Genomic DNA, 129,540 nt, shown 5'->3' on the forward strand with positions numbered 1-129,540 from the left:
CCAAAAAATTGATACAAAAGGTTTTTCAATGGATTCTGGTACCATTGGGCATGCTAAATAACATACTAAAAATCTAGTAACATCTGACTTCCGGAAAGGGGTCATTTTCAAGATGGCGTCCAAGATGGCCACCGGGAGCTTAAAATGGCCATATCTCAATTATTATTCAACCTAGAAAGGTGGTTTTGGTGTCTAACCCTAGGTTTTAGGGCCCAAGGAATCCAATTGAATCAATAAAATTACCATCAGTTAATTATTTATTGACAAGTCCAAGATGGCATCCCAAGGTGACATCCTGATCCACTAAAATGGCTCTGTCGAATAGTAGTCAACCTCGAGAGATATTTTCAGTGTGTATACCTAGGTTTAAGGCACCCAGGAAATCATCAAAATTACTTAAATAAGCACAAAATGATCAGGTAATCCAGTAAGCCAGGTTTACCAGCCATTAGGCATTTGTTGTCTTATACAGTTAGTCGCTATTCAGCGTCATCCTCCGACTCACCAGCTAATGAACCAAGTGTGTGTTTCAGATTGGAGATAAGAGTGTAATGTGTCTACACCACTGCCACCTGTGACTCCAGTCCACAGTATTCAGTGATCATTACAGACAAAGGTTTGTACAAAGCTTGAGAGGTTATGGCAAGGGACAGACTATTTTATATTGGGGAGGGGGGGGGACTGAAAAATCTGACAAACAATTTATTTTCATCTCAAAAGGAATAAGTATATTATTTGGTACATGTATGCATAAACAAAATCCATATTTTTTTGACATTTCCAAAAGAAATGTGCACAACCTTTCCCAGCTATAGCCTGGGGGGGGGGGGGGCGGGAGGGCACTCCATGTGTTCAGGGTAGTATGACTGTGCCACCCATAAGGGTGGCTTTTTGGCAATTTGAGTATATTCAAGGGTGTGGAAAATTCCATGTGTTGTATATTCAAATTTTGTCACAGTTAACTCTCAGTTAACTGTCAGTGGCCATCTTCAGGAAACAAAAATAATTTGGAAGTCAGAGTTTTGTACTAATTTTGGGGGGTTAGGTGGTTACTTTCCATATATTGACCATTCTAGAGGCTATTTGCCTTTCGTTATGATTTTGTAAAGGCACTAATCATACGTGTATTAATTTCTTCTTTTTTTCTTCAAGGTACAAGATGAGTGCATCCTGCAGTGACCAGATCTGTCCCATTTGTCAAGGCAAATTGGAAGATTTTGGCAAGATTCGCCAAAAGGGTGCTGATGGGATCAATGAAGCTAGTGTTCGGAGAGGTGACACCATTGCTGTGACTGCTGGCTGTAAAGTGCATTTGAACTGTCGCAAAATGTACACAAACAGTATAGAAATTGATCTTCATTTAAAGAGGAAACAGAGTGGTGAATCCAGTACCACTAAAAGGAGTACTAGGGTTTCTGAAGGTCCGTTCAATAGCAAAACTGATTGCCTTTTCTGCGGCACTAGTGTTCAGGAAGGAAGTGCAGACTATAGTTATGTGAAAACTGATATCTTTGCAAAGAAAATATTGCTATGCTGTGATAACCTTTCTCGCCAGACTCTTCATTAAGGAACATTGTCACTGGTGTTGTGGCTCAGGAAGGTGTGAATGTGCATGAATATGAGTCTGTTGGATGCAAAATCATGCACAAAATGTTTGGACAGTATGCATTCACATTCTCATTCAGTAGAAAGGATAAAGCCAGAACCCTTGGACAAACATCAGCTATAAAGGTCGCTCTTGATCGAACCATTGATTCTGCACTTCTTTTTCAACGTTTCCTGGTAGTCTCCCAAACTGGAGAGCTATCATTGCAGGAGGTTATGAGTTATGAGCTCAGTCCTTTCCCTCCTGCCCTCTTTGAAGCCAGAAACGTCTTCCGAAAGGCTGATAAGCCACAACTAGCTCACGCAATCTGTGATCATGCAAGTGATGCCATCCTAGATTCTGTACCAGAAACGGAGATCCACGTCCTTGATGGAGGTTCACTCCTTCACAGAATACCATGGAAGAGTGGAGAAAGCTATGGTGAAATAGCGCAGTCGTATGCTGACTTCACCATCCAGCATTATGGTTCAGCTACGACCATTGTCTTTGATGGCTATTAGGAAGGGCCGTCCATTAAAGACAACACGCATCAGAGAAGAGGACACAATATTCATCCCATTGTCAGCTTCACTGCTGAGACAAAGTTCTCAGGCAAGAAGGAGGAGGTCCTGTCAAGAGATATCAATAAACAGAGACTGATCGGGATGATAAGTGATGAACTGAGAGAAAGGTATTGCACTGTGGTCAATGCACCTGGAGATGCTGATGTAGATATAGTAAAGGCTGCAGTGGAGGCATCTCTTCTACACACCACTACACTGATTGGAGAAGATACTGATCTCCTTGTCTTACTCCTTTACTATGCGCAGGGAGACAGTAAGAGCCTTTATTTCAGATCAGACAAGTCCAAAGTTGATGGCAGTTTTAAAGTGTATGACATCAACCGTCTAAAATAAATCCTCGGACATGACATGTGTTCTCAGTTGATATTCGTCCATGCCATGACTGGTTGTGACACGACTTCTCGGATTTTTGGTGTTGGCAAAAAGACTGCTTTCCAGAAGCTTGTAAAAGGAGACCCTGTCCTTTGGTCTTGTGCCAACACATTCACCATCCCAAACCAGACCACAGAGGTGATCGATGACCTTGGATGCCGAGTAATGGCTATCCTCTTTGGTGGCAAGTGCAAAGATTCCCTTGCAACAATGCGATATAACACCTTCAGCAAGAAGGTTGTCTCTGCTTCGTCTTTTGTAACACCCGAACGTCTGCCCCCAACTGAATCTGCTACCAAACTTCACTGTCGTAGAGCGTACTACCAGATCATGGTGTGGATGGGAAAAGAAGAGGGTATGGATGCCATGAAATGGGGGTGGAGCCTGCAGGATAATCAGTTTGTCCCACTTATGTCAAGAATGAACGCTGCTCCAGACAGTCTCTTGAAGGTCATTCATTGTAACTGCTCCACTGCCTGCAAGACACTCCGCTGCTCTTGTAGACGATATGGACTACCATGTACTACTGCCTGTGGACCGTGCCAACTTGAAGAATGTGACAATCCACATAACAAGTTTCTTCCAGAGGAGTCGGAGGATGACGATGAATAGCGACTAACTGTATAAGACAACAAATGCCTAATGGGCTGGTAAACCTGGCTTACTGGATTACCTGATCACTTTGTGCTTATTTAAGTAATTTTGATGATTTCCTGGGTGCCTTAAACCTAGGTATACACACTGAAAAAATCTCTCCAGGTTGACTACTATTCGACAGAGCCATTTTAGTGGATCAGGATGTCACCTTGGGATGCCATCTTGGACTTGTCAATAAATAATTAACTGATGGTAATTTTATTGATTCAATTGGATTCCTTGGGCCCTAAAACCCAGGGTTAGACACCAAAACCACCTTTCTAGGTTGAATAATAATTGAGATATGGCCATTTTATAAAGCTCGTGGCAGCCATCTTGGACGCCATCTTGAAAATGACCCCTTTCCGGCCGAAAGTCAGATGTTACTAGATTTTTAGTATGTTATTTAGCATGCCCAATGGTACCAGAATCCATTGAAAAACCTTTTGTATCAATTTTTTGGGGGTTAGGTGAGTTTTTTTCGTATATTGACCCTACTATCAGTATCATTCGGATGGACGTTAAACCGGGTCCTGTCTGCTGACACTAGTTCATGGATGTTAAATGTCCCACGGTGTTCTTCGTGAAGAGTAGGCGAGCTATCACCGGCACCATGAACCAAACACAAATTCATGTTCAATTTTAAAGTGGGGAACTGCATCACCGACACAGCCGCGTCTCCTCACTTCCATCCCCCAACTCCTCATTCCCACTACCCTCATTAGTCATACCCACTCCCCTTCCTCCTCATTCCCATCCCCCATCACCTCACCCAGCCCTCCACTCCCCTCACCCAGTCTTCCACTCCCCTCACCCAGACCCCTCCACCTCCTCACCCAGCCTCCTCCAATCCCCTCATTCCCCATCCCCACTCTCCTCACCCAGCCCTCCACTCTCCTCAACCAGCCCTCCACTCTCCACACCCAGCCCTCCACTCTCCTCATTCCCCATCCCCACTCTCCTCAACCAGCTCTCCACTCCTCTCACCCAGCCCTCCACTCTCCTCACCCAGCCCTCCACTCTCCTCAACCAGCCCTCCACTCCTCTCACCCAGCCCTCCACTCTCCTCACCCAGCCCTCCACTCCTCTCACCCAACCCTCCACTCATCTCACCCAACCCTCCACTCTCCTCACCCAGCCCTCCACTCTCCTCCCCCAGGCCTCCACTCCCCTCACCCAGTCCTCAACTCTCCTCACCCAGCCCTCCACTCCTCTCACCCAGCCCTCCACTCTCCTCACCCAGCCTCCTCCAATCCCCTCACCCAGCCCTCCACTCCTCTCACCCAGCCCTCCACTCTCCTCATTCCCCATCCCCACTCTCCTCAACCAGCCCTCCACTCTCCTCACCCAGCCCTCCACTCCTCTCACCCAGCCCTCCACTCCTCTCACCCAGCCCTCCACTCTCCTCACCCAGTCCTCCACTCCTCTCACCCAGCCCTCCACTCTCCTCACCCAGCCCTCCACTCCTCTCACCCAGCCCTCCACTCTCCTCACCCAGCCCTCCACTCCTCTCACCCATCCCTCCACTCTCCTCACCCAGCCCTCCACTCTCCTCACCCAGCCCTCCACTCTCCTCACCCAGCCCTCCACTCTCCTCACCCAGTCCTCCACTCTCCTCATTCCCCATCCCCACTCTCCTCAACCAGCCCTCCACTCTCCTCATCCAGCCCTCCACTCCCCTCACCCAGTCCTCCACTCTCCTCACCCAGTCCTCCACTCCCCTCACCCAGCTCCTCCACTCCCCTCACCCAGCCCTCCACTCCCCTCACCCAGCCTCCTCCACTCTCCTCACCCAGCTCCTTTCACTCCCCTCATTCCACATCCCCACTCTCCTCACCCATCTCCTATCACCTGGTGTTGACCTATTGGTTCGGGCGCGGACCTGTAACTAAGGTCCTGAGTTCGAAGACCGTTGAATTAACACCAGGTGGGGTTGACTCAGCCTGTTATCCTTCCGAGGTCGGCAAAATGAGTACCAGGTAACTTGTTATAGAGAGGTATTGCATCAGCGGCAGACGCGCCCACAGGAAAATGATGCAACCACCCACCACCCCACCACCCATCTTCTCCTCCACTCCCTCATTCCCTATCCCCACTCTCCTCACCCAGTCCCCTCCACTCCCGACTCGAGTCTGTGTTTGTCGGTGGAAAAATATGGATCACGAATTTCCTCCACCAAATGTTGAGAGGTTTACTAACCGCCATGGGAGAGAAGGTGAGTCTCTCTCTCTCTGAAACGTCACTTTACCTTTCGAGTGGTGGTTAGCATACCTGTCTCAACCTTTAGTTGGGAATATTCATTATCACTTCCCAGGAATATTTTAACAAGCCTCTTGAGGAAGTTCAATCCTCATCTTGCCAACTTGACACCATGGAATCCAAGGTCTTCAACATCATTGGAATTTCCTGTGATGAAGCTGAGTCCATGGGCCTATCACTTTTCAGGTTGGTGGTCTCTGTGTTTTCTACCACCTCCTTTGTGGTCTTCCATCATCTGCTCTTCCCATCTTCTGTCCCCCTGCTCCCAGGTTTCTTCATGGCACACACGACCCACCAGCAACTCTCTTCTGGTGAAATTCCCTAAATCCAGAATCACTGTTCACCTCCAGTCTTTCCCTCCACCACCAAAGATGGACGGAGGTTACGTTTTCACCCATTTCTGTTTGTCTGCTTGTCTGTGAGCAGGATATCTCAAAACGTTATGGACGAATTCGGACGAAACTTGGTGGACATGTTGGGTGTGTGACGAGGACGAATTGATTCGATTTTGGTGAAGATACAGCTTTTGGTGAAGCATTACATCAGGCTTTTCCTCAATTTTTTCAGTTGAACGCAATGGTTTTTGAGAAGTCAAGTGATCATGATTGAAAGGCTACTAAGTCGATCTTGTCCCATTTGGTTGTTGACCTCATCCTTGATACATTTTCGTTTTGAGAAGGACCGCTCACCTTCATCACTGCGATTCGATTCCATCATCGATAGGTATGACTGCTCACCATCACCACTGAAATTTGATACCATCATCGACAGATATATCCAAAGAGCGATTTCAATGTTTGGATGAGGACGTGTTGCAACATTCTCAGTTACGATGACAGTTTGTGTGACGTTTGAAGCTCTATTGAAGACGATAGCGAGGTAGAAAACAGGATAGATTCACTTTCGATTGAGGGCTCCAGAAAGTTGGAATAAGAGCTTGCTTGATCTCACGAGTCCAGATAGAAGGAAAGAGACTATCTTGGGCAGGAATCCAAACTTGTAGTTGATTTCCTTGCATGCTTCAAGAGGTTGTTTCAGGGCACTGATTACCTGATCAACTAGAACTAGATGGTATTCATAGAATACTTACCCTGCGCAGTCAAATTGTTGCGAGCTAACTCTTCTGTTTTTTAACTTTTTTTTTCTTTGATTCAATATGGCTGCCAGACCACGTGAGCGATGACATCATAAATTTACATTCTCTAATATAATTGTGGCATAGATCACGCTCAATACATTTCAAACTGATCAGACTAAGCGTTATCCCTGTCGAATTATGACGTCATAATTATGGCACCAATGACGTCATCGTTAACAACACCTATTCCCCATATGGAGTTCTTTACAATGAGCCATGTTTCAATTTTTTTCCATAGAGCGGTTTTGGAGATATAGAGGGGCAACATTTTTCGGTTTTTCCAAGATGGCGCCTGTACCACATGATCTATGACGTCATGATTATCATTAAAACATTCTACACGAGGAGGCACTCCTATGGTGAAAACTTTGTGGCCATCAGACCAACAGTTGCTGAGAAAAAAAAATTCACAATGATCGGATAAGTGTAGTACTTGTCGAATTATACTTCAACATGTACTTGTCGAATTATGACGTCATAACGAAGGCATCGATGACATCATCGTTAACATATCTTACTCCCCGAGGGGAGTACTTGACAATGAGCCATGTTTGAATTTTTTCCATGGAGCCGTTTCAGAGATATAGAGGTGCAACTTTTTTCGATTTTTTCCAAGATGGCGTCTGTACCACGTGGCCTATGACGTTATAATTATCATTAAAAAATTATACAGGAGGAGCCGCACATATGCTGAAAATTTTGTGTTCATCGAACTAACAGTTTCAGAGGAATTTTTTTTTCATACTGATCAGATCAAGCGTTGTACTTGTCGAATTATGACGTCATAATGGAGGCACGTATGACATCATCATTAACATATCTTATTCCCCATGGGGTGTACTTGACAATGAGCCATGTTTCAAATTTTTTCCATTAAGCGGTTTGGGAGATATAGAGGTCTAACGTTTTTCCAAGATGGCGTCCATACCACGTGACCTATGACATCATAATTATCAGCAAAAAAATCTACAGGCAGAGGCGCTCCTATGGTAAAATGTCATGTCAATTGGACCAACGGTTGTGGAGAAAATGAATTTTTTAAATGCAGACTCCCACGTATGGCACACGTACATAGCCGAATGCCTAACCCTGCTTTTCGCTTCGCGAGCACAGGGTAATCATGACAGATGGCGAAGCAACGGTTGCGCATCGGGACATGCCGCTAGGCTGAATTGTACTATCCTTATGGCCACAGAGTTTAATCCTGAAGTCTTCGAAATCCTCAAACTCTGCCTACTTGGTCTTGACAAAATCAACAAGAGACTCGAGTAAGGACACCGCGACATTGAGATTGAAGCTGGTCTCTTGAAACGAGAGACTGATCTGGTGAAAGCCCTAGTGATCTGGTGATCTAGGAACTGTTCCAAATAACAATGAGTATTCGCTCAACTGAATCCGGCTCACCCAGTTTGTGAAGGTCGACTGAGATTCATTTTGGCACACCACTTTGTGTTCCACATCAGTTGACAGGTATTCAAACCTTCGCATATGGGAGTGTAACCTTTGAGTATGGCTGCCACTGCTCCACACCTTGCTCAACATCAAGTACCTGAAAGATGCTTGACAACAGACAACCCTAAAGGTTTCAGTTTTTCACAAAGTAATCGTTAGTAATAAGTCGATGCAGAGAGCCAAGTGTTCAACTTTTGTACAATGTGAAAGAATCTGAAGACCACGGTGCTGCATTCGGTGCGGTGGCACTTTTTCCCTGAGCTGCACATGGGATAAATGTCACACGTGGGCATGATTCAGTGATGATAGTTTGGACACCAATTGACATAATTCCAGTTTTCTTGATGCCTCACTTCCTGTGTACCTCACTTCCTGTGGCCTCACTTCCTGTGTACCTCACTTCCGGTGCCCTCACTTCCTGTGTCCTCACTTTCTGTGTTCTGGGATCATTATTGTATAAAAGCGGGTCAGCCGACGGCATACGGGCTGCCTACGATCCACTCCATTCTACGTTCCCTCTTAAGGACTTCAAACCCTGCTTAGGCCTCTTCTTGTGCACCTGGCCACCATTGTGTTGATTAAAGCCTACCTCAAGGCCTACTTGTCTTTTCTGCTCTGCCACAACACCAATGTACTGCATTTCCCACTCATCGGTCCCTACATGAGCCCTCCCTTCTCTTGGACCCCGGGTGACCACTCCATCCCTCCCTTGCCCCCATCCACCATTGCCACCACATTCCATTTTTTTTTTTTTTTTTTTTTTTGTATACAAGATCGAGGCTCGTGAAAGAGCGAACATTTATCACACAGAAAGACAAACCGACAAACCGACACATAACCGACAAACCGACACATAAAACAAATAACATCGGGAGCGGTAGACAAGATGGGGAGAGAGGGGGAAGGACACAAACACAACATTTGAGAGCAGGAACCGAGAGACATGGAGACATCGAGAGATCTGTGGGAGGGAGAGGGCTTTGGGGAAGAGGCATGGGAAAGGGGGTGGGAGAGGCATAAAACATATGGACACTGCCAGGACTACCAGGAAAGAAGTTGGAATTACAAACAAGGTGGATCTGGGGTGAATTAGTGGGGGTAGAAAAGATCAAGGTTTTGGATGGGGGAAGATAAGAGATGGTGGTGAACAGCTGTTTTAAAGACCTGGAGGGAGGAGTGGGATTGAAGGGAGTGTGGGAGTTTGTTCCAGAGGCGGGAGAAAAGAGGCATGAAGGAGTGAAGGTGAGCAGAGAGCCGAGATTTCGGCAGTTTAACCATCAGAGGCTTGCTGGCAGATATTGTGCGACCTGTAGGAATATTTGGGGGACAGAGCACAGAGAGAGCTGGGGGAGCAAGGCCGGAGAGGAGTCGGTAGAAGACAGAAAGACCACCTACCTGCCTGCGGTGAGTGAGTGAAAGGCCCTCAGAGATAGCTTCATCGCGGGAGATTCCAATGATTCTGAAAGCTTTGGTTTCAACAGCGTGAAGCCGAGCTAGGTGTGAGGCAGGAGCACCAGCCCATAGGGGAGAACAGTATTCCATTGAGCTGCGGATGAAAGCCTTGTATGTGGTGAGGAGCTCAGGTGTGCCTAGGAAGGACTTCGCACGACGGAGGATGCCCAGTCGGCGACTGGCTTTGCAGGCCAGCTTGGAAATGTGGTTTTCCCAAGAAAGATCATGGCAGATAGTGAGACCCAAAAGCTTGAGCGACAGAACTTCTTGGAGAGGATTGTTGAGAAAGTAGATGGGAGGGTTGTCCAGTCGATCTTTTCGGAGAGACATAGTAAGAGTGTGAGATTTGTCAGGATTGAAAGACATGTTCCACTTGTTTGACCAGTCTGTGATTTTGTCCAGGTCTTCAGAGAGTGAGGAGGCTGCAGACTGCCGATCTGAGGGAAGAGGAATGGAGCGGCAGAGAGTGGAGTCATCAGCAAAGAGATAGAGAGGATTTTCCAGAGAGTCGGAGAGATCATTGATAAAGACCAGAAAAAGCACAGGGCCCAGCACACTGCCTTGGGGAACTCCAGCCTGAACAGGAAGGGGAGATGAGAGAAATCCATTCACTACGACCAGAGAGGAAGTCCGCAAGCCATGCATGTAGATTTCCATGGATACCATAGGAGTAGAGTTTGGTGAGCAGAGCTGGGTGCCAGACCGTATTGAAGGCACGTGATATGTCAAGGGAGACAGCTCTGATTTCCTGTTTGGCATTGAGGACCTCCATCCATTGTTGAGACAGGAGAAGCAGCATGTCCAGAGTAGAGTGACCTGGTCTGAATCCAAATTGATGATCAGAGATCAAGCCATTGGAGAAGAGGAAAGATTTCATATCCGAAGCAATGATGGATTCCATGACTTTGCTGATAATTGGGAGCAGGCTGATTGGTCTGTAGTTAAAAGGATCTGTTTTTGCACCTTTTTTGTGTAAAGCGGAAATGTTTGCTGATTTCCAGGATGCTGGCAGATGACCTTGAGCAAAAGATAGGGCGAAAAGAACAGAGAGAGGGTGAGATAGAGCGTCAGAGCAGGATTTTAGGACCCGTGGGCTGATGCCGTCTGGTCCAGTTGCAGAATCAGAGTCGAGGTTAGACAAAAACTCCTCCACCTTGTCAGGAGAGAAGGACACAGAGTCCAGGAGCAGTTGGGGTCGACTGGGAAAGGTGGGAACAGAGAGAGATGGGTTTGGGACTAAAGATTTTGAGGCAAACACAGATATTTCTCAAAGTCTCCCTCTATTTTGACCCTCAACCCTGCTGTTGTATGTTTTCCCCTCTCTTTATGCCATTCCTTTTCTTCTGTTACGTCCTGATCCGTTCTATGTTGTAACCCTTCCACAAGCCTCGACTTCGTATACAATATTTTTCCCCAATTCCGGTTTGTTGGTTGTCGTTTCCCTCTAAGCCTGGTGTTGGCTTAACAGTTAAGCTGGCTGGCTTGAGATCTTAGGGTCTTGAGTTTGAGCTCTTGTTGTGCTGTTGAAAGGAAAAATTAGGTCGGAAAATGAGTACCAGCTTACTATGGCATCCAAGGCCAACTCACACATGGCTTACTGACTTCCTCGACTCTCCTAGCCAATGCGTGGCACTCAACGGAATCCTTTCATCTCCTCTCCCTGTCAAGGCTCGAATGCCTAAAAGCAGTGTTCTGGGCCCAGTCATATTCTTCATCTTCAACGATCTCACTGACTCTCTGGAAAATCCTCTTTTTTTGATGATGCCACCCACTGTCATGACATCCCTCATTCTTCAGATCGGCAGGCTGCAGACTCTTCCTGTTCTTTGAACCTTGACAATCACAAGCTGGTCAAACACTTGGAATATGTCTTTCAATCCTGACAAATCTCACACTCTCAAAATCTCTCTCCGAAAGGACGGTCTGGCAACCACTCCTGTCTACTTTCTGAACAATCCTCTTGAGGAAATTCAGTCATTCAAACTCCTGGGTCTCACTATCAGCCAAGAACTTCACTGGCCAAACTACATTCCAAAGTTGGCCTTCAAAGCCAGCTGCTGACTGGGCATCCTCCATCTTACAAAGTCCTTCCTTGGCACACCTGAACTCCTATCCACCTACAAGGCTTTCATGCACAGCTTGATGGAGTATTGCTCTCCCATCTGGTCTGGCTCCCCTGCATCACATCTTGCTCATATTGACGCTGTGGAAACCAAAGCCTTCAAGATTATTGGAATCTCCCCTTGATGAAGATGAGTCAATGGGCCTATCATTTCACTACCACCGAAAGGGCGGTAGTCTCTGTCTTCTACCACCTCATTTCTTTTTTTATACCCTCTGCTCTTTTCCGCTAGGTTTCTGCATGGCACACATGGTCCACCATCAACCCCTTTTTGGTGGAACAACTAAATCCTGGATCACTACTCACCTCCACTCATTAATTCCTCTTTTCTCCAACGTGTGGAAACAACTTCCACATCCTCTTCAATCTCATTCTTCCCTCCAGGTCTTCAAGACAGCTGTTCACCACCATCTCAGATCATCCCCAATCCTAAACCATCATATTTTCTACCGTTAACCCTTCCTCCTCCACTCCCCCACAACCTAATCCCTCCTCCTTCCAAATTCCCAGTTTTGCCTCTCAAGAGATTCCTTTTCTATCCATCTTGACCACCACATGCATCCTCTCCCCATTCTTCCCCAAATCCATTGTCCAAGTCTCTGTCTATCTTGGCTTTCGCTCAACTCTGTTGATGGGGTTTTCCCCCTTTCTCTATTGTTCCTCATGTCCGGTTGCATCCTGATCCGTTCAATGTACTAGTACTAGCTCCCCCACAAGCCTTAACTATGTATACAAAAAAGTATGTAATTCAATTTAAATAAAATAAAGATTGTAAAAGTCATATAAATAAATAAATTCTGGATTTACTGCTGTTGATGCAGTGTCTCTTACACCACCTAAAGCAACACGTTACACTAGTTATTCGTGTCAGTTGTTTGTATCCTTTCTGACATTGATTAAAACAGTTAGTTTCCTGTTTGGAATGACTTTCAGTTTTGTTTGACTGCTAGACTTGGAAAAGTAAAATAATTATCCCGCTCCTTTCTGCACATGCACGATCGTTCAAAGCCAAAGTACAGTGAAACTACAGGTTCGTTTTTGGATTCATGTTCTGATTCATATTCAAAATATAACATTCAATTGAAACTAAGTTGTTCCTTTATCATAAACTGACGTTTGTAGACAGACAGAAGTGAACCAATTGCTTATACCCGCTTTTCACTTTGTGTGCGTGGGGTAAGAATCTTATTAAGAGGAGGTATCGAGGGAGTGTATTATATCATGCATTCACATTGTTACATATTGCTCAACTGAACCATTGCTCACATTACAATTAGGCTAAAATAGGAGACTTTACAGTTTACATATACTAGCAACGGTACCTGCCCTACGGGCAGGGCTTCAATTGGGAAGCCCAAATGAAAAGGCAAAATATCAGAAATGGAAGGCTTTTTTATATTTAACGATTCATATAAACATCTGTTGAATCATATCACACGCAAATCATCAAAATCTAAACAGTACATGGCGCCCATTTTGAAAAAAAAAAGTGAATTCTGCAAAACGGAAGCGGCCCTTACACGTCTTTCTCAGTCGCACGTTTATGTGTGAAGAGTGCGTGCCGAATCTGTAATACGGAAGTGGCCGCTACACCTGTTTCTCAGTCGCTTTGCACACGCTGCCATGTTACTTCGGAGTTGCACATTTATATAGGAAGAGTTCGTCAGGAGTCGATCTACTCTCTCCTAGTCCTGGTACGTGAATTTCAACAAAAGCCACAACACTGTTCATATCGGTAAATATTGTTGCAGTTCTCTACGCCGTCCTTCTTCCCCTTACCAAAGGGGGATTAATCCCCTTGTCTTTCTGGGCTTGGCGGAACCGAGACTTGAGACGTCCCTCTCGGACACACGTGGAGTAGGGTTTCGGGACCACTTCTTGCTCGTACCTAATTCCCCGCGCTGCCCTGGGAGCGAGGAAACAAGCCTCGCACGAACCACGTGTGGTTTGAGTATGTCGAGTGGATTGTGTACACGTGGTCCGCGCAGTTACCTAGAGGTTGGAACCCGATTAGAGCGGTTGTGCTCGTGCCACGCTTAGTCAAATGAGGAAACCACAGGAACGATCGAATCAGGAAGAAAGGAAGAACAAAGGGTTTAATTATTTCCCACACGTATATACAAGGTTCAAGGACGCAGAGACACAGAGTAGCCTTAAACAGTCTTAACTCAATGCCCGGACAACGGGCCCGTCTCACACTCACACAGGGAATTGCAGATGGGTAGATGTTCCCCAACGCGTCCACGTTGTCGTCCAGAGACGGCCTCCCTCCGGCTCTCCACGGCCCCGGCACGTCCCACGAAGATGGTGGCAGGCGAAGGCAGGGACTCGTAGCGCATCTCCCGAACAAAGCAGATGATGGGGCGGAACGGCAAAGGGCGGACCTTAGCGTGGCTGGCGGTTACTCAGCCGTTCTCACTCGCACGTCTCAAATTGCACTGTACTCGGTTTAAGCGCGTCTGGCTGCGCCTGCGTATATGGACAGTTCTCACACGCGGCCAACTCCTCTTTCCATACACTCCGAGCTGGTTAGCGCGCGCGTTCTCGTGCAAGTTCTCTGCTTCAAGTCCTCTCACCAACCCTTGTGCAACGCGAGTCCTTTGTTCGAGACCTGTTTGCCGCAAGTCCATTCGAGGGCTTTCGCGCAGCGGGTTTTATAGCTATGCCCCCCGAACCTTCTGGAACTCACTCGAACCTTCTCACCACGCCCTGTGACGCAATGCCGCCGTCACCACCTGCGAGCTCTGATTGGCGGCTCGTGTTTACCGTCAGCGCTTCTGCCGCTCTGCCCTCGACTCCGCCCCGGTCCTCCTAGTTTGCCTCGTATTAACTCGCCCAATCATGTCTAGTGCAAAAAGAGATTGATGCTAGGGTAGCTGGAAAGTCGGTGGCAGTAGGGCCTATTTTCCTGACTCTACTCAACGCAGACTAACAATGGAAAGGAACTAAACTCACAAATACTAAGACATAACTATACTATCGCGAGGCTACATGTTGCTTGTGTGACTAACTATGGGGGGCAAAGTTTAACCTTTATTAGGCTCACTTTACAAACTCAAAACCGCAACAATATTATGCCATCGTGTTTGGAAAAACTGGAAAATTGGAAAACTTGGAAACACAATATATCCTATTTTACACGAGGGGGTCTATAGGATTACCCACCCAAAATATCGTTGCGATCGGTTCAGCCGTTTTTGCAGTACCTTCGAACGGACAGACAGACGGACATTTGGTGATTTATAGTAAGATAAACGAGGCTACTGCATTGGAGATTTAGAGGCAGTTTATCCATTAATAATTTTTGCTCATCTTTCTAATTAGTATTCCAAGCTGTGCAATCATCAATGTAAGAAACGTCTTTATCAGGAAGTGAGCATAGTCCAATAAGGGTGGAGGGATATAGTACTGCCCTGTCACCAGCGATTAAGACCGCTGAATGATGGATAACCGAGATGGGTGCCCGAAAAATGGCGGTATTTTTGTCGCATGCGGAATGAAGGAAGGCGAAGCGTTTACTTGAACGGAACACATGGGTTCAACCTGAAATCACAAACAAGTAAACAGGACAAGGAAAATTCAACAAATATTATTTAATGAAAATAAATGAAGGAATGAAAGTATCGAAATAAATGTTGAGGTAAAATAAATCCTACATTGAGGGACCCTCCACACAGTCTCAAAGACGAACACAAAGGGGAAAGCAATAAAAATAAAATGTTCCTTTTTATAGTGCATTTAGCTCATCGTCCCGGCGATTACTTTGGTGAGGTCGGCAGTGGTGGCCAAGTCCAACGCTTCCTGAGCGCCCAATATGGCACCGGCCAACGACGCGAGTGCACCGAGCCGTGAAGTGGGCAGCCAAGATGTCCTCCTCTCGATTCCTGGCCAGCAAGCACAACGCTGCCCCCGGCTGCCCTGAAGAGCACCACAGCCACCAAAACCTCCTCTCCGACCTCTCAAAAGCTCTCCTCACAAGCGCACAAAAAATGGCCAAGCTCCTCTACCCGCCCAAGAGATGTACCATTCTTCCTCCAGCAAAAACCAAGCGCACTCTAGAAGCTTCTCAATGACGTCATACCGACCAATGGCAAAGCTCTTTCCAAATCACTCCATGGTCCTCTCGGCCAATCATGACTTTGGGGGCGTGGCCTGCTGGCTCTGCCCTTCCATGCCCTTCAAAACCACTCTGGGGGCATGGCCGTTTCCATATTAGGGACTTACTTGCCGACCGGTATTCATAGGGCCGGCGCTGGTTGTAAATGTTGTTTAATAAGGGTTTTCATGACCGGCCTTGTAAATGCAAAACGTTAGGGGAAATCACAGAGGGAATAAATCACATACTGGGGAAAACTAATCTTAATCCCTAACTAATTGTCACTGCTTCACCCTTCGTGTGAAGACACATAAACAATCTTAAGCTACAGTTTCCCTACTTAAGTTCTTCGACAATTCTCCTACACGTCCACGGTCCATGCTATAATTATGCAATCCTACCTTCCCTATGGGATCCTTTCACCAACCCCCATAAACGTAACAGTACTGTATAGAAAATCTATTAGGAGATAGTCTTCGCAAAATACTATATGCAGACATGTGCTTGTTGAATGCCTGCTATGTCCGCAGACCAGAGTGAAAATGGTCAAGCTATAACTCTCATTTCACTCCATCATACTGCAGTTAGCAAGAACTCACAGATGCATGTGTACTTCACACCGATAGTTGGCATACACAACAGAAAAAAAGCCAAATTGTCGGCTTATTGCAACAACACCATTCCAGGTCCAAAGATTCTCGGAATAGACTTTGCGATGGCAAAAAAGGAAAGCAAATTTGCTTGCAAGACACACATCTGATTCTCTTCAGTGTGCCAAAGTGCAAATCAATGAAGCGGACAGATGTTGACAATGGTGACTCAACAGAGACCAATGATGACTCAGAGGCCTCCCACTCCGACTGGAGAAATCACCGACTTTGGCTCGGCAGATGACATGAAGGTGAATGTGATGCATGGATCAGGAAGAAATTGGAATTGGCCTCAGGCTACAGATCATATTTTCTACTGCAGAAATGATGTGTCAAAGAAGACTTATGCCCCTATCCTAGTTGACAACAGAAGGCAATTCACTTTTCCCTCACCATAGATTAATAGTTCATTAGACATTGTTTCTTTACGTGTAATCTTTATAAACGTTTCAATGTTTATTTTTTTCAGCCTCAGATTGCAGTACATTATATATGATTGCATTCTCATTCATGTATGTGTCTAACAATTCACTTACTGTATTCTACAAACAAACAAAATTGTTTAAAAGGAAAAATAATTATTTTATTTATGTTAAGAGTACACAGGGTACACAGGGTGGGCCATCAATATATTCCAGGTTTTAAACCACTGTAATTCTGTTACTAAGAAAGAAAATCAAAACAAAATATTTATAGGATACAGGTAAGTACTTCAGGTTTTTGTGGTAAAAATTTTATTGATTTCAGAAGTGTACAAAATTAGGTATGAGTTTCGACGTGATTTCCATCATTTGTCAAGCAGTGTGTGCATCCTTTTGCGATACTCCAAAACCATTTTGTGTCCTATTCCGACCGTAATTTCTCCAAAAGCTACACGAATCCACTCTTTCAGGTCTTGAATGTTCGCTGGTTGAGTTGCATCAACCTTTCCCTTAAGAAAGCCCCACAACAAGAAATCACACGGGGTTAGACCTGGTTGGCATATATATATATACAGGGTGAGTCAAAAGGAGCGCCCGATTTCTGTTTATATATTATATATATATATATATTTCTGTCAGTTGATTGTTTGTTTGCCATTTGTATTACAGTGTACAAGAAGGTAGAAATAAATGAATGACAAGTTTATCTAACCATTTATTCAGGGGAAAATTATTACGGAAGTGTACCAAGCTGTTTTACTTGCAATTTTCAAAGTGCCCTCCCTCGTGATCGATGCACAATTGCAGCCGAGCAGGCACAGAGTGGCACACACACTTGCAGAGTTCGATATCAATTTCCTCAAACTTTGCAGTGATTTGAGCCTTCAATTCCTGAATGGTACGAGGCTTTTCACGATAAACAAGGTCTTTCATGAGCCCCCAAAGAAAGAAATCTGGAGGTGTAAAGTCTGGGGAGCGTGCCGGCCACTCGATCGGACCGCGGCGGCCGATCCACTTTCCGGGAAAGTTTTCATCAAGCCACTGATGAACATGACGTCCATAATGAGGTGGAGCTACATCTTGCTGGAAATAACAGTCCTGATCTTGTATCCTGGGCCAAAAGAAGGTTTGCAGCATATCCAGGTAAATTTCTGCAGTGACAGATCCCTCAAAGAAAAATGGTCCAATTATCCCTAATGGAGAAATGGCTGCCCAAACTGTCACGCCAGGTAAATTTACCTCCTTCTCAACTGTCACTCTTGGGTTCTTCGCAGCCCAGTAGACACAATTGTGTCTGTTAATTGTGCAGTTAAGCTTAAAACATGCCTCATCTGACCACCAGATGTTGTCTTGCATTGTGTCCTCTTCGTCAAGTTTAGCGAAGAACTCTTCGCAAAATTGAAGACGGCGGTCGTCAACTCCATAATGAAGGGCATGCAGTAAGCGTGGAATGTAGGGTTGCCAGTTTTTCTGGTGAAGGATACGGATAACACTTGATTGGCTCACTTCCAACTCTGCAGATAAATGGCGAGTTGACTTTTGCGGACTTTGTTCCAGTCTCCTGATGGCTTCTTCAGCCTTAGCTACATTCGTTGCCGTTTTCGGATGACCGGATTTCTTTGCAGTGGCTACCGACCCTGTTGCTTCAAATTTCTCGACACTCAATCGTATGTTTCTTCCCTGGGGTGGGTTAATATCGAATTCCTGTGCCAAACGGCGTGCCACCATCGTTAGTTGTTCATTACATTTGTAGTAATGTTTCATGGCCGCAATGCATTGATTCATTGAAAGGTAATTCATGGTTCAATTTGGTGCAAAGTCAGTAACTTTCCAAACTCTCAGCAATAACCTGCAAACAAAAATAAAAATAAATAAATTTAGAAAATTAATAATCTGCACGACAATTACTAACATGACATCCCAGAAAGAATCTGACAGCCGAAACAACATAAATTGGGCGCGGCCGCTACTTTTGATTCACCCTGTACTGTATATATATATATGTTCCACATTCTAACAATGTGGAACACAAATCACCTTGGCTCAAACATAATGGAAAAACAAGGCTCGAACATAATGAATAAATAGCTCCGTGGGGGACTGACGGTTCATCTGCGCACCAATCTCCTCCCTCAGTTCATCCATTCTCCTTCTAAGTAATTGGGCAGTTGGCTGCCACATATAGTCCGTTCACTTTGTCAATAAAAACACTTTCATTCAAAATTTATGGAGATTAGCAAACCGGTGCATTTTTGAGAAGCTTATGAAATCAGGAATCTGAAATTCAATATTTACATTTGTGCAGATGCCTGCATAGCCGCCATTTTGGATTTTCAAAATGGCCGCCATAAAATAAGAATTTCCGAATATCTCAGCTTGTAATATTGACATAGAAACTTCATTCTAAATGCTAATCCTATGTTTCCAGGCCCAAGGATTCCAAAGCTTATGTCAAATTAGTGATTATGAACATGAGAAACCAAGAAAAGAAGAAGTTTGTGAAACTATGTTTGTATTTTCATGGAAAAATGCACACTCAAATTGTTGGTAGTGACAACAGCATACGTATAGACGTATTTCCTATCTCAGTTTGACACATCACCATCACTCTCAGTGTCGTATTCAACATTACAGTCTGCATCATTTCCACATTCTGTGCCGCACAAGCATCGTTCTGTGCAAGGCAAGTTATTCCTTCTGCATGAACATCTCTGAGTAGAACAGTTGGTTTTGCAGTGGCATCCCAACTCGATGATGTCATGTGGGACAGGAGGATCCTTTGTGGTGACTGGTAGTATTTGGCCTCTTTTGTGCTGATAGTAACCAAATTTGAGGGGGTCAACGGGCTGTTGCTGCACATAACATTGGCTTGGCACCATACTCGGCTTTGTAACCGCACACGCTGGATGTGTTCCTCAAGTGCGTCGAGTGTAGGAGGTAAGTTGTTGCTTTCAGACAGGTGTTTACAAAACAGATACCATCTTCGATCAGGGATACTTGCAATGTGAATACCCTTGGGACAGTAGGTTGAGCACACAAATTTGGCCAATACGTCTTTCACCTCCTGTGTTAGGTCAACTTCCTCCGGTAGTTTCATCAGTGCTCTGACCAAGTGCATTTCAGCTTTCATATACTGCTGAAACCATTTAGTTTTGCCTATTCCTGAGAATTTTCCAACATTGTGTGCTCCAGTGAATGCGTGGAATACAGGTATAGCTTGCGCCTTTTCTTTGCCCAAAGCTCTCCAGATTGGCTTTATTTCGACTGTACCGGATACCATCAAAATAGATGTCTTTTTGCAGAGCTTGTTAGAGCGTGCCACGGCCAGAACCAAGACTCCAGTGTCAGGAGTGAAGAATAGTAGCTGTGGATGAGGACACAGCTGTGATGCCTCCACTGCCAGGCAGATCATCAATGTGTCAGCCTCCTCGTGATTGTTGTCTTCAAAGTGCATGTTTCTGTTGCTTCTGGTGTGACCTGATGCTGATGTGATGACTAACTGAGGTGAGTTTTTGTTGTAATCAAAGTCTCTCGCTCGCTGTATGGACATTTGATTTGTGGCATCAGAATAATAACTCCGATGCCACATGGGTTTCCTTTCAATCAATATTTCTTTGGTAAAGTCTTTGAGGCGTCTTTGGATGTCAACATATTTTCCATCCTGTAAGCTGTCTCTTTCTTCCACTACATCGAGTAGTTTCTGGTATGATTCTGTTCTGGGATATTGAACAAGTGTTCCTTTGCAGCCTCCTCTTTATCATGGACACCTTGTCCGGGCGCCGTTTCCTCTGCGATACAGGAGCGCAGGTAAGCGTCATCCCAGCCTACACGTCCGACAAGCGAACCGCGGGCCGGGGCCCCGCTTTGCTTGCCGCCAACGGTACACCCATCCGCACGTTCGGGAAGCGCTGCCTCTCCCAGCGGTTCGGAGGGCAGTGCTTTCAATGGTCGTTCGTGACCGCTAGCGTGCCCATGGCATTGCTCGGTGCGGACTTCCTATGTGCGCATGGGTTGTTGGTCAACGTAAAGCACAGATGGCTCGTCCAGGCCGAAACCTTTAGCTCGCTCGCTTGTTCGCTAAGCAGCTTGTTGAGCGGCTCACTGAGCGGCTTGCCAAGCGGCTTGCTGGACGGTTCCATCCCGGCGAGTTTGGTTTGCACGCTTCCGGCAGCGGACGACTTTACCCACCTCCTCGCCAGTTTCCCGGCCCTCACGCGGCCCACCTTTTCAGCGGTGGCCGTTAAACACGGGGTGGAGCACCACATCCCCATGGTCAGGCCGCCGGTCTATGCCCGGGCACGCCGGCTCGAGCCCACGAAGCTCGCGGTGGTGAAAGCAGAGTTCGCCACGCTGGAGCGGCTGGGGATCGTGCGGCGCTCCAACAGCGAGTGGGCTTCCCCGCTGCACATCGTGCCGAAGCCCGGCGGGGGATGGCGGCCGTGCGGGGACTACCGCCGGCTCAACGATGCCACCACCCCCGACCGCTACTCGGTCCCACACATTCAGGACTTTTCCACCCGGTTGGCCAACACGACCGTGTTTTCAAAGGTGGACCTCATCCGGGGCTACCATCAGGTCCCCGTCCAACCGGACGACGTCCCGAAGACGGCCGTCATCACCCCTTTCGGCCTCTTCGAATTTCTAAGGATGCCCTTCGGGTTGAAGAATGCGGCTCAGGCGTTCCAGCGGCTTATGGATAGCGTCTTGCGCGACTTACCTTTCCTGTTCGTCTACCTGGACGACATCCTAGTCACGAGCGTGTCCCGGGAGGACCACCTGCTCCACCTCCGCACGCTGTTCGAACGCCTGGGCCAGCATGGCCTAATCATCAACCCTGCCAAGTGCCGTTTCGGTGTCACCACCATCGACTTCTTGGGGCACCGCATCACCGAGCACGGTGCCGTCCCTTTACCGGCCAAGGTGGAGGCAGTCATGGATTTCCCGCGGCCCCGCACGATCAAGGGGCTCCAGGAGTTCCTGGGCATAGTAAACTTTTACCACCGCTTCGTGCCCCACGTCGCCCAGCTCCTCCGCCCCTTGCACGAGGCCCTCCGGGGCAAGCCGGGCAAAGGTGACATCGCATGGTCGGAGCCGATGGCCGCGGCGTTCGCGGGCGCAAAGCTGGCTCTGGAAGACGCCACCATGCTGGCGCACCCAGCGCCCGAAGCACCGATCGCCCTCACCACCGCCACGTCGGATTACGCGGTGGGCGCGGTGCACGAGCAATCGGTGCGTGGTGCTTGGCAACCGCTGGCGTTTTTCAGCCGGAAGCTTCGCCCGCACGAACGCCGGTACAGCACCTTCGACCGCGAGTTTCTCGGACTCCACCTGGCGGTCCGACACTTCCGCCATCTGCTGGAGGGCCGCCCGTTCACGGCCTTCATTGACCACAAGCCCCTTGTGTTCGCGATGGCCAAGGTCGCCGAGCCATGGTCGGCACGGCAGCAGCGCCACCTCTCTGCCATGTCCGAGTACACGACGGACATCCGTCACGTGGCGGGTAAGGACAACCCGGTGGCGGATTGCCTTTCCCGGTCCGTCGTGCACGCGGTCCACCTCGGGGTCGACTATGCCCGGATGGCAGAGGCCCAGACCGCCGACCCCGGCGTCCAGGCCTTGCGGACCGCCGTCACGGGCCTCCGCGTCACCGAGGTGCCGTTCGACGCCGCGGGCATGGCCCTCCTATGCGACGTCTCCCGTCTCCCTCGGCCGGCCTCGCCCCATCGTGCCCGTTGGCTGGCAGCGCCCGGTGTTCGACGCCATTCACGGCCTGTCCCACCCTGGCGCGAGGGCAACCCAGAAACTCGTCGGGGCAAAGTTCGTCTGGCATGGCCTCCGGAAGTACGTCCGCGACTGGGCCAGGACGTGCCTCGCGTGCCAGCGCGCAAAGGTCCACCTCCACACCCAGGCACCGTTGGCCCCGTTTACGGTGCCCGAGCGGCGGTTCGACCACGTGCACATCGACTTGGTGGGACCTCTGCCCCCCTCGCGAGGGTTCACCCACCTCCTCACCATGGTCGACCGCACCACACGGTGGCCGGAGGCTGTCCCATTGGCGGCGACGTCTGCGGCTGAGGTCGCGCAAGCCTTTATCACCACTTGGGTTGCCCGGTTCGGTGCCCCCTCGGACATCTCGTCCAATTGCGGCCCCCAGTTCACCTCGGAGCTCTGGGCCGCGGTGGCGCAAGGACTCGGGGTGAAGCTACACCACACCACGGCCTACCACCCCCAGGCCAATGGCCTGTGCGAGCGCTTTCATCGCTCCATGAAGGCCGTGCTCCGGGCCAGCCTCTGCGACGGCGGCTTGGTCGACAGACTCCTCTGGGTCCTGCTGGGCCTCAGGACGCCACCCAAGGACGACCTGCACGTGTCCTCGGCGGAGCTGGTCTTCGGGCAACCACTGCGGGTACCGGGTGAATTTATCCCCGACTCCACGGCTCCTTGGTCCGTGGCACAACAGCGCTCCGCCCTTCAGGAGACCGCCCGGAGGTTTGCCCCGGTGCCAACGGCACGCCACGGTTGCCTGCCCGCCTTCCCACGTCGCCCCGGAGCTTCGCACGGCAAAGTATGTGTTCATCCGGCACGACGCCCACCGGGCACCGCTACGGCCCCCGTACGACGGGCCCTTCCGCGTGTTGGAGGCCGGGGACAAGTTTTTCACGGTCGACATCGGCGGTGCCCCGGATCGCATTTCCGTGGACCGCCTCAAGCCGGCCCACCTCGATCCGGACCACCCCCTGCCAGCGGCTCTACCTCCGCGTCGAGGCCGCCCCCCGGCGGTCGGACCCCCGGCACCCCCGCCAGCAGCTCTGCCTCCGCGTCGAGGCCGCCCCCCGGCAGTCGGACCCCCGGCACCCCCCAGCCCTGCCGTCCCGCCACCCCCCAGACCGGCACCCATCGCCAGGGGGCGTTTCTGCCGGGTCATCCGGCTTCCCCGCAAACTCACCCTTCAGGTGCGCGGGAACTCTGGGGGGGCGCGTGTGGCGGACACAAGCAAGGTACACTAATTCAGCGCACCAGCAGGTGGCGTGAACGTCCAGGCGGGGAACTGGCATGCATGGCCCGCCTATCGACCGATCGGCCACGCCTGGGGACGAGGCGTGGCCTCGGCACATATATGCGGGCTCTAAGCTCGGGCCCGCTCAGTGCTGCAGTTCGAGCTTTCATAATAAAGACTCTTGGTTTTTTCAAACGCGTTGTGGCCTACCTCTTTGGCAAGCAAGTTGTGTGGGCAGCACCACACTTCATATATATACATATATATATATATATATATATATATAATATATATATATATATATATATATATATATATATATATATATATATATATATATATATATATATATATATATGTATATATATGTATATATATATATATATGTATATATATATATATATATGTATATATATTGTTACAGATACGACTTTGATGGTATGGTGGGCCGAGCGGGATGGCCGCCGTATCCGTACAAGTTACCCGATTGTGCCCGAATGTTGACTAATCGCGCTACGCTGGCTCAATAAGAAAAAAGAAGACACCCGGCTGGATTATAATGACACAATACGACACCAGGGTTTCGATTCTCAAGACCTCCGGAGGAGGTTATATTAAGGCGGAAAAGGTTAGATTACAGGGACAAGAGGGAAACATAGGAAGGTGGGCACTTAGACACAACCTTATATTAACCCTAGACAGACCACAGATAAACGGGACAAGGCTCACTCACACGGGGCTTGATGGCCAGGAAAGCGGCAGTCGATGGCTCAGGTGCACCTGGCTCAGGGACAGAATCGCGTACGGTGGTGTCCAGCAGATGCGGGGAGGTCGCTCAGCGCTCGTGGGTCGCGACTTTGGTGGAGATGCCGGGGAGGTCGCTCAGCGCTCGGGAGGGTGGCGTCTTGTCTTCCAAGCTCGGGGCGCATCTGACGTCACGTCCGGCGCGGGGCCGCGTATATCCGGCGGGGAGTCACGCCCTCGCTCGTTAGCTCCGCCCCATATGGCATCGGCCCATGGCTTCTCATTGGGTGCGGGGGTTACCGGCTCCGCCCTTGACGAGGGGCCGACAGGGAGCCCCCTTCTGGGTAACCCCGTCGAGCACATGTTCAATGGCGGCCAACCGAGCCGGAGTGAGGACGCAAAGCCGCTGTTGTTGTGGTTGTTGTTGGAGCTTGAGATGATGGGAAGAGATGCGGGGAGGTATGGGAAGGTCCTAAACTCCTACTGGTGCCATATCATCACATTCTGGTGCAACGAAGAGTCATAATTAATGGAAACAAGTCCTTAACTGACATAGATTAAGAATAACTAGCAAGATGTCCTATAATTGTCTACGTGTGGTGCGGGGACCTGGGCACGACATTTAATGGGGGGATGAAGGGGAAGATCGGCTCTAATGGGTGTTGTTTACAGACAATGGGACTAGGGAATGGGGTAAGGGAGAGTTGGGGAGTATCGGAGAAAATAGGGGAATATTTACAAGCGGATATGGAGGCCAAATTCCATATTCGCAACATTGCACCCTTCTCTACCCTCGGGGCGTCCCGACCCGATAAATTTTTACCTACTTTAGTGTGGCACGCAATGTAGTTCCCTCTACTATTAACTCTACCCTGAGTGCGACAGTTTTACAGATATTCACAAATGAGTAAATATGTCCCCCTGCGACGTTGCACCCTTCTCCTCACAGAAACACACCCACAGGATAACCGAATCCGGAAAGAATTCTCAAACTAAACATACAGCCGGTAGGGAGCATTATTTACAAGACTATGCTGCTATTTACACTACGATCCAGGACCTGTTTTTGGAGGAACACATGCAGATGTTATGCATAGAGAGAGCGCGCTTGCCAACATCGATACACCAACCCACGAGTGCTCTGTGGCCGACGGCCTTTAATAACGTGCAGAGCACCCTTCCCGAGCATCACAGCACCACCCCACCACCAATCGGTGCAGTCACCATTGTTCATTGGAATAAAAATAACTTCAACAACCCCTAACCCTGCAGGTGTCTCTTGCTCTTCTTGTGGTGCACTTGGTGTTACTTAAAAGTGGTTCACCTGTATGGCATAGGTGCCACGTTGACCCATAGGTCCATCCCCGGGTGGTGCTTGGCCGCAAACGAACTGCGGTCCATCGTGGGTGGCCACAAACATTGCGGTCCATATGGTGTATCGATCCAGGCAGCCAACAGCGAAAGTGCAGGCCCACAACTGCGTAGCCAGCACCTCTCTCTCCTCTCTCTCTACCCCAAAGCCAGATCCTCGGAGGTGGGAGACAAAAGAAGCAGACAAGTGAGTAAGGTGGTAAGGGCGCAAAAGTGCACGCAATGTAAGGTAATGCACACTGGGGGCACATGGGAACCAGGTGAGACAGGTACGTTCCTACCGTACGCCCCCCCCCCCACCAGGTAACCTACATGGCCCCTCCCTTACCCCTTACTGCATCCACACAACACAACACTACTCATAAACATCTACTTTACAAATCAACAAACATCCCTACTGTCTTCCCCGTTCCTCCCATATACCAAATTCGTCTTCTCTCCCTCCTAACCAATCAAATTTGCCATTTTCAACTCTCATCAAAATTTGCCATTTTCAACTCAACATCAAAATTTGCCATCACCAATTCATCATCAGTCCCTCCTAGGGAGGGAGAGATGGAATCACCCCAATGTCTCATCCACGTCGTGATGCGTCTCACAAATCCAACAGCAATTCTCATTTCTGCAACACAAACAAAGAAAACACAGGTGTGGAGTCATCATCATCACCACAGGTAAGTGGCTGCGTATGGTGCGACAGGTTCATCAATCCTAACTATTTCCTAAATGACTTTAACAACTTTACACTACCCGGGGTCTTTCTCCGGCCAACCCATTGGCCCTCTTACACTATGGGTTCTAAAAACCAATTCCCATTGGCCAAACTGTGGTGCTCTTCAATTTGGGGTCTCACTCCCCCGATTCATCTCCCGGTGCCCTCGTACAATTTCTGGGCTGTGGCGTGTACCTCTCCCAGTGGGTCTACCCACCTGCACACCTCCACCACTGCAGTTGCCTCCGAGCTTACCTGCTCCTTGCCCTAACCTAACTACCTGGGGAAGGCCCTCTGGCACTCTCCCCACTCGGTGCCCTCTCTGGCACTGGGCTACCCGGGTCCATCCTCCGGATCCTCGGGCCCCATCCACAACTCTACCGGCTCCCAGAGCCCACCTGCGGCCTCACCTGGCCGACATCCTCACAGTGGTGGAGTGCCCAACCAACTACACACACTAACAGGCTACACGCCCAGCCATTTCCACAACACTAATGCACCCATTCACAACACCATTCTGCAACCGCACCACAAATGCCAATATCCAACCACAATTTACCTGCACCCTCTACCTAACACTTACACTACCCGCCCCGGGTACTCGTGAAAGGGGTCCACTCTTCCCCCATCCACACCTTCGCACCATGCACACCACTCCGTACCACTTACTCCAACTTTTCTCCACACACCTGTACTTGCACACCTGTGCTCTCACACCTGGTGCCACCGGCACCCTTCTCTCCCCAAGCGCATTCGCGCTGATCCACACACTCACTACTCATACACGGCTCCACACACCTGTCCAGTTGCACACCTGTGCAATCACACCTGTTCAATTCTCACAAACACGGCATCATCTCAGCTAACTACTCCCTTCTGAAACTTGCGCTTCCCAGTCGTCCCTTTAAACTATTGCGCTCCCTCGTCATTATCATCCATACTAATCTACCTGCGTCCCCACTACAGGTATCAGTCACTAACTAAACTTAACGTTACCTAATGTCAATCTCTTCTAGATCCCTACACACCATATCCTAACCCACCCGGGCTAGTTTTCACTGCCATACACCCCATAAACTATTGCTCCTTTGCCCCCCACATGGGAAGGATGGTGGATTTGCCATCCCACCACATCGGGGGTCTCTCACTACCAATTTTGCACATCAAATTTCGTTTTTCTCTAATTTTGGGTCCAATACACTAACCTCATCACCCAGTCGACTCACTAATACCTCTCGGTGCGCCAATCCCTGTCCAAAACCCGGCTTCGTAAAGCCAAGCAATGGATGCTGGTTGTTTTGTGCCAGCGGCTGGATGCGTCCGGCATTCGGGGCAGGGACGGGGGCGTACCCGGGCCGAGATCCCACGCATCACCTCGGCGTGGAGCCATCCAATGTCCCGATCTCGACCTGCCGGCACGTCTCAACAAAACGTGGTCGCCATAACGACCCTTCCTATCGGGCTGCCAGCTCCGCCTAGTGGAGCCTGGACGCGGCCGTTCAAAGCGAGGCCCGGCACGCACCGAGGGCCTGCTTCGGCTAAAAGTCGCTCTAACCTCTAACCCGTGTAACGTCGATGCTTCACCTGGACGCTTACACCCCGTGGCCCGTTCCTTGCTCACACATCCAGCCGTGCCCATGCTCCTCGTACCTTTCCTTACACACCCAGGTACACTCATTCCACTCACAGCCTTGGTCACACACCTGACCACCGAACACTTTGGCACACACTCGTTGGTAGCACACCTCACCAATACACCTCTTCGCGCCCCCTCCTCGGTCACCTCCTCTGTGACAATCACAGGTGTGCCCTCATTCGCACACCCAACCACGTGCCTCACCACCAACTCCAGCGTGCATTCCCACTCACGCTCTACCATTCCAGGTGTGCATCCTTCCATCCCAGGTGTACATCCTCGCTCACCTGTCACAACTAACTCACGCTCCATGTCACTCTCACTACTTTCACCTCCATTCCTGACAGCGCACTCACCCTTACTCTTGACAGCACACTCTTTCCTCATGCACCTGTCCGTCACACACCTTTCTCGCGCACACTCTCCCGTTACACCCTCTGTAACACTCACCACAGCTGTGCATTCTTCCTTGCCTTTGACAGCGCACTCTTTCCCCATGCACCTGTCCGTCACACACCTTCCTCGCGCACACTCTCCCGTCACATCCTCTGTAACACTCACCACACCGCGCTTCCATGTGCCCCCTCACACACGCGCTACGACCGACTCACTCTCGCCAGCACCCTCACTCCTTGGCACGCACTTTTTCCTCACACACCCCAGAGTCGGACTTTCTCGCACACCTCCTCTTTCGCACACCAGACCTGTCGCACACTTCACCAACGGCCTCTCACGAACACCCGGGTCTATCTCGACCCCCAAGCCTCTTAAATCACCTGGCGCATCATACGCACGACCATATTGGTCACCACTTACACCGGGTCCTCTTCCTCTTCGCTTCTCCTCCATCACCTGCGAATCCCTCATCCGGTTAATGAGCACATCATCACGATCCAAACACAGACTTTGGACCAATTCTTTTATCTCCTCTTTTATCTCTTTCTTATCCCCTCTCCGTCGCTTCTTAATTTCGCTCATCCCTTCTTCCACTTCTTCTAATTTGTGCCTCATCTCCTTCATCTCTTCGTGCGCCCCTTTAAGTTCTTCCTCTAACTCCACTTTATTTTTTTCTATGTGCTCCCGCACCTCCCGCTCTTTAACCTCCATTACCTCTACCACCTTGTCCATTTTCCTCGTCAGGTCCTCATGTACCGTCTGGCACTCTTTTTTAATTACCCCTACGTCCTTTTTCATCTCCTTCTGTGTCGATTTTAAACCCTCTATTACCGCTGTGTTCTTCTTTACCTGGTCCCCCAACTCCTTTTGTCCCACTGTCAGTTGTTCTACTCCCAGCGTCAACTCCTCTATACCACCTTGCAATTTTACAGTCCCCTTTCTCACCTCTTTCTCCATGCGCTCCTTACAGTGCCTCACCTCCTCGCGCACTCCTCCGACCTCCTCACTCACTCCTCTTCTGATCTCCTCTCCCATCACTTGCATCTCCTGCCCAGATGCCACCCTCATCTGCTCCATTTCCTCCCTGTGAGCATCCAGTTTGGTTTCTACCCCCATTCTGACCCCCTCTATCTGCTGCTCCATTTGTTTAACTTCCCTTTCCGCTTGGTCCCTCATGTCCCTCAATTTGCCTTCCATACTGTTTTCTAACCCCTCTAACCCATTTTTCACTCCCTCTATCTGATTCTCCTGGGCAGCCATTCTATTTTCTACCCCCATTAACCCATTTTTCACTTCTTTTATCCCGTTGTCTAACCCCTCAAAATTATTGTCTATCTTCCCAAATTTCTTGTCTAACTCCTCAAAATTATTGTCTAACCCCTCACTGGTACCCCTCGCTTCGTCCCTCATTACCCCCATTTGCTCACTCTGAGCCCTCGCTTCGTCCCTCATTACCCCCATTTGGTTTCCCATTACCCCCATTTGGCCCTCCATTCGCCCACTATCAACCCTCATTTGCTCACTCTGAGCATCCATCCGGTTCCCCAATTGGTTACTCTGCAGTTTGAGGGACGCCTGCATTTGCGCCATAAATTGCTCCATGAGGACCTGCATCTGGGCCATCCCTCCCACTTGTGCAGCGGGTGCGGCCGCCGTAGCTATGTGCGAGGCGCAATTTCGCGCGTCTGCTACCCCCGCTGTTTCGCTCTCCTCATGTCCCTCATGTCCCTCAATTTGGTCCTGGACCGACCCTGCTTCACTCTCCCCTACCGGACCCCAGCCGTCTTGATCCGCCATAGCGCGACTTTCAAAATTCGGTTTTTATTTTTTATTTTCGTAAAACAAATTGAAATTTCGCCGTTATAATTTCGCGCGGGAAACGCGCTCCGAATCGATTTTCCCTCCCAAAATTTGGGCCTAACTAATTTAGTCCCGGGTTCGAATTCCACTCCTCGACACCAATTGTTACAGATACGACTTTGATGGTATGGTGGGCCGAGCGGGATGGCCGCCGTATCCGTACAAGTTACCCGATTGTGCCCGAATGTTGACTAATCGCGCTACGCTGGCTCAATAAGAAAAAAGAAGACACCCGGCTGGATTATAATGACACAATACGACACCAGGGTTTCGATTCTCAAGACCTCCGGAGGAGGTTATATTAAGGCGGAAAAGGTTAGATTACAGGGACAAGAGGGAAACATAGGAAGGTGGGCACTTAGACACAACCTTATATTAACCCTAGACAGACCACAGATAAACGGGACAAGGCTCACTCACACGGGGCTTGATGGCCAGGAAAGCGGCAGTCGATGGCTCAGGTGCACCTGGCTCAGGGACAGAATCGCGTACGGTGGTGTCCAGCAGATGCGGGGAGGTCGCTCAGCGCTCGTGGGTCGCGACTTTGGTGGAGATGCCGGGGAGGTCGCTCAGCGCTCGGGAGGGTGGCGTCTTGTCTTCCAAGCTCGGGGCGCATCTGACGTCACGTCCGGCGCGGGGCCGCGTATATCCGGCGGGGAGTCACGCCCTCGCTCGTTAGCTCCGCCCCATATGGCATCGGCCCATGGCTTCTCATTGGGTGCGGGGGTTACCGGCTCCGCCCTTGACGAGGGGCCGACAGGGAGCCCCCTTCTGGGTAACCCCGTCGAGCACATGTTCAATGGCGGCCAACCGAGCCGGAGTGAGGACGCAAAGCCGCTGTTGTTGTGGTTGTTGTTGGAGCTTGAGATGATGGGAAGAGATGCGGGGAGGTATGGGAAGGTCCTAAACTCCTACTGGTGCCATATCATCACATTCTGGTGCAACGAAGAGTCATAATTAATGGAAACAAGTCCTTAACTGACATAGATTAAGAATAACTAGCAAGATGTCCTATAATTGTCTACGTGTGGTGCGGGGACCTGGGCACGACATTTAATGGGGGGATGAAGGGGAAGATCGGCTCTAATGGGTGTTGTTTACAGACAATGGGACTAGGGAATGGGGTAAGGGAGAGTTGGGGAGTATCGGAGAAAATAGGGGAATATTTACAAGCGGATATGGAGGCCAAATTCCATATTCGCAACAATATATATATATGTATATATATATATATATATATATATACAGTATATATATATCTATATATATATATATATATATATATAGTATATACACATACATACATACATACATATATATATATATATATATATATATATATATATATATATATATATATATATATATATATATATATATATATATATATATATATATATATATATATATACTTGCACACACTCATATACCCACTCACATACCCACTCATATGCATACATACACACACACACACATATATACTTGCACACACTCATATACCTACTCACATACCCACTCATATGCATACATACATACACACACACACACACACACACACACACACACACACACACACACACACATGCACACACTCATATACATACATACACAAACACACACACAACAAAATAGTGTCGCATCCCCTTCAGGGCGAGACAGAGTAATACTAATAGTAATAATATTAATAGTAATATAGTAATAATTATTTATACAAATCGTTATAATTCATAATTAGTAACATATATTAATTACTATTAGTAGTACTGTTTTGTTGCATTATAATTCATAATTAGAGAAGGGAAGAAACCATGGCGATCATAGCACGGAGCCAATACATTATACACCGCTCTAAATCATCATCTCCATACGTTCCTTCAGTTTTGTTACAGGAGAGTAAATACGTATAAAGGTGACGAACGGCGCAACGCACAATAACTAAAACAAAGATCGTTATCACAAATCACAAGCGATGCGCTGCGGAAGTTGTGGCTGCGTCGTGTTGTTATCGCATGGAAACCTGCACGCTTTCGCGCATGCGCACTCGCATCCTGCGGCTCGGAGTCGTGCATAAAAAGGGCGCATGAGGTCGTTGGCGGAGGGTGTTCGTGTTGCTCTTCGTCTTTTGCCCGTTTGTGGGGCGACCCTTGTGGCTGGTGACCTGCTTCAGTCCGGCTCTCTCGGTCTTGCCTTTCGGTCGTCCTCGCTCATCGGCACGATGGTAGGCGCGCGGTTGCGTGGGTGTTTTTTTAAATATATGGTGGGGTGGTGTGGGGGTTTGGGGTCTTGGGGTCGTATCAGATCAGTAGGTTAATTGTGTTGCGAGGCTTAAGCGAGTGTGTTCCATCGTCAGTACTTTCGCATTTGCATTGATCATGATGTTTTTCTTTGTGCTTGTAATTGGTCGCACATGTTCGTCGATGAGACGTTGCTCTTGTCTTTGGGAGGAGCGGGTGGTCTATCGGGGGGTAACACTTTTTACAACATTTATTTCAACATATGCGGTGACATATTTCTTTTCTTCTTCCCCTCGCTTTTTTCTTTATTTTTATTCATTATTATTATTTAATTTATTTGTATTTATAAATGTTTTTTATTCTCCCTCGCTTTTTATTTTTATTTATTTACTTTAATTTATTTGTATTTTAAAAAAAAAATTCTCCCTCGCTTTTTTTTTCTTCTCCCCCTCGTTTTATTATTATATATTTTTATTTATTCATTATTATTTATTTGGATAGTTATAAATGTTCTTTATTTATTTCTTTTCTTCTCCCTCGCTTTATTTTTTGTTTATTTTCTTTCTCGCCTGCCTTTTTATTTATTTCAGTTTTTTTAGATTTATTATTTAATTAATATATTTGTGTGTATATATATATATATATATATATATATATATATATATATATATATATATACAGTATATATGTATATATATATATATATATATATATATATATATATATATATATATATATATATATATATATATATATATATAATTTTTTTTTTTCTTTTTTTTTAAGTTTTGAGAAAAATGGAGCCTGACTGGCTTGCTAATTCTGTACACAATTTGGAAATGTAAATGCAATTAGTTTCTCCAAGTGTCTTTGCAAAAGGTGTGGAATTTAAATTGAACGGCAGAACAGGTGTAAAGAGCTTACATTTTGTACACGTAGTCTTGTAGGGTGAGGTTTGCAAGTTTTTAACCATCGATTTAAAAATTGCCTGAAAGCTGCTGATGTGATTTAATGATGTTTGTACTGATGTGTACATAAATGATCTGAATACAAAGTCTAGACTCGTGGAAGAGCAAAGTTGGAAGGTGACGCACCGGTTGGCACCAAGGGTTTGAACCAATAGGATGAGGTACACGTTTGGTGCAGGAGGCCATTTGGCCCATGCCTGTGCTGCACCAATCGCATTATTGTCACCCGTCCACAAACGAGGCAATATATCCAGAGCCCTCTATCTGCAATGTGTCCAGGTACCTATCCAAATCGCATTTAAACTTTTCTGCTGCCACTACCTTTCTGGGGAGACAATTTCATGCATTAACCACTGTGACAAAGGCCCTTGCCTTGAAAACTGGCCCTGAAAAAAACCCTGAAATAACTGTCCTAATTTTCACTTTTACCCTTTATCTATGGCCCCTGATCCTAACACTGTCCGCTCTACTGGGAAAAGTCCACTTCACCTATGTTGTCCACACCCTTATCTTTAAAGGCATCTCTATCGGATCACCTCGCAACCACCTCATTTCTAATTCAGTCATGTTTCCTTCAAACTCTCATAGCTTAATCCAGCTAGGCCTGGAATCGATGTACAGCAATGCCCCGTTTTACGCCATTTTGACCTACGTCAAATCTGACTTTGCGCCACGAGTAAATGTCAGTTCAGCAAAAGTCATTATGTGCGACTTTACATCACTCATACATCATAATAGGACGTGAAAAAAATTAATTTTTCCTTAAATATATATTTAAAATAAAATAGTACTTAAAAATTTACAATAAAGGAAGCTTTATTTTAACAATTAAAACTTTACAATTTACAATTTCTTAATGAAGAAAATTAACAATAAAAACAATTTAAAATACAATAAAAAGCACATTAAAAATATTTTTTTTTAAATGTACATACAGTATACGTACGCATAGCTGCTGGTTCTCATTCAAAATGAAGGCGACGCCATATGCATTTTTTCTGTGGTCGCGTGCTTGCTTTGCCTTTCGCTGTTATTTTTGTGATTATTCCTTTACTGTTTCTGTTAGCCATCAAAAATGTAGTGGTCTGAGAGGGTCATTTACCAGTGTGGCAGCTACATTCAAATGTAAGGTGTGCACAGAGGGAGCTGCAGATGGAGGAAATGTTGAGTTGGATCTTGGAGACGGCGTGAAGCTGGAAGGTGTGAAAACATTTTGCTACCTCGGAGACATGCTGAATGGAGAAGGTGGATCAGACTCGGCAACGGTTGTTAGTGAGATGTGCATTGTGCATGGAAGAAGTTTCGGGAACTGAGTGGCGTGCTGATGAGAGTGTCGCTGAAGCTGAAGGGAAAGGTGTATGCTGCATGTGTGAGAAGTGTTATGATTTATGGGAGCGAGACATGGGTAATGAACGTAGAGCAGCAACGAAGGCTGGAAAGGGTGGAAATGCGAATGGTTCGATGGATGTGCGGAGTATCGTTGAGAGAGAGGAAGACAAATGATGAATTGTGAAAGATGATGGGAATATTGCCTGTGATTGATGCTGTGAAGAGGAACAGGCTGAGATGGTTTGGTCATGTGTTGAGGAAGGATGAAAGTGACTGGTTGAGAAGAGTGATGGAAATTGATGTAGAAGGAAGTAGAGGACGGGGAAGACCGAGAAAGACTTGGCTAAAGATGGTGGAAGAAATGCGGGCAAGGGGGTTAACAAGGAGAGATGCAGAAAATAGGGCAAAATGGAGAAGATTGTCATGGGGACTGCAAGGCTAACCCCCACTCTAGCAGGGAAAATGGCCTTAAAATGCATGTTGTTGTTGTTTGTTAGCCATGGGTCCTAAGGAGGATAGTGCTAGTGTTTACAAGCGTAATGTGGTTACGATGGAAGATAAGTTAAATCTGATTAAAAGGTATGAAAAAGTGTCGGTGATAGCGCATGCCTTAGGGTTGCCACGGTCGACGGTATCGACAATCATTCATGATGGGGAACGTATTCTTGCATACGTCACTGAAAAAGTGCCGTCGGCGCAGACTGCTGTCATGAATGTGAAGAGGTCATTTTCGACGAGATGGAGACTCCTTTCGTTTTGGATCGAATGCCAGACCCATGAACGCATACCAACGAGCCAGTTGCTGATACAGGAGAAGGCAAAGTCTTTGTTCCAGGATCTTCTGAAGTACCCGGAGGATAAGGACACAACCTTCGTTGCAAGCTTTGGATGGTTTGCACGCTTTAAACGGCGCTTCAGTTTGCACAACGTCAAGATTCAGGGCGAAGCTGCAGCTGCTGACACCATAGCCGCCGAGGAATTTCCTGCCACATTGAAGATCATTGAGGACGAGGGATTCTTGCCCGAGCAGATCTTCAATGTCGACGAAACTGGCCTTTTTTGAAGAGGATGCTCGACAGATCCTTTATCTCGAATGAGAAGACCATGCCAGCCTACAAAGTCGCGAAGAAGCTGCTAATGCTTGGGGGTAATTGCACCGGCGACCAAGCTGAAGCCGCTCTGTGTATCATGCGGCGAACCCCCGGGCACTTAAGAACATCCTGAAGGCGCGTCTTCCCGTAATTTGGATGAATAATATGAAGGCATGGGTAACCGACATAATTTTTGAAGAATGGTTCATCAATCATTTCATCCTGGCTGTCGAGAGCTATTGTCGAGAGGAAGATTCAATTTAAATTGCTGCTGATTTTGGACAATGCACCTGGCCATCCCACTAACCTCGGTGATTTCGACCCCAATGTGAAGGTGGTGTACTTGCCACCCAACACCATCGCTCATCCAGCCTATGGACCAGGGTGTGATCGCGCTTTTTAAGCGTTACTATCTCCGCTGCACTCTTCGTCAGGCAACGTCAGATGATGCAACATTGGAGGAGGAAGGCATCAACATTCGGCAGTTTTGGAAAAACTAACATCTACCAGGCAGTGCTTAACATCAATGCTGCATGGTTGGAGGTTACGCAGTTGGCAATGAATGGGATGTGGAAGCGTTTGTGCCCCCACCTTGTTAATGATTTCACGGGGTTTGATGCACCAGTCAAGGCTGTGTCTACACTTGGTTTCCCTCAGCGCTGACCTGGACCTGGAGATGGAGTTGGAGGAGTATTTCGACGGTTTGATCGAGGCAGACAAGCAGCCTTTAACTAATGACTTGATTGCGTTGAAGGAAGAGCGCCGCGAAGAGGATGAGCTACCAGAGCCAAGGAAATTCACCGTAGCCGAAATGCAGAAAGGTTTTTTTTATCACCTTTCCAAGTGTCTTGCAATATTTGAGGCACAAGACCCAAACGCCGAGCGTTTCACAAAGGTGGTGAATGGCACCAGCAACCTTTTTCTCCCGTATAGGACAATCTTAACTAAGAAGCGCACCATTCAAGGGACTTTGGATCGGTTCCTACTTAATGTCAAGAAACGCAAGGCCTCTACTAGTTTTGATGAGTCGCCGAAGAAGCCCTGCATATAGTTCATTACTCTTTTAAAAATATGGCTAAAATGTGTTTTTTGTGTTCAGAAGAGACACCAAGTTTAAGGTGAATAACATAATTTTATTTATTCTTTACAAATTCATTTATTAATTGTGTTCATTACTAATTTAAAAATATGACTGAAATGTGTTTTTAGTGTTAAGGTTTAGCGATAGTTGTATACTTTCGCGAGTTATTTACTCTAGTTTTATGGTGTTTTCATTTTAAGGCTTTACGTCAAAAACCGAGTTACGTCATGGCTTATGGAACCAATTAATGATGTAGGCCTGGGTATTGCTGTATGTGGCTCGTGCTGTGCCCTTTATGGCTGCCATAATCCTTCCTCAGATTTGGTGACAAACTACACAATAAATCTAGATGAGGCCTCACGTTACTCGAGTGTTAAAACCACCTGTTTGGATTTGGAATTTATCCCCCTACGAATACAATGTAAAACCCCTGTTTTTCCCAAAAACTACCTGGCATGCTGTCTGAGGAGATTAAAGGTTATGGCAACAAAATGTGTAAATAGATGGAGAAAGGTGAGTGGCCACGTATTTGATGCTTGGGCAGTGGAGGGTCACTTGAGCGTGTGGTGTACCTGCAGCCATGGAGGTAAAAGTGCGATCGAGCAGACTCGCCGAGGAAGGTGTACAAATAGAAGTCTATGGATTGGCATTTGCGCTGTTTATGGGTTTGCTAATTGGCTTGATGAAATGATCACTGAGAATCGGTTGAATATCCTTGTTTCCAGGATTGTTCTTTGGGTATTTAACTATTCGGTCTTGGTCATGGGAGTGCCTTGAACCTTTTTATTTCTGTGAAGGTTCAAAGATTACCTTTTGTTAAAAGAAAAAAAGTTACGTTTGTAAGGGCCCTGTAATAAAATGCAGTAAGGCAAATGTTGAAGTTGTAAAGGTTGTTCTCACAGCTGGTTTTATGGGTACCAAAGCGGCTCTGAACCCTGAAAAAGACGCCTGGAAGTTGCACGCAACTTGAATAAATAAAAAGCATCTCAAAATGCAAAGTACGGCTGCGTTTTTTTTGTTTTTTTAAAATAATGTAACAAAGTAAACTTTATGTAAACAGCAGCATCAATAAAAAATAAATTATTTAGTGTTCTCCCTCGTCTCAGAGGTTTACAATTTTGATAAGTTGTGGGCTGTACAGATAAACTGAAGGCTGCGACTTCCCCTCTGTCCCCACCTTTTGTTTGTCTGTGGTGTGCCGTCCAAATAGTGATGCATCTACATCTCTCACATGACATAGCCAAACTTTTAACTCGTCACAACTTTCTCTTCCTTGAATGTGGCTATTTCAAATGGTACCTCTCCAGCCATGGCACTTCAGCAAAGGACTTCTGTGACTCCATGAGACTTATTCGATCTGTGAACTTCCCAACCTGGATTTCTCCCAAAGGCAAATCCTCCCTTCTGGACTTGGTGTTTATTAACTTTTCTGCAAATGGCTCATGCTCTTCCTCTGCTGCAATTGGTTCATCTGATCATGTGCTTGAGGATTCGACCTCTTTAGCTACTCTGAGAGCTGCTTTTAGCGCCTGCAAGTGACATTTCACTCGGGCAGGTTGACAGGTACTGCAAGCAGCTGTCTCTTCAGATGAGGTCTCCCTTATCTACTGCCCCTGATAACTCTGGGAATTCTTCTGCAGAAACCTGTTGTGCTCATGCAGATTAATCCCATATTGTCTTCAGTTGTCCTACCATTCTTCCTGCTGAATGGTGCACTAAAACTTGTGGTGACGCAGTTTCTCCAAAATGATTTGCCTTCTCTTCCTGGAAAGCAAACCTGACTGAAGGCAATCTCAGATCATTACAAAAACCCGTGACAACTTTGGCCCCTCTCGGGAGCCAGAAAATATTTGGCCAATAAGATTGACCTTTGAAACTTGTCTCCCTCCTCAAACATTGTGGTGCCTCAAGTCTCTGGTGATGCTTCCCTTCCATCCCTTCCCTCTTCAAATGGCACCAGATTCTTGTCTGAAGCATTAGGAATGTTTTAGCATTGCACAATGAAGTCACTCGACTTGGTAAAGTGAACGGATATTTACGCAATTTTTCACCGTCTATCTTTTGGCAACTACCAGAAATAAAAACAAATCGAATTGGGAGTGAAAATGAGGAGGGCGTTCAGAGCAAAAACCACGTTTTCACAAAAGTAAATTCTTGACTCGTAATGTTATTTCTAAGCTGCTTTTTTATAGGTTTTTTTTTTTTTTTTTTTTTTTTTTTTTTTTTTTTGTGGGTAAAGTATATTAATATAATATAATGAAAGTAGATCGTACCAAAATGTGAAAACTAACAAAATGTCAACCATCGCCATGGCTTGCAAAAGCAAGCCTTGTGGGTCACACGTTATAATTACCTTCAAAAAAGGTGTTTACTTTTGCCCAAACGTCAAGTTTTAATTCATGCCCTCCCTCAGTGTGCAAAGTTTGGGGTTGCTAGGTTTCATGGTTATGGAGTTATGGAACAGACACACACAGCCATTTATTTATAAGTTATCCTTAAGAAATCCACTGAGGCCCCAACCACAAGATCAAGGCCTTATTTATTTTAATTAGATTGCAAACGGTTGCTTTGCTTGGCATGACATGGCTGTCCCACCCTTGCATTTCAAGATGTCATGTGCTTTGTGTCCAGGCATCGAACCACCAATGGCAAACTGCCAAGAACATGTTTGAGTTTTCTGCCATAGACATTGATGGCAATGATGTTTCGTTGGAGAAGTACAGGTAATGTGGTGATGGCGATGTGTATCCAGTTTCCTTTCAATGTACTGTGCTGCACGTTTGGTCTTTAATATACTTTTTGGCTTCTGCATTTTATTCCATTTTGCCTGACCCAGAGGCCATGTGAGTATTGTGGTCAATGTTGCTTCTAAATGAGGCAAGACCGATGTCAACTACACTCAGCTGTCCGCTATGCACGCCCAATATGCGGACAGCCACGGTCTCCGCATCCTTGCCTTCCCTTGCAATCAGTTCGGCAAGCAGGTCAGCTGGACATGTTGAGGTCATGACTTGCATGTCGAATAACATGCAAGTTCTTGGGTTCAGAATGCGAAAGTGAGCGGTGCTTTTAATTTTGTATTTAAAATCCTTTGTGTTCTGCAGGAACCAGGCACGGATGCAGAGATCAAGGCTTTTGCGGCCGGATACAATGCCGGCTTTGATCTCTTCTCAAAGATAATGGTTAATGGTGATGATGCACATCCTCTGTGGAAGTGGATGAAGAGTCAACGTTGTGGCCATGGCACTTTGGGAAAGTAAGTTGTTAAAGTTTTGAACAAGAGTTGTAAACTTTAAAGCTCTACATCTATCTTGACAGCTATGAAGGTGTTTCAAAAGGTATAAGCAAAATGATCTTGCCAGATAGGTACCCCGAGCCAGTTAGCTCATTGGGGGCATCCATCAGACGAGTGATGGGCTTAGGAACTTTTATCTCATCACCATGGCACCAGAATTTGGCTCCAACCACGTCAGATATGTTGTAACCTGCCAATGGGAGCTGTGTGCTGGTTGTGCAGATTGGTGCGCCTGCTTACTTGTGATGTCGCAAAAAGTTTGTCACGCCACTGCCACACGCTTTTTTTGTGTGCGTGTCATTTGCTGCGCAATCACCATGCCTTTTACAGACCAACGGTCAACATAACGGTTTTGCGGACAAGCCATGCCTTTATTTTATTAAGTTCAATAAATGCAGTCTTGGAAATGTTGTGCAAATCAGCACGGGTGCAGTATCGCCCATTAGGCAATGGTACTCGGAGCACTACCTGAGGCAGTGGCCAAACATCTGCACCATTGAAAGCAAAGTTGTAGTAACATGGTCTTTTCACCATGGATGGTGAACATGTTTCTGCCCGTTTGGTTTCATCAACATGTGACCGCTCTTCTCTCCTGACAGGATATTTACCTGGACTTTGTTTTGTGTGCAATTGGCTGAGACGGCGAGTTTGTGGCTCAATTAAAGGGTTAATATAGTGTCGTAGCTGTGAGGAATGATAGCGTTGGAGTCGTGCTTTCGCAAATTGCCCTGAGTTTTTATTTTATTTTTATTTGTGCCACCTGGGTGTTGAAGACATGTTCGGCCACTGGCATTTCTTAGATGCTGCAGAAATGCACCATGGGTGGAGTTGCCTCCTTGAACCAGTTTGCACACTGGGTGGTGCCATGCTTGATCGTGTTCGTCATTTGGCCGTTTAGTCTTGCCTGTGGTTTAGTTCGTGACAAGTGGTAGTTATTTTTGTCAATTCAAAAATTGGTTTAATTGGTGGTGCGGTTGCAAATTTAACCGGCACTTCTCATTGATCATCTTCCTTCATCTGGTGTGCAGTGCAATCAAGTGGAATTTCACAAAGGTAAATGGGTTTCCTCTTTTATTTGGTCTCGTTTAAAAATGCTCCAACCTGTTCTTCGAACTTCCGTTAATTCGGCACACGTTGTGGTTGTACTGAATTGTAATCTCTGCTTACACCAGTACTTTCTATTGCTTTGAATCCACCTTGGTAAAGTTATTGTGGATTTAAAAACAGGAATTGTGCGAGATTTAAAAAACTGATGCCAGCTGTGCACATTGGGTTCGACTCCGGTTGATGCTGCCGTTCGAACCCTCGTGGTATTGTGCAACATTCAACTTTGTTTACCAATTCCTGTTTGTGTGAAACTGAATAATGCAAGGAGAAGTTTGCTTGTCTGGGATGACCTTTCCCATGGTTGCTGTGAGTTGTGCTGCTTGGTGAGCAATAAGTCTGAGGATTGGAAGCATGTGATTTTATGCATGTTGAGAGCTGTCATGCGAGTCCAACTTTTGATGGTATAAATGTGGTCGCAAATTTGTCATGGATGGGGGTGCAAGGCCAAAAAAAAAGAAATATCCATTGGAAAAACACAAAACAAAACGATATCGTATTTCAAAATTGTCAAATTATGACTAAACTAGGTGAATGAGTTTGGAGACTAGAACAAGTGGATTAGATTTTGGTTCAGGTCCGAACCCAGATCCGGCCCATCAGTGGTCAGCCTGGCGGAGGTATGCTCTCTACTGGGTGCTATTGTAGTTACTTTTAAGTGGCCTTTGGGGGGGTGGGGGGGTTGGTTGAGTCCTAAGGTTGGTTGAGATTGGATAAGTGATGACCAAATGTATTAAAAAAAAACAAAAAAAACCTTTAGAGGCCATTTTTCCCCACAAGCGGGGGTTGGCCTTTTTCGGGAACCGTGGTTGTTTTTCGGTCCCCTTTTTGAAGCAATGTTTTATGGCTGGATGCCCTTCCCGCCAACCCTTTTTGCCGCCTTTAATGACAAACGGGGAATTACCAGTGAACTGGTCCTCAATTAGCCGACCTCGGAAGGTATGACAGGCTGAGTCAACCCCCCTGGCGTTAATTCAGCGATCGACCGGGATTCGAACCCAGGATCCCAGGATCCTAGGATCCTAAGCTGACACCCTAGCCGCTAGCCCAACACCAGGATGACCAAATGTATCATGGTCAAATACATCAAATTGCATATTTTAGTGTGATTGAGTGGTGTTTTGATTTAACTCTAACTGCACTGCATTTTGTGGTGTGGGTCGCATTGTGCTCGTGTCTTCGAATACTAGTTCGGCAAACTTGCCAATCAGCACCATTTTGTTACCCAACTGTGCTATTTGAAGTACCTTCGACCATTACTTTGTCCCCCCCAAACCCGACAATTTCGACCCTCAAGATCCTTTGAGCCGAGCTTTTTAAAACTTAGGATTAACTTTAAATGCACCAGGCATGCCAAGTCACAGACAAGGTTTCTTGTATATTAACTCGCCTTTACTGAGACAGAGCATCACTAACCTTTTTTTTTCTTTTCTTTTTTCTTCATTTTCTCCAGTTGCAATTTCTTTCATGCATGTAATATATTGTCATCCCATATAAGTAATATGCAATGTTACATGATGTATGCATGTTCGTGCATAGATTCTATTTGGACCACAATTAGAGATTGCCCATTATAATATTGTATTATCATAACATAGGTGGCCGTGGTTGTGTTACAACTCCCAATCCGACTTGGAATGTAATTGCTAATTTGGCACAAAATGAGCGTCCTGTGTGGACGGCAAGGTAAGTCAAAACAAAGGTAAATGGTCTGAGAAAAAGGGAAACGCTTTCTCTCACGATTGATCGTTTGCCATTTAAGTTATTTTCTACTGATTTGTTCTGATTCCACTTCGCACGTTTTAACAGCACCAATTATTCTCAACTCTGCACACAAACAAGTTGCTGACTCATTTCCATGCAACAAACTATATATAATACACACACACACACACACACACACACACACACACACACACACACACACACACACACACACACACACACACACACACACACACACACACACACACACACACTTATAAATATGACGGTCCATACGGATGTGCACAATTCAGCACTTTGCTCGATTGAATGAACGTTTTAAGGCCATTTTTTCCCCCTGCTACAGCGGGGGTTCGCCTTGCGGACCGAGTTCCCTTTTTGAGGCTTTTTTTTTTTTTTTTTTTTTTTTTTTAATGGCTGGATGCCCTTCCTGATGCCAACCGAGTCGCCTCTTATGATGCACAGGGATACGGTGTACCTATTCTAAATCAGGGTACACATCGATCATTCATCCCAGTGAGCTGGCACTCAATTTTCCAAACTCAGAAGGATGACAGGCTGAGTCAACCCCCCTGGCATTAATTCGGCGATCGACCGGATTTGAACTCGGGACCCTAGAATCCCAGGCCAGCACCATCATTAAGCCAACACTAGGCTCGACTGTTATTTTATGGCACTGCACTGTGCCCCTGACTTTTATTTTTTATTTTGTGATTGATTAATTGCTAGCTAAACACCTACCCCAACCTCTCTCCTCCCCTCCCTACTTGTGGCTAGGGAGCATTAGTTCAGTTGAGGCAGGAGGGATTTACCTGTTTTCAAGACAAATATTCCTCACTAGTGATTGTATACATGCCTTGCGTTAATGTAACTAGCAACGGTACCCGCCCTATGGGCGGGGCTTCAATTGGGAGGTGCAAAATATCACAAATTGAAGGTTTTTATTTTATTTTAAACGATTCATATAAAAACATCCATTGAATTGTATCACATGCAAATCAAAATCTAAACAGTATCTTTATAATTTCAATTAAAGCCACATCGCTGGTCATATCGGTAATTATTATTCCATTGTGTTTCAAATCGTGATCAATAATAGTGTTCACAATCGCTATGTCGTATGTACTTCCGATAGGTGTAACCACCAACTCAACATTTTAAAGGATTTTGAGCCGACAGCTGTTCCGGCCTTGGCAAGATCGATGGAGACAGCGATCTGTTAGCGTATTCACCGCCCAAATAGCTATGTGGAATTCTCATGTAGAGATTAAACGTTTCGGCTGTTACGGCCTTTGCAAGATCGATGGAGACGGTGTTTATTGTCCCCCGTCGCACAGCGGAGCGAAAGGGGGACTATGGTTTTCCCCTCTGTCCGTGCGTGTTTCCGTGCGTGTTTGCGTGCGTGCATAAGCGAAGGACCGCATTCGAATTTGGTGTGGATGCAACCCACGTCAAAATCCAAGATGGATGTCAACGTTGAGATGAATATCTTGAAAAATAAGCGAAGTACCAACTTCTAATTTGGTGTGGGTGTATCTTGGCATAAGGAAGACCGCTATTGTAAATCGGGTCGCCACGTCAAACTCCAAGATGGCCGCCACCATATATATATGTCTGAACCTTGTGAGTGAAATATCTTGGAAAATAAGCAAAGTACCAACTTCTAATCTGGTGTTTGGGTGTATCTAGGCACAAGGAAGAACGCTATTGAAAATTGGGTCACCACGTCAAAATCCAAGATGGCCGCCTCCATGTATGTCTGAACCTTGTGAGCGAAATATCATATCATATAGCATGTTTTCTGCGTCTTCCACTTTGTCAACTCGCATCACTTCACCGACGGGGGACCTAGGTGTAACGCTTGTTATACTTTTAATGAAGGACCCAAGCCCCAGTCCCCATCACGGATGGGGTTCAGCGGTTTACCCGAGCCTGACGGCGAAGGGCAAGGTACACGTTGGCCTGTCCAGTTTAGCGCTCGTGTGGCCCCGGACATAGAAGGGCATTAAACGTTCATTAAAGGATTACGAAATTACGTTCACACTGTCACGTCAAACACTACCGTGAACACACACATCGTCACAATGAACGTTGTGCGGGAGTCCAAACCTGAGAATGCTGGAGACCAAAGCTGAAATTGGGAAAACTAAATAGCCTGTTTTACTCCCAGGATTACCCACCCAAAATATCTTTCCAATCGGTTCAGCAGTTTTTACGGTACCTTCGAACAGACGGACTTTTGGTGAATTGTTGTAAGATTGCTGCATGCTTGTGTATGACATGTCAAAGCTAACCCTAACGGAGGTGAACAGGGCATGAGCATCAGAAGCAGGACTATGTTAATAGTTTAACCAGATTCCATGTGTACAAGTGTTTGGTTAATGGCGACTTCAAGACAAAGTACACTGGTCTGGCTTCCAGGTTGTGTACAAGCATTTGATCACTGAAAAATTGATTTCAAGTTTGTTGAAGCATTTCTAATTGGGCAGATAAACATCTTGTGAACTTGTGACTCATTCACCCTGTCGAAGTGGTCATGCTTGCTCGTTTTGATATTTTCCTTCAGTTCCTCATTGACAAGGAAGGACAAGTTGTGAAACGCTACGGTCCAATTGATGACCCTGTGGTATGGCTGTGCACCAACATTTACTACTTTAACATGTGACCATGAAGTCACTTCTGCTTCACAAATGTTTGTTTTGGTAAGAAGCCAATCATGAATGTGTGCTCTCTTGGCAGGTGATTGAGAAAGACCTACCTAAGTATTGGTGAAGCATAGATCTGCATGTGACCTTTCACCTATTACCAATCATTGGCCCAATGAAGGGCAGTCTTGTAAACCAGTGCATTCTGGGGAGACTGACCTAAATTCTGCCTGGCGTGTGGGCAGTTGCCAGTTGGTCGTGGGTGGTCACACATGTGGTTTCTTTGCTGAATCGAGTGGAACTTTCTGTGAATGATGTGAATAAATTGAAGTAGTATATTTAGTAATGTGCTGATGCAAGGATGAATACCTCCCTTTCTCATGCTATGAATGTTCTCGCATCTCATTTGACTCCAAAGCATCCACATTTCTTTGCAAAGGCAACAATTCAAATAAACATTATGGCAAAGTGTTGATTTGATTGCAAACTTGTTGAAAAATAAAAATCTATTGCAAAAGTTTTGGTCGGATGTGTTTATTGGCTGAACTAACCAGATGTTTCGGACGGGGACTCGGATGGTTTGGGCAAAAGATCAATTCTCCAATGCAAGCGTTGTCGTATGGAAAGAAGTCTGTGCTTGAGGGATTGAGGAAGAGGTGATATTGATAGAATGCATCATATTTTGAACACTTTGCCTTCACTAGTTCAGGATGCATTAGGGCAATGTCTGTCTGCATACTTTAGAACATCACCGGCAGCTTTAACATGCAAATTACTGCGTTGAAGCATTCAAACAACCTGACTTGCAGTAAGACCATATCTTCAGGAACATTTTTCAGATCTTCAAAGCTTGTAGCTTTCTCTTGTATGCTCAAGCTTGGGGGCAGAGAGTTGTTGGTTTTGGTGTTCAATCCAGGTGTTGAACAGCCTTTCGTTTGGTTTGTGTATGATTTGGGTTCATCAAATTTAAAAGGGTGCTGTGCAACTAATTGTATTGGCATTTGCACACTGTCCTTGAAGTGGACTCTACAATGTCCACCACATTAACCTTTTATGGTTCCGCCAACGTAGTTGCAGTGCCGTTCTCGTTCATATATATATATATATATATATTTTCCGTCAATTCATATGCTTTCCTCTGCAACTGTTAGTCTGACAACTTTACACCAGAGGAGCACCTCCTGCAGAATTAAAAATGAGGTCACATGGTATGGGCGCCATCTTGGAAAAACTTAACCTCGAAGCGCTGCAGAGTAATTGAGACGTGGCTCATTGCAAAGAACGCCATGGGGAATAACGTATGTTGTCATGGGTGCCTCCATTATGATGTCGTACTTTGACAAGTACAAAACTTCATCCAATAAAGAATTTTTTTTTGAGCTTTATCTAGGGATAAATTAGAGAAAATTGTTACATCGGGCACGTGGTTTGGCCGCCATATTTGTTTTAACGAAGCCTTAAAAACCACAACGCTTCTGATGAGGGTCTGCAATCTGATTGCTCTTAAGTCTTGCATCTGAGGAATGAGATTGTTCGGTTTACAATGAAATATGGCTTTCAGTTATGCTGATTGGCTGTGAGGATAGGTGCACTGTAATTGGCTCATGGCAAGATTATCATATAGGCTTAAAAGCTGATATTTGAAATCGGATTCAAATTTTTCTTTTTAACACTTGAGTGAAATTAAACGATTTAATAAAAATAAAACCCAATATATAATTAAATAATGCACACTGTGGGATGAGAGGTAAAACTGCTCCAAACAAGTTATGTTCACAATCGCCATGAGTTCCCTACAACTTTTTTGTGAAAAAGACCAGTGTCGACAAAGCATCAAATGTCAAGGTTGCAGCCCATGGACATCAATGTTGAGGCAGTTTGTGAAGGCCACAGGTTTCAAGCCTTCTGGTCTATAGAATAATTATTTTATGGCCCAGTGGAATTGGAACAAATCCAAGCTATTTAAAGAAAGTATAAGCAATAGCAATGTTTTTGCTTCATTACATAAGCAGAGTTAATTTTTTTTTTTTGAGTGAGCAATCAAGCCTTTGTACCACCCACGTTTATTTTAAAAAAAAAAAAAAAAAAAAATCGTAAGTGAAAGGCTGTGCTTATACACGAGGGTTGTGCATTTCACTTTTATGCCTGAAGCTCACCAAAGAAATCCCACTTAACTTTGACCCGTTAATGTTTCGTATCCCATTTTGACCCATTCCCATTCCCCTTTCCATTGTTGCAAATAATTAATCAGACGTATCTAACTGTGTATAATCCTCTGTTTTTTGTGCACTTGTCCTGATAAGATACAACCTTGGGGTACCCACAGTCTGGCCAGGATTTGAATCCCGACCCAGTTATAATGTATCGTCCCTCCGATGGACTTTAAACTGGGCGTTCCGGTTGCCGGTATTAGTTGATGGGCGTTAAAGATCCCCACGGTGTCCTTTGCGAAGTGTGAACTTTCGCTTGCACCCTGCACAAATTACAAATTCCTGCCCCAACTACTGGGAAGGCAATGGCAAACCACCTAGTATAACCCTTGCTCAGGAAGCTGCTTTGGCACCACATGTAATGTGTGGTACATCAGATAAAACCACTGAATCGTGAGTGAATAAAAGCAAAGGGAAATTAAAGCTGTTTCAAAAGGACCGACCCACATATGGAGAGGGATGTGGGAGAGGGGTGTTGAAGGGAGAAGTTGGGGGACAGAGAAGGAAGTTGGGTGGGAGGGTATATTTGGGGGAGGGGGAAAGAAGCTTCCATGTGTACATCCTGTCCACCCCCCTTCCTACCCCATTATTTGTCCAATTTTCCCCTTCAACTCTACTGTTCTCCCCCACCCTCACTACTGGTTTTTGTCCTGTTGCTTGCTGATCAATTTAGTGTTCTCGCATTTCCACAAGGCTCGACTTTATGCCCAAAAAAACTCATAGGTTGGAAACCATTGCTTTGGCCAGAACAAAAATTTAAGTAATCATGTTTTTAGTGAAATATCTTGTTCAACCATTGAGATAAAAAAATTTGTTTATTTTAAAATAAATACCTTTTATAAACTTCTATCTATGATATAGTGTAGTTTTAAGCTGCACCAATATGGTACTATTTAAAGTAAGCTCCATGGATGACCTTTGACCCCTAAAATGACCAATGCAAAAATCCAGTCTGGCATGACCCACAAGGAACATTTTGAGCATGGATGCCAGACAGTAATAAAATTGACAACTTTTTTGGCCCTCGGCAGGCAGACTAGTACTGTTTGAACAAATGCGTGTAATCTCAAAATGGAATTTGTCCCCTTCCATATCTGCTTTGCCCTTGTTCTTCCACCTTTCCTTTTTTGGTATACACAGCATGTAAATATGGATATTTATGGAAGCAGGTCCTCAAGTGGTTAAAGACAATCTGCAGATCTCTGACTTTTACATTTTCTCTGCTGTTTAATTGGATATGCCTCATCTGTCCTGGGATCTGGAAGCCATTTTAAGCTCACTTGAGCTCATGAAACATCTGATTTTACAGGTTAGAATGGGAGTGAATATGATTGGTACTTTAAGGTTGAGTGAATACTTTAACTTGTATGCAGGATTTCCACCAAAGGGTTAAGTTGATTTGCTACCATTTGTTAATGCTTGCATCAGTTTTATGTGAAATTATTTCTGGCCATGTGGAGATAAGATGGCTTAAAAATATGAATTGTTCTTCCAGGTTTTTTTTGTTTTTTTTTTGCAAATAGTTGAGGCTCATGGAAGAGGTTTGCAACACAAACTCATGCAATATGTAGCTACAAGGGGATGGATTATATCAAGATGGAAGGAGAAATAGCAAAGGGCCATGAGGATAAAGATCAGAAGTGGAGATGGCGATGGCCAATGTACTGCTAAACTGCTGGTTCGTTTTCCCGATTTATGTTCAAAATATAACAATCGACATAAAGTTGTTCCTTGATCAGAAATTGACGTTTGTAAACAGGACAGCCACAGAAGTGAACCAATTGCTTAACCCCGCTTTTTCGCTTCACGTGCGTGGAGTAAATGGAAAGCATCTGAAAATGTAAAGCCCACCCGTATAAAAACCACCTTTAGAGGCCATTTTTCCCCGCAAAGCGGGGGTTGGCCTTTTTCGGGAACCGTGGTTGTTGTTTTTCGGTCCCCTTTTTGAAGCAATGTTTTACGGCCGGATGCCCTTCCTGACGCCAACCCTTTTTGCTGCCTTTAACGACAAACAGGGAATTACCAGTGAACTGGTACTCAAAGCCCACCCGTATCAAGCAAGATATTAATTTATTATTTTTAAAAAAGAGTAAATTAATAAATAATAAAAATATAAATAAATAATAAAAATGTATTCTCATAATAAAGCAATCTTTTGTTCTCCACTACAAACTAACCAAGCCAGAAAGTCACTTCCATCCTGCAATATGACCTTTATTAGTTTGTAAAATGGTCACAATTGAAATGTCTATGAACCAGTTTATGAAGTTCTCCATAATGAAATTTGCGATTTTAATGTCTAACCCTGGTTTGGTTGGTAAAGAACCTTCCTCACCTTCAGTACAGAGTATAAAAATACTTTGGTTCACCATAAACAGCAATTTTCAGCCACCCCCACCTCCACCCCACTAGAAAAATAAAGCAAGGAAAGTCGTCAGGTCTCAGATATCCCATACAGCTTCATGACGACGACCATGAATTCACCATCACAATGCACCTTGGAATTTCAACAATCATGAAGATTATTAAGGTATAGCCCTTGTGAGGCTACCTGTCTGGTGGCATTCCTTGGTGTACGTTCAAGATCCTACAGAGTCCTGTTATGAGAGTCAGTGAGCACACCTTATACCATGGATGTTGCGGACGAACACTCAAGGCACCGATTATAATCCACATCCAAGGTACAAATTTCAACTTATTGTTAAATGGATGCAAAATATTGTTAAATATACAACTTCTTCGTTCGTATGCAGGACAAGGGTGTGGGATGGCATCGTTGACTGTTGCTGATGCAATGCCCTCTGCTGGTTATGGCAGGAATTTGGAATTAGTTCAGGGTGTTGGTGATAGCTCACTTCCTCTTTGCAAAGGACTCTGAGATCTTTAACATCCACCAACGAATGTTGGCAGACAGGACACTCGTTTAACGTCCATCCAAGGGACGGCACATATGGATGAATCACCCTGCCTATGAAATTAGTTTATAGTTGGGTCAGGATTCAAACCCAGGCTCAACAGCTTTGAGGCAAGTGTGTGTACATCTAAACCAACCTGCTGGGCCACATTAAGTGAGAACCTCAACCTTTAAGCAATTGACCGTTTTTTTCCAATTACCTGGATTGGCTTGGCCTCCTTTTTCAAAGTTTCAACCCTTTAGACAAAGACCTAAATCAGTGGGTCCACACCAGTCATATGCAAGCACCCCTGCACCTTTTTCAAATAACGCACCACGTCTTCCAAAAAATTGTTGAAATTAAAAAGAATATTTGGTATCCACATCTGCCTGGCCAAAATGCAGACCATTATTTGGTTTGCAGTGTAACAAAAAAAAAGCTGAATTTTTTTTACTAAATCTTAGCTCATTCCACACAGAAATCCTAAAATGGCCCAGACAATATTATTGGCACTTTCAGAAGTTGTTCGAAATAATTAGATTTCAAGCAGGTGATTCTCCTTTACTTTGGAATTGAACTCACCAACGGCGAGTTGCAGATGCTGACAATATAAAAATCACTCATTCAACCAGTTTGAATAGAGAAAAGGAGTCGTTATGCTGTTTAGTGTCACTGTGTTCGGCTGGGCCAAATCAGGGGTGATTTTCAATTTTTCATACTACAAGGTTGTAATTTACCTAAAAGTTGTGGCTGGGTAACAGAAACAAAACCATGAAATTTTTTTTCAAAAATATTGACGTCTTACGGTAAAACAGCCCGTTACCATAGCAACCGTTACAGACGACTCAAAAAATTCTTAAAATCGATGATTTCTCAGGCTGTGTGTGACCCCCAGAGTTGATTCTGGTTCCAAAAGATTCAGAATTGAAAGCCAAGGATGATTGGATAGCTTAACAATGTCTGACACAATTCAATACAACTTTTATCCCAAAAACTCATTTTTATCTCAAATTTAAGGCATTTGTTTGAAAAAAAAATGAAAATTTTGCTTTTTAATCATAGGATAATAATTAATCAGAGCTATAGTCAAATTAAATGTACTTTAAATTAACTTTTGTCATTGATTAAGCTTTTTTGTCTCAAATTTAAGGTCTGACATTGAGCATTGATAACAAAATAAAAAACCTAGTCCCAATTGTAATCAATGGAGGCCAATGACTTCTTAGTCACAACCTCAGTGGATGTTGCCGGTCCATGCAGCTTCTCCCTGACGCCCTTCACAACCCTGTATAGAGCCTGGAGCTGCGCCTCAGATTTGGGGGCCTTGTTAGTGTTCAAATCTGTGGCGAGTCCAAGTGTCCGCTCTGCTGCGTCATTGACAACTGGGAGTTTGGCCACAACTTCCTTGCCATGACGATAGCTGTCTGAGGTGGGCCACTGTGCAACGGGGAGCTTGACAAAACTGGGGTCAATACCCAAGAGTTCAAACATGCTCCAAGAGTCGTAACCAACAAAGTCTTTGAGGGCTTTACTCCCCAATTGCTGTGAGGCTGGCATCTCCTGTATCATGTTATGTGCAGTCCCATGGTACCTGAGCATAGCCCTTCTCATAGTCTGCTTGTCAGATGACGTTCTGTCCGAGAAGAGTGCCAAAGAGACCAATCTCTCTGAGAGGTACCACAAATGGTTTTGTAGCTTCTCTCGGGCCACAGTCACAAAGGACAGAAATTTGGCAGGCCACTTTGTTGGATTCTTTGCGATACTGGCCTCAGCCTTGAGGAGGTTCTTCATCAGGTACATGTCGTTAGATGGTGCATCTGCAGCACTGGTACATGTCAACCACGCTTTAGTGTAGAAGACTGACATGAATGCAGCGAGACTGGTTATGTCTTCCAGCTCTTCGGGTGTGTAGATATCTCCCAGCTGCCAACGGAAGAGTGCCACCTTTATAGTGTATAAAGTCTTGCTCATCCAACGGGCGTGGTGGAATGCCCCAGGAGCTTTGATAGTGATGGTCCTCATACCATCAGGGACAGTCCCTCCAAGAAACAGCAGTGTGAGGTGTGCCAGCTCCAGGTAGTCATGTCGAAGAGTCTCCTTTGTGCTATTGTCCATCCACGTCTGAAGGAAGGTGATGGTGGCATGTACATGGCCAGCCAGCTCTATCTGTTGAGCAGACACCTCGACCAATGTGTAGTTGCCCTGGTCCAATTCACTCCAAGTGTTGAGCAGTCGCTTGAACAGCTGTTCATTAGGTCCTGTGGTGGGGTCATACACTATTGAGCAAGACGCCTCTCCAACCAATTCGTGGATGTGGTGCCGACACGCCAGTTGCAGAAGACTCCTGCCAAACTCAGTCTCCAGTCTTACTACGACTCCACTCTTGACCCCAGAGTTCACTGCCATTGTATCGAAGACAAGAGCGCCTATCCTTGATGTGTGCAAGAGCGCCTTGAACGCCCTGATGAATGGTTACAGTAACAACCTAAAGCAGGCATTAAAATTAATGATTGTAAGCTGCTTTTGTTAACTTTTTTTTATTGAAATGAAGATGGCCAAATTTAAACAACGTTATAGCAGTTATAAAAACTGGACAATACAAGGTTGTAAAAGCCAATTTAAAGTAAATTTAATCTGATTAATGGTTATCCTATGATTAAAAAGCAAAATTTTCAATTTCTTTCCATAAATATGCTTGAAATTTCAGACAAAAATCAGTTTTTTGGATAAAAGTGGTATTGAATTGTGTCACAGACATTGTTAAGCTATCCAATCATCCTTGGCTTTCAATTCTGCATCTTTTGGTACCAGAATCAACTCTGGGGGTCAAACACAGTTTGAGAAATCGTCAATTTAGGCATTTTTTGTGTCGTCTGTAACTGTTGCTATGGTAACGGGCTGTCTGACCGTAAAACGTCAATATTTTTGAATTTTTTTTTTCATGATTCTGTTCCTGATACTCACTCACAACTTTTAGGTAAATTACATTGAATTAGGAAAATCACCTCCGATTTGGCCCAGCCTACGGAGTGTGTGTACCACAATGAGCATGGAGGAAAGAAAGAAAACCAGAGAATTGCCTGAGGTCAGACACAAAATTGTAGCCAAGCATGGACAATCTCAAGGCAACACGTCCATCTACAGACACCTTGATGTTCCTGTGTCCACCATATGCAGTTATCAGGAAGTTTAAGGCCCATGGCACTGTAGCCAACCTCCCTGGACATAGCCACAAGAGATAACTTGATCGAAGATTGCAGTGAAAGATTGTTCGAATGGTGGAGAAAGCACCTCGATCAACTGCCAAACAGATTCAAGCTGACCTTCAGACACAAGGGTACAACAGTTTCAACTCTCACCATCTGTCACCACATTTATGAAAGGGGGTTCTATGGTAGCAGGCCCAGGAAGATTCCACTGCTAAGAGAGGCATAAGAAAGCCCGACTGGAGTTTGCTAAAACACACCTGAAAGCCAAAATCCTTCTGGGAGAATGTCCTGTGGACAGAGACCAAATTAGAGCTTTTTGGTAAAGCACATCATCTCTATGTTTACAGAAAACAAAATGAAGCCTTCAAAGAAAAGAACATCTTCCCTAGTCAAACATGGAGGAGGTTCAGTTATGTTTTGGGGTTGCTGTGCTGCCTCTAGCACTGGGTGCCTTGAATGTGTGCACGGCATCATGAAATCAGGAGATTACCAAGGCATTTTGGAGCGCAATGTTCAACCCAGTGTCAGAAAGCTGGGTCTCCGTTGAAGGTCATGGGTCTTGCAGCAGGACAATGACCCCAAAGACACTTCAAAAAGCACTCAGGAATGGTTCAAGACAAAAAGCTGGACTGTTCTGAAGTGGCCAGCAATGAGTCCAGATCTACATCCCATTGAACACCTGTGGGGAGATCTGAAAACAGCAGTTGGGAGAAGGAACCCTTCAAATCTGGGAGAACTACCCCCTCACCCCTCCCCGCCAAGACGCCCCCTCGCCCCTCCCCTCCTAGACTCCTGCCTCACCCCTCCCCTCCAAATCTCCCCCATATCCCATCCCTTTCAAATCCCTCCCCTTGTCCCTTCCCTCCCAAACTCCCCCCTCACCCCTCCCCTTCAAATCTCCCCACCCTCATTGCTTCTCAATTTCCCCCCTCTCACTCCCCCTCCTCAAAGCGTCCTCCCCGCTTCTTCCCCCTTCAAACTCTCACCTCCATCTCCCCCAACCTTCTGCCTCGCTCTTCCCCCTCCTCAAATAACACCTCATTGTGGCTCACCCAATCACCATCAAACCTTTTGTCCGCCCCATCCTTCCCTTTCTCCGAGCTATTCTGAAATCTCTGACACACCTTCAACAGCTCTCCCTACCTCTTCCACCTCTTCCACATCTTACCCTACCCCTCCTCCCCCCTGTTCTGTATCTGATGCTCCCCCTTCCTCTTCATTAACGGTATGGACCTCAAACATCCGGGGCCTTCGTTCAAACTTAACTGATCTCTCCATACAGGTTGCTTCTGTCAAACCAGACGTGATCTGCTTAACAGAAACTTTCCTCCTTTATGATGTCTCTGATTTCATAGTATCTCTCCCGGGCTACTCCCTCCTCCGGTATGATAGACCTGAGCCTCGTCCTGGAGGCGGGGTTGCTATCTTTATCAAAAACTCTCTTCCTCACTCGCCTTGCACTGCACTCTCTCCACCTCACCCCCAGGAATACCTCTGGCTACGGCTTCCCCTTCGCTCCCACCTCTTGTTCATATGTGTGTTGTACCGTCCACCAAACAGTGATGACTCCATCTACATCTCGCTGTCTGATGATATGGACCAACTTCTATCTACTCATCCCAACTCTCTCTTCCTCATATGTGGTGATTTCAACTGTCATCATGCCAGTTGGCTGGGTGTGGGTACCTCTCTCACCAGCCATGGCTCCTCAGCAAAGGACTTCTGCGACTCACTGGGACTGACACAATCTGTCAATTTCCCGACCCGGATCTCAGTCAACGGAACATCTTCTCTTCTGGACTTGGTTATGACTAACTTCCCTGAAAATGTCTGCTGCTCTTCTTCTGCTCCGATCGGATCATCTGATCATGTCCTTGTTAAAGTGGACATCTCTCTGACCATCCTCAGGGAGCCTGCTCAGCGTCGACGAGTCTGGCATTTCACTCAGGCCAACTGGCACGGTCTTCAAGCAGCCATCAATCATCTGGACTGGTCTCCCATCTCTACCACCTCTGACATCAACTCATCCTGGGAATTCTTCCAAAGTAAATTGCTCTCTCTCATGCACAGATTTATCCCATCTCGTCTTCAGTTGTCATACCCTTCCTCCCGTCCATGGTACACGGAATCTTGTGGTGAGGCTGTTGCCCAGAAACAACTTGCCTTCGTCTCCTGGAAAGCAAATCCAACGGAAGGAAATCTCATTTCCTTTCACAAAGCCCGAAACAAGTGTGTGTCCACCCTCAGGAGAGCCAGGAAACAATATCTCTCCGTTCTCAAGACCGAACTCTTATCTGTCTCCCTCTTCCAAATCCTGGTGGCGTCTGGTCAAATCCGTTTCTGGTGTTTGTTCCCCCTCCATCCCCTCCCTTACCTCAAACGGCTACACAGCTGACTCCGCACGTGAAAAAGCTGAATGCCTCAACTCTGTGTTTGCCTCTAAATCTTGTGTCCCAAACCCATCCCTCTCTGTACCCACCATACCCAGTCGTACCCTGCTGCTCCTGGACTCCGTGTCCTTTCCTCCTGACAAGGTGGAAAAGTTTCTGTCAACCCTCGACTCTGATTCTGCAACTGGACCCGACGGCATCAGCCCACGGGTCCTAAAATCCTGCTCTGCTGCTCTATCTCACCCTCTCTCTGTTCTCTTCACCCTCTCTTTTGCTCAAGGTCAACTGCCATCTGCTTGGAAATCAGCCAACATCACCGCTTTGCACAAAAAAGGTGCAAAAACAGATCCTAGCAACTACAGACCAATCAGCCTTCTCCCAATTATCAGCAAAGTCATGGAATCCATCATTGCTTCGGATATGAAATCTTTCCTCTTCTCCAATGGCTTGATCTCTGATCATCAATTTGGTTTCAGACCAGGTCACTCTACTCTGGACATGCTGCTTCTGCTGTCAACAATGGATGGAGGTCCTCAATGCCAAACAGGAAATTAGAGCTGTCTCCCTCGACATATCACGTGCCTTCGACACGGTCTGGCACCCCGCTCTGCTCACCAAACTCTCCTCCTTTGGTATCCATGGAAATCTCCACGCATGGCTGGCGGACTTCCTCTCTAGTCGTCGTCAACGTGTGGCCCTGAATGGGTTTCTCTCATCTCCTCTTCCTGTTCAGGCTGGAGTTCCCCAAGGCAGTGTTCTGGGCCCCGTGCTTTTTCTGGTCTTCATCAATGATCTCTCTGACTCTGTCGAAAATCCTCTCTATCTCTTTGCTGATGACTCCACTCTCTGCCGCTCCATTCCTCTTCCCTCAGATCGGCAGTCTGCTGCCTCCTCACTCTCTGAAGACCTGGACAAAATCACAGACTGGTCAAACAAGTGGAACATGTCTTTCAATCCTGACAAATCTCACACTCTTACTATGTCTCTCCGAAAAGATCGACTGGACAACCCTCCCATCTACTTTCTCAACAATCCTCTCCAAGAAGTTCTGTCGCTCAAGATTTTGGGTCTCATTATCTGCCATGATCTTTCTTGGGAAAACCACATTTCCAAGCTGGCCTCCAAAGCCAGTCGCCGACTGGGCATCCTCCGTCGTGCGAAGTCCTTCCTCGGCACACCTGAGCTCCTCACCACATACAAGGCTTTCATCCGCAGCTCAATGGAATACTGTTCTCCCCTATGGGCCGGTGCTCCTGCCTCACACCTAGCTCGGCTTCACGCTGTTGAAACCAAAGCTTTCAGAATTATTGGAATCTCCCGCGATGAAGCTATCTCTGAGGGCCTTTCACTCACTCACCGCAGGCAGGTAGGTGGTCTTTCTGTCTTCTACCGACTCCTCTCCGGCCTTGCACCCCCAGCTCTCTCTGTGCTCTGTCCCCCAAATATTCCTACAGGTCGCACAAGATCTGCCAGCAACCCTCTGATGGTTAAACTGCCGAAATCTCGGCTCTCTGCTCACCTTCACTCTTTCATTCCTCTTTTCTCCCGCCTCTGGAACAAACTCCCTCACTCCCTTCAATCCCACTCCTCCCTCCAGGTCTTTAAAACAGCTGTTCACCACCATCTCTTATCTTCCCCCATCCAAAACCTTGATCTTTTCTACCCCCGCTAATTCACCCCAGATCCACCTTGTTTGAAATTCCAATTTCTTTCCTGGAAGTCCTGGCAGTGTCCATATGTTTTATACCTCTCCCACCGCCCCCTTCCCATGCCCCCCCCCCAAAGCCCTCGCCGTCTCTCAGATCTCTCGATGTCTCCCGGTCCCTGCTCTCAAATGTTGTGTTTGTGTCCTTCCCCCTCTCTCCCCATCTTGTCTACCGCTCCCGACGTTATATGTTTTATGTGTCGGTTTGTCTTTTTGTGTGATTAATGTTCGCTCTTTCACGAGCCTCGATCTTGTATACAAAAAAAAAAAAAAAAAAAAAAAAAAAAAAAAACTGGAGCAGTTTGCACAAGAAGAGTGGGCCAAACTGCCAGTAGAGAGGTGTAGGAAGCTCATTCATGGCTATAGGAAGCATGTGACTGCAGTTATTTTGTCCAAATTGTGATGCCAAATATTTAGTCTCGGGTGTCAAGAATTTTGTCATTGCCATTTTTTTTATTTTCTGATTTAAAAGGTTATATTAGGTTCTGAATCAAAAACAAAGGTTCTGCAATATTAACAGTGAAATAAAGAATTGTGGAGACCAAATACTTTTAGCAATTTGAACTTATTTTTCGAGAAAATTGTGAGTTATTTGAAAAAGGTGCAAGGGTGCCAATATTTTTGGCCATGACTGTGTATACACACACACACACACACACACACACACACACACACACACACACACACACACACACACACACACACACACACACACACACACACACACACACACACACCTCCCCTCATATTAAGAAAAGACAACACATCAGTTTGAGTTTTTATTTCAAAGATGCTCAAAATAAGTGAGTGGAGCAAGGGCAACATCTCCATAGCAGGAATGGGTCAATTGAAAATGAGGCAGCGAGCACTGCCCAAGCAGGTTCAACAAGCCGTGGTCCTTAGCACCAACCTCGCACAAAGCAAACTGCTATTCAATGTTAGGAATGCTTCTCAAAAAGCGATTTGAATTTTGGACTTAAAACTTCAACCTTGAGCTCATCCTTGACCACGAGAGCACAAAACGATTATATGCAGACCATCATTAGGTCATGCCTCCAATTAGTGAAAGTAGTCAACTACTCCACATATTTAATACAATGCCAACCAGCAGGTTTAAGAGGAGCAAAACTTAATACTGAAGGTTATTTCCATTCAACTTGACATTTGTGGTGAGGGGGTGGGGTGGCGGGACATGTTTGGTATAAATTCAATGGACAAGGGCCTAATTATACAGCTAAAGGGGCTCAAAAAAATTACAAAAACTTATCACACAGATTACATCCCTAATCAAGTTAAGCAAAAGCTAAATATGGCAACAAACATCTTTGCACTCAGAAATGCAAGGCCAAAGACAGTTTCCATCAATAAAACGAGCAAATCATTATGCCTGATATACCCACGTGCCAGACATGCATCGGGGATGTGGGTGGAGTTTCGGATGTGCAATGTGTGTGCCAAGCAGAGTTATGCACAGTGCATAAATGGCACACACAGCATGGGGAAGTGAGCTCAGCCACGTGCTGCAAACAAACTTTAGATGATGGAATGCACAGAGTGCAAACACCAGTAAACAGGCAAGAAAACAGGAATGCAGTTAAAAATTGGAAATGTTAAAGTGAAAAAAATCCAAGTATGTAAATTCAAACACCGTACAGTTACGTTTAAACGTGCCCAACGGAGAGAGACCCGAAAATGAAACAAAAACTGGCAAAGTTTGTGAACAATCATTGTAATGGCAAGATGTCAAGGTAAAGAATAAATAGAAGTTAGATTAAGGGTGTTCAAAAATAAAATGGCGAGCACGTAACAGATAGACAACATTGATGTGAATAATCTTGTGAACGTGTTTATCAAAAAAAGAAAGAAAAAAAAGAAGGATAAGGAAAGCAGCAAATGACACCATCCATGTACGAGTAAATAACACGTTACATTATCCCTTCTATACGTAATTTCTCAAGGAAAAATTAAATTAAAATATTCCAAAACATTTGCAGTGTTAAATTCCCAAACAACTCAATTCAACACTGGAAAAAGGCAGAAGAGGAGCGAGGTTGACCTTAAAACGATAGTGGTGTTCAGATCACCTGACGCGAAATAGCATCGAGCAAAACCTAATTTCCACTGCAAACTCCAATCACACGCAACGTCGCATAAATCCCAACTGGCTGCCCATAGGCCGAACATTATACTACGTCAGACCGTCACTTATGCCACCCAGATGAAGCAAAAAAAGAAAAAGAAAAAGAGAATGGGACAATTGGTTTAACGGGATGAAGATTATGCTGGGATTTGCAATTTGTTAATGACTTCCTGTATACGTTCGAGGCAAGTGGCAGGGGGCGAGTAACAGCAAAGAGAAGAAAGAAAAGGCGATGCGCGGAAGGTTGAGCAAGTCAATGTCAGTTAAACCCGCTTTCGTCATTGTCGTCATCCTGTAGACAATCTGCATTGTAGCAATCGGCACGATAACCATCACTGCAGTAACCATTACTGCCACCATCCCCTACTGTGGCATCATCGCGCGAGCCCACCGCAATCTTGCTTGATGTGCAGTACTTTGGGTCGTATATCTGACGTCCAAGACCGTAAACGATTCCTTTGGAAACATCGGCCTGTGCTGTTGGCCCGGTCTGGAGCGGAATGGTGCTTTCGTCGCAATGGTCAGTTCCCAGCTTATGATCGTAGATGTGGCGCCGCGTGCCTGGAGCAGTCATCCCTGCCTGAAAAGTGATGAGCAAATGCATCGCAAAGATAGAGATCGACAGATGACAGGGGGAATTGGAAAATATAGATAGAAAACCAAAACAACATGTGTAAGGTGTATGACATTTTGACAGTAAGCACTCCAAGAACCTTCCGTTTTTCAATACGGGACTTTCAAAATGACGCGATGCTTTGCACGCATGTGCAGAACCTCGGAGTACCTTAATGTATATATTGTGTGAGAAAACGACTTACCTAAAATGGCTCAGAGAGCTTCTGAAAGAAGTCGAAAATACTTGGAAAACTACCTGAGAAAAAGAAAAGGAAAAAGGTGTGCCTCTGCACAACGAAAGAGTTGGAGAACTTTCTCAGCTCACCGGCAGGGCTCAGATCTTACAGCTGCCCGTACTGCAGACTCCCAATGATGCGGTGCAAGGCTCGAGCTGTGGACTGGCGAGTTCTACCCAAGCCCTCAAACATCGCTGCCGGCGATTGGACTTTAAACCTGCCAGGAGTGCCTCCTGTGAACATGGCAGGCTTGATTTATTTAATGGGTGTCTGCAATTGGAAAGACGCTGTTGTGCACCATTACCAACAAAATAATGGCTCTTGACCTTTCGACAAAGGACATCTTCACGATTTGAAAATACACAGCTTCTGCCAGCTATATGTATGCGAGACTCAGATGTACCAGGCAGATATCCAATGGGAAGAACATGTCTGGGGCTTGTGAATGCACAGGGTAAGTTTAAAATAAACTTTTAAAATGACGATTTTTTTTCTTTTTTTTTTTTTAAGTACTGAATCGAGGCTCGTGAAAGACCTAAAATTTATTTCACAAACAAATCAACCAGACAAACAAAACATACAAAAAGAGGGAGCGGAAGACAAGATGGGGAGAGGAGGGGAAGCACACAAACACAACACCTGAGAGCAGGGAGAAGCGCGGGAGGGAGAGGGCCTGGGGGGAGGAGGCGTGGGAAGGGGGGAGAGGTGTAAAACACAAGGAGATCAAGAACTTCCAGGACAGAATTTGTTATTTCAAAAAAGTGTAGGATTTGGGGTGAAATTAGCGGGGGTAGAAAAGATCAAGGTTTTGGATGGGGAAAGATAAGAGATGGTGGTGAACAGCTGTTTTAAAGACCTGGAGGGTGGAGTGGGATTGAAGAGAGTGAGGGAGTTTGTTCCAGAGGCGGGAGAAAAGAGGAATGAAGGAGTGAAGGTGAGCAGAAAGTTTTGATTTTGGCAGTTTAACCATAAGAGGGTTGCAGGCAGATCTTGTGCGACCTGTAGGAATATTTGGGGGACAGAGCCCAGAGAGAGCTGGGGGGGGGGGGGGGGGGGCAAGGCCAGAGAGGAGTTGGTAGAAGACGGAAAGACCACCAACCTGCCTGCGGTGAGTGAGTGAAAGGCCCTTGGAGTTAGCTTCATCGCGGGAGATTCCAATGATTCTGAACGCTTTGGTTTCAACAGCATGAGGACGAGCTAGGTGTGAGGCAGGAGCACCAGCCCAGAGGGGAGAGCAGTATTCCATTGAGCTGCGGATGAAAGCCTTGTATGTGGTGAGGAGCTCAGGTGTGCCAAGGAAGGACTCGCACGACGGAGGCTGCCCAGTCGGCGACTGGCTTTGGAGGCCAGATTTGAAATGTGGTTTTCCCAGGAAAGATCATGGCAGATATAGTGAGACCCAAAAGCTTGAGTGACAGAACTTCTTGGAGAGGATTATTCAGAAAGTGGATGGGAGGGTTGTCCAGTCGGTCTTTTCGGAGAGACATTGTAAGAGTGTGAGATTTGTCAGGATTGAAAGACATGTTCCACTTGTTTGACCACTCTGTGATTTTGTCCAGGTCTGCAGAGAGTGAGGAGGCTGCAGTCTGCCGATCTGAGGGATGAGGAATGGAGCGACAGAGAGTAGAGTCGTCAGCAAAGAGATAGAGAGGATTTTCAAGAGAGTCAGAGAGATCATTGATGAAGACCAGAAAAAGCACAGGGCCCAGGACACTGCCTTGGGGAACTCCAGCCGGAACGGGAAGAGGAGATGAGAGAAACCCATTCAGGGCCACACATTGACTACGACTAGAGAGGAAGTCCGCCAGCCATGCGTGGAGATTTCCATGGATACCAAAGGAGGAGAGTTTGGTGAGCAGAGCGGGGTGCCAGACCGTATCGAAGGCATGTGCTATGTCAAGGGAGACAGCTCTAATTTCCTGTTTGGCATTGAGGACCTCCATCCATTGTTGAGAAAGCAGAAGCAGCATGTCCAGAGTAGAGTGACCAGGTCTGAAACCAAATTGATGGTCAGAGATCAAGCCATTGGAGAAGAGGAAATATTTCATATCTGAAGCAATGATGGATTCCATGACTTTGCTGATAATTGGGAGAAGGCCGATTGGTCTGTAGTTGCTAGGATCTGTTTTTGCACCTTTTTTGTGCAAAGCGGTGATGTTGGCTGATTTCCAAGCAGATGGCAGATGACCTTGAGCAAAAGAGAGGGTGAAGAGAACAGAGAGAGGGAGTGAAAGAGCGGAAGAACATGATTTTAGGACCCGTGGGCTGATGCCGTCAGGACCAGTTGCAGAATCAGAGTCGAGGGTTGACAGAAACTTTTCCACCTTGTCAGGAGGAAAGGACACAGAGTCCAGGAGCAGCTGGGTACGACTGGGTACGGTGGGTACAGAGAGGGATGGGTTTGGGACACGAGATTTAGAGGCAAACACAGAGTTGAGGCATTCAGCTTTTTCACGTGTGGAGTCAGCCATGTAGCCGTTTGAGGTGAGGGAGGGGATGGAGGGGAAACAAACACCAGAAACAGATTTGACCAGACGCCACCAGGATTTGGAAGAGGGAGACAGATAAGAGAGTTCGGTCTTGAAACTACCTTGACTTGAACGATATTTCCTCTTGATCATCTTTTTGCTGGGGGGTTGGGGACTGGGAGCTGTGTTGGTTGGTTCCAGGTCCACAAGAAAAATTATACTAGACGTTTTGCATTTATCACTGAAAGGAGAAGCATTCAGCCGTGTGTCTGTCGTTAGTTGTTATCTCCTTGTGGGGGTTTCAAAAGGTGGAACAGAGTCCTCCCAGTCCAAAATTTGTCCACAGCTGGACAAAGCTGTGAAGTTTTCTTGTTCCCAAAGTTTTGTTCCAAGGGCTCGGAGATAGTCACCGAGGCCCACACAGCTTCCAACCTTAGTTCGATTGTATTGATATTCCCAGGGATGGTTTTTAAGATCTCCATAAGGATCATTCCAATCGCTCCAATAATCACTGGTACAATTTCAGCACTCTTCAGTTTGCAGGATCTTTTGACTTCATTTTTGAGGTCTTGGTATTTGGTTATTTTCTTGATTTCGGAATTTTGGCCAAAATCAAGAACTGAACTCGATTAGCAATGATGCTTTTTCTTTTTTGTACCCAAGTACTATATCCGGTCGCAATGCTTTTTTTTTGTTGTCAATTATTGCTTTTGGTCATTTTCACGAGTTTTCTAGGACTAGGATATCAGTTTTTTTTTTGTTTTTTTTTGCAGACGTGCCAGTGGATTACTTTTCATACCTTGTTGTGCCTTTATGTGCACAGCTGTTCTGACATGAATTATTTACATCCCGATAGTAGGTCGCTCATGCTTTGTTTCTACCCTGCAGAACCTACACTTGGCCGATTGACTCAGTCCCATCATTATTTTCTTAAAGTCATTCGTGGAGTGTCCTTGGTCTTGGGCCTCAATAATGATTCGTTCTCCGTCCCAGTTGAGCTGACCTCTCCTTATCCATTCCATTGATCCTTCTTTGTCTATCGCCAATCTGTCCAACTCGTTTTTTTTTTGTTTTTTTTCTCCTGCTCTTTTGTCTTTCTCCCAGTTGTCACGATAAATCTGCTGGTATTTCATCTTGTATTTTTATTTTGTCTTCTTTGCAATTGTTGGGGCTGTATCTGTTGCTGTTTTGGTTTGGTGCGCAATATTCTTCCAATCACTCCTGTTTTTGAAAGTTTTTTGCAAGGCGAGTTAGGGATACCTTTTCTGGTTTGCCATCTTTTTGCATACAAATTGGGTTTGGTAGTCTGTAGGATTGGCTGAATATGTGAAAAGTTCAACAGTTGTCATTCTGTGCACTTAGTCGAGTTCCATCTGGCTACTACTTTCACGTCTCAGCAGGTACTTTTGTCGAACATTTTGTAGATGGTGAGGAGTTTCCTTGTTGATTTCCGCATGTGGCCCTGAAAAGGATTCTGCAACTCTATTGGAAGACAGATACTGTGAGTTGGTTTAAAGCAGTGGTTCCAAACCTTTTTTTCTGTCGTTTCCCACTTCAACCAGTTCAACCGTCGGGACTGTATGTGTGTGTGTATATATATATATATATATATAATATATATATATATATATATATATATATATATATATATATATATATATATATATATATAAGCTCAAAACACACCTGGTCACAAGTGTGCCGCACTGACCGGGTCCTCAGTCGAGGTCCTCAGCATCACCCCGTTTCGGCCCTTCAACCTCGATACGGTCAGCTAAGGTGGGCCAGCAGGGGCACATACACATCCACATGCAGCAACTGCACCTGGATGCGTACATACCCCCACCCCCAGCCAGTGCGAACAACAACAACAACACCTCCACATCCAGAATCCACAGCACCAAACAAACATGGTGGAACACTCAAACACCCACCTTTATACCCTTCACCACTCACCAACAAAACACACCAGATCATTCATACACACATACACACACAACACCAACCAACCAACCACCTACCCTTAAATCATACACCACTCAAAACACAAAAACACACATGCAAAAATTAATTCATGCAAAAACACACACACTCACCCACTCACTCATATACACAAAATAAGAAATAATAATGGTAACAAAAAAAAACACATAACCAACCTACACCGTTCGACGTGCCTCCATAAACTTCCTCCATATCCAAAATGAGCCTTTCAAGGTAACCTGGGCCACCTTGTCACACATCCTCCTTCTTTCTGTCCCACACACTCCCAGCCTAGCAAGAAATGCAGAAAAGGAATTGCCAATATACCCTCTACACCCCACCTCAAATGGCTGACACGAAACTCGCCAACCCTTCTCCCGGCACTCTGCCTCCAGCTCACTGTACTTTCCTCTCTTCCTCTCGTGCACCTCCTCCATGTTCTCTTCCCAAGGTACCGATAACTCCCCTAAGATTAGCTCGTTCACGAGCCTCGATTCAGTATACAAAAGATAACCTGTCTTGTTGCACTTGACCAAATGACAATGTCAGGTCGCAACCTTGTCACACAGATCTCCTCTGAGAATACCAATTGTGGCTTTAGTCTGCCACCACCTGCCAATCACAAGCATCTGACAGCCCTCTTGCTTTCCTCCACCTCCTCTTTCCACCTCTTACCACTTGGCCCTCTTTGACAAACCACACCTCTCCCCCATCAGTCTCCTTCTCCACTCTTCTCTCTCTCTCGATCTCAGCACCTCTTGTTGCATGATTTGCACCACCACCTGATCATGTCGCCACCTGTATCTTCCTGCTGCCAATACTACTGAGCATGCACTCAGTGCATGCTGCACCGTTCCCACACCTCCACACAAATATCATCTCTCCTCTTGCAACAACCCCCACAATCTCAAGTTTACTGGTGACGGAAGCACATCATACGTTGCCCGCAACAGGAAATTCAACAATATTGGCTCCATCCTCCAAATCTCTTGCCACTTCAATATCCTCACCCGCACACCTTCCCACTTAGTCAAAGCACGTTGCTGTGCCTGACCGACTGCTTTCACATATCTCCCCTCCTCTTCCTTTCTTCTCACCTCCCTCTCAACCATCTTCCTCCTCTTTCAACATGCCTTTCCCCATCGCTCATGCTCCATCCACCCCAAGCCATGCTTCCCATGCTGTACCATCCCCATGACCTCCTCCTGTTGCAACCGCTCCTCCATCTCGTCCACCTCTGCTCTTGCATTCCACTTCTGACTTCCCTTCTTCTCTGGGAGAGCATTCTTTACCACTGCATGACTTGAATCCCACAACATCATGAACTCCAGCACCCTCACCACCTTAAACTCCTCGGTTAATGATGTCAAGGGAAACTGGAGTTTTCCACCCTGACCATAAAAGGCAATGTTCGTCAAACAGCGTGGCACTCCCAAACACCTCCTCACAAACCCACTCACCACAACCTCCATCCTCTCGACATGCCCAATTGCAATATCATACATCATCAATGGCCACATTACTCGTAGCATCAACCCAAACTTCAAACACCATACCTTCAACTTACCTGGCAAACCACATCCATCAATCCTCTTCAAACCTCTCAAAAGCTTGTTTCTGACCTCCTCCACTCTTCCCACATCATTCAACTCCACTGTATACCATCTTCCCAAACTCTTCACAGGGGCCTCTACCAATGATGGAACCACCTCCCCTCCCCAGCTCAAACCTGTGCATGTTATCCACCACTCCTCGTCTCACGACCACACTCCTCGACTTTCTTGCTTTAAATCCATTCTTGCCCACCGCATCAACCTTTCCAGTCGTCCCAGTACCTCTACTGCTGCATCAGCAGACTGTTGGACAACTGTCAGGTCATCCATGAAAGCAAACATTGCTGGCAACCTCTGACCAGGGGCTAGCTCCACTTCTTTCCCATGTCCACTCAGCGCACGTATCAACAACTCCATAACCAGCACAAACAAAATCGGGGAGATGGTACATCCCATCAGGATCCCCACTTCCAACTTCTGCCACTCTGTTACATAGGACTGTCGCAAACCGCATCCAAAACTGATCATAATATGCCATCAAAATCTCCGTGGCACCCAAAAGAAATCCATGGCATACCTGATCAAGGCATGCGGCACTAACTCATATGCATTCTCCAAATCCAGCCATACCACCGCCACATCCTTCCTTTGCCTCTTTGCCTCCTGTAACACTTGCCAGACCATTGCCAAGTATTCAATGCATCCTGGTGATCCTGGTATTCCTGCCTTCTGCACAGAACCATCCACAAAACCATTCCCTCTGATGAAGCCTGAGAGACGTGCCGCAAAGACACTCATCAATATCTTCCCATCTACATCGAGCAATGTCCCAGTGCGTACCCTGGAATAGAATAGGTACACCGTATCCCTGCGTGTCGTAAAAGACGACTAAGAGGGTTGGCGTCAGGAAGGGCATCCGGCCATAAAAAAAAAACATTGCCTCAAAAAGAGAACCATGACAATTACAACTACATATGGGCAGGGTACAGCCCGAAGTGGAGATCGGTTTCTGAGGTTTGGGACATGGAATGTAGGGACAATGACAGGGAGATCAGGAGAAGTGGTGGAAGTATTGGTCAGAAGAAGAGTGGACATATGTTGTGTGCAAGAGACGAGATGGAAGGGAAGTGGTGTGAGAATGGCGAAGGGTAGGTAGGGACAGAAATACAAGTTTGTGTGGAAGGGTGCCTGGAGGGCGTGAATGGTGTTGGTGTCCTGTTTTTCTGAGGAGTTTTGTAGACAGTGTGGTGAGTGTGACTAGAGTGAGTGATAGGTTGATGATGGTGAAAATGATGATTGGAAAGCTCTTGGTGAACGTCATCTCGGGATATGCTCCGCAGGTTGGTTGGAGCGATGAAGAGAAGGACAAGTTCTGGTGTGCGATAGAGAAGCTGATGGAAAACGTGAAAGATGAGGAAGTTGTTGTGGTAGGAGGAGACCAAAATGGACATGTGGGAAGGAGTATGGATGGTTTTGAGGGAGTTCATGCGGGTTACGGATAGGGTGTGAGAAATGGAGAAGGTGAAAAGGATTTTGGAGTTTGCTGATGGAGCTGATTTGTTGATTTGTAATACTCAGTTCCAGAAAGAGGATAATAAGCTTGTTACAATGTTACATACACGTCAGGTGGGTCGACGACAACCGTTGACTACCTGATGGTGCGTAGGTGAGATAGGGGGCACCTCCGGGACACAAAGGTGATCCCGGGGGAGGAGGCTGTTTCACAGCATCACTTGGTTGTCTGCGACATAAGGGTGAAAGGTGCGAGGAGAGCTCGGCGGGTGAAGTACCAACCGAGAATGAAGGTGTGGAGGTTAAAAGAGGTGACAGTAAGGGAGGCATTAAAACAGAGGCTGAGTAGGGTAGAGGATGATGTGGTTGAGCTTGAAAGTGGTTGGATGTCAATGAAAGCTAGTCTGTTGGGAAGCCGTTGGTGAGGTATGTGGATGGACAAAAGGACCACCGAGGCACTTGGAAACATGGTGGTGGGATGATGAAGTTGGAAAGAGGATTGACGAGAAGAGGAAGAAGTTCAAGGAGTGGCAGAAGGCGAAGGGTACGGGAGCAGAAACAGCAGAGCATGAACGTTATAAGGCAGCCAAGAAGGCTGCAAAGAAAGAGGTAGCAAAGGCGCAGGAGGCATGTAGGAAAATGTTCTGAGAATGCTTGGATTCGGAAGAGGGTCAGAGAGCAGCATTCAGGATTGCAAAGCAGATAGCGAAAGAGAGGTGTGATGTGATGGGGGTGAGTTGCTTGAAGGATGAAGTGGGACAAATCGTTGTGGACCCAGATGGAATTAAAGGAAGATGGAAAAGATATATGGAAATGCTGTTGAATTCAGAGAATGAATGGAATGGCAACACAGAGAGTAACCCAGTTTTAGAACCGGCAGAGAAGATAACTGAGAAGCAAGTTGAGGAAGCGATAAAAGCAATGAAGAGTAGAAAAGCGGGAGGGCCGACGGGAGTTGTGGGAGATATGTTGAAGGCAGCAGGACGTTGGGGTGTGAAGAGAATGACAGAGATCTGTAATCTGGCGGTGAAAGAAGGCCGCATTCCAGTGGATTGGGAACTGAGTACCCTCGTCCCTCTATACAAGGGGAAAGGTGACCCTCTAGAGTGTGGCTCGGACCGAGCGATAAAGTTATTGGAGCATGGAATGAAGGTATTGGAAAGGTGTTGGAAAGTGAAGATCGACGAAATGCAGTTTGGATTTATGCCAGGAAGAGGAACGACAGACGCGCTTTTTATTTTGAGGCAGTTGCAGGAGAAGTACATGGAGAAGAGGAAGAAGTTGTTTCTTGGGTTTGTCGATCTGGAGAAAGCATTCGATAGGGTTCCACGCAAAGTATTGACATGGGCAATGAGGAAGTTAGGAGTGGAGGAATGGTTGATCAGAGTAGTGATGGCAATGTACAAAAGAGCACGCACAGCTGCAAGGACGAAGGACGGGAACAGTGGTGAGTTTGAGGTGAAGGTGGGAGTGCATCAGGGATCGATACTAAGTCCACTACTATTTGTAGCTGTGATGGAGGTGCTGGCTCGGAACGTAAAGTAGGGTTTACCGTGGGAGTTGTTGTATGCAGATGATCTGGTGTTGATTGCGGAAAGTATGGATGGACTGAAGGAAAAGATGAAGTGGAAGGAATGTATGGAGACAAAAGGTCTGAAGGTGAATATCGGAAAGACGAAGGTGATGGCAAGTGGTAAAGCATGTGGTGAGGTGGAAAGAACTGGCAAGTGGCCCTGTGCTGTGTGCAGGAAGGGTGTCGGAGTGAACTCCATTCAATGTACAATGTGCGCTGAGTGGGTTCATTAAAAATGTAGTGGTCTGAGAGGGTCATTAACCAGTGTGGCAGCTACATTCAAATGTAAGGTGTGCACAGAGGGAGCTGCAGATGGAGGAAATGTTGAGTTTGATCTTGGAGACGGCGTGAAGCTAGAAGGTGTGAAAGCATTTTGCTACCTCGGAGACATGCTGAATGGAGAAGGTGGATCAGACTTGGCAACGGTTGCTAGAGAGATGTGCATGGAAGAAGTTTCGGGAACTGAGTGGCGTGCTGATGAGGAGGGGGAGTGTCGTTGAAGCTGAAGGGAAAGGTGTATGCTGCATGTGTGAGAAGTGTTATGATTTATGGGAGCGAGACATGGGTAATGAACGTAGAGCAGCAACGAAGGTTGGAAAGGGTGGAAATGCGAATGGTTCGATGGATGTGCGGAGTATCGTTGAGAGAGAGGAAGACAAATGATGAATTGCGAAAAATGATGGGAATAGAGCCTGTGATTGATGCTGTGAAGAGGAACAGGTTGAGATGGTTTGGTCATGTGTTGAGGAAGGATGAAAGTGACTGGTTGAGAAGAGTGATGGAAGTGAATGTAGAAGGAAGTAGAGGACGGGGAAGACCGAGAAAGACTTGGCTAAAGATGGTGGAAGAAGAAATGCGGGCAAGGGGGGTTAACAAGGAGAGATGCAGAAAATATGGCAAGATGGAGAAGATCGTCATGGGGACCACAAGGCTAACCCCCGCTCTAGCAGGGAAAATGGCCTTAAAATGCATGTTGTTGTGTGTTGTTGTACATCGAGCAATGATATTGGTTTAAAACTGCTCCAGTGTCACAGCCTCCTCCTGCTTTGGAATATAAACTCCTTCCGCCCTAGTCCATTGACTGGGCACCACTCCTTGCCTCCATACCACCTTCAGAGCCTTCCACAGATACTGGCCTGATGCCTTCACAACTCTTAAACACCTTGTATGGCACTCCACTTGGTCCTGGAGCTGATGCCGCCCGTGCCTTCCTCAAAACTGCCTCAATCTCAGACATCTTTGGCTCTGACAAATCAAATGGAACACCTGGATCTGTCGGTCTCACCAATCCTTCGATGTCCTCCACCACTTCGTTCCTCCTTGTGTCTGCATACGTGACACGCAGGTGATCTTCCAACTCTTCCTTTGGTACCTTCAGTACACCAAATCGAGACGGCTCCAACAGATCCTTCATAAACTGAAAAGGCTTCTCAAAGAACCTCTTTCTCTTCCTCTGCCTCTGCCTCTCCTTTCTTCGCCTCTTCATCCTTTCCACTCTTCAACTTCACCAACCTCATCCTCACCTGCTTCGTCAACAGCTCAAGCCCATTCCTCTCCCCTATATGTGTGATATTTGGGGAGCATATATATATATACTAGCATATTTAAAACACCTCACAGCTCGCCTCACCAAGCGTCGATACAGAGGAACGGGCTTATTTTAGCTGAGGATAATGACTGTACCTGAGTGGTTGTGTTGTCATGATTTACACCAATCATAATACAAACAATTACTTTGCACAAATGTATTTGTTGTGTTTGTGATATTACATTTTTATAAGCAATTTAGGTTGAATGTTTTTTTTTTCAAGAAAGAACCCCTCAGCACGCACATAGGGGAGGGGTAGGTGCAGACTGGAAGTTTGGGACGATTACACCTTATCACCACATAATTCAAAACACCTCACCACCAAGTAATTCAAAACACCTCACCACCAAGTAATTTAAAACACCTCACAGCCATAAAACACGTAATAAAAACATCTCGCCACCACAAAATTAAAAACACCTCACCACCACGAAAATGAAAACACCTCAGCTCTAAAACACGGAATAAAAACACCACAGCCATAAAACACGTAATAAAAACACGTAATAAAAACAACACCACCACAAAATTAAAAACACCTCACAGCCATAAAACACGTAAAAAAAACACCTCACAGCCACAAAATTAAAAACACCTCACCACCACATCATTTAAAAACACCTCACCACCACGTAATTCAAAACACCTCACCACCATGTAAATCAAAACACCTCACCACCACGTAAATCAAAACACCTCACCACCACATAATTCAAAATACCTCACCACCACGTGATTCAAAACCACCACAACGTTATTAAAAACACTTCACAACCACGGAAACAAAAGTTTGAGGGAATCGTTAAGTGACAACACAGACACTGCCCAGATGTGTAGATATCTATCTATAATTCCAGTAATCTCTGTCTGTCTGTCTGTACGTTTGTTTGTCTGTGACCGCTGTTTCTCGACAACCACGGGTCCGATATACTTTTAACTTGCCAGGTATATTGCTGGGGACCCGAGGATGTGCCTTTTCAAGGTTTCATATTAATCGGACAATTACTTACCGAGCTATGTCCAAAAAACGATTCAACCAATCAGAGAGCAGCGAACGATCGCGTGTGCCGGCGTTGCGAATGGACCAAACCATTCCATGTAAATAGAGGGGGGGGTTCTGTGGTCGTTGCGAATGGACGAAACCATTTCATGTAAATAGAGGGGGGGGATTGTCACTGTACTCGCAAGCCGTTCGCCGTTCGCTTTGGCGTTGCGAATGGACCAAACCATTTCATGTAAATAGAGGGGGGGGATATAATTTTAGATAGATATATAGTACGGGCATATATATAGTACGGGCATGCCCTAGTATAGATAAATGACTGTACCCGAGTTGCCGTTTTGTCATGGTTTAAACCAATCATAATTCAAACAATTATTTTGCACAAATGTATTTGTAATATATGTGATATCACATTTTATAAACAATTGAAGTTGAAAAAAAAAAATTGGAACATTTTTCAAAAGAAATACCCTTAGGACATACCGACGGGAGAGATATGTGCATACCAGAAGTTTGGTACGATTTCACAAAAGTTTGAGAAAGTAGTTCAGTGACGAGACAACACAACACAGGACAACACAGACGCTGCACAGATATATATATATATATATATATATATATATATATATATATATATATATATATATATATATATATATATATATATATATATATATATATATATATATATATATACATACAGTGTATATACATATATACATACAGTGTATATATATATTGTTGTGGATATGAGAATGTTTTTTTATTTTGTTGTTGTGGTAAAATGTTGTTGTAAAAGGTTGTTGTAAAATATCACCCCTCCTCCCTCCGTTTGTGGTTGTATAAAGGTCAAAGGGCGTTTCCGTAGTTAGTCCATAAAACATACATGCAGGACACGATATATCCTTTCTTTTGACAGTTATATCCTTATTATGTGTATTAGCGTAAGGCTGTGTCTTCCATTAATTGAAAGTACTCCATTGCACCAGTGAAAGAGAATAGATCCCCTTCCATTCCCATCCCCAGAAATCCCCATTTCCTTCCCATCCCCAAAATCTCCATCCAATATTACATCCCCTCTCGTCATTGCCGAGCCTCGATTGCCCATATTACCTCCCCTCCAATAACCGCCATTGACCACGAGGCTCGAGTCAGGGAAGAAAGGCGTGTCTCCACCTCGTCATAGAGGGGGAGGAGTGAACCAGCCCCGCTCGACCAACCATGAGCCAGGGGTTTGGCTACAGAGGGCGGAGGAAGAGCGGTCGGGGAGGTTCGCAAAGGTTGAGGGGCGGGGGCCTATATAACCCAAGGCAGGGGTGTGGCCAAAAGGAGATGAGTTTTTACCGGCAGACACAAGGGAGCCCAAGCCGTGGAGAGGAGTCAGAGAGATTCGCTTTTGCAAGAGACTGGAAGAGTTGAGCTTTTACCAGAGACAAGACGGTTGAGCTTTTACAGAGAAGAGAGAACCCGTCACACCAAGGCTCCACCAAGCTCCGTGTTGGCTCCACCGAGCGTTCCCCTCCACCAAGCTCCGTGTTGGCTCCACCAAGCTCCGTGTTGGCTCCACCAAGCTCCGTGTTGGCTCCACCAAGCTCCGTGTTGGCTCCACCAAGCTCCGTGTTGGCTCCACCAAGCGTGCACCTCCAGCCGTCCACCTTCTGCCATTCCTGGCATTCCCCGAGTGAGTCAGTGTCTTTGTTTGTGCTGTCCTGGGTAGTTAAGTCAAGTCTGCATAAGCTAATCATTTTCACTGTGTCACCTGCGTCTCATGTGCCTGTAAATAAACGTGCCTGCTTTCTTCTTGCTTATGTGTGTACATAGTAAATAAATTTAGTAGTATTTCCAACTTCTTTGCCTTCGTTTTCCTCTTTGCATTCGTCGTTTTTGTCTTTTCCCCTCATTGGGCAGCTACGGTGCGATACGGCCAAAGTCTGGGTGAATCGGGTGAGTTTTGTTAGGTCGCGGTCTTACACCACCGCTCGGTCTATAACATCTAACCGCGATCTATAACAATATATATATACATACATATATACATATATATATGAACAAGGAAAAAAGTAGCCAAAACAAAATTTATTCGCTAAATAACATAATAAACAAGCATTCTGAGTATTGCGCTGCAATATATGTCCCCTACCAAAGGTCAAAGTGCCATAACTTTGTCAAAAATGATCGAATATGCAAATTTATGCACGGTTGATGCTGGTTTTCAAACTTGATCTGAGGTATGCTGAGACACGTGTCACGCCTCGCCTCGTTGATAAGCCCGCAAGGTCGCTCCGTGGAGCGGCCTGCACGTATTGCACTGTGTGAATTATATAAATTATTACCAACTCACGGTCTGAGGTACTAGCGATTCAAGAGATATCCTTTTTTTTTATGGCACATTGGAGAAGCCAATGCGAGGTTTCTTCTTCCTCAGCTTGTCACAACTCTGTCAAATGTGATCGAGTTAAAAAAGTCAGAATTCGACCAAATCTGTTTTATTCGTTTGTTAATATACCTCAGCTATTGACAAATCTTAAATTAGAATTTTATTTGAGGTTAAAATGACTGCGACAGGTCGTGTCCAACGATGCTTTCAGTCTGTACATGTGATAAATAATTAAATCGGCACACTTGACGCCTCTTCTTCTTCACGCAATAACAACTTCTAGCTTCCAGACCGTACATCCAATCATCTTAAAATTTTGCACACTTGTTACTCTTCATGACTTATATTATAGTATGAAGTTTCACGTCGATCAATAAAGCGATTCAAGAGATATCCATTTTTTAAATATTTTCGTTTAATTAACGATATCTGCCAAACCACGTGAGCTATCGCAAATTCCAAAAGGACATTTTAGTAGACTGACATGCGGAACAGATCTGTGAAGTTTCCCCTCGATTGGATCAAAAATGAGAGAGGAGCTAGGTTTTAAAGGTTCATGCTTAAAAACGTCATAACTCTGAAACCATGTGACGCATGACGTCATGCTCGCTGACCTTTTTGTTCGTCATGGGTATGCGATTCTGCCTGCAGAGTTTGGCCTCGATCTGTTCAGCCGTTGCAGAGAAAAAGGGGTTTTCGTGTTTTCACGAAAAACAATATGGCGCCCGAACCACGTGACCTGTGACGTCATAATTACCATTAAAATATTCTACAGACAGAGTCCCTCCTATGGTGAAAATTTGATCTCAATCGGTCCTATTATTGCAGAGAAAATCTTTTTTAAAGGAAATTAAAACTTAAAATGGCACAGAGTTAAGGATCATCAGAATTACCAGAATTCCCTAAGTTCAAAGTGCCATAACTTTGTCAAAAATGATCGAAACGTCGTGAAGTTCGAACTTGATCTGTAACTTATCATGAGGAAACCATGTGCCAAGTTTGAAATCATTGGCATTAAGTGTTTAGAAAAAGTCCGGAAAACTGTTCTTTGCATGACGGACTGACAGACTGACGGACTGACAGACTGACGGACTGCGTGCAAACCTTTAGTCCCCTCCGGTGGACACCGGTAGGGGACTAATAACATAAAAATATAGCAACACCCACACACCCACACACTCCTACACATACATACAAACCTACACACACACACAGACACATACACACTCACACATATAAATTTTATTTTAAAAGTTTATTGTATAGAAATTTTTATTTACCGACGATGTTATAAATGTTTGTTAAGTAAAAAGTCGAAGAACAAAATAATTAAAGATTTGAGATTTATTCACTAAAGCATAATGTTACACGAATGCTAATATTGTATTTCCCTTGCAATAAGTTTCCCCCCTGGAATCCTAAAAGTTCCCCCAGGTTGGGAAATGCTGGTTTAAAGCTTTGATTTTGTTCCTCGGGGAAAGATGCGTCTTTCATGATCAGCCTCGTTTTACGCAGGTATTCTTTGGTAATTTTTTTCACATTTGCACGAGACATATTTGGTAGCCTCCTTCTACTCAAATATTCAAATGATGCTTCGTTGTCTATATCCTGTATCGTTGTATTTCGGTCGATTTTTTGTTCCATTTTTGTTGTTTTAACATCGTACAAATGAGCATTTGGCACACTTATCCAGGCCAAATTCAATATGAATGTTGTTGCAGTATCATTTCACTTATTACCCTCGCCTGAGGGTATTGCATTTGAGTCCGTCTGTCTGTCCGCACAGAATAAATATGATTTTCTCTTCAACCATTGGTCCGATTGACAGGAAATGTTCACCATAGGTGCAACTTGACCTGTAGAATTTTTATGATAATTATGACGTCATAGGTCACGTGCTTTGGCCGCCATCTTGGAAAAACCGAAAAACTTTGCACCTCTATATCTCCGAAAGCGCTGCATAGAAAAAAATTGAGACATGGCTCATTGTAAAGAACTCTCCATGGGGAATAAAATATGTTAATGATGATGCCATAGGTGCCTCCATTATGGCGTCATAATTCTACAAGTACAAAACTTGATCATATCAAGATGAAATTTCTTGAGCGTCGTGTAGGCATAAATTGGAGGGGAAAAAAAGAATGACGTCATCGGTCACGTGGTTCGGCCGCCATATTTGTTTTAACATAAAAGCCTTAAAAACCACTGAAAATACATCCTGGCAAGGATTTGCAATCTCTGATTGCTCTTTCTTGTTTTAGTTGTTTTGCAAAATGTTTTAGAATTCAGCATGAAATCTGCTGCTGCTCGCTTTTTTTTTTTTTTTTTTTTTTGTATAGTCATTCGAGGCTCGTGAAAGAGCTAACATTTACTTCACAAACAAATCAACCAGACAAACAAAATATATAAAAAGAGGGAGCGGAAGACAAGATGGGGAGAGAAGGGGAAGCACACAAACACAACATTTGAGAGCAGGGAGAAGTGTGGAAGGGAGAGGGCACGGGGGGAGGAGGCATGGGAAGGGGGGGGGGGGCGGAGAGAAGTATAAAACACAAGAACACCAAGGACTTCCAGGACAGAAGTTGGTATTTCAAAAAAAAGTGGAATTGGGGTGAAATTAGTGGGGGTAGAAAAGATCAAGGTTTTGGATGGGGGAAGATAAGAGATGGTGGTGAACAGCTGTTTTAAAGACCTGGAGGGTGGAGTGGGATTGAAGAGAGTGAGGGAGTTTGTTCCAGAGGTGGGAGAAAAGAGGAATGAAGGAGTGAAGGTGAGCAGAGAGTCTTGATTTTGGCAGTTTAACCATAAGAGGGTTGCAGGCAGATCTTGTGCGACCTGTAGGAATATTTGCAGGACAGAGCCCAGAGAGAGCTGGGGGGCAAGGCCAGAGAGGAGTCGGTAGAAGACGGAAAGACCACCAACCTGCCTGCGGTGAGTGAGTGAGAGGCCCTTGGAGTTAGCTTCATCGCGGGAGATTCCAATGATTCTGAATGCTTTGTTTTCAACAGCGTGAAAACAGCTGTTTCTCCTGTTTCTCCTTTTAATTAAAGCTCACTATCCGAGTTTCTTGTGGACTTCAGTTGATTTCCACTTCAGCTCTATCTCCGGACTCGTCTCTGTCCGAATCCAGCTCGGAGCCAAAGCTTGTTGGTAGGAACAGGAAATGGGAGGAACTAGACACCTCAGATCCAGATATTTCCTGCATTTCTTATACGTGAAACACATGCTCCATTCAGGAACATTGCCAAATTGTTACCCCCCCCCCCTCCCTTCCACCCCTCGCAGGAAGCGGTGGGGGTGGGGAGCACGTTGGGTGCTACCAACGCATATGCAAAATTTGGTGGAGATTCGGCAAAAAAGGAAGTCGTCAGTTAACCACTTTGAAGTTCCCACTCCTTCATTTAAGTGCTGAAAATTATGTATAAAAGACTATTTGACACAGATTTCACCCTCACAATGGCATGTTAAAAGCTCTGTATATAGCAGAAGTGTGTTGCTGAAAATGCAAAACAGTCAATGCACAAAAGGCCTCATTTGCATTCATACGCCATTTCAAAATTCCTGTATTGCCAAACCAACTATCCATGGCATGTAACTTTGGCCTGAAAAAAAATAAAGGCCACAGGGAAAGAAAATTCTGCAGCACAAGGAGCAGCATACCTGGCTGGCCAGTTTATTAGTGCCCATCTGCAGACTAATTGATGCATGGTCAATCGGCGAGTCGGTCTTCGTTTTAGGATCGTAAAGATGTCGGCGCGTGCCATATGCAGTCATTCCTGCCTGGCTGGCACATTTGTTGGTGCCCATCTGCCAGGTGAAAACCCCAATAATTTTACAATTTCAAAACAATAATCATGGTCCTGTGGCAGTCACTGAGCTCGGTGGACCCACTGGAGTCCACAATCTCAATTGATCAATAATATTTGTAGTAGTGTTGGGAGTCAACACATGAAGTGCTTAGAGGGCAGGGGTTGGGGTAGTGGTACCTGAAGGCCGATAACACACTGGCCAGCCTTCATTTTCTCATCACTGAAGCAACGCTGTTGCTTGTCTGCATACTTCACTCCAACATCCACGGTCGTATGAATACCTTTCGTTTTGGCCTGTAGGCAGACGGCAGAAAACCAGGCAGAAAGATTCAAATGCTACGTTTACAAAACGAAGTGATAACTTGCAAGTAATGCCACACTGGTGTTTTAACCAAAATAAAAGCACAAGATGAAAAGGACAACATTGGTGGTTCTAGCAAATTGGTGGTCAGCTTTGATTATCTCCTTTGCTCAAGTTAATGCTGAGTTTTTCAAGCACAGTCATGGAGTTCCATACAAATCTGTCGATGACCTCTCTCCACACAGTGCGTGCGTGTACGTGTATACAAACATTATTAAATTATCTACCCGACATGAATATATCACCTCTCTATTGTGAAAGGGAGGGGATTGGTGGGGGTGGGGAAGGAGGGCGGGGAGGGGTGGGGAGTATCTGAAGGAGACAGCACAGAGCCAGACAGATATAGGTATATGCAAGAAATGGTCTCCCTGGAAAGTAGTGGCAGCAGAAAGTGTGGATAGGTTTACATATGAGTTGGATAGGTACTTTGAGGCACTGGAAAACGTGGGGACCGGAATACTGCACCGTAAAGGATGTGGACTTGAAATACCCACTCCCACCTGGAGGTGGCGCGCCACATTTAAATAGAGAATTTGCTGCCCTACTCCCTCCACCCCCTCCAAGACCACCATCAAATATAAAACCCCCCAATAGGCTTTACACTAATTGGGACCACGCTGATCCTACACTGGCTTCAGAAAGTATTCACACCCCTGGACATTTTTCACCTTTTGTTGAATTACAGCCTGAATCTAAAATGGATTGAACAGAAACATTTGTGCCTCCGCCGACGAAGTTGCTGGAAGCATTATGTTTTCAGGTTGTCCGTCCAGCTGTCCGTCCATGTTAGGTTTTCGTTATCGTGACAACTTGAGAATGGCTGAAGGGATCTTGGGAACAGATTAGATTTTGGGGTCACAAGGTCAAAGGCCAAAGGTCAGAGGTAATGTTAGGTAAAAATCCTGTTACCGCGATAACTTGTGAACCAGTGATGGGATTCTGACCAAATTAGGTACACTTATGCAGAATGATATAAAGATGAATTGATTAGATTTTGGGGTCTAGTGGTCAAAGGTCAAAGTCTGCAATATGTCTATAACTTGAGAACGGCTGAAGTGATCTAATTCAAACTTGGTACACATAAGTATAATGATATAAAGGTTAACTGATTAGAATTTTGGGTCAAGAGGTCAAAGATCAGAGGTCAATGTGATAACTTGAGAACAGCAGAATGGATTTAAAGCAAACTTGGTACAAGTATTATAATGATGCAATAATGTGGGCGGAGGCATCGTGGTCGACGTCGTGACGTCAAAGTGTTGTTCTCGTTATTTATCGGTATTTATATGTATATATATATATATATATATTGTTGCGGATATGGGATTTGGCCTCCATCCATATCCGCTTGTAAATATTCCCCCATTTCCCCAATACTCCCCAACTATCCCCAATCCCCCATTCCCTAGTCCCATTGTCTGTAAACAACACTCTGTAGAACCGACCTTTCCCTTTTTCCCCCATTAAATGTCGTGCCCAGGTTCACCGCATCTCACGTAGACAACTATAGGACATCTTGCTAGTTATTCTTAGTCTATGTCAGTTAAGGACTCGTTTCCATTAATTCTGACTCTTCGTTGCACCAGAATGTGATTGTATGGCACCAGTAGTGAGTTTAGGACCTCCCAATACCTCCCCACAACCTCATCTCCGCATCCTCCCATCATCTCATGGAACTACAACAACAACAACAACTACAACCACAGCGGGGGCGGCGCGGCGGCGGTGCGGGGAGTGGGCGTCCTCACTCCGGCTTGGTTAGCCGCCATTGCCCATGTGCTCCGACGGGGTTACCACGAAGGGGCTGACTGTCAGCTCCTCGTCAAGGGCGGAGCCCGGTAACCCCCCCGCACCCAATAAGAAGCGGCGGGCCGATTCCATCTGGGGCGGAGCTAACGAGCCGAGGGCGTCACTCCCCGCTGGATATACGCAGCCACTTACCGGAGGTGACGTCAGATGCGCCCCCAGCTTGAGGAGAAACAGACGCCACCTCCAGCGCGACGATACCTCCCCGCATATCTGGACCGGACCGTGTGGATCCTGCCCCTGAGCCAAGGTGCACCTTGAGCCATCGACTGCCTGCCCTCCCCTGCCATCAATCCCTGTGTCAGTCAGTCTTGTCCCGTTTATCTGTGGTCTGTCAGGGCTAAGATAAGACCATATTTAAGTGCCCACCTTTCTATGCTGTACCTCTTGTCCTTGTAATCTAAACGTTCTGCAAACCAATATTATAACCTCCTCCGGAGGTCTTGAGAACTGTACCCCTGGTGTCGTGTCATTTAACCCAGCCGTTGTGTCCTTTCCTTAATTGATTTAGCATAGCGCGATTTGGCCAACGTTCGAGTGTAATCGGGTAAACTGTGCAGACGCGGTCATACCAAACCGCTCGGTAAACTAACATCCAAAACCGCGTCTAACAATATATATATATATATACAGTGGTACCTCGGCTTACGAGTGCCCCAACGTACGAGTTTTTCGGGATACGAGCCGTCGCTCGGGCGGTTTGTTGCTTTGGGATACGAGCCGAGATCCGATGTACGAGCTCAAAAAATTTATTTTTTTGAATTTTCCGGTTGTGGCTTCCGGTTCCGGTCACGTGGTTATCTTGCCGTGAAAGCATCTCTGCTTGGATATAAAACACGCAATCGTCGAAATACATTAGCGAGGAATCTCCTTGCTCCAGCCGGTGACGTCATCGGCGGGGATCCCCGCCTCCAGAGTGGCTGGTCACGTGACCGCCAAAGCGTGTCGCGCGTGCGGGTATAATGAGCTACACCTGTGGATCACGTGACCACGGAAGCACGCCTCGCTTGAGAGGCATGGCTTTCGGTTTGCGTTTTGCTTTATAAGGCGCGATAAATGGGCTTTTGAGTGTTAGCGGTTCATGGCGTTGACGGTTCATGGCGGTTCATGGCGTTGACGGTCAAAAACCCATTACATCAATTTTACCAGGCAATGTACAGTAAGTACAGTGGACACCAAATGCACGGTGGAAGGCTAGAAGTAGAAGATCGTCCAAGACAAGTGAGAATAAGCCATACTTTGGAGATGACGTCATTCGCTCGTCCGATAACCAAAGATGTGGTATAAAAAACCAGGTGAGCTAACAATGCAGCAATGAAGGAATTCGGCCAAGGCACCGGCACACAACGACCTACCTACATCGAAAGACTCAATGCCAATGGTGACAGAAGCCAAGACGGCCGGCTTAAACACCGCCGAAAGACCACGGTGTACCAACTTACGATGCAGAACATCTTGCACTTAATATGATGACAACAGGTGCCATCCTCTGACGTACCATTACAGGTACAGGTACAGTACACGTGAGCACAGAGCAAAAGTTCACTGAAACCGAGATTAAGAAAAAAGAAAAAACACCTCGTGGTCCGTGCTCGATATCCGAGTTTCAATCTTTTCAAACACATGATGCTCTCGGTCACGGTATCTCCTGCGAGCTGCTTCTCCTTCAACCACACAAACAACAACTTCTCCATATCTTCATGGATAGAGGTCCAGTTTATTTCTTTACATTCTCTTGTATTATGTACAGTATATACGAGGTCGTGCTTGTTTATACATTATTTGTTATTTATAAAGTACATTTTTGTTATTTAAAAGCACCTAACAAAAAAAATTGGTGTTTTTTTTTTGAGGCTGGAACGGATTAATAGCATTTCAATGCATTTGAATGGGAAAATTTGCTTTGACTTACGAGCGATTTGGCTTACGAGCTCCGTCACGGAACGGATTAAACTCGTAAGCCGAGGTACCACTGTATATATATATATATATATATATATATATATATACAGTGGGGAGAACAAGTATTTGATACACTGCCGATTTTGCAGGTTTTCCCACTTACAAAGCACGTCAAGGTCTGTAATTTTTATCATAGGTACACTTCAACTGTGGAAGACGGAATCTAAAACAAAAATCCTGAAAATCACATTGTATGATTTTTAAGTAATTAATTTGCATTTTATTGCATGAAATAAGTATTTGATCACCTACCAACCAGTAAGAATTCCGGCTCTCACAGACCTGTTAGTTTTTTCTTTAAGAAGCCCTCCCATTCTCCACTCATTACCTGTATTAACTGCACCTGTTTGAACTCGTTATCTGCATAAAAGACGTCTCCAGACCGTCTCCGACCACAAAGACCGACCGCAAAGCCGTCTCCAGACCTGTCCACACTCAATCAGACTCCAACCTCTCCACAATGGGCAAGACCAGAGAGCTGTCTAAGGACATCAGGGACAAATTTGTAGACTTGCACAAGGCTGGGATGGGCTACAGGACAATAGGCAAGCAGCTTGGTGAGAAGGCAACAACTGTTGGCGCAATTATTAGAAAATGGAAGAAGTTCAAGATGACAGTCAATCTCCCTCGGTCTGGGGCTCCATGCAAGATCTCACCTCGTGGAGCCTCAATGATCATGAGAAAGGTGAGGGATCAGCCCAGAACTACACGGCAGGACCTGGTCAATGACCTGAAGAGAGCTGGGACCACAGTATCAAAGAAAACCATAAGTAACACACTACGCCGTCATGGATTAAAATCCTGCAGCGCACGCAAGGTCCCTCTGCTCAAGCCAGCGCATGTCCAGGCCCGTCTGAAGTTTGCCAATGACCGTCTGGATGATCCAGAGGAGGAATGGGAGAAGGTCATGTGGTCTGATGAGACCAAAATAGAGCTTTTTGGTTTAAACTCCACTCGCCGTGTTTGGAGGAAGAAGAAGGATGAGTACAACCCCAAGAACACCATCCCAACCGTGAAGCATGGAGGTGGAAACATCATTCTTTGGGGATGCTTTTCTGCAAAGGGGACAGGACGACTGCACCGTATTGAGGGGAGGATGGATGGGGCCATGTATCGCGAGATCTTGGCCAACAATCTCCTTCCCTCAATAAGAGCATTGAAGATGGGGCGTGGCTGGGTCTTCCAGCATGACAACGACCCGAAACACACAGCCAGGGCAACTAAGGAGTGGCTCCGTACGAAGCATCTCAAGGTCCTGGAGTGGCCTAGCCAGTCTCCAGACCTGAACCCAATAGAAAATCTTTGGAGGGAGCTGAAAGTCTGTGTTGCGCAGCGACAGCCCCGAAACCTGAAGGATCTGGTGAAGATCTGTATGGAGGAGTGGGCCAAAATCCCTGCTGCAGTGTGTGCAAACCTGGTTAAGTACAGGAAACGTCTGATCTCTGTAATTGCAAACAAAGGTTTCTGTACCAAATATTAAGTTCTGTTTTTCTGATGTATCAAATACTTATTTCATGCAATAAAATGCAAATTAATTACTTAAAAATCATACAATGTGATTTTCAGGATTTTTGTTTTAGATTCCGTCTTCCACAGTTGAAGTGTACCTATGATAAAAATTACAGACCTTGACGTGCTTTGTAAGTGGGAAAACCTGCAAAATCGGCAGTGTATCAAATACTTGTTCTCCCCACTGTATATATATATATATATATATATCTATCTATCTATATTATAATAGCCGTAGATGATTCTGTCTGTCTGTCTGTCTGTCTGTCTATCTGTTGGGTGTCTGTCCGGGGTGTGGCTTACTCGGTTTGCAGAGTAGCTCCACCCATAGCTCCACCCATTCTGGGAGTGGCTATAAACAAATATCCACCATTTTATTAACTCGCATAGCTTTGAGTCCTGTTTTGTAGGCCCGTGGTGTCTTGCTCTCCCCCAGTTTTATTTCAAATCAAATTCGATAAATCATTTCATTTTTCACAGTCGCTAACATAGTTTTAGACTCGGTTGAAAAAAAACGGGAAGAAAATCCGATGAAAGTTGCCGTTTATAGAACGAAATGAATTCTCAAAGGCCTGTAACTTCAAGGCCATTGAGTCTCTCTCACGCCTTTATCTCCAATCTAACTCACCATATGATTTCATTTTTATCGATGGTTTTACTTTTAGACTCGGTGTCAGCAATAATTGAGAACAATCCACACACGCGGGAAAATGCAGAGATATATTTTTTAAAATCGCGTCATGGTGTATCATACACCGCCCAACATGACACCGCCGGCAATGTGTCGATATATATTAAAAATTCGCTTTTGCTTTTCCGTTATGATATATTACTATTTCGTTTGATGATAGTCGTCACAAAAACGTCAACAATGATGCCGACATATATTTCTTCGTTTTTATTTCATTCAACATATTAGCCGGAAGTAAAATATGTTTCAGGAAATTACCGAGAGATATTTCTTCGTTTTTTTTATTAGTTATGTGCGCATACACTTTAAATAGGTTTATTTGAAATCTTTAATTTTCCACAATATAATTTACTTGCCATTTATCATTTGATGATTACGAGACAAATTCCTCTTGAGGATCGTGACAATTCATGCGTTGCGTGGAAACTTCCATTTCCAAAATGAATGAGACGATCGATGAAGAACGACTCGGTGTCACCAACGCGGGAAAATGCAGAGATATATTTTTTAAAATACACCATATCACCGCACAACACCGCCCAACAGCCAACAAGTATCATACACCGCCCAACAGCCAACGAGTATCATACACCGCCCAACATGACACAGACAGCAACATGTCGACATTATCGCTTTTTCTTTAAACCGAGTGAACCGAGCCGAACCGAATACACCGCGTGAATTCACCGAGCGAATTTCAGCCAATTCCACCTATTTCAGCCAATTCCACCTATTTCTTCGTTTTTATTTTATTCGTTACCAGCAGAAGTACCCAGCGTTGCCGGGCGGGGGAGGGGGAAGGGCACGTACACTTTAAACATGTATATACATGTGGGATGTGGGATATATACATGTGGGTCATGTGTACGTGTGTGTACGTGTGTACATGTGTGTGTGTGTGTGCGCGTGAATATGTGTGTGTGTGTATATATGTGTGTGTATGTGTATGTAGGCTAACCCCCGCTCTAGCAGGGAAAATGGCCTTAAAATGCATGTTGTTGTTGTATGTGTATATACATGTCTGTGTGTGTGTGTTTGTGTGTATATGTGTCTGTACGTGTGTGTGTGTGTGTGTGTGTGTGTGTGTGTGTGTGGAGATGGAGACGCATAATATTACGGTGATGTTTAACTCTGAGAATAGTTCTAAATTAAAAAAACTTTCTTCTGATATTTGTGATTTATTTCAAACAAACTGTATTTCCCAGCTACACGGGCATGTATTCCTATTAACGTTATGTAAAGTACATAAAGTGTGGATTACATCATTTGTGGATGTGATCAATTACCAGTAACCATTTTATATAACTGAATGTGCAGGTGCAGCATCTAACTCAATATGTCGAAATGTCACACACGTCCATGCCCGTGGGATTCCCACGGGTGACCCCGCTAGTATATATATGTTTTACTATTATAGAACAATAACACTTTTTATGTTCAGTCCCCCCATTTTAGGAAAGCATAAGTATTACAACAAACGACCGACAGATGTTTCTTGTTTGTCCCTGATCGACACATAATACCCCATAATGTCAAAGTGGAATTTCTTTTTAGATTTTTTTTTTACAATTAAATATGAAAAGCTAAAATGTCATGAGTCAATAAGTATTCAACCCCTTTGCTATGACACTCCAGGTTGAGCTCAGGTGCATTAAATTTCCTTTAATCATTCTTGAGATGTCTCTACAACCTGATTGGAGTCCACCTGTGGCCAATTCAATTGATTGGACCTTTCTGATTAGAGAGAAACACCTTTCTAAATTTAAGGTCCCACAGTTGATACAGTGCAGGTCAGAGCAGAAACTCTACCATTTAGTCTGAGGAACTGTCCGTATAACTCAGAGATAGAATTGTGATGAGGCATAGATCTGGGGAAGGGTATAAAACAATTTCTAGAGTGGTGAAAGTTCCCAAGAGCAAAGTGAGCTCCATCATTAGGAAATGGAAAGGATATGGAACTACCCAGACTCTTCCTAGATCTGCCTGTCTGACCAATCTTAGCAACCAGGCAAGAAGGACCTTTGTCAGAGAGGTGACCAAGAACCCAATGACCACACTGACAGAACTACAGAGTTCCTTGCCTGAGATTTGAGAACCTGCCGGAAGAACAGTCTCTGCAACACTTCACAAATGTCGGCTTTATGGGACAGTGGTCAGACGGAAGCCACTCCTAAGAAAAAGGCACATGACAGCATGCCTGAAGTTTGCAAAAAGGCATGTGAAAGACTCAGAGCATGAGGCAAAATATTCTGTGATCTGATGAGACGAAAATTTAACTCTTTGGCTGAATGCAAAGCACTACATCTGGTGGAAACAGAGAGCAGATCACCCCTCTAACAGCATCCCTACCATGAAGCATAGTGGTGGCAGCATCATGCCATGGGGATGCTTTTCAGTGGCAGGGACTGGGAGATACATGGCACAATTAATTAAGCTAAATACAGGAAAATCCTTCGGGAGAACCGGCTTCAGAATGCAAAAGACCTTAGACTGTGGCAAATATTTACATTCCAACAGGATAATGACCCCAAGCATACAGCCAGAGCAACACTGGAATGGCTTCAGAACAAGAACATGAAAGTTCTTGAGTGGCCCAGCCAAATCCCAGACTTGAATCCCATTGAGAATGAGGAAAGACTTGAAAATTGCTGTTCAATGACACTCCCCATCCAACTTGAGAGCTTGAGCAAGTTTGCAAGGAAGAATGGGAGAAACTCCCCAAATCCAGATGTGCAAAGCTGATACAGATATACCCAAGAAGACAAAGCTGTAATCGCTGCTAAAGGCACTTCTTTGGAGTATTGACTCTGGGGGCTGAATACTTATGTAAATTAGATATTTATGTATTTCATTTTCAATACATTTTCTAAAAACCTGTTTTCACTGACATTATGGGTTATTATGTGCAGATCGGTAACAAGAAAAAAAAAAATCAAAAAAAAAATCGTAGTTTAATCCATATTAAATTCAGGCTGTAACCCAACAAAATGTGAAAAAGTCAAGGGGTGTGAATACTTTCTGAAGGTACCGTATGTAGCAAATCTAGATGCAATCGGCATAGAACAGTAGGAGAAGCAGCGCGCCAAAAACAAACACCGCTGCCTGAATTATGGTACGAATGTCCTTCCAGCCAAACAAAGCTACACAGAGCAACCAATAAAACATCAACAGCGTACTCCCTTTTCTGTTTCAAATCATACCCAGGTTCCTCCACAGCTGCAGACATTCACAAGTAGTACATATACTCCAGGGCAAAAAACAAATAAGCCACACTGGTTTTTTCTAATTTGGAGCCATAGAAGCACAATACATATTCCAGTTGAAATTGATTACTCATGTTACAGCAGCTAAAAGCCCTCCGTGCGGGTTAACAGCAATTTTAATGAAAAAATTCGTGTTTTAAGAAGATTTGTTCTCAAATAACAGAAATTACGAAATTTTCGAAACAAAAGCAAGAACTAGGACACACCCACTCACCGCCATACATACATCACGAGTAAATGATAAAAAGAGCAGAGCAGACCTTCAATGATATGATTGGTGTTTGTTGCTTAAGGTTTGGCAAAAACAAAAACGCTCCTCAATTGACCTCGCATCAGCACACGACCGGAAATTAATTGTCGCCTCGGGAATAAAATCGGACCCTGCCGAGGTTCCTGGTCGATTGGCCTGAAGAAGCTTGCTGGGAAGCAACGAAAGGTCACCTGAAACCAGGTCTGCCCTTGCTTATTACCTCTGCAACCAAAGGTGGACGTAGGTTATGTTTTCACCCCTGTCTGTCTGTGAGCAGGATATCTCAAAAAGTTGTGGACAGAATAGGACCAAACTTGGTGGACAGGTTGGGGTTGTAACAAGGACTAACTGATTAGATGTTGTGAAGATCCGGATCTGGATCAGAGACTTCTTCACCATTGAGAGATGAGGCCAAAAACTACATACGGTACAGCACAATATTGTTATGTCGGTAGGGTAGAGCAATATCTAGAGTCAGGTAGATCTGAATATGTAACATGCTTCGTCTGTCGCGATAGGGAATCTACCTGTAATAAGTTCTGTGTTTAGTCTGGTTTGTCGGTTAAGGAGTATACCTCTGAACATACCAGGATGTTTGTGTGCTAGGTAGTTGTAGGGATTAAAGATAACAGCCCTTGTGTGTCACACCTGGTAATCAAACCTTTGTCCCTTATGGCAACGCACACCTGTAGACACTTAGATAGGCCCTTTATTGCACACAGTAATTAAATTCCCTTCCCTGACAATGACTTTGGAAGGAAACGGACAGGAAACCAGGCCAGGACACCACCGATGATGGCTGCCGCCAGTCGCATCACGAACTTGCACAGCAACATGCCCAGGAGGCCTGTGATTGGTCAGCGCGGTAGGCGCGAACCTCCAGCCAACCAGTGCAAGAGGCACGAAGACGCAACTAAGAAGGAGGTTGTTCATTGGAGGGAAGTCGCTGGAAGGTTCGATGGCTGGCGGGAAGCTATGCGACGCTGATTGGGGAGCGCGCCAAGATTGATGTCACCGGGGAGGTTATAAAAAGGACGCGCTGGACGACGCGCGCGCTTGGCTTGGAGCAGCAGCTCACTTGGACTTGGGCTTGGGCTTGGCTCTTGGCGGTGCAGTCGCATTCCTCCCTGTGGCTTTCCTCGTCAAGACGCTGTTCTCTCTCCTGTCTCTCCTCGCAGTGGACCTCGTGTGGAGATTGTTGGCAGTGCTTTGGGCCGCGTGGTGCTTTTCGGGCGTTGGACAAGTGGTGCTCGGTGCTCTGGAGCTTGGAGACGCAAGACAACAAGACAGATAAGGACGCACCATTTCACAAATACATGACGAACGTGTTTCTTTGGTAACTCATTCCCTCGTCTCGTATCTGCAGTCTGGTGTGTGGGATCCCAATTTAGAATTAGAATCGCATTTACCTGTCCCTATCTTTTATTTTAATAAACCCTTGTATTATTTTCCATTCCCTGCAAATCTTGTGCCCGTTTGAGTTTGTTCCCCTTCCCCAGTTACGCGCTCCCGCTTCTTCCTCTTCCCTTCTTCTCTTCCCGCGTTTGATAGCACAATCCGTATTGATCGTCGCCCCCGTTAAATCAGTTCTGGTCCATCCGCAGTCCCTGGTCTTGACCGGAGGGTCCGCGTGACAATATCTCAAAATGTTGTGGACAAGTTATGACAAAACTTGGTGGAAGAGTTGAGTAGGTGACAAGAACAAGCAGATTCGATTTTGCTTCAGGCCCGGATGCAAAATCAGTGGGATACAAAACGTCAACCGTTCAGTATGTCAGAGGTACATGAGCTCTACAGCATGCCGTTCTAGTTTCCTTCCAGAGATGGCTGTGAAACCTCAATTAACAGACTTCTGAAGTGGAAAGTGTTGCGTATAATCAGATAAAGGCCATCTACTATATAAGAGAGCCATTGGTCTGTGTGTCGCCATTTTTCTCAGAGATGGCTGAACGGATCTTTGTTAAACTTTCAGAGGTTCATCAGTGAGTGCCTGGGAGTGTTTTAAGCAAAAAAAAAAAAAAAAAAAAAAAAAAAAAGTAGAAGAGGAAGAAGAAGAAGAATAAAAAAGAGGAAGGAAAAATGAAAAAGAAGAAGAAGAAAAAGAAGAAGAAGAAGAAAAGAAGAAGAAGAAGAAGAAGAAAAGCAAAAGATCTATAGTGCTTAAGCCTTTTTGATTAATGACAGTTATATACAGGTACACATTCACATAAATAATACAAAACCATTACCAGACATTTGAACACGAATAAATCAATTCCAGAAGCGGTCGGAGTTGGTGTAAGGCTTCTTCTTCTTCCTGAACGTCATTATACTTGATTCAGAAACGTGATAAATGGTACATTCACCAGTATATTATGTTCAACGAAAAGGTAAAATGATGATTTGACATTTGTGATGGATTCTAATTTGGATGTAAATGCTTTTCCATTATATTTGCCCTCATTTCAAATATGTTAATGTTTCTTTTTTGCTTGAGCAACGCCGGGTAGTCCAGCTATAAACGCTTTTATACTTTACTCGGGATACAAATACAACTTTGTCTGGGGGGGTAATAACATAGGCTATGTGGCCGCAGCCTCATGTGGAGGTGTTTGGGGGGGAGAGGAGGTGCGTAAATTCTCGATGTTAATGTGTACCGTGTAGCGCCACCTGGTGATGATGGCAGGGGGCATTACAAAATCCTTTTTTACCTGGGAAACACTGAGGTTAAAGCACTCTTTGCACAGGAAAAAAATTTCCTCCTTCCCTTCCCACCCTTCCCCCAAAATGGAGGGGCCCGTCAAAGCCACCATCTCCACCTACCCCCTCCCCCGGCAACACCGGGTACTCTTGCTAGTGTTTAATATCTTAAAGTTGCTCCACGTTAATGTACGATGCATTTGATAAATACAACATGTCACTAAAATTCAAGGGAAACCATTTTTAAATATCCTTTTGCCAATGATACCCTGCAGCATTTGTTCCAAGTTCATGTCGTTATCATCAGACGAAACTACTCAACCATTTCCTGATTAAAACAGGAACTTGCAGGAGAACACTCGCATTGCTTTGACTGTGGGAACCAGTCATGTGGCTATTGCCTTAGTCAAAAACCAGTCAACTACATATTGTGTTTTTCAGGAACTACAGTCCAACTAAACTTTGTACCTTTCGGTTCCTTAACACATCTATGCAAAAGGTGGAGATGGGTGATAATAAAACGGTGTGCCTCCGGTTATTAATTTTCCACTCTAATTTTCAACAACAGGATTAAAAGATTGAGATATGAATCCTTCTTAATGATAAAGTGTTCTTACGCTTGACTTCTTACGCTTTACTTCTTATGCTTTACTTCTTACGCTTGACAAGTGGCAGAAAGTTATTGAACTGTCAGAAGAACATGAAAAAAGTGCTCGCACAATAGCGGAGGATCTTTGCGTCGGCAAAATTAAAATTCAGAACGTTTTGAAGCCAAAAGCAGAAATTTTGCGGGACGCATGAAACAATGTGTTTTGGATGCGTTTGGTTTTGAAACAAAATAGACCGAAAAAAAGACAGATGAGAAAAACAGGAAAGACATTAATCTCCGGTGCTATTCGTAGCTTCAAGACAACGGCCTGGCAGATAAATGCTACTGGACCATTGATGAAGGATAAAGCCTTGCAGTTTGCTGCTGAATTAGACGTCACAACATTTATGGCTTCAAACGGATGGCTGGAATCATTTTTGAGAAGGCATAAGTGTTCGGAGGGGAGAAAGAGTGGCGAGAGAGGGAATGTCAACGATTCTGTGGTAGACGACTGGAAATCAAAGTTACCGAAACTCTGCAAAGAGCATGCTCCATGAGGCATTTTTTAAATGGACGAGACAGGGCTGTTCATTCGTGACCCTACCAGGCACACGTGCCGTGTCAAAGGAGGCTGGTGGCGAGCGCTCCAAACAGAGAACGACAATCACCCCGTGTGACAGTTTAACAGGCGAGAAGTTACAACTGCTCACTATAGTCAAACCAGAGAAGCCATGCCCTTTTAGAAAGGTCGGCCATTGTTGCTTAAATCATGGTTCAGAGACGGATTTACGATACGACATCAAAAACCGGCATGTTTTGCTATTCATAGATGAAGAAGAATGTGACACTTGGATTCTTCCTGGTGAATAAAACATCAAAATCCCAGCCCATTGATTAGGGTATTAATTACTCATTAATAAGGAGAAAACTGAAGTTCCGGAAGCAGCAGTTACAATATGTACCACTCGTCTGGGTACCCATCACTTCATGGGAAAGATATATATATATATATATATATATATATATATATATATATATATATATATATATATATATATATATATATCGTAGGGGTTGCAGCACATAGAGTTATTGGCCTCATGGTGGAGAGCTTTCCCCGGCAGTGATTTGGGACGTGTTGGACATTCAAAAGCCACAGAGTTAATGGCCTCATGAACCACCTTTAGAGGCCATTTTTCCCTGCAAAGCAGGGGTTGGCCTTTTTCGGGCACCATGGTCCCCTTGGTGGTTACCTTTTGCCTGCAGGCTGGAAGCAGCACTGCCTGACCCCCATCCCAATATAAACTTTATAGTGGCCTTTGGTGGCCTCAAAACGGACGTCAAGGCAAACATGTGGCAGTTTAAAACCTTGCCCAGATTATAATGTATCTACACCCAAAGTGCTGGGACTCTGGGTGCTATGGCTAGGCCATGAAGAAGTACAAACAAATGCACAAACACAAAGTTATTTATAAGATGAGAGACAGAGTCGGACAAAACAACTTGCCAGCGAACATAATCGATCCTCGATGCCATTTGCTGCGTTACCAATTAATGGGAAGAGGTTGAAGTTCCTACCTTCTATAGACTGATCGGATATTTCCAAAAGTTGCCAATCAATGAATCCACGGGCGTTTCTTTGAGAAAGTCGGCAACATAGCTTTTTCTATGTGTTTTTGTATGCTGAATCCAAAAAACAATGTTGCCAAGCTGAATTTTGAAGTTAATATGCCCAAAATGACAAAATTCAAAATGGCCGCCAATTCACACTAAAAAGCTTATATTTCAGCTACTAAACAATGTAGAAAGTTGATTTTGGTGGCGATACCCACATTTTTGGGGACAAGAAAGTTGTAGTCGTAGTGTTATGTATTTTCTTTTCCAGACTGTCATGGATGGCTGCAACATGGAGCAAGATACAAGCCTGAAAAGAAAACGGACTTCTCCCACACAAGCCACTGCATGCCTTATCTGTCAAGTCTCTGAAAATAAAGATGTATTGCATGCTGGAACAGAAAAAGGATTGCAAACTTTAGAACTTGCGGCACAAAACCGTAGGAAAGTAAAAGATGTGAAAAATCTGGATGCAATTGACCATATTGAAGAATACATTCAATCAGATGAAAAACATCCAGTTGTGTGGCACAGAAATTGCTATGCTGAGTTCACCCATAAAGGCAAAAATGAGACTTAAAAAAAATCACTGCTAAGTACATCCAGTACCTCCAGTACCTCCAGTACCTCCAGTGAGCCACTTTGCCATCCCTCTCATTGCAATTTTTGGGATTCAGTTGGAAAGGACTACACATTGACAAGGACCGCTGTTGCTGCTATGAACTGGAAGTTGTGTATGTTTTGCCAGAAACATAACTCGAAGCAAAGTCTCACATCAGTAACATCTTTTAATGTTAGCAATAGTATACTTAGAGAAGCACACCTTGACAATAAGATGAGGCTTCGCCTATCTGGTGTCAGTGACATTATGGCAGCTGAAGGCAAATACCATAAGCCATGCCTAAGTGCATACAACTACATCACAATGAAGACTGAAAATGAAGTTAAATATTAAGGTCTCGCTATGATATTTCTTTGCCGTGAGCTTGAGCATGCTGCTCAACAAAAACACATTCTACAGCCGAGTACTGTGTGGAATCGATATTGTGAGATGGCAAGAGACATTAACAATCATCCCATCTCATTTTGCATGCCATTCACATGAGCAAAGAGATGGCTATGGACAACATTGTTCTTGTTTCAAGGGGTGTTGATGTCCTTATTATTCTGCTGGCAAATCTACATTAAATTTCCAGCATGTGCAAAGTGTAGTTGATGGTTGGGACAGCGAGAAAACCAAAATACATACCCCTGCGTGAAGTGTTTGAGAAGCTGCCTAAAGGATCAGAGAAAGCCATTCTTCAATTCCATCATTTGACCAGCACAGACACTACTTCATTTGTATATGGCCATTCCAAAAAAAAACAGCATGGGAAATCTTTAAGCATCACTTTGACCTTCTTTTGAATGTTGGATTGGGTGAACTGACAAGTGATGCTATGAAACAAGCAGAGTGTTTCATGTGCAAGATTTACAAGGTTGCAGTTGATTCGCTTGATGAGGCCCGCCATATGCTCTTTGCTCACACTAACAGTCCAGAAAAGTTGCCACCAACAAGTGATGCCTTCAGTTTCCATATGCAAAGAGTGCACTTTCAGGTGATGGTGTGGCGACAGACAAATATTGCCATACAGAGACCGCCCAAACCAGAAGATATGGGATGGCAAATTGAACAGAATGATGTTGTACCCATCCTTACGTCTTTGGAGCCAATTCCCCAAGCTTGTTTGGAAATTATTCATTGCCGATGCAAAACTGGCTGCAGAAATCTCCGGTGCAAGTGCAGGAAAGCAAAACTTCCTTGTACTGGACTATGTACCTGTGCTGATGTTAACCAAGACCTCACATGCATAAACCAAACTTAAATCTGAAGACTTGCATAAACGTCTTGAATTGCATATGTATAGTAAAATAACTACACAACCATTGAATGAAATGTGAAAAGTTATCACAGATTTTTGGCAGAATAAAAGTGGATGTATTACGACAAGAATTAATCTTTCGATGGCTTACAAGTTCTGATATATTAGAAATCATACCTGTTTGACCATGGTGGCCATCTTGAAATCCAAGATGGTGGCCATAATAAGAATTTATTTTGACTTAATCAACTTTGTTGTCCCCAAAAAAGTGGGTATAGCCACCAAAATCAACTTTCTACATTGTTTAGTAGCTGAAATATAAACTTTTTAGTGTGAATTGGTGGCCATTTTGAATTTTGTCATTTTGGGCATGTTAACTTCAAAATTCGGCTTGGCAACATTGTTTTTTGGATTCAGCATACAAAAACACAAAGGAAAAGATATGTTGCCGACTTTCTCAAAGAAACGCCCGTGGATTTACAATTATGAGAATACCGACCAGTCTACTAGAACCAGCCCTGGTGTTGGCTTAGCGGTTAGGGTGCCGGCTTGGGATCCTAGGATCCTGGGTTCGAATCCCGGTTGATCGCTGAATTAACACCAGGGGGGTTGACACAGCCTGTCATCCTTCCGAGGTCGGCAAATCGAGTACCAGCTTGCTGGGATGAATGATCACGGTGTGTACCCCGGTTTAGAATAGGTACACCATATCCCTGCGCATCGTAAGAGCGTGACCAAGGGTTGGCGTCAGGAAGGGCATCCGGCCATAAAAACATTGCCTCAAACAGGGAACCATGATTGTCATGGGGCCCGCAAGGCTAACCCCCGCTCCAGCGTGGAAAATGGCCTTAAAACGATCATTCATTCATTCGACCAGTCTACTAGAAGTCTTTTACCAAGTACGGCTTTGGTACCAACGCGACCGCTACAGATGGTCGAGGACGATTCACCAAAGTCATTGGAAAATTAGCTCTTCAGTTGTAGCTTCTAGGACTTAGCCAAGCTCGATTGTGATTGGCAGTTCTTTAACAAACAAATGAAAGACTGCCCACGGACTACATCGTGCATTTTGAAAGACCAAAAAGAAAAAACAGCTGAGGGCGACAGTGACCCAGAAATGTGAACCCAAATTTGGGTCCACATTTGTTGTGTGTCCAAGGTTGAAGGTTCTCACCCTGAACCAGGGGCAAACAGCAATGTTAGACTGTCATGGGCCTCAAGAAGATGGAAAAATTTGTGATGAATAGCAGCTTGGTCCAACCAACCAAAAACTCGTGATTTCTTTTCCCAGATCCATGATCACTATATTCACAGAACTCCTAGATATTCCACGATTACCTTGAGGGTCTCGTGATCCGTTCACTTGCTGAAATTAATACGACTTCCCTTACAAGAAACTTTGACACAGGAGGCCATTGGGCATACCAAAGCTTGTTCTATTGCCAACCTGCTGACACGATGGCCTCAAAGTACGCACACTCACCTCTAAGCTGCCTAGCCGAGGTTCGAATCCCGGCCCAGCTATAAACTGTCATGCTGGTTTCTCACAGGCAGGGCGATTCACCAATGTGTGCGCAGTCCCTAGGATGGATGTTAAATGGGTGTCCCATGTGCCAGCATTCGCTGGTGGCCATTAAAGATCACATGGTGTCCTTCGCAAAGAGTAAGCGAACCGATGCCGGCACCATGAACAAATTACAAATTCCAGCCCGAACCAGCAGAGGGCACTGCATCACTGCACAGCCACACCCTCAGCCAATGATGCTACCCCACAGCCTTATGCTGCATACGAACGACGAAGATTGCCAACCTACTGTTTATTCGTACTCTAACCTTTTTAAATGCTGCAGCTCATGCAGTACCATTTTTCATGTCTTTGGTACGACTCTGCCAGGGTTCGAACCATCGACCTCCCAGTCGATCAGAGCAGACGCAAATCATTACGCCACCGAGGCTGGTTAAATTAACTTGGCTCATGTCAAAAGTTCGTGTGATACTTCCTCATGTGCCGAACATAACAGTAACAGGTGACTTCAAATGTTGTACTCTTGACAAAACGTTTGTTGAAATATTCTTTAAACTATTATTTACATTTTGATTTATAAAAATATTTAATTACGTGCACGTGTGTATCTGCGTGTGCGTGTGTTTACAACCCTCAATTTGGCTTGGGTTCCTGTGTTTTTTTGCTTGCTTCAATGGACAAGTCTCAACTCATCTGAAATGAGTGTTTTGGCTCATTTTCAAAGACCATATTTTGGGGTTTCCTTAAACCACGCTACAGAGACAGACACAGATGTGCCTGCCCTGCTGTTCTCAGCGCTGCTGCCCAGAGAATGTCAGTTGATAAACTGTTAGATTGAATTAATGTGGTATTGATGTAGCACAGGCCAGATGGGCCAAATGGGCCTCCTCTTGCGTAACTAAAGGTAGCAGACAGGACAGCGCTGCTCCTTTTTTTGTTTGCATCATGCGCTGCAATTTGGGATAACTTGCTGAGAGCACGGCTGGTCCCCTTGCAGGTTGGAGCAGGGATTTGGACTTTATCCCGGGTGTCAGTGAAAGCTCACCCACTCTTTGCGAGACACCATGGGGTCTTTATCGTCCACCAACGAGGGACGACACGTTGTGATGTAACCCACAACTTATAAAAACAATCTGACAGCTTATAGTCGTGCATCAAACCCAGACAGAACAGACTAGAGGCACGTTCACGACCTCCGCACTATGCAGTCAGACCAGTGAAAGTTACAAAAGCAGACATTAGAATAAAAGTTTGAATGCAAGCAAAAAACAGGTTGAAATAAGGTCAAAAAGGAATGTTTTACAGTTCCAATACCTGGTATCAGTTATTTGATCACCAAGGAGCCTTCCCCAAAATCAGTTCATTACAGGGTGATGGAGAGGTTCATGATAACTCACCATGCTGGCAAGGGCAAGGAGCGTTGTCTGGACCTGTGTCATGTTGGTGTTGTCATAGAGATCATTGGCCTCAAATATGTCATGTGGCTTCAAACCATATTGCTGGATCGATTTGATGAAGTTGGTGATATTTTCAAGCTGGTGAGAGGAAATAAACGAACCAAAGCAAAATCAATTCGTCCTTGGTACAAGATGCCTCTCAAAGCAGATTATCTGCTCTTTCAAACTCTGAATGGACCAAACATTGTGGAGAAGCTTGCACATTTCATATATGAGTAAATAAAAATTAAACGATAACCTGACACAAGTTTGTGATCCAAATAAATAAATAATTGTAGACTATGGAGGAGGGGGGGAGGGGGGAAGCCGGTGGGGGGTGGGGCATTGAGGGAAGCCTGCAGGGGGTGGGGTGTCCATTAGGGGGCAGGCATGGGTGGGAGCCATTAGGGGGAGCCGGTGGGGGCGGGACGACGGGGGAAGCCAGCATGGGGCGGGGCGTCCAGTAGAGGGTGGGAGGTGGGAGGTGTGGTTGAGAAGCCGGGACGGAGCAGGGAAAAGTCGGGATGGTGTGGGTGCCAAAGGAGTTCAAAATAAAGTCGACATCTTGGATAATCGTATCATTCCAACAAATTTTGTTTCCCCATTGTACACAAAATAGCTTGCTTGAAATGAGGATTAGCTGATTATCTGTATCACCTGTTCTTTTTGTTTTGTTTGTTTTTAACTAAAGACGAAATATCCAAGAGCTTGAATAACAAGCCCGGACTCGATTTGAACAAACTTTGAATGAAATCAGGGATTACCATCAAAGAAAATGAATGTTTGAAAACCAAAAACATCATTCTCGATGCAAGACGGCACACTGCAATCGAAAACTGTTTCCAAAGTACTCACACATTCGTCTCTAATCAAGTTCGACATTGTGCAAAACAGTGGGCCCAACAACAAAGCAGTATTTGAAGACGCAGCTGGTTTGACGGATCACTGGATTACGTTTTGAAACTATTTATATTGCACACTGCTTATGCAAAATGAGTCCAAGTTAAACAACCAGTCTGATCTATATCCACGGTGGCTTAAAATTCGAATTCCTTGGAAGGAGGAGAGGTCAAGTTTGCATTTGATCAAAACTTCCAGGCTGCCTCGCACAGACAGGATGATGCCCACCCGTACACTTGCAAAGAGGAGCAACATTTCCCTCGTCATAGAAGCATACAAATATCTTCATCATGGTACTGGATATTAGAAAAATAGCTGAACTTATTCTGTTGTTTGCAACAGTACGCAGTGAACGGAGGTTAAAAAAAACAAAAAAAAACACATCAATAAAATAAAAATAAATAAAAAAATAAATAAATAAACAAAATAAAATAATAAATAAATAAATATACATACATACACAATAAGGACTTTTGTGGTCATTCGATAGCTTTTACAGGGTAGTAAAATTACCCCATGTTAGGTGACCCGCCAATAAGATGAAATGAACAAGCAGAACTTCCAACAAAGCTACAACAGCGAATCGTGTAGCTCAGTTGGTCGATACGTCCTGACATTTGCCTTACGATGCCCCACCCGCGGGTATCAATTCCTTTTTACATTTACCTACCATCATTGTCTGCAAACATTCTGGTTAGGCTTCCTGCGCCAGCAAATTATTCAAATCCAATATTGGGTTGAAGAAGAATAACCATTAAGAATAGTAATAAAGGTAATGGAAACCAGAATATATTAAATAAAAAAATAGATCTGCGAGCAGTGAAGGCAGCTGCCAAGTATTCCTAATCTACCACTCACATGGAGCCTCATTCATACATTTTCCGGGAAAATTGAGCCCAAATCCACAGTCAGCAGGAAAGAACGTGTAACGTATGGTACTTTTTGTGGTAATTTCAGCATCAGCGGGCCAAGCAACATGGAGCAAGCTGCTTTTTTTTTTTTGGTCACATTTCAGTTTTGTGATCATGCGACGTTACATGTTCAACCAATCCAGAGTTTTTAGAGAATAAGCTTCAAACTCACACTTTAATACTGCCGAGGGGAGCTCAAGCTGTATGCCCAATTCCATGGCGATTAGTTTGGTAGTAATGGAGAAAATTTTTATGGTCAGGACAAAATCTAAGATAGCCACCAATACAGGCCAAAAATAAAAATCCATTACAGTTAAGTTCCAAGGGTGTGCTATAAATAATGTGTGGATTGGTAGAGCCAGCTGTAACATGTTTTTTCAAAAGTAGTTTCCTAAAATCCGGTGAAACTGGAATAATCATAATTCAAACAGGAACAATAGGTTTCGCACCTATTGGCTTGGAAGACTAATAAAGGGACACATCACACACACCTGGTGCCAGTTGAGATTTGACTCGTTAGTCTTCTTTACCGATCCTGGCTGGAGCTTGTTGATGAGCCTTGTTGGGACAGCCAAGAAAAAGGGAGAGAATGTCATCAAAACCAGATTGAACCGAACCACACAAGGCCTCTTTATAGCAAGATTTCCAATAAAAAAATAATATAAAGACGCAGGAGAAAATAAAGCCACCAATATTATTTGCATCTGATCAAATGCCCCTTGTAACCCAAAATCCCTGCTCCAAACCTGACAAAACCTTCAATTCCCATTTCCTGATTTTCAGTCGACACAAAGCCGTCTGACAATCTAAACCTCTCAACTTGTCCGGTAGTTATCTTTTCCCTACGATGTTCTGCACGGTTGGTATCATAATGTCTGCCTGCTCCATTGTGCCAGTCGAAACCCCTCATCCTCTTGTTTTTCCTCCTCCGGGAGTCTAGCATGCATGTTCAAAACAAACACAAACATCACGTGCTACAGGCATATTCTAACGAGGCTATGGCTCCGCTCACTTTAACGTTAAAACGAGTTCATCGTAACCATCCCATCTTTTTTAAAAAGTCACGGCACACTTCAAGTACTCCCGCAAAGTTTCATCTCATTCCGTCCCGCGGAGTAGGAGTGCATACAACACACAAACACAGACAGGGATCAACCAGTATTACACAAAGCTAATATATGTTATACTTTTGTTGCAGAGAATTGCTGTATTTCCTTTTATTAGTCCCCTACCGGTGTACACCGGAGGGGACTATAGGTTTGCACGCCTTCCCTCCGTCCGTCAGTCCGTCAGTCCGTCAGTCCGTCATGCAAAGAACAGTTTCCCGGACTTTTTTTCAAAACACTTAATGCTAATGATTTCAAACTTGGCACATGGGTTCCTCATGATAAGTTACAGATCGAGTTCGAACTTCACGACGTTTCGATCATTGTTGACAAAGTTATGGCACATTGAACTTTGGTAATTCTGATAATTCTTATGATCCTAAACTCAGTGCCATTTTAAGTTTTAATTTCCTTTAAAAAACATTTTCTCTGCAATAATAGGACCGATTGAGATCAAATTTTCACCATATGATGGACTCGGTCTGTAGAATATTTTAATGGTAATTATGACATCACAGGTCACGTGGTTCGGCCGCCATATTGTTTTTCGTGAAAACACGAAAACCCCTTTTTCTCTGCAACGGCTGAACAGATCGAGGCCAAACTTTGCAGGCAGAATCGCATACCCATGATGAACAAAAAAGTCAGCGAGCATGATGTCATGGGTCACATGGTTTCAGAGTTATGACGTTTTAAAGCATGAACCTTTAAAACCGAGCTCCTCCCTCATTTTTGATCCAATCGAGGGGAAGCTTCACAGATCTGTTCAGCACTAAAATGTCCTTTTGGAATTTGCGATAGGGCATGTGGTTTGGCAGATATCGTTAATTAAACTAAAATATTTTTAAAAATGGATATCTCTTGTTTATTCTCGAGTTCTCCTCAAGCCACAGTGCGCGTCCTCAGCCTCGTCTCACGAACGTCAACAGTGCGACAGCGCGCGCTTTCCGGAGGGGTGGAGCCAAGCCGAGCAACATATATATACACATCGATCATTGATCGTGAACCGGAAAATATAATAAATTACTGATGGTTTCAGAGTTATGACGTTTTTAAGCATGAACCTTTAAAACCGAGTCCCTCCCCCTTTTTGATCCAATCGAGGGGAAACTTCACAAATCTGTTCAGCATGTCAGTCTACTAAAATGTCCTTTTGGAATTTGCGATAAGGCACGTGGTTTGGCAGATATCGTTAATTAAACGAAAATATTTTTTTTAAATGGATATCTCTTGAATCACGAGTACCTCAGACCGTGAGTTGGTAATAATTTATATAATTCACACAGTGCAATACGTGCAGGCTGCTCCATGGAGCGACCTTGATGGGGGGAGGCGTGACACACGTGTCTCAGCATACCTCAGATCAAGTTTGAAAACCAGCATCAACCGTGCATAAATTTGCATATTCGATCATTTTTGACAAAGTTATGGCACTTTGAACTTTGGTAGGGGACATGTACTGCAGTGCAATACTCAGAATGCTTGTTATGACTTGGAATATATCCACTCCCAGCAGGAACGGTGCTAGGTGATACACATTTACATACTTGACCAGATGGCATCAGCCCACGGGTCCTAAAATCCTGCTCTGCCGCTCTATCTCACCCTCTCTCTGTTCTTTTCACCCTATCTTTTGCTCAAGGTCATCTGCCAGCATCCTGGAAATCAGCAAACATTACCGCTTTACACAAAAAGGTGTACATGCTGCTTCCTTGTTTGAGGGTTAAGGTTCGGGTTAGCTTGAACCCCAATCGAGTCATATAACAGACTAGATATGGTACATGCTGCTTCCTTGTTTGAGAGAATTTGCTTTGTCACTAACGCGATACAAACAGTGCTATGATTTATTTTATTTTAAACCGAACCGAAACATTCCCGGGCACACCGCGAGTACAACCACTTGGCAGTCTAGGACACGCACGCTAGCCTTGAAGCTTGGTGGGACTTGTGGGCCCCGTGCTGCCAGATAGGAAGGCCTGAGATTTCGCAGACCTGAGTGGGAGGGGGCCTGAGATTTGGTTGACCTCTTCTTGCACCTCTCTGCTGTTCCTTTTGGCCTGTTGTATCCTGGTCCGTTCAGTGTACTAGTACTATTACTAGTTCTCGCATGAGCCTAGACTATGTATCTACAAGAAATAAATAAAAGTATCAACCAATAATATGTCAACTGACAACATAAAACTTCTAACAGGAATCATCACATAAATTATGCACCACCACTTAACATAACAAGGAGGCCTAGAAGCAGAACAGAAGGGATGAAAGAGAATGCTACAGAATAGACCAGCTACTACTAAACAAGGCCATAATTGAAAACTGCAATACCCAAATAACCAAAAACACCCATGGCTTGGAGAGACTATAAAAGAAAGCTTTTGATAATGTACCATTATCCATGGATGATAAAACACATACAGGTATAAACCATCACCCCCAAAATGATTGAGAAAGCAACGGAATACTGGAATAGCATAGCAGATTGATGTTGCAGCACCCGCAAGGAAAAATCGAAACACCATGGGGGAAGATACGGTGTGGGATCTTTGAGGGTGACAGCCTTTTCTCCCCTCCTGTTTTGCCTGGCTCTGGACCCATGGAGCAACCTCATTAATGAGCACGAACATGGACACACCCGAACATCCAATAAAGTAACGTCCAAGGAAACAGGAAAGGTGAAACATCCACTGCACATGGATGATTTAAAGCTCTTTGCACCGAACGGTGAAGAATTGGAAGAACAACTCAAATTGGTGAAACCGTTCAAATGAAACCCTGTCGGGGGAGAGAGTATGAATAAGACAAGCGTGGTGGTGCTTATTTCTTCCTTTTTCACAATTGCCTTGAAATCAAGTAGCCCTAAAAAAGACTGTTGGGGTTTGTGTTTGTAACCACGAGAGGGTAATAATAATCGATTGTTAATTATTTATTGTGCTGTCCCATTCATATCATTAGATCATTCCATTTTTGTTTGTATTGTGGAATAATTTTTTTTATAATTGTTAGAGGCACATGTGCGCCTTGTTCTGTCACCTCGCCACGGCTTGACCATATTGGTACATTGGACTTACCCTGGGGAGAATAGATTGCCAACGTCTTGATTAGCAGGGGTAACTAAGATTTTCCAAGAAGCACAGGACGGATCCTCCAGGATGAATCTTCCGCTCAGGTGTGCCCTCGTGGTTACGCAAATTAAACACTAGCATTCTCACATTCTCAGCCCACCTTCGGTGGGAAATGTGCTGCGGAAGTCTTGGAAATGCACTTTAGAATTTTTGAAAGTAGTGTTATTGATCACAACACGAGATAAAGGAATATGATTTGTAATACCAGCTTCCATCAAAGGTGGTGCTATTTCCACCTCACATCAATTTTGTAATTTCGGTGACATCCACATTTGCTCAATTATTGTTAAGAAAAGATGATTGGCTAATGACGATACCTTGAGGCCTCAGCGTTTTGCCTTCGCTGCACTGTTTTTTTTTAATGCTCCGAGGCCAAAAAGGCGACAAAATTTTAACACGCAGATTTCAAGAGGAACTCTTTAATTGATAAAAATATGATCAAATTAAAATTTACTGCGGTGCTGCACGCTGGTATCACAACCGGAACTCAAGCTGCAGGTTCCTGCTTTTACGGGATTGAAACCACATGACATGCCTCACACAAAGTGCGCTCCCTATTTTCTTGGGTATTTACTGCAAGTCTCTCTCCAGAAGGATCCTCATACGACCCCACTTACTCATTTCCACAATGAACCACTAAAAGAGGTCCAATTTCTCAAACTTCTGGGCCGCACCATGCATGACAACCTCTCCTGGACAGACCATAAGCAAGATGCAGGCTTGACATTCTCCATTGTGTAAAGTCCTTCTTGGGAGATGTGAACCCACAACCTTACCTACCTTACCTTTACCGATAACTCAAATGGGTATCACTCTCTCATTTGCACTTGCACTTCACACCTGTCAGTTCTGGATGCTGTCAAATCAAAAAGTTCTCACCAGCATTTGATTTGTCCCACAGAAATCATAAGCATAGGCCTGCTGCTTTCTCATTTCCAACAGGTTTGTTGCCTCGGTTTCCTCTCCTTCGGTCTTTTTCCCTGGTCTTTAATCCCTGTTTCTCCAGTCTTTCCAAGTCTCATGCATTTGATTATTCCAGCAACTCCCTCATTGTAAAATTTCGAAAATAAAATGCAGCCTCAATGCACAGCTCCACTGCTTTGTTTCTATTTTCCTCCTGCTTGTGGAATCTCACTTAGTCCGTTTGATCCCATTCTTCTCTTCATGGTTTCAAGTTGCCAATACACCACCATCTCAGGTCATCCTCCATCTCCAACCATGATCATTTTTGTCTTCAAAACTTCTTCTTCTTCTCTTCATCTTTTCCCCTCCTCCTCGACCGACCATGTCTAATTTTAACAATCAAATATTTAAACTTCATTATTCATGATAATATACAACAGTTAACAATTGGCATCCTAAATATAAAGTATCACATCATTATTACCCTCGCCAGACAAGAGGGTATTGCATTTGAGTCTATTTGTCTGCATGTGTTTGTCCGCACAGAACGCGAGTATGCTTTTCACTGAAACCTGGCAAGGAATTTTGACAATAGGAGTGCCTCCTCCTGGAGAATTTTTAATGATAATTCTGACGTCATGATACGTGGCCGTGGACACATGGTACGGCCGCCATTTTGGAAAAACCCCAAATATACAGACTTGGCATTTAATATGGAATATTTATTTTGTGGGGGTGAACTTACTTTTCAAGATGTCTCAGAACCAAAAGTTCATTGGAATTATGTTGAAATTACTCTAGATTTTGTTAATGTGACCTTTAAAAGAAACAAACACCACATTTGACATTTCGAAACAAATAAATTGATCCTTGAAAGTGATGTAAACCGATATCGAACTCAATTCATGGACAGTACTGTGTTAAACTTCTGTACGTTTTCCAGAAGTATCTTTATTTTGCACATTAGCCAAAATTTTTTTAAACAAAAACAAAAGTTAAATTACGACTGGGATTATGGACAGTAAAATTACAGTTCAGTACTTCGTGTAACCCCCACGAGCATTCAGGAGAGCACGTACACGTTGAGGCATGCTGTTCACGAGATTTGCCAAGGTTTGGACAGAAATCGCTTGCCATGCAGTGACAATAGCCTGCTGCAATTCATGCACAGAGGTCGGCTGCTGGTCCAAGTGGTCGATTTGATGCGTTAATTCTGCCCACAAGTTCTCCATCGGATTCATATCCGGGGACCTGGCAGGCCACTCCATATGCTCTACACCACGGTCAGCAAGAAAGTGTTGGATCATGCGAGCACGATGAGGCCGTGCATTGTCATCTTGGAAGACCAAGTTTCCTCGAAAGGCTGCACGAGCAAATGGAAGCAATGTTTCTTCCAGAATGGCCCTGTACTTGAACTGGTTCAGGTTTCCATTCAGAACAACCAGGTCAGTTTTGCCCCCTGCATGAAAAGCAGCCCAAACGGTCACCCCACCACCTCCAGCTTGGACTCTTAGCACTATACAATCTTTGTTGTAGGCTTCATGCACTTGTCTGCGCACTCGGATGCGGCCATCTTGACGACAGACCAGAAATCTAGACTCCTCACTGAAGATCACGTGATTCCAGTGTCCTGGCTGCCATTGACGGTGCTCTCTGGCCCACTGCAATTGGCGCTGGCGGTGTTGTCTGGTCAGGTGTGGCTTTCTTAGGGGATGCCTGGCACGATAGCCTGCTTGAACCAGTCGTTGGTTGACTAGCCTTCTGGATACAGGCACATTTGTCAGTTGCTGCCACTCAGCCCTAAGCCGATTAGCTGACTTGGTACGGCCATTGCGGACTAACCGGTGCAGCTGGCGATCATCTCTCCTTGTGGTTCTGCGGGAAAGTCCTGGCCTCGGTATTGGAGTAGGGACACCCCTCTGAGCATTTCGTTTCAGGATCTTTGACACCTGACCTTGAGTGATGCCATACTGCCGAGCAATAGCACGCTCTTTCATGCCGTCATTTCGTAAAGCCACCACTACATGACAAACAGCATTGTCGAGTTGACGGACCATCTCCAGAGGAAGCGGCAATAACTTTTGGAGACGTGCAGCAGTTGATTTCCACTAATACAGAACGCAACAACCCTTGTATACCCGACTGTGAAGCCAATCGTCAAATGCACCTGTCCGTACATTTTGCCACGCCACCTGTGATATAATCCTGTTGTTGACTTCTTGCTGCGACAGACAATCAGTGACATGGTTCTTTTAACAAATAAATCACCAAAGTGTAAAAGAAACTCACCAGATTGATATACCGAGTTAAGAAAGTAAACCCAAGTCAAAAAAAAAAAAAAATTCCATATTAAATGCCAAGTCTGTATATATATTTGCACCTCTCATCTCCAAAACGGCTCCATGGAAAAAAAATTAAAACATGACTCAGTCAAGTATTCCCCATGGGGAACAACATATATTCATGATGACGTCATTGGTGCCTTCATTATGACATCATAATTAGACAAGTAGAACGCTTCATCCGTCCAGTTTTAAATTTATTGAGCATGATCTACACAATAATTGTATGGGCGAATCAGATTGATGACGTAATCGGTCATGTGGTTCGGCAGCCATAATGGATACCCAAACACAGCAGCGAATAAACACCACACAAAATAAATCACACAAACACGTCGTGGTGAGGGTCTGCAATCCGATTGCTCTTTCTTGTTAAAGATTGTAAAAAGGATCAATTTGTTTATAGATAATCAAGTTGGGGCATTCCAAGACCAGAAGGCAAGGCTTACTTGCACAAGATGACCCCATTGCGAAGTCCCATCTGGAAATTCGGTGCAATGGTGCAACCCGTCATCTCTTCAATCCAAGCTTGCAACTCTTGCTCCTTCACTGGATCATATTTCTGCAATATCTGTGGGGAGGGTGGGCAAAGAAGACAACGATATTTCATTGTTTTTGAATCAAGGTCAAGGGTCATGCAAAGAGTTGGATAACAGGTCATCTACAGGGTGGAGGAAAACAGATGGACATCAGACTGTCCACGAAGACGGCAACAACCCTTTCCCGTGCATCAAAATGCTGATCCGTTTATGCTCGCTCCGTTACCTGCTGTTTCCCGGCAATAAACCAAACATACTCTTAACAGTGTTTGTGCTGCCAAAGCAGTTTCTTCTCAAGGGTTATACTGGGTGGTTTGCCTTTGCCTTCCCAACGTTTTTGTCCGTGTTCTATCCTTATAAATGCCAAGGAAGCAGCGCATACCATTTTTAGAGTCTTTGGTACGACTCGGCCAGGGTTTGAACCACTGAACTCCCAGACTCATAGCGAACACTGGTGTATCTGGTGTATCTGATGCATACTGGTAACCACCGAATCTGGTGTGTGTGTGTGGTTAACACCAATACAATCCGAAAAACATAAAAACATTGTTTAATTTTAATAGAGACGAGCTGCTGACATTTTGATCTTCATCCTTAACCAATCACAGGTGTAAGTTTGTCTCCAAGTGTCAAGACTCTCCAAAAACTCTCCAAATCACGTACACATGTGTAAAGCAATACCAAAATGTATATTGAAATGTGATTAAATATAAAATGCGATTTTTGTACATTAACAATTTTTTTCCCCCTATTTTACCGTTTTGTCACAGTAACGTCATGAACTTCTACAAAGTAGCTTGTTGTACCACTTCTTCCGACTGTTGTAACATCTGGTTGCATATTAATTTATATTTGTTACGATATCAATCGTTGTCGAAGAGGAAAATGAAGAAAAATAGGGAGTCAGGAGGAGCCCTGTGCCAAGCTTATCTATGGATCTTACCACTGTACATTTTGGGAAGGAGTGTGTATGGATTTTGTATGTTTGTAGATCTTAAAGAATTAGGATGAAAAGTAGAAGCAACATTAAAATTAGGAACTACACATTTCAATAATATGAAGAGCACTGTATACGACAAACCAGGGTTATGCCTGCTGAACATTTCATTGGTTGTAGTATCGTTTTGAATCTGATTACGGTAGCCATTATTTTCTAAGATACGGAGGCACCGCTCGTAATGGCTTGCATAATGGTGGGGCGAGCATCTTGCAAAGCAGTTGATACAAAATGGCTGAACGACTCAAAATGGCTGACCGACTCAAAATGGCTGACCGACTCAAAATGGCCGACTCAAAGGAAATGCCCCAGGAAAACGAAGTTGGAGCTTGCCCGATTTCTGCTGAAAGTACGTCACTCGTAGACTAAGCTGAACACCTACCTTGTATTGGTGAACAAAATGAAGCGCGCTTGGGAAATCAGTTTACCGGACACTTTTTCCTCCAAAGTAAAAAGCCCACAACTGTGACTGCTATTGAAAACTACAGTTCGTAGAACACCTCACCCATGCAGTCAAGGGGGGAGAGCGATGGGGGAAGGACATGGGCAGGGTCTGCGAGCAGCACATTTGATTGGTTGAGATGATGTAAAATGCTGTAATATTTGGTCTAAGTACTGATAAACTAAATGTTCTTGGCACTTAAAAAAAAAAACTAATTTGTGTTCTGCAGTGTTATAAATATAATGAACAATTGGTGGTAACAACATCTACTACAGAAAGTGACGTGGGTAAGCTGGTTACAGCATAGGGCTTCAATAATCACGCCCGTTGGGAGTGGGCGTTACAAGTACTGTTCAATTACCGTTCATTTACGATCCCTTTCATTAGAAATATATAATACTTGCCTAGTACTACAGTAAACTTTGGTGGTTGTGTGGTGTATGGGTTTGACGTAAATGCAGTCTTAAACCGCTGGACAGAAAGAGTTGAAATGTCGTAGTTTTACTTAGGGCATGCCCGTCGAGGTTTTAGGAGTTAGAAATTAATAGGCGTGGGGTTTCGGGAGGGTAAATTCAAATTTTCTCTGTAAACGTATATTGTGTAATGCCATTCACAGTCCGAGTGTGGATTACAAGTCCCAGCGGTTTACAGCAGTTGAATTTTACCTGCGACATGTTGGTGTTGTTACCTCCGCCACCAAAGGTGGATGCAGGTTATGTTTTCACCCCTGTCTGTTTGCCCGTCCAATTGTGAACAAAATATCTCAAAAGGTTGTGGACGGATTCGGACTAAATTTGGCAGAGATGTAGCGTATGTGACAAGGACGAAATGATTAGATTTTGGTGAAGATCCGGATTCGGATACTAGAAATTTTTAAGTGATTCTTCACCATTGGGAGATAGGGCCAAAAACGATACATAAAGGGATTTCTCAAAAAGTTGTGGATGGATTTGGACGAAACGTGATGTACCAGTTGGGTGTCTGACAAGGACGATTCGATTTTGGTGAAGATGCGGATCCGGATCCAGCTAGTATAAATTTTTAAGGGATTCTTCACCATCGAGTGATATGGCCAACCAGGCAGAGGTATGCTCTCTCCTGAGTGCCGTTTTTGTTGTTCTTGTTATGGGTCGATTTTTGAAATGCGCATCCCTTCGTCAAACAGCTGCTGGACCCCTCCCGCATTTGTCACTTGACTCCATCCACCATAGCACCCAGACGAAATATGGCCGCCATCTTGGTTTTCAGGTGGGCCGAAGACACCAAGCCTGTAGGCCTCTGCTGATTGTACACTGCTCAGATTTGTTGCATCAGATTTAATTTGCTTTTGGGTCGAGCGTTGATTGGTAGTGGGGGGTGGGTGGTGTCATCAAGTGTTACGTCATATCTTAGGGGGTGTGAAACCAGACCCAGCTCTCCATCAGACTTGTAATTGCTATTGAACCAAACCTTGAAACCCTTGGAGATGAATTGCATAATACCTTGTCCTTGATACAGTGCAGTCATTCTTGTTACTTTTATGTTAAAGTGATGAATTATCCCAAGAAGTGGGTAGATTATTATACATACTAATGCACTCCGACACCACAGGACACCACAGGACAGAATAACTTGAAAATTGGACGTTATCACTATTTAAAAAAAATAAAAATAAAAAAATCCCAGAAGTTGTACAAATTATTCTAAAATAAGACAATTCTTTGTCATTGTATAATAATAAAAGCTACAGTCAAAGATGTGATGGGAATGTGTTGAAACGCGTCTGCTTGTTTGTGGGAATAAATTAGTTGATAGCAGATGTACCAAGGGTGTTCCAAGGTGAGATAACCACGTCCAACTTGAAGATCATCTCCCACTCCCACTTGCCGCATCCTACAGGTGTTCTAGCCAGTACAAATCATGATTGAACTAATACTTCCTGGTTAAGCTGGTAATTTACTTCGACCATAGTGTTGTTTAAAAATATATATATATATCAACACGTCTTTGCGTACTTCTTTCACAACTACGCTGGTCATTATCGAGCATCTTTTATTCCGAACAAATGGATCCGTTTTCACACGAAAATATGAAGATTTTAACAAATCTACAGTAATTTTACAGTTTTTATCAGGTTTTCTTTAAGAAAGAACAAAAATACCTAAATTTGGACGTTTTTTTTTTTACGAATAATAACCTGAAATTGAGAAAAATAACTGACAAGCGTTACGCCTAGGTCCCCCGTCGGGGAGGTGATGTGAGTTGACAAAGTGTTAGACGCAGAAAACATGCTATGTCTATGATATGATGTTTCGCTCACAAGGTTCAGACATACATGGAGGCGGCCATCTTGGATTTTGAAGTGGCGACCCAATTTTCAATAGCGTTCTTCCATATGCCGAGATACACCCACACATCAGATTAGAAGTTGGGACTTCGCTTATTTTTCAAGATATTCATCTCACAAGGTTCAGACATACATGGCGGCAGCCATCTTGGATTTTGACGTGGCGACCCAATTTTAAACAGCGTTCTTCCTTGTGCCTTGATACAGCCACACAACAGATTAGAAGTTGGTACTTCGCTTATTTTTCAAGATATTCATCTCACAAGGTTCAGACATACATGGCGGCGGCCATCTTGGATTTTGACGTGGCGACCCAATTTTAAACAGCGTTCTTCCGTGTGCCTAGATACACCCACACACCAGATTAGAAGTTGGTACTTCGCTTATTTTTCGAGATATTTCGCTCACAAGGTTCAGACATATATATGGTGGTGGCCATCTTGGATTTTGACGTGGCGACCCACTTTTCAATAGGGTTCTTCCTTATGGCGAGATACACGCACACACCAAATTAGAAGTTGGTACCTTCGCTTATTTTTCAAGATATTCAGCTCACAAGGTTCAGACATACATGGCATCAGACATACATGGCGGTGGCCATCTTGGATTTTGACGTGGGTTGCACCTACACACCAAATTCGAATGCGGTCCTTCGCTTACGCACGCACGGACGGAGGGGAAAGCCATAGTCCCCTTTCGCTCCGCGGTGCGACGGGGGACAATAAATCAAGTGGCCAATGACCTCACCACCATTGGAGCTCGTGTAAAGGTATCCAGGGTGTTTTGTGACTGCATTGGAATGTGGTGAACGTGCAGAAAAATAATAAAACTATAATGGCACTCGGGAGAGAGCATACCTCCACCAGGTTGAACAGTTTATGTTTTGTATCCCACTGATAGGCTGGTTTATACTGATAGAACTGATATCCAGATCAGTCTATCAGTCTTCGGACCTGAACCAAAATCTAATCGGCTTGTTTTCCTCACCTAACCGACTCGTCCACCTAGTTTAGTCATAACTCGCACATAACGTTTTTAAATATCATGTTATTTTAAAATATCAAAATGAAGAATTGAAGAATCACTTATGAATTAAATAATTCTCATATCCGAATCCATATTCAGATCTTCACCAAAATCGAATAGATTAGTCCTTGTCAGACACCCAAACTGTCCATCAGGTTTCGTCCAAATCCATCCACAACTTTTTGAGATATCCTGCTTCATATCGTTTTTGGCCATGTCTCCCAATGGTGAAGAATCACTCATAAAATTCTAGTAGCCGGATCCGAATCTTTACCAAAATCTAATCATTTCGTCCTCGTCACATACACTATGTCAAATTTCATCCGAACCTGTCCACAACTGAGATATCTTGTTCACAAACAGACAGGCGGTGAAAACAACCTCCATCCACCTTTGGTGGCAGAGGTAATAAAAAAAAATTCTCCAGAAAGTAATTTAATAAAAACTATTGACAATTGTTACGGATTCGTAACTTCCGTTATTGTGGTTTTCACCCACTTGACATGTTGCTGATCTTATGTATTATTATTATTATTATTCGCAAACGGTTTATTATTCACGAATGGTTATCAAAAGTTAAAAAGGATAACTAAGTGAAACAGGAAACCGAACGAGAAGAATGAGATGAAGAGGAAGAGGCAGCGCGAACCACGTTGGAGAAGACGCGTGATGTGACGTCAGCGCTCCGTAACGAGCCAGGTTTACCGACAGCCGCGAGGGGATTTTGAGTTCCTGGAAGGGACATCCGGCGATAAGAATATTCGCTGGAGTGGAGAAATCTGCGTAGACAGATTTGGGGCGCTGAGATTCCGACGAATCCTTGCCTCGTCGCATCGGCTAAAGCCAGAGCCGTCGGCCATTTTGAACCCCGTGCTTCGGACACCTGTGAACGTTTGCTTCGTGTCATCTTCACCACCAACATCCTACCGTCTGTCGGGGATGAGTGGGTGCAACCGCTTCGTCTCCAATTACGTTGCGGTTTGCTGAGGGAGCGGTGAAGGTGCGCCTCTGGAGGGCGCCGTTGTACAGTTTGGCGGGAAGAGCACCCTTGCCCACTGTACACGCTTCGGAGATTGACTGGAGAGCGAGATTCGGGCTTCGACCGGATTTCGCTCCATCGACCGCTGGAGCGAATCCCATTCGCCTTGGGAAAAGTCATAGACATTGAGGAGTGTCGTTGCAATCGCTGACCGTGCCGTGAGTGACCTGACTGTATATAAGAGATAGTCACGTGAAAAAGTAAGTACACCTCATGTAAATTTTTTACTTTTTCAACATATTTCAACATACAGCTATTTGATCTTCATTTCAACAATATTGATAGATAAAGGTGGTATAATATAACAAATATCATGAAACATTTACATTTTGTAGTCCATTGTATAATTTAAATAAACATAAATGCAAATTTCACATGTGGAAAAAGTAAGTACACCCTTGGCTCTAATAGGTGGCATTGCCCCCTTTGGCAGAAACAACCTCAAGTAGGCATTTCTTATAACTGTCTACCAGTCTCTGACATCGACTGGGAGAAATTTTTGCCCACTCCTCCATGCAGAATTCTTTCAGCTGTGCGATGTTTGAGGGGTTTCTTGCATGCACAGCTCGTTTCAAATCCCCCCACAACATCTCGATGGGATTTAGATCTGGGCTTTGACTTGGCCATTCCAGAACCCTCCATTTCTTTCTTTTCAGCCATTCCTTGGTGGATTTACTGGTATGTTTAGGGTCATTGTCATGTTGTTGCAAGGTCCACCTTCGGTTGATCTTCAACTTTCTGACAGATGGCCTCACATTATCCTCAAGCACCCTCTGGTACAATGAAGAATTCATAGTGGATTCTATGATGGTGAGCTGCCCAGGCCCTGATGCAGCAAAGCTGCCCCAAACCATAATATTTCCACCACCATGCTTTACAGTTGGTATCAGGTTCTTGTGGTCAAATGCTGTCTTTGGTTTTCGCCAAACATGTCTTCTGCTACTGTGGCCAAATAGCTCTACCTTTGACTCATCTGTCCAGAGCATATTGTTCCAGAAGTGCTGGTCTTTGCTAAGGTGTTGATTGGCAAACTTTAGTCTTGCCCTGATGTTCTTTCTGGACAGCAAAGGTTTCCTCCTGCCACACCTCCCATGTAGATCAAATTTGTGCAGCCTCTTTCTAATGGTAGACTCGTGCACTTTGACATCAACAGTGGCAAGAACTACCTGTAGGTCCCATGATGGCATTCTGGGGTTCTTAGAGACTTCTTTCAGCATCTTGCGGTCTGCTCTCGGGCTGAACTTGCTGGGGCGGCCTGGCCTGAACAAGCTGGCAGTTGTTTGGAATCTTCTCCACTTGTAGATAATCTTCCGGACAGTAGAATGATTGATTTCAAATTGTTTGGAGATCTTTTTAAATCCCTTCCCAGACTCGTAGGCATCTATAACCTTCTTTCTGAAGGCCTCAGAGAGCTCTTTTGATCTCGGCATGGTGACGCCGCACACTTCAACAACAAAGAGCAAACCAAACTAAATGTCTGAGGTTTAAATAAGGCAGGTTCCTCCAAGATCCTCTCTAACGATGTTCTAATTATTTGCACCTGAGCTGGTGCACCTGATTCTAATTTTAGGTATTTGAAGTAGTGATAAATGTCAGGGTGTACTTACTTTTTCCACATGCGAAATTTGCATTTATGTTTATTTAAATTATACAATGGACTACAAAATGTAAATGTTTCATGATATTTGTTATATTATATCACCTTTATCTATCAATATTGTTGAAATGAAGATCAAATAGCTGTATGTTGAAATATGTTGAAAGTCAAAACTTTACATGGGGTGTACTTACTTTTTCACGTGACTGTATAGAGTGCACTCTTAATGGCCATTTGCTGTACCGTATTACTTGTGTGAGATTTATAATACAAGTTTGCTCATTTATAATCATTGGTGTGGTTTCACTATTGATTTGCAACACAGGGTAACATATTTTTCTGCCGGGGTTCCTCTCGGGGTTCGGAGGTTACCGAGACTAGGAGATCCTTGAGGACTCCGTAACACAATGATGCACACTTGATCAAGAAATGACTTACATTTAATGTCGATATACTGGAAGATTTCTGAATTTACACACATAAATATCAAAGATTTGAAACGTGTATTTTGTTGCCTAAAATGGCTGAGAATGCATAAAAACATCTAGACACCTCCAGCGGATGAAGGTTTTCATACACCTACCTTTTATTCAGCATAAAGGTATTTGAGAAAGTGTGGAGAACCCTGCCTTTGAGGATATTGTAGGAGATTGGAGTTTTGTCCTGCACACCACCATTCATAATGTCTAATTTATTTATTTAATTTGTAAAAAATATTTACATTTTTTTATTTAATTATTTTTTTACAGTTGTCATTACCCTTGCAGGTATTCTTTAAATCATTTCTGACAATGATCACTGGTTTCATAGTTGTACCAGGTGATCAATGAGACCGGCAGACATCACCACTCCAACAGCCATTTGCAGGAATGTTTATGTCCTCCAATTATCGTGACGTTCTTGCTAACTAAATCCAGGATAACTGCTCACCTCCACTCATCCATTCCCCTTTCTCCACCCCACTCGTGGAACCAACTAACACATTCTCTTCATTCTCATTCTTCCCTCGAGGCAGTGAAGACAGATATTCACTTCCATTTCAGATCGTCCGCAATCCAAAACCATTATCTTCTCTATCCGAGTTAATCGCCCCCACCCAGACCCTACCTCGAGCCCTCCTTTGAAATTTCCAATTTTTCCCTCCTGTATCCACCTTGTCCTTTCCGTCCCCCTCCCACAAACATCCCCAACCATTGTTTGTCCAAGTCTCCCTCTTTTTTTTTTTTCCCCCTTCATCCCTGCTGTTGGGTCCACCCCCACCATAACTGCTCCTTTTGTCCTGTTGTGTCATGATCCGTTCAGTGTACTAATACAAGCTCTTCCATGAGCCTCGACATCTACATCGTTGAAGTGTGTCGGAGTAGCAAAAGTAACACCAACATTTATTTTTAGATGTTCTGTTTAGAATCCATTGGCCAAAGACAGGTGAAAAGTACTCGAATCCTTTTGTCAGACAAATTTTCAAGTTGGACACACCCATGTACAAGATGCTCGAGATTCATAAACACATCAGCCAACTCTCAGGCCACAACACAGCAAAGTGAAGCAATTATATGGGATCCATGTTGAAAGATCGAGCTTGGTTGGCGAAGGGAAGTGCAAGATTTTTAAACGGCCCTAATTGCCGCAATAAAAGCAAAAGTTCTTCAATTTAAATGTGGAAATGTAACAATCACCATTTTGTTTTTCCATCCAGGCCAGGGACTTTGAGCAGCTCTGGTCGAGTGAAATTAGTTTGTAAAACAAAGTGACAGGTGGTGGATTGAAATGTGAGCCCAAAGGCATTTACCAATGTCCAAGAATTCCTAAAGCAACGCCATTTTGGAGAGAAAGACCAAAGTTGGAAGCAATCGTAATCACGCATGGACGGCCTTACACAAGAAGCAGCATTTGCCAAGCAGATGTAGAGCTTAAACGAGTCCGTCGTATGTGGAAAACCCAGCGAGCCTTTCCTGGAACCATCTAGCAAATAAACAAAAAGAATAACAAAGCGTCTCGAACAAGAGATTAGAAAAACCTTCCATTTCAACATTGCTGCACATCGCCTCTACATTCCGCAAATCCCTATTCCCAGATCTACTGCCAAAGTCTACAGTTCACCAAATGACTCGTCAGCACTACAGGCCATAAAACAGCCGCCATTTATTCGGGAATAAGGATTGGCTGGATGGTTCAGCTAATCCCTCAAAATTCGGGCCACATCCATCCAGGCCCCTCAAAAGCCACAACTCAGCCGAATCCAGTCTACGCCCCATAAACAACCACTCCCAAACAAACACACAATTCCAAGCTCTTCCTTCAAATCCCAGTCAATCTTTTAGAAACCCAAATCCACTCCAACTGGGCAACTGGCCGTTCATATTTCTAGTCCTTACGCACCGCCAGCACCTCGATAGTTTGAAAACCCGAGGAAAGAGGAATCGAACTCTCGAACGAATCGTTATCTTGCCAAAACATGTGCAGATAATGAATGAATGAATGAATTTATTTCAACGTGACCAAATTCCCGGTAAACGAGAAGAAAGCAGGTGGCAGATGGTGGCATGGCGGCACACAAATCGATCAGTCGGTGAAAGCTTTTGGAGCATCAGAAATTCACAAATACAATTACATCTACACACATGGTCACTCAAGGCCTGCCTTAACAGCCTTATGGTTTGCCATATGGCCAAAGCAGATGATGGTGCACGGATCGGTCCACACGATGCATGCAAGATCCTGCCAATTAAAGGCGACGGTCATCGGACTTCCTTCACATGGCAGGATCCATCGGAGAGAGCCAGCATTCGGTTTAGTCCATTAGCAAGACCGAGAAGCTACAGTTACAGCAAAGGAAAGGGGAAAAACGTATAAATCATAAGCCAATCACATGACGAATCCCCAGAGTGATAGCTCGCGATGCCCGAGTGCACTCAGCCGCAATTAAACTTTTATAGCGACAAGACACCTAAAATATGCAAAATGTCAGGCGACCATGCAGAGACGAAGCTCTTGTGCATTAATGAATCAAATTTTCAAACTAGAACGCCACTCAGTCGAGAGCATACCTCCGCCTGGTTGGCCATATCACTCAACGGTGAAGAATCACTTTTAAAATTATACTAGCCGGATCCGGATCCGAATCTTCACCAAAATCGAATCATTTCGTCCTTGTCACACACACAACCTGCCCAACAAGTTTCGTCCAAATCCGTCCACAACCTTTTTGAGATATCCTGCTACGCATCGTTTTTGGCCCAATCTCTCAATGGTGAAGAATCACTTAAAAATTAAATAATTCCCATATCCAAATCCATATTCAGATCTTCACCAAAATAGAACTCAATCGTCCTCGTCACACACACAACCAGTCCAACAAGTTTCGTCCAAATCCGTCCACAACTTTTTGAGATATCCTGCTACATATCGTTTTTGGCCCAATCTCTCAATGGTGAAGAATCACTTAAAAATTAAATAATTCCCATATCCAAATCCATATTCAGATCTTCCCCAAAATAGAACCCAATCGTCCTTGTCACACACACAACCCGTCCACAAAGTTTCGTCCAAATCTGTCCACAACTTTGAGATATCCTGCTATGTATCGTTTTTGGCCCTATCTTCCAATGGTAAAGAATCACTTTAAAAATTCTAGTAGCCGGATCCGAATCCAGATCTTCACCAAAATCGAATCATTTCGTCTCGTCACATACGCTACAGTCGCTACATCTCTGTAAAATTTTGTCCGAATCCGTCCACACTTTTTGAGATACCTTGTTCACAAACAAACAAACGGACAGTCAGGGGTGAAAACAACCTCAATCCACCTTTGGTGGCGGAGGTAACAAGTAATTTCTGGTTATACCCAAAACCAAAAGGACGGACACCAATCACCCCAAGACCAACTTTTTAGCGAGTCTGCTTGGTATGTCAAATGACATTTGGACGGCGAAAATATGGGAACTCGTATTGTTAAACGAGAAACATTATGGGAACTGGTACTACCAAAGTTAAGATGAGGAAGCAACAGCCCAACAACAAAACCACATATGGAAGCTGAACAGAAAAGCATGAAAAACTGAAACAGGAAGGGAAATGTGTGTACGTTTGTTTGGAGGGCACGGATGGTCAGACTGCTCCATACATGTCATACATTATGGTGCGTTTATTGGTGTCAATTTTACCATATTTACATATGTAACTAGAATATATTATGTAACTAGAACATATGTAACTAGAATATATCTAGTTACATATGTAACTAGAATGATACTCGGTAGAGGGCATAACTCCGCCAGGCTGAACACCTGACCAACTCATCCACCTAGTTTAGTCCGTATCCATCCACAACTTTTAGATATTGTGATGTGTGTATCTATATATATATATATATATAAATATAAATAAAAAAAATAAATATATATATATATAAATACATATATAAATATATATACACATATATAAATATATATACACATATATAAATATATATACATATATATACATATATAAATATTGTTGCGGATTTGAGAATCCTGTGTTTGTAAATATCACCCTCTGTCAATTGTAATGGTTCTTGTAAATACCTCCATCAATTTGTGTAAAGGTCAAAGGTCGCCCCATTAGGTAGTCCATCGCATGCACGTAGAAAATCATATACCCTTCTAAATAGTTATTTCTTTATTATGTGTTCCAGTTTAAGGCTCTGTTGCCCATTAGTTGACACTGCATTGCACCGAATCGAATAAAATAGATCCCCTTTTTCAAATTCCCTTCATTGCCAACTGCAATATTGCCAACTGCAATATTGCCAACTGCAATATTGCCAACTGCAATATTGCCAACTGCAATATTACCAACTGCAATATTGCCAACTGCAATATTGCCAACTGCAATATTGCCAACTGCATTATTGCCAACTGCATTATTGCCAACTGCATTTGCCGCCATTACGCACGTGGTCAAGCCGCGGAGAAGAAGGGGGAGGAGCTACATCAAGGGCGTTGCCCACCCATAGTCATCAAAAGGTGGAGCCAGCGAGCCCCCACCAGCCAACCAGGGTTCATGAGATACCATCACGGGCGTGGCGCGTATTGATCTTGAAGCGCGTTATAAAAGCGCCCGCGCAAGCCTTTTCGGGGAGATGCGGCAGATGTGGCAGATGCGTGACCCAGCAGATGTGACCCAGCTGAATTCTGAACCAAGGGATTTCTGCAGAGAGCCGCTTCAACCAGCCGAGTGAAGCCCTGACGGGGCAGCGAGTGACCCTACCGGAGTGCGGTGTAAAGCTGAATACGAGGGGCTGCCGGCTCTTCACTTCCCGCCCGGAGCGGACCCGTTTGCTGTGCCCTGTGGTCCCACCTTCGCATCCTTCCAGCCATTCGTTCCTGCCTTCATTCCCCCATTTGTGTAAGTCTGACTGTCGTCTGTTTGTCTGTGTTGTCTGGGGTTTTAAGTTAAGCCTGTATAGATAAGCTAGAAATTGCTCTGTGTCCTTCTGCTCCTTCCATTTCCCTGTAAATTACATTTCTTTTCTTTTCTTTTCTTCTTTGGGTTTTTTGGTGTAAATCATAATAAATCCTGTTATTTCTTACCTTTGGTTCCTTCTTTCCCATCCGATCGCTTTCGTCCTGTCCCCAATTGAGTTCCTGTGGCACGATTTCGGCCAACGTTCAGAATCGGGTTTAGTACTTGCTAATGGTTCGGACCGCGGGCTGCTAACCCACTCGGCAAATAACATCTTGTCCGTGGTCTCGAACGGGGTTGCCCACCTGCTTTGTGGAGGGCTCGGCGGGGACGTACGGGAATCCTTTGACCGATCGCCTCGGCCAATCCCACCCCACGGAGGAGTGGGGTAGCTTCAGGAGCGGAGATGGCCAGTACAAATAGAAGGGGGATTAACCCCGCCCCCCCCCCCCACCAAGGGGAGCGCCGTACTCCGTTTCCGTAACAATATATTGTTGCGAATATGGAATTTGGCCTCCATATCCGCTTGTAAATATTCCCCTATTTTCTCCAATACTCCCCAACTTTCCCCAATCCCCCATTCCCTAGTCCCATTGCATGTAAATAACAATCAGTAGAGCCGACCTTCCCCTTATTCCCCCATTAAATGTCGTGCCCAGGTCCACCGCACCACACGTAGACAACTTTCGGACATCTTCCTAGTTATTCTTATTCTATGTCAGTTAAGGCCTCGTCTCCATTAATTATGACTCTTCGTTGCACCAGAATGTGATTATATGGCATCAGTAGTGAGTTTAGGACCTTTCCCATACCTCCTTCCATCTTCTTCCCCAACAATTACAACAACAACAGAGGAGATGGCGGCGGAGCGGGGGAGGATGCGTCCTCACACCGGCTCGATTAGCGCCATTGACCACGCGCTCCACGGGGTTACCACGGAGGGGCTGGCTGTCAGCTCCTCCTCAAGGGCGGAGCCTGGTAACCCCCCGCACCCAATCAGAAGGGCGGACCGATTCCATCTGGGGCGGCGCTAGCGAGCCGAGGGCGTGTCACTCCCCGCCGGATATACGCGGCCACGTAGCGGACGTGACGTGAGATGCGCCCCCAGCTGGAGAAAGAACGTTGCCTTGCCTACGACCGCTGAGAGGAAGAGAACCCGCCTGAGAAAGAACGTCACCTCTGAGCGCTGCGACGAGACCTCCCCGCATCTCTGGACCGGACCGGGTCGATTCTAACCTTTGAGCACAGGTGCACCTGGAGCCATCGCTACCCGCCTGTCCTTTCCATCAACCCCCGTGTGAGTCAGCCGTTGTCCCGTTTGCCTGTCGTCTGTTGGGGAATAATATAAGATTGTGTCTAAGTGCTTGTCTTTCTATGTTGTACCTCTAGCCCCTGTAATCTAACCTTTTCCGTAACGAATATAATCTCCTCCGGAGGTCTTGAGAACCGTATCCCTGGTGTCGTCATTTTATAACCCAGCCGGGTGTCTTCTTTTTCTTATTGAGCCAGCGTGGCGCGGCTTCGTCAACGTCGAGTATAATCGGTAACTTGTGCAGACGTGGTCATACCAAAACCGCTCGGTAACCTAACATCTAAGCCACGTCTGTAACAATTGGTTGTCAGGAGTTGGATTCGAACCTGGGACTAAATTTATTTAGCCCAAATTTTGGAACACCAATTGTACTATTAGAGTAACAATTGGTGTCGAGGAGTGAGATTCGGACCCGGGACTAAATTAGTTAGGCCCAAATTTTGGGAGGGAAAATCGAGCCGGAGCGCGTACGGCGCTCGACCAAATCGATCCGGAGCGCGGTCCCGCGGTTACTGCGCTCGACGAAATTATAACAGCAAAATTTGGATTGGTGTTACGAAACTCGAATTTTGAAAGTCGCGCTATGGCGGATCAAGACGGCTGGGGTCCGGTAAAGGAGAGTGAGGTAGGGTCGATCCAGGACCAAATTGAGGGACGCGAGGAGAGCGAAGCAGTGAGGGCGGCAGGTTCGCAAAATAGCGCCGTCACGCACGAAGTAGCGGGCGCGCAAAATGGCGCCTCGCAAGAGCGCGTGGTAGCCGAGGCCGCTGTATCAACGGGCTTTAACATGCAGCCGATTGACATGCAGGCCCTCATTGCGCAGTTACAGGCAGCTGTACAGATGAGTATGGAGAGCCAAATTGAGCGATTTAGTGAGCGGTTGAGTAATAAAATGGAGGCTCAGAGTGAGCAAATCGAAGCAACAATAAACGGAATGAGGGCCGATAGGAAGGAAAGGGAGCAGAGGGACAGAGACCGCAAGTTGGGCGAAAGGGTCCCAGGGGTGCACAAGGAAGTAACGCGGGTCGAAAAGCGCTGGTTGAGCGAAGCGGAGGAAAGCACGGGTACAATGACGGGGGTAGAAAATAGAATGGCTGCCCAGGAGAATCAGATAGAGGGAGTGAAAAATGGGTTAGAGGGGTTAGAAAACAGTATGGAAGGCAAATTGAGGGACATGAGGGACCAAGCGGAAAGGGAAGTTAAACAAATGGAGCAGCAGATAGAGGGGGTCAGAATGGGGGTAGAAACCAAACTGGATGCTCACAGGGAGGAAATGGAGCAGATGAGGGTGGCATCTGGGCAGGAGATGCAAGTGATGGGAGAGGAGATCAGAAGAGGAGTGAGTGAGGAGGTCGGAGGAGTGCGCGAGGAGGTGAGGCACTGTAAGGAGCACATGGAGAAGGAGGTGAGAAAGGGGACTGTAAAGTTACAAGGGGGCATAGAGGACCTGACGCAGGAGGTGGAGCAGCTGACGGTGGGACAGACGGAGTTAGTGGAGCAGGTTCAAAGGAACACTGCGGTATTAGGAGGTTTAAAGGCGACACAGAAAGAACTAAAAGACGACTTGATAGCGACGAAGAGGGAATGTCAGATGGTACGTGAGGGACTGACAACGAGGTTGGACGAGGTGGTAGAGGTAATGGAGACGAAGGACCGGCAGGTGAGGACGCACCTGGAAACGGTCAAGGTAGCCTTAGAGGATGAGCTTGAGGAGACGTACCGGGGAATAAAAGAGGTGAAGCAGAAACTAGAAGAAGTGGAAGAAGGGATGAGCGAAATTAAGAAGCGACGGAGAGGGGATAAGAAAGAAATAAAAGAGGAGATAAAAGAATTGGTCCAAAGTCTGTGTTTGGATCGTGATGAGGTGCTCATTAACCGGATGAGGGATTCGCAGGTGATGGAGGAGAAGCGAAGAGGAAGAGGACCCGGTGTAAGTGGTGACCAATATGGTCGTGCGTATGATGCGCCAAGGGATTTAAGAAGCTTGGGGGTCGAGATGGACCCGGGTGTGACGGGAGAGTGTGCGCAAGGGTGTGCGCGAGAGAGGTGTGTAACGGACAGGTGCATGAGGAAAGAGTGCGCTGTCAGAAGTAAGGAAGAGTGTCCACCTGTGGTGAGTGTTACAGAGGGTGTAATGAGAGAGTGTGCGCGAGAAAGGTGTGTGACGGACAGGTGCATGAGGAAAGAGTGCGCTGTCAGAAGTAAGGAAGAGTGTCCACCTGTGGTGAGTGTTACAGAGGGTGTAACGGGAGAGTGTGCACGAGAAAGGTGTGTGACGGACAGGTGCATGAGGAAAGAGTGCGCTGTCAGAAGTAAGGAAGAGTGTCCACCTGTGGTGAGTGTTACAGAGGGTGTAACGGGAGAGTGTGCGCGAGAAAGGTGTGTGACGGACAGGTGCATGAGGAAAGAGTGCGCTGTCAGAAGTAAGGAAGAGTGTCCACCTGTGGTGAGTGTTACAGAGGGTGTAACGGGAGAGTGTGTGCGAGAAAGGTGTGTGACGGACAGGTGCATGGGGAAAGAGTGTGCTGTCAAGAGTAAGGGTGAGTGCGCTGTCAGGAATGGAGGTGAAAGTAGTGAGAGTGACATGGAGCGTGAGTTAGTTGTGACAGGTGAGCGAGGATGTACACCTGGGATGGAAGGATGCACACCTGGAATGGTAGAGCGTGAGTGGGAATGCACGCTGGAGTTGGTGGTGAGGCACGTGGTTGGGTGTGCGAATGAGGGCACACCTGTGATTGTCACAGAGGAGGTGACAGAGGAGGGGGCGCGAAGCGGTGTATTGGTGAGGTGTGCGACCAACGAATGTGTGCCAAAGTGTTCGGTGGTCAGGTGTGTGACCAAGGCTGTGAGTGGAATGGGTGTACCGAGGTGTGTAAGGAAAGGTACGAGGGGCATGGAAACGGCTGGATGTGTGAGCAAGGAACGGGCTGCGGGGTGTAAGCGTCCAGGTGAAGCATCGACGTTAGATGGGGTAGAGTTGAGAACGACTTATAGCCGAATCGGGCCCTCGGTGCGTGCTGGGCCTCGCTTTGAACGGCCGCGTCCAGGCTCCACTAGGCGGAGCTGGCAGCCCGATAGAAAGGGTCGTCATGGCGACCACTTTTTGGTGAGACGTGCCGGCAGGTCGAGATCGGGGCATTGGATGGCTCCGTGCCGAGATGGTGCGTGGGATCTCGGCCCGGGTAAACCTCCTTCCCTGCACCGAATGCGGGACGCACCCAGCCGCTGGCACAGAACAACCAGCATACATGGCTTGGCTTTACGAAGCCGGGCTTTGGACAGGAATTGGCGCACCGAGAGGTATTAGTGAGTCGACTGGGTGATGAGGTTAGTGTTTTGGACCCAAAATTAGAGAAAAACAAAATTTGATGATTGGCAAGGGATTGGCAGTAGTGATTGGCAAATTTTTGATTTGTTGAAATTTGATGTGCGAAATTGGTAGTGAGAGACCCCCGATGTGGTGGGATGGCAAATCCACCATCCCTCACAGGTGGGGGCAAAGGAGCACTAGATTATGGGGTGTATGGCAGTGAAAACTAGCCCGGGTGGGTTAGGTTATATGTGTGATAGGGATCTAGCGAAGATGACATTAGGTGACGATAAGTTTAGTTAGTGACTGATACCTGTAGTGGGGACGCAGGTAGATTAGTATGGATGATAATGACGAGGGAGCGCAATAGTTTAAAGGGACGACTGGGACGCGCAAGTTTCAGAAGGGAGTAGTTAGCTGAGATGATGCCGTGTGTGTGAGAATTGAACAGGTGTGATTGCACAGGTGTGCAACTGAACAGGTGTGATTGCACAGGTGTGCATCTGGACAGGTGTGTGGAGCAGTGTATGAGTAGTGAGTGTTGTGGATCAGCGCGAATGCGCTTGGGGAGAGAAGGGTGCAGGTGGCACCAGGTGTGAGAGCACAGGTGTGCAGGTACAGGTGTGTGGAGAGAGTTGGAGTAAGTGGTACGGAGTGGTGTGCATGGTGCGAAGGAGTGGATGGGGGAAGAGTGGACCCCTTTCACGAGTACCCGGGGCGGGTAGTGTAAGTGTTAGGTAGAGGGTATAGGTAAATTGTGGTTGGATATTGGCATTTGTGGTGCGGTTGCAGAATGGTGTTGTGGATGGGTGCATTAGTGTTGTGGAAATGGCTGGGCGTGTAGCCTGTTAGTGTGTGTAGTTGGTTGGGCACTCCACCACTGTGAGGATGTCGGCCAGGTGAGGCCGCAGGTGGGCTCTGGGAGCCGGTAGTTGTGAGTGGGTGCCTGAGGATCCCGGGTGTGGATCGGGTAGCCCAGTGCCAGAGAGGGCACCGAGTGGGGAGAGCGCCAGAGGGCCTGCCCCAGTTAGTTAGGTTAGGGTGAGGAGCTAGGTAAGCTCGGGTGGCAACTGCAGTGGTGGAGGTGTGCAGGTGGGTAGACCCACTGGGAGAGGTACACGCCGCAGCCCAGAAATTGTGCGAGGGCACCAGGAGATGAATCGGGGGAGTGAGACCCCAAATTGAAGCGCACCACAGTTTGGCCAATGGGAATTGGTTTTTAGAACCCATAGTGTAAGGGGGCCAATGGTTTGGCCGGAGAAAGACCCCGGGTAGTGTAAAGTTGTTAAAGTCATTTAGGAAATAGTTAGGATTGATGAACCTGTCGCACCATACGCAGCCACTTACCTGTGGTGATGATGACTCCACACCTGTGTTTTCTTTGTTTTGTTGCAGGAAATGAGATTGTGAGGATTTGTGAGATGCATCACGACGTGGATGAGACATTGGGGTGATTCCATCTCTCCCTCCCTAGGAGGGACTGATGATGAATTGGTAATGGCAAATTTTGATGTGCAGGAGATGGCAAATTTTGATGAGAGTTGAAAATGGCAAATTTGATTGGTTAGGAGGGAGAGAAGACGAATTTGGTTTATGGGAGGAATGGGGAAGACAGTAGGGATGTTTGTTGATTTGTAAAGTAGATGTTTATGGGTAGTGTTGTGTTTTGTGGATACAGTAAGGGGTAAGGGAGGGGCCATGTAGGTTACCTGGTGGGGGGGGGGGCGTACGATAGGAACGTACCTGTCTCACCTGGTTCCCATGTGCCCCCAGTGTGCATCACCTTACATTGCGTGCACTTTTGCGCCCTTACCACCTTACTCACTTGTCTGCTTCTTTTGTCTCCCACCTCCGAGGATCTGGCTTTGGGGAAGAGAGAGAGGAGAGAGAGGTGCTGGCTGCGCAGTTGTGGGCCTGCACTTTCGCTGTTTGCTGCCGGGATCGATACACCATATGGACCGCAATGTTTGTGGCCACCCTCAATGGACCGCAGTTCGTTTGCGGCCAAGCACCACCCGGGGATGGACCTATGGGTCAACGTGGCACCTATGCCATAAAGGTGAACCACTGTTAATTAACACCACTGAAGGCCACACGAAGAGCAAGAGACACCTGCAGGGTTAGGGGTTGTCGAATTTATTTTTATTCCAATGAACAATGGTGACTGCACCGATTGGTGGTGGGGTGGTGCTTTTGATGCTCGGGAAGGGTGCTCTGCACGTTATTAAAGGCCGTCGGCCACAGAGCACTCGTGGGTTGGTGTATCGATGCTGGCAAGCGCGCTCTCTCTATGCATAACATCTGCATGTGTTCCTCCAAAAACAGGTCCTGGATCGTAGTGTAGATATCAGCGTAATCTTGTAAATAATGCTCCCTACCGGCTGTATGTTTAGTTTGCGAATTCTTTCCGGATTCGGTTATCCTGTGGGTGTGTTTCTGTGAGGAGAAGGGTGCAACGTCGCAGGGGGACATATTTACTCATTCGTGAATATCTGTAAAACTGTCGCACTCAGGGTAGAGTTAATAGTAGAGGGAACTACATTGCGTGCCACACTAAAGTAGGTAAAAATTTATCGGGTCGGGACGCCCCGAGGGTAGAGAAGGGTGCAATGTTGCGAATATGGAATTTGGCCTCCATATCCGCTTGTAAATATTCCCCTATTTTCTCCAATACTCCCCAACTTTCCCCAATCCCCCATTCCCTAGTCCCATTGCATGTAAATAACAATCAGTAGAGCCGACCTTCCCCTTATTCCCCCATTAAATGTCGTGCCCAGGTCCACCGCACCACACGTAGACAACTTTCGGACATCTTCCTAGTTATTCTTATTCTATGTCAGTTAAGGCCTCGTCTCCATTAATTATGACTCTTCGTTGCACCAGAATGTGATTATATGGCATCAGTAGTGAGTTTAGGACCTTTCCCATACCTCCTTCCATCTTCTTCCCCAACAATTACAACAACAACAGAGGAGATGGCGGCGGAGCGGGGGAGGATGCGTCCTCACACCGGCTCGATTAGCGCCATTGACCACGCGCCTCCACGGGGTTACCACGGAGGGGCTGGCTGTCAGCTCCTCCTCAAGGGCGGAGCCTGGTAACCCCCCGCACCCAATCAGAAGGGCGGACCGATTCCATCTGGGGCGGCGCTAGCGAGCCGAGGGCGTGTCACTCCCCGCCGGATATACGCGGCCACGTAGCGGACGTGACGTGAGATGCGCCCCCAGCTGGAGAAAGAACGTTGCCTTGCCTACGACGCTGCTGAGAGGAAGAGAACCCGCCTGAGAAAGAACGTCACCTCTGAGCGCTGCGACGAGACCTCCCCGCATCTCTGGACCGGACCGGGTCGATTCTAACCTTTGAGCACAGGTGCACCTGGAGCCATCGCTACCCGCCTGTCCTTTCCATCAACCCCCGTGTGAGTCAGCCGTTGTCCCGTTTGCCTGTCGTCTGTT

The 129,540-nt window shown here is 45.2% G+C and overlaps 2 protein-coding genes across 2 annotated transcripts; one reads left to right on the forward strand and one right to left on the reverse strand.

The window, feature by feature from the left end:
* The first annotated feature begins 32,469 nt into the window (after positions 1-32,469).
* GPX4 (glutathione peroxidase 4) lies at positions 32,470-46,473 on the forward strand. The gene is made up of 7 exons (XM_068108655.2): positions 32,470-32,702; positions 39,819-39,910; positions 40,024-40,171; positions 40,292-40,443; positions 41,511-41,535; positions 45,878-45,937; positions 46,051-46,473. The coding sequence occupies exons 1-7, from the start codon at positions 32,565-32,567 to the stop codon at positions 46,081-46,083; spliced, it is 648 nt and encodes a 215-aa protein (XP_067964756.2). The 5' UTR covers positions 32,470-32,564; the 3' UTR covers positions 46,084-46,473.
* Positions 46,474-59,130: 12,657 nt separating this feature from the next.
* On the reverse strand, positions 59,131-110,224 carry LOC137421993 (calponin-2). The gene is made up of 6 exons (XM_078768911.1): positions 108,502-110,224; positions 101,071-101,137; positions 98,730-98,867; positions 79,399-79,515; positions 79,073-79,219; positions 59,131-61,084 (listed from the first exon to the last, which is right to left on the reverse strand). Exons 1-6 carry the CDS (start codon positions 108,711-108,713, stop codon positions 60,764-60,766), a joined length of 1,002 nt encoding a protein of 333 aa, XP_078625037.1. The 5' UTR covers positions 108,714-110,224; the 3' UTR covers positions 59,131-60,763.
* Between the last annotated feature and the right edge of the window lie 19,316 nt (positions 110,225-129,540).

The sequence above is a fragment of the Myxine glutinosa genome, unplaced genomic scaffold, assembly GCF_964187855.1.
Source record: "Myxine glutinosa unplaced genomic scaffold, kmMyxGlut1.1 SCAFFOLD_699, whole genome shotgun sequence".
Lineage (NCBI taxonomy): Eukaryota > Metazoa > Chordata > Myxini > Myxiniformes > Myxinidae > Myxine > Myxine glutinosa.

What these genes read in the sequence shown, in the direction of transcription:
- LOC137421993 (XM_078768911.1), bottom strand. Translation starts at nt 108,713, where the DNA reads ATGACCTGTTATCCAACTCTTTGCATGACCCTTGACCTTGATTCAAAA. An exon ending in AATGGGGTCATCTTGTGCAA is followed by an intron (nt 101,138 to 108,501) that starts GTAAGCCTTGCC and finishes TGTCCCAACAAG; the next exon opens with GCTCATCAACAAGCTCCAGC. An exon ending in AGTGTGTTATCGGCCTTCAG is followed by an intron (nt 79,220 to 79,398) that starts GTACCACTACCC and finishes TTCACCTGGCAG; the next exon opens with ATGGGCACCAACAAATGTGC.